Consider the following 144,179-nt stretch of genomic DNA (forward strand, 5'->3'; position numbering starts at 1 on the left):
GGACAGCACCAACTTCAACACCCAGGACAGCGACCCGCCCGGTCTGACCCCGCCCTTGGTTGTCCACATCTTGGAACTGCTTGGGTCTTACATCAACTTTCCGGGGGGTATCTGATGTTTTGATAAATACAGAATATAAAATATTTTAATATCTTAGCTGAAAAAAGAAAAAAATAAATGTGATTTTGTTCAAGATAATATGTAAATAGAGAGAAATCGAATACTTTTGTGTTTCAAATACATTTGAAATAGGAGTGTGAATGTTCAGAGTTCCTGAAATATTTATTTAGTAGTGCCTCAGTATACCTTGCTACTCTGCATAACAGAAAGATCCCATTCTGTTGTATTATCATTAAATGCTCCAGTGGAAACAGATTTCCATATTTCCACCTTTGCCTTCATGATACTAACATATAGATGGTTGGGAATAGAACATAAATTGAAATTAACCCATATACGACGTTCCTGGTTTTTCTTTATGTAAGATCTGCTAACTATTTTGGATAGTCTGTGAGGAGTCAGACTACCTTTGCTTTCTGGGGGGAAAAAAAACCACGATTATCTAAGTTATTATTTTCAGGATGTAACACGTCATTGCACTTGTAACATAAAAATAATTCCAAGGTGGTAATATAGATGCTCTGATTTTATGGTAATAGGCAGTGAGACTAGTCAGTTTTCCTTAAGACCTTTGGGAGCCAAAGTAAGAAAAGAGAATTTAAAAAGTGTTATATTCATGAAAAAAATTTAAGTGATAGCAAAATGTCTATTAACTCAACCCAAATGGGCTGAATATTTTCCTCTTAATTCTCGCCTATATTCATCTTTACCTTTAGCACACTGTTTCTTTTTATTATGATATTTTATAATCATAGTGCCCTTGTTAAAAGTTGAAAGACACTGTAAACAGGAAAACATCATTCCTCTGCACCAGCAAAAACTTGTTTTACCGATTCACCTTACAAAAGAACACAACTTAGGAATAAATATCTCTCAGCTGGTAAATCTTAGTTTTATATTCACTACCTGTCCTGGGAATGAGTCATTTTAGCTAGAACCGGGCTTGTTGGATGGTAAGTAGGATAGATATTTTTTTTTCCCCTGCTTGGTGTCTACGATGTGTTGCATTTGCTGGGACCAATGATGTTAGGGCAATTTTATTTTCTGTACTCCATGGAACACAAGCAGGGACTGATGTGAGATGTTTCCATCCTGTGCAGTTTCAGGGCCATGGCTGATCCTGGGATCCACCGCCCCTTGAGCCTAACCTGCTCCCTGCTCATTGTGGGAATGTGCTGTGCACCTCCTTTCTTCTGTCACAGCCAGACAGACCTACTGGCTCTTCACCAAGCTGATCCTCAGTGCTGGGAATCCTCCTCAGTGCTTCTCCTGGAAATGCGAAAGCCTCGCATTTCCAACACTGTTTCAGGCTTCTGGGATTTTATGATGTACCTGAAGTCATCTGAGAACTTGAAGCATGGGGCTCTGTTTTGGGATCTGGCCCAACTCTTCTGGGACATCTATGTGGACTGCGTGCTTTCAAGGAACCATGGCTTAGGAAGGAGGCAGTTGACTGGAGAGGAAGAGAAAATCCCAGCAGCACAGCCACAGCACACAGGGAGTAAACAAGGTGGTCAATTCCAGCTGCCCTGTCTTTTCAAAGGATCAATCAAGTATGAATGTGTTGGATTGTGAGAAGGAGGGAAACAGCATTGGGTAATCCAGCGTCACCTATAGGTCCCTAAAGGAGTGAACCAGGAACACACATGATAAGAAGATAAGAAACATTTCCTTTAGCATTTTATAGTAGCAGCTTATATAAGCCTGTCCTCACCCTCCTGCTTTTAGTGGACTGCATAAAGGAGAAATCGGAGAGACAAGTAAGGACAAGTATGTTCCTAAAACACAACACAAAGGTAGAAAGAGCTGCTCCGAGATCAGTATTAATTTTTAAGATTAACTTGAACACTGGTAGTCATAGCCTAATGCTTACTCACTTTGGGGCTGGGAGGCTCCCAGCACACAGATTATTTTTTTCCCCTCTTAAACCAGAAAAACGAACCCTATTGTTTTCATTGTTTAAATGGAGAGGCATTCTGAGATGCAGTTATCTGCTGACTAGCAAGAACAACCTGCTGTTTGCAGAGTCAAACCTTGTTGAGTTTTTGCGTGAATCAGGTATAATATCAGCAAGCTGAGTAATTAGTTTTTTTGTAAGTCTAAACTTCCTACAAATTTATACAATCTTCTCTGGAATTATGTAATACATATTCCTTATAGAATTGGAATGAGTGAGCCCCTGTAAGCAAGTGAGGAAATGCCTGGGCCCTACTCATACTGTCTTTGTTATTTTTGTGGTGTCATTTGAACAAATTAAATTCCAGATCTGAGAACAAGGGCTTATATACAGTAGTAATCCACTAGAATTATTTATGTACCAGTGAAAAATGAAGGCATAACTGCTTTTTATGTTTGATCATGAAAATTGTTATGAATTCCTATATTCCCTCTTATCAAAACAGGAATTGATAACAGCTATCATTGACTTTTTCTAAGTTACTGATGAACATTTGCGTATCTGGTTTGTTTCACTCTCAGAAAATAAAAGTGATTTTCTAACCCATTACAACAGAAAATTCATTATTATGTACAGATACATTTTTAAAAATTTTATATGTATTATTTTATTCTAAGCCAGTTTCAACTTTTGAAAATAAATTCTGGCAACTTTGCTGTTTCAAGTGGAAATTCAAAATGCGGGTGTAAAACTGCCTTGAGCAGTGGCTGCTTTGGCATCAGCATCATATAAAGCCTGCATTTGTATTTACTTCTTCTCTACAGCTAGGGTAATCTGTACGGTCTTTCCCCACTCCTCCCATTCATTTAACTGTTGTAGCTAAACAATTACCAACTTATCTTTTGGTATCTTTCACACACTGGAAAGTCCAAAGGAATGTCTTCAGAATATCTATGGTATAGTCAGTTAAAAATGAAAATAGTTAAAAGTTTGTTATTAATCATATGCATGTGTATGTATCTGTGTGTGTAATCTTTATCCAAGGAAACCTCAGACTTAGAAACCACTCCATTCACCTTGCTACAAAGTTGCTATGGACTCAACTGGTCCACAGACTTTAGAAAGAGTGTTGTGTAAGGCCAAGTAACAGAGGCAAACATTTCACTTTATCAATATTACTTTAATTTCCAACAAAAAACAATCATTTATAGGTCAGAATTCAATGTGTTTGTTATAATCACAGTCAAAGAAAATTTGGGGTCACGAAGATATCATATCCATAAGTCAGATAGCTGCAAGAACATGGAGATCTCAAGAGGCTTCATAAATTTCCAGTGGTTCAGCAGGACTCTGGATGTATCTGCAAGGATTCTCTGATAACGGTTTCTTTTGTTCCTGGGAGTAACATGTTACAAGGTTGGAAAGTGGTGAGAGTTGAGAGGGGGTTGTCCCTGCCGTTCTCAGGAAAATCATATTATTTGGGCCGAAGGGAAGAGTAACCGAAATAAGTAGCTGTACAGTATGTGATGAGTCCTTGTTATTTTGGACATCTTCAAAAGAATAGTTAAAATTGTGAGATCTCCCTATAAAAATGACTGAAAACAGAAAACATATGATTTTATATATATTAAGTATCCTATTTACTTATATTAGGTCAACAAATACTAGAGATATCAAACAACTATGCAATCTTTGTTAAGTTCATCAGTATAGTTAGCCCTCTCAATGGATTTTTATAATGTAAACAAAAAGAAAGGCATGTGAAGAGGTAGGTATCTCATAAAATCTCTTAATATACTAATATTCTCTGATTCTATTAGAAAGAATGAAAGACATTTATTTAAATATAGACAAAAAATGTTGATTAAGCTGGGTGATGCAATGGACACTGGGTCTATTTATAATAATGATAAGTAGGAAGGGAGGAGGACCAGAAATTAGATTTCCAGCAAATCCAAGCGCTGAAGACATCATTATAAGAAAGGATTATAAATATCTTAGATATTTAGTCCAGGAAGATATAAGCTAAAGCTGAATAAAACATATACATGGGTTAAATTCTGCTGAATTATGTATGAAGAGAGAAAGCCAAAGACTGACTCAGGAAAGAACATCCACAGGCAACTCCCAAAGACAAAACAAGTCGTTAACAAGGTTAACTTATGGGTTAGTCAAGGCCTCAGGAAAAATGAAAAGATTTAAAAGTATATCACTGTGTAAAAATTGATAATAACTTCCTAGGGAAAAAAAAAACCAACTCTCCTTTTAAGAAATACAGAAAATTCTTTCTTTCTGTTCCTTGCAGGTTGTATGTTCCAGAAAATATTGGAGTTTTTGTTTTCCTCCTTTATGAGAGAAAATAAAAATTAAGGTTTATGATCCGATGGTGTCTACCTAGCTGGCAAATATTTATGGTGCTTATTTGTAAACATTAAATATCAGAGAAAGTAATGCTTTAAAACAAATAATTAGACTCACATGTTTCATTTTCTCCTTTACTCAACTCCAATAAATTTCCTAAACAAACTGCTCAACAATTACTCATGTAACAATCATAAGAAACATTTAGTGACATAGTCCCATGGTGCATTACAAGGCTTTTAATTGCAATGTTATATACAGTGATAGGGAATGTGGACGTTTCCTAGATGTCCTGTAGTAGGGCAATTATGACCATCTATGGTATAAGGTGTGTGTGTGCAATATACTATGATCATTTATGGAATATTATGTATGCTTTACAAGTTTTTGCTATATTTATATGTTAAAATATAAGGAAAATTTATTTTTATTTATGTATATTTTAATTCAATTAGTTGATAATTAATATATTTAATATGATTGATCTAATTTTAATTATGACAAAATATTATAGGACATAAAATTGTACTGAAAATTTACAGTAATGCATTTATGTGAAATTTTGATGGTAGAATGGCAGAAACATCTAACTTTTAGGAAACAGTTTATTGTGATTTAAGTAATTTGAAAATAATTTGGTGGCTTTATGAATTTTTTCCTTTTTCTGTTTTCAGGTGCATTTTCTCAGCTGCCAAGAATGCTTTTCCTAAAGAAGAAAGAATTGATTCAAGATCTAATAAACATGCATGCGCACAGGAGTGGGTCTAGATTCATTGGGAAAACAAAGTTTGAGATAAAAAGAAAATAAACCTGTTACTGAACCTTTATTTATTTTAAATGGTGACAATTCTCAGAAAAGAATAGTAAGCCAGATTCTCTGATAGCACTCATTTGAAGCTTCAATCTTTAGGCTGCTATCACATAATTTCAAATTGTGACTAATCACCAGGCCATCTCATTGTCTAAAAGAGTTAAGTATCTTCAAAGGTGACTTTGGTGATACATTTTGGGATCTTGACACTGTCAGCAGTCTAGAGCGCCATACATTTAACTTGGATTGTAACACGACTTCCAAGCCATTGCTTATGCATTGCTCATGCATAGGCACACACACAATGGAAGATGTCTTTCACCACCAGTTACCCTGTGGTCTGTGACACCTGAATCTTGTCTAATAATAGATTGAAGAAAAAGACAAAAGAAACTTGCAAATAAAGCAGTCATCTAATGGAAAAAAAAATAAAAGCTCTGAACCCTAAACAATACTACTGGAATCTCTTCATTTCAATATCTAACGTTACCACTAGTCATGTCTCAATAGCAATAAGCAAATAGGCAGAAAATCTTTCCCAATTAGCATATTTCCTATTTGACTAAATATTAAACTTTTAGAAGTTGTTAAACTTAGCATTGAAAAATAAAATAAAAGCAAAGTAACAGGACTGTAAGATCAAATTTACAAATACTTTTTATTTGAAAAGTGATTAAATCAGAATGAGGTTCATAGATGAGAAGTCCAATTTCCAAAAATTCCTGGAGTTCCAGACACCGCGCTATTTTTTAAATCTCTATCCCCATCCCAATGGTTGACAGAAAGCTTGAATTTCAGATATGTCAGCAGTTTCCAGGTCGAAAATAAATCTCTGTGTTTTCATTGAAGGTCTAGGGTCCTTCTTACACAGGAAATCTTCTCTAAAGGGCTTTTGTCAGAGGACTCACTTTTTTTCTGTGAGGTTTAGCAATAAAGGCAGAAGTCTTATGCAGAGTTGGGCAAGAAGGGGGCCCAGCTCTCACTGGCAGCTGGCTGTGAGAGTGAGCACAGAAAAAATCATGAAGACTTTTCATTATCTTGCTTCCATAGGTTTGTAATTTTTGTGTTTATGCTCTTTTTATGTTTTTCATAACATTCTTCAACACTATCATATAAACACGTGAATTCTTATAAGTATATCATGCTCAGCTTGCAAAAGAGACTGCCCTTTCCTTCTCCCTCAATTGGTACACTGAAGCAAAGTGGTCAATGTTTTTCTGTAAAGAGATCAGACAATAAGAAATATATATATATATGTATATAGTCTTTGTGAGCCTTCCTGTCTCTGGGGAAACATATCATTTCTGCTTTGGTAGAACAAATACAACTGCCACAATACGTAAATGAAAGAGTATGTCTGTGTTGCAATAAGAATTTGTGTACCAAAATTTGAATTTATACAACTTTCAGGTTCTCTAAGCATTCTTTTGGCTTTATCAATCATTGTTTAAATGTAATGATTATTCTTTGTTCACAGTCTAAAACAGCAGCTGAGTACAATTTGTCCCATGAGTTATGGCTTGCTGGAACAATCAAACTTGCAAGGAACAATCTGGGATGAAGTAACAAAGAGAGTGAATATATTAAACAAAACCAAAATAAAAATTTATTATAGATTGATAATCAAATAAGAATATTAGGATAAGATTGAAGAGGAATAGCCTAGTCCTCATCCTATCTGAGTTGCTTACAAACAATACTACGGATTAAAGATAATAGAAATAAAAAAGCTACAGTCTCTCTGAATGTAACAGGAACTTCAGATAAAGAAAATAGGCATAACAATATGTATTGGGAAGCACTAGTGAAATGATTTTGGACAAGTTATTGGAACTCTATTTCAGTTTTCTCATAAAATGGGACATCCACTTCCTATGTTTACAGGGTTAAATTAGTTGGTACCTGCAAAATATCCAGAAATAGTCACAATCGTTAGTTATTACTTTGAACAGTATCAAGTTAAACATCTATGAATCTAATCTGCCACTCAAGTGGCACAAAGCTGGTTGAGATGACCAAATGTCGGGTTTCACAGAGACACACTCACAGCATTTGAAAAATGTGAAGAAATGTGTTCATTCGGATGAGGCTGTAAGAGGTAGCAGGGACATACCTGTCTACTCTGCATCTTGTTTTGCCCAATTGGAGCATCTTACATAATTAAAGTACAATATTATAATTTGGAAAGTGACTTTGGTGCAAATCAGGATTTGTTCAGATTTCATCAGTTTTACAGAGATCAAGCTCTGTGTGTATTTGTCTGTCTGTCTACTTAGTTCTTTGCCAAATACCCAGGAAGAAAATTGAATAATCAACTCAGTGGAATTGAAAAAAAAAAAACCCTAAAATACATGAATCAGCAGATTAAAATTAAGACTTCTCTTTCCATAGTTCACACCAAATAATTGGTAGGGAAGGAGGGAAGAATACTTAATTCTTTCAATACTATTTTGTTATCACAACCAGGAGCGTTTGAGACTGGACTCCTTTTCACTTCAACTTGGGTAAGGTGATTTGGTCCATAAGGGCAGAAAAGGCCCTGCAAACCCGTTCAGCTGCTCCATACAAGTCAGTGTTTTCCGAGGACTGTGGACCTGAAACCCACAAACAGGAGAGTCTTTCAGAGGAATGAACCTGTGGATTCTCAAGCAGGTCTACACAAAACTCACTTACAAAGAACTGCACAGCACTGCTCCTCAGATCCTAAGCCAGCTGGCACACACGAAGGTTCTCATTCACTGTGATCAGTACTACGAAGACAGCCAGGTTATGGATCTTTTCTCACGGCTCCTGGCGCTTCTGAGGAACAGGTGAGAAGGGTGGAGGGCAAGATAATGAATTTATATTTGGGAAACTGTGTACTTTGAGATTTTACTCCATGGATGAATACACAGCATTATGTTGTATGTATGTTGCCTCAGAAAGGCTTATTTTGTAAGTTACATAACTTTCAGCTACATCATTTATAGGGTGGCTCAATCAATCTTTTCTGCTGAACCTAACAGGAAAGACATCAGCATCAGGTAATTTTTAGTCCACATTTCCTCTAACGCTGCTCCCCAGCTATAAGGTCCTTGAATAAATCATATTTTTGTTGTTTGACTAAACACCTTGTCTATAGGCAAAATGTTCTCAGATACCTGTTTCTCAATCAAAAAGATAAAAGTTTAAAAATGCAGCAATAAAGAAACAGAGAAGCAATATTACATTCCATTTATGTGAATTTTTCAAATTTGGTTGTTTTATTTTTTAGCTCCAGTCCTTCATAATGTTAAAAAAATCATACAAACGTAAGCATGTAGTACCTATTATATTGCTAGGTATATACTTGGAGTTCGATATTTATAAGATCAGAATTAATGTGCAGATAAAAGCCTAATGAGGTAATAAATGTCATACCTGTGAAATGGCAAGTCCAGAGGAAATCACAATGACAAAATTATTCAGTTACATGCAGCAAAATATCTGTCCAATCTATGAATAATTTAGGATGAGATAAGACTACAGGAATGATGATGTAGAGTATGTACAAAGTATTAGGTTGTCTTGTGTATGATTATTCTTCTTTGAAACTGAAAACTGAGCCCTTTGTACTTTTCTTACAATTATGAATTAAGCGAACCAATGTTTATTGTGTATGTATTCTTTACTGAAATCTCTCAACTGAGCTCCAGATTATACATCATTTTTGTCTCTTTGATGTCTCCATATGGATGTCTCTTATGCAAATCACACTTTATATTTTCAGAACAGGGTTCCTGATTTGCCACTTCCTTTCCCCATTGCAATAAGAGGGGCATCACCTGCAGAGGCTAACACCCTGCCCCTTACCAAGATTGCAAGACTCTTGGCTTTCTTCACTTCTTGCTCTTTTCCAAGGCATGCTCACACAATACGAGGGCTTTAAAAATTCAGACCTACCCCATTTCAACATGAATACCCAGCATCAAGCACATTGCATGATAACTAGTAGATACTTGTCGATTATTTCATGAGTGAATACAAATGAATAGTGGAATGAATGAATTAATGACTTCTGCCTTCATGGAGCAGAAATTCCGCTTTTTCATACATATACATATATGCATGAAAACAAGCAAGTATATTTCAAATATGGCTGTGTGTAGCTTAATAAGAAGGATACATTCTGAGAAATATTTCATCATGATGCCAAAATCATAGAGCATACTTAACCAAATAGCCTAATGCACAACTAGGCTATATGATTTTTCTCCTTATTTATCTATTACCTATCTGTCGTCTATCTATCTCCTACATAAATTGTAGTCTACTCCCTCTAGTAATCAAAGTAACATCAGATGAAGCCAAGCACAAGTGAAGATAATACAATCAACAAACTCAGTGAACAGAAAGTCTGTGAAGCTTTTGACAGGGTGAACACACTAAATGATTTACACTTTAAAACAATTAACTTGTTTATTTGAGAGAGAGAGGGAGAGAGAGGGAAAGAGAGAGAGAGAGAACATAAGAAAGCTCTCATCCATTGGTTCACTCACTAAACACCCCAAGTGGCTGATTGGCAGTAATGAGTGAAGAAGGCAGGAACTAGAAAATCCATCTAGAATTCTCACTTGGGTGGCTGGAACCTGATCATTCAAGTCATCATTTCTTGCTTACTAGGGTCTGTATCAGCAAGCTGATCTAGAACACGAAACAAGTATGTTGAACTCAGGGACTTAGATACAGGGCACCTTAACTTCTTGACCAAACATTTGCCTCACTTGTTTTTACAAGTGGAAAGTGTACACTCTGAAATAATTACGAGAGTTTAGTAAAGGAGATACATAAGCCAGCAATGTGGATGTTTTTCATTATTATGAGTAGCTTGTATATTACATAACACTATGCACTAAATGCTCACAGGAGAAGAAGGTTTGTTTCCATCAGCAGCACCACAAATGTGAATAATGTGTTGTGCTTTAGCACTATAATGTCTGTAATATTGCTAGGTGACAGGAGCTTTCAACTCCATTATAATTTTATGTGTGTCATATGTGCAGTCCCCACTGACAAAAACATTATGCAGCACATGACTGTGTATATATATTTATGATAAAAATAGAATGACAGAGATATGCCATTATTATTTCAGCAAACAGTTCTAGGGTTCCTAGAGAACATCTGAGATTACTTCATAAATAAATGTAAAACTACAATGTTGAACTTTCTCCTGAACTTGCTCAGTTATTTTTCTCTATTTTCCTGGAATTTATTTCATTTGAAGTCCAATATTTCTGATTACTTAAAATAATAACTATACTGTTGGTTCTAGGTGGGGAAGAGAGAAATAGAAATAACCTTCCCGAATCCTCATCTTTAATCATGCCCTTAGATTAGGTCATCTGGAAACAGAGTTGATTTTATTTACTCCTTTCTGAATTGGATGCTTTCATTCTTTCTCTTGGCTAATTAGCTTTCTAGGACTTCTAGCACTGTGTTGAAATGACTTTATAACCTCATGTGTAAAAGATGTATTCATTACTTACTTAGTAGAGAGAGGGAAAGTTGGAAGGAGAGAGAGAAAGAGAGAGAGAAAGGTTGAGATTCTTTAATCCACTGATTCATTTTCCAAGTAGCTGTAACAGCGAGAGCTGATGTGGCCAAAGCCAGGAGCTAGAACTCCATCTTGGTCTCCCACATAGTGGTGGTGACAAGTCCTTGAGCTATCACTTATTGTTTCCCAGGTGTCTTAAGAGGGAGCTCAATTGGAAGCAGAGTAGCTGGGACTGATATCGTGGGGCTTAAATCACTTTGATTTGTGATGTGGGCATTCCCAGATGTCACTTATTGTACCACAATGTCCATTCCTAATACTCTCTTAAAACCTTGCCATCCTGGATCTCAACCCTCAGTACTCTGAGTGCCAAAAAATGACAATATTAGATTTACTACGTTTTACCGTTAAGCCTTTAAATAATATAAAGCTTATCCTAACTTCCAAAATATTCTGGCTCTTAGCAAAATTTTAGTTCTAAAGCATAGTGAAGTATAAGAATAATCACCATGCTTGGTGAATATATTATCACTCTGAGTGAGTCTTATTTTATAAACAGTCAATATTTATATTTTTTCCAACAATAGTAAAAGCAATTAAGGTGAGGCAATAAAGTGATCAAAAATTTTCTATGGTTTTCTGATGCACCTGAGACTTAGCCACAAGTGAATTAAAGATAACTTACGGCTTTTAATGTGGCATAATAGGGTAAGTTGCTGCCTATAACACTGGCATCCTGAAAAATGGTGGTGTAAATCCTGGCTGCTTGACTTCTGATCCCTCTACTTGCAAACGCACCTGGTAGAGCAGTGGAAGATTTCCTAAGTGCTTTGGCTTCTGTATCCACATGGGAGACCTGGAAGAAGCCCTAGGTTCCTGGATTCAGGCTGGCCTAGCCCTAGCCATTGTAGTCATTTGGGGAGTGAACCAGCACATCGAAGATTCTCCCTCTCTCTGTCTCTACTTCTCTCTCTGTAATTTTGACTTTCAAATAAAAACAAATCTTTAGAGAAAGATAACTTACTTGTTGGTTTAACATATTTTGCTTTCCATGTCATCATCAATGTGTTTATCACACTTCCAAGGAATTTCTATGAATTCCAATGAATTTCAATGATTTCTAACGAATTTTAATGTAATGTTTATGAGTATGCATAGATTTTGTAAGACTTATAGGGTATTTTTATAAACCATATTGTAAATGGATAAGTGGGGTTTAAAAATAGGATTCTATTTAATATCAGATTGAGGATATGAGATTGATAAAAATATTTAAGTGTGGAGAGTTATATGTACTGCAAAGCAGTAGCTATTAGGATTAACATAGACCCTTGTGTTTGAGGGTCGCTCAGAAATAAATGTTTATACAAAATAAATCTCATTATAAACCTTAACAATTTGAGTCATCATCAAGTAAAGAGTATTTTAATGATAAAAAAGATGAATACCTTTCTGTTAATATTATAATCACATTTGCATAACAATACAAATTTAATAAAGAAGCATGTCAATAGTTAAGAATGTAAGTAAAAGCAGAGGTGAATTTTTGAGGCAAATTTTCAAATACTTTCTATGAAATTAGATAATACTAATTGTGTACTTTAGTATTGTATCACCTAAATTGAGGAATATCCATGATTTTCCTTTTAATAATATAATACATTATCCATATCTTTCAATGATATAACGATATATATATATATATATTTACACACACATATCTAGGTAAAGTCAGTTAAAGTGGCATGAATCTTTATTTTAGCCTTATTTCTTATATTTAGTATATTTTAGTTTTAGTTGTTAAACTTCATAAAAGTTATTTTCTTCCAAATATGGGTAATAGACTTGTCTATTATCTTAAGTGTATGATGTAGCTATTTGTAAAGGCTGACCCAAAACCAACATTTTAGAGAACTGTAACTTAATAAGCTCATCTGGAAAACAACAGCAAACAAAACTAAAGTCAAAGTTAAAAAAAAAAAAAACTTGCCTAGAAAAAGAATATTATGCAAATTTTCCAGAAAGGTCAAGTGGATATTGACTTTAAGTCTGAATATCCAGTATGATCCCAAGTATGTTTGGACAGAAATACAGTGGATGCAAATGTGTGTTAATTTAAAAATCAGGCTCAAGGAGCTCCCATTTTCTTTGTCTAAGGAATTTGGAGTATACTTTTGACATCTTTGTGAACTTACAGAATGTACTTTTGACATCTTCGTGAACTTGTTTCATGAAGAAACAAGTGTGTTCTAAGAAAAAAAAAATAACTCCCATTTCATTTACTGTAAAGATTGTTAGAATAAAAAGATAATTCCTACATTGACATGGCTTTACCAAGTTCTCTATAAAATTCACATTATCATTTACTTATTTTAAAGCTCTTCAACTGTCCTGGACGTCTATATGCCCCCACTTGCTCAAATTTATGTATTAAAGTTCTAATCCCCATGCCTTTAGAAATGAAATCTGTAAACAGGTAAGTTAGAGGGCAGCATTGCTGTGCCATGGGTTAAGCCACCACTGCAGTAATAACATCCTAGGCAGGCACTGATTGGAATCCTGGCAGCTTCATCTCTAATCCAGCTCCCTGCCAACGTGCATGTAATGGCAGCAGATAATGGATCAAATGCTTGAGCCCCTGCTACCCACATACAGACCTTCGTAGAGTTCCTGGTGCCTGGCTTCAGCCTGGCCCACTCCCAGGCAACTGAGCCATTTGAAATGGACCCCATGGATGGAAGATTCTCTCTCCCTTTATGTGTGTGTGTGTGTTTTCCTTTCTGTAACTCTGCCTTTCATAAACCAAATGAACCTTTAAAGAGGTAACAATTTAAAATGGAATAATTAGAATGAACCTTAATCCAATATAACTGGCACCTTTAGAAGAAGAAGAAAGGGATAAACATTCACAGTGGGAACATGACAGGAAGACACAGAATGAATGTGGTCATCTACAAGACAAGAAGACAGACTCCAAAAGAAATTTGTGTGGCTTGATCTTGGACTTCTTTCCCTGTGAGTAGAAGAAAATCATTTTTAAATCAACCTAGACTATGGTGTTGTATTACAACAACTTTTATAAATTAATTTGCTAACACAGAAATGTTTTGGCGGAAGCCTCCTCTGATATAGAAACACATAAGGTTATCACTCATCCTAACACCATCATCCAATGATCATTATTTATTCCAGCTAGAAATAAGACAATGCCACTCCAAATCAAAAGAAATAACTATTGTGGGTGATTACTTTTTTATGTAAATAAGGCCTCAGGACTTCTCAATGAGTCGTAACTTACGAAGAAGATAATGATGGTGCCACTTATATTGTTGGAATCATAATTTTTTTCTAGAGAGAGAACATTATTATCACCATTTTAAAGTAATGACCTCAGGCTGCCATTTGTGAATGATTTAGGACTATTGATAATGATAATTATAATAAGAACATAAGTATTTAATGAATGTTTACTCTGTGTTAGGTGCTGTACTAAAATTCTCACATGTTTATCACTTTTCATGCTCTCAATAGCCTTTTGAAATAGGTAATACTAGTAATCAAGTTCACAGAAACCACTGATGCTCGAAAGATTCAGGGCTCGATTACACACTAGACAAATCACGCTGTTGGATTTCTATAAAATGAAGTGTTTTCCTGACTCTCTGGTCACTTCTGTGTCCATTGATCATGTAGATCTTACCTGACGGCCTTTCTAGACCGAAGGTGTCCAGAAGTTTTGTCAGCAGTTCTTGCAGTTCCTCTTCCTCTTGCTCATCCCTTCTCTCTTTGGTGCGAGTTGTTGCTCTCCTTCTCACAGATGCCAGGGCCAGACTGTCGATCCTTGTGGGAGCAGCTGGGGAGACGTCTTGTGGCAGTCGCTGCTGCCAACCTGGGAGAGAGCGAGGGATTTCCACCGGCGTCTTCTGTGCCGGATTTTGTGATCTTACGCTTTGCAAACGATTCACTGATGATTCTGAACTTGGAAGAGCATGCTTCGTATTTGCTTGACTTCTGAGGCTTCTATCAGTCATGGCGGACATAGGAAGAGGCTCCCCATCTGAGCCATTCTCTGTGGCAATGCTGCGTTGGGAAGGATCTCTTCCCTCCAGAAGTTGTTCAGCTGAAGAATGGCCAACCTTGGACTCCATATTTTGACAAGAAGAAGGTGAAGGATGATGTGGCTGCAACGTTGTCTAGAATAAGGAAAATGTATGAAAGAATTTACATTTATCCTACATTTTACATAATGTTTTTAATTTCAATAGGAAATTCTAATGCAAGACTTTTCTGTCTGCTCTCTAAATTCATTTTATTACTTTTTTTGTGCTGATACCCTGATGCCAACCTACTGCTTTCTACAAGAGCTGGAGCAGCTCAGGTTTTAAGATATCACAGGAAATATCAATAAGAAATTCAGGGACACTCTAGGTTTTGAAAAGCCAGTTTCCAGAACCATTATAAAGCTATTATGCTGAGAGAAATAAGTTGCTCTCAATGAGACAGATACTGCAAATTGCTGTTGTATACTCAGCATGTATAAACTCATAGAAACAGAATGACAAATGGCACGCCTCCTGAGGCTGTGGGGAGGACAAATTGAGAAAGCTTTCAGGAGAAAGAAGAATTAGAAAGTTGTTTATTGTGTATGAAAGCATGTTTTTCCAAATGGAAATGTTCGTGAGATTGATTGTACCACAGTGTGAATATACTTAACACACTAAATTAAACACTTAAAATTGTTAAAATGAAAAAAAAAACTTGTTGAAAGCAAAACCATCTCTTGAATCAATAGATAAAAGTTATTATGATAAAACATGTTCATACAAATTCATCTGGCAGGTGAGTTGTGGGGGTCGTGATAAATCACAGGCATAAGATTGAGAGATGTGCTACACACAAAACACAGCTCTAACCACAGTTTGTGTGATTCCCAGACCATAGGAAATTGCCAAAACACTTTGACGGGACCATGAACTCAACATTATTTTTGAAAGTATAGTTAGAATTTTTCTGGCTGTCATACATTAACATTTGTACTGATAGTACAAAAATGAATATGTATAGCCCTTATGTATTAGCATATCATCGAACAGTCGTGGTAGTTGCTGCATACCTATCAAACAACAGCAGTGAAAAATAAAGCCAGTCCCACTTGGGAATATATTTGACAGCGCCTGGTGTTGTGGTTGGGTTAAACTGCTGCTTGTGATGCTATTCCTGCATTGAAATGCCAGTTCAAGCTCCAGCTAGTCAGCTCCCAATGAGGCTTCCAGCAGAAGATGGTCCAAGTGTCTGGGTCCCTGACATCCATGTAGGAAATCCGAACTGAGTTCCTAACTCCTTGCTTCAACTTGGGCTAAACCTGACTGCTATGGCCATTTGGGGAGCAAACCAGTATGTGAAAAATAGCTCTCACTCTCTGTATCTCCTTTTGTCCCATCACTCTGACTTTTAAATAAAGAAATCCTTTTTTAAAAAGAATGTCTTACAATCTACATCAAAGAATTGTACTTATGATCTACATCAAATAACTGTAAAACCTAATATACTTTTAATTGCCTATGTTATTCCGTAATGGGGTGGGACAGCAGAGAAATGGTGTCCCAAGTTCTTCCATCACCCTAGAAGGTATGAGGAAGACGTGAAATCTTAGTTACTCCTTACTAGGGCATTGAGGATTTCTCTGCACAGCCCTCCTAAAACTGTTCCGCAACTAAACTGTTGACATATGTCTTGTTGGAGTTATAAGCCAGTCTAGACTACCCAAAAAAATAGCCAGGTTCAGCAAAATTATGCTTCAATGCTATAAAAGGCTAAATGTTATAATGAAAATAGACACAAGACAGCTGAACAGTAATCTATAGCTATTTTAAGATGTATAGAACCCGTTGCATATAAACTAAAATTGAAAAGTCAATGAAGTAGTCACAGGATGTGGTTAAGAACTTGCATTTATTTTTAACATATTGGTTACTCAATACTATGTCAATTAATCCCATAATGTTATAAATTGTTGCTGATGTCATGTTGGAGCTTTGAATTGATCAGGATGATACTCTGCTGGCTCTACCTTCAGATCAGAGATGGTCTGCCTAAGAAGCTGTTGAACTTATCTGGACAATAAGATGCTGGACTCTATATTTGGTATATGCTTGCAATGAAGGAATCTCAACTGAACTTGCACTGTGGTTATGCAACACAGTGGAGGAATCCACCATAGGGGGTAGGGTTAGGAGAGGAGTGGGGGGAATCCCAGTGCCTATAAAACTGTATCACATAATGCAATATGTAATTAATTAAATTTAAAAAGTTTAAAAAAAAAAAAGAATGTCTTTAGGGACCAGAGTGATGGTTTAATTGGTCAATCCTCCCCTTGCAAGCACTGGCATCCCATATGGCTACTGGATTGTGTCCTGGCTGCTCCATTTCTCATCCAGCTCCCTGCTTACAGCCTGGGAAAGCATCAGATGGTGTCCCAAGTTCTTGGGAACCTGCATCCTTGTGGAAGACATGGTGGAGGCTCCTGGCTTTGGATCAACTCAGCTCTAGTCCTGTTAGCCATTTAGGGAGTGAGCTAGTGAATGGAAGACCTTTCTTTCTCTGTCCCTCCTTTGCTCTGCAAATCTACCTTTCCAATAAAAATAAATGAATCTTAAAGAAACTTTGACAGAATAAAAATGGCTTAATTTTCTTGATAAAAATAAAATGGTTTTTAAATATCATTGATGAAGTGGGAAATATATATAACACAATCCCATGCACACCAAAATACAAAGATTGCTTCTTGTGACAAAGCTATGAACTAACTATTCAGACTTGAATATCAAATATGTTCCCAAAAATAAACTTCAGAATATCATTGCAAGAAAAAGAGTTAACAGTACTTGTCAGTTATAATAGTTAAGGTCTCAAATAAAACTAGAACTTTAGAACTTGCATTGGTTGCCAAAAGTTTGATAGCTTCTTACTCTAACATTTTTATAGTATGGTCATTGGTGATATTATTGAATATAAATTTTTAATCTTAAAAAACTTTATCTTGCACATAATGAAATGTGCAAGATAAGAAAGTTCAGCATGTCTCCAAATGACCAATTATTGTTCTAAATAGCAGATATGGTGGCAACAAAAATCATTCATGGATTAAAAAGTCCATTTTAAAAGCAATTCTTAGGCCCAGTGGCGGTGGCCTGGTGGCTAAAGTCCTTGCCTTGAATGCACTGAGATCCCATATGGGCACCAGTTCTAATCCCGGCAGCTCCACATCCCATCCAGCTCCCTGCTTGTGGCCTGGGAAAGCAGTAGAGGACGGCCCAAAACCTTGGGATCCTGCACCTGTGTCGGGGAGACCCAGAGAAGGTTCCTGGCTCCTGGCTTTGGATCAGCTCAGCTCCGGCTGTCACTTGGGGAGTGAATCATCGGATGGAAGATCTTCCTCTCTGTCTTTCCTCTTCTCTGTACATCTGACTTTGCAAATAAAAATAAATAAATCTTTTAAAAAGTCAGTGAATTTTTTTTTAAAAAAGCAATTCTTGCAATGGCATTTAATGAAACAGTGTGAAACAGATGTAGTTTCATATTTCCTATTACAACTATCCTTTAAGAAGCCATAAATTATCAGTTTTATGTCGTACCCATATTCTGACAACTATTACAATGCTCCTCACTTTTTCAATAGCAAATCTGTGTGAGATCATATCGTTTGTGTACTTCAACTAAAACATACTTGGAAGTGTATCCCTTATAACTTTTTCAAAAAGCATACTGTTAATTTTTAAAGGCTACATACAGGATAACATAATCTTTATGTTCTGATCAATATTATTTCCAATTCTTTTTAGTTTTAATTTTGACTCTAAATAGTGGCAGATATAATTCAATGAAACAAAAGCTCCTTGAAGTCTTCAAAAAAACTTTTAAGCCTGTTCAAGAAATCAGGAGAGATTGGCCTTGTGCTGCACTGCAGCAGCAATATCCCATATTGGAATATCTGCTGGAGTCCTGTCTGTTCCACTTGCAATCCACTTTCCTGCTGACGCAATGGGAAGACATTGGAAGATGGTCCAAGCAATTTGGACGCCCCCAAACACTCATGGTGGACCAGGATGGAGCTCCTGACTTTTGACTCTGACCTGGCCCAGCCCAAGTTGAAGTTGTGTGGCTTTCAGTTAGTAACTCAGCAAACAGAAGATTCTCTTTCTCTCTCTTGCTCTCTCTCCTCCTCTCTTTCCCTGTCAAACAAACAAACAACCCATCTTATGGAACGAGAGAGAGAGAGAGAGATCCTGAGATCCAGAGGTTTGAGATTCGATGTTGTAACTAGGTGTTTTCTCCCAGGTCTATGGTTTCTGAATGCTTCTATTGTATGTCTGTAGTGTTGCCCTTTCAAGAACAGATAGGATAAAATCTGGAGAGTGGAAGTGGGAGGAGGTTGGGCAGGGAAGAGAAGGGCAACAGACAAAGCTGGTGAAAGTGAGGTGGGAAGCTTTCCGTTGCAGACCTCTTATGGCTGGAAGACGTAAGGTTGGACTTCAGCTGGTCTGCGTGGCCAGCTTCTCTCACAGTTAATACCTGTAGATCCTGTCTGAGCTGCTGTAGCTTGGTCCATAGACCATTCTGGTTGGCAGTGAGCTGGTGAATTTTTGCTTCAAATCTGAGGTTTTTTTCTTCCTGGGAAGTGTATATTGCTTGCAGTTTGTCTTTGCAGTGGTTTAATTGTTTTTTAAAGAACCTGAAGAGAAGAGAGATTTGAGTGATTTGCAAGGGTAAAAGGCTGACACACCTCCTAGAACCCTAGCATGACATATTCTGAGTCCTCCTGGTGGAAGACGACATTGCAGAAAGCCGTGCCGTAGTTACTTGCTAACTTCAATTGATAGCTTTTTCTCCGTGTATTGCTGCCTTTGTGTCCACCATGTATACAATTCCACCAAGAATTTCATGGGCTTTAGAAATTTTCATGGTGAGGTAGTGACTGCTGTTGTGAGACAGTGGATTAAGCTGCCTCCTGCAAGGCTAGCATCTCATGTTGGAATGCTATGCACCTGGGAAAGCAGACAGCCCCAGTGCTTGGGTCCCTGTACCCTTGAGGGAGACATGAATGAACCTCCTAGTTCTCAGCTTTGATCTGGCCTACCCAGGTGAACAATTGAATGAAAGATTTCTCTCTCTCCTCCTCCTCTCTCTGTAATGCTATATTTCAAATAAAGCTATATTTCAAATACATAAATTAAATCTTTTTTTTTTTAACAGGGATCAGGTGATGAGGGTAATTCTTTAAAGATGTAGAGAAGATCATGCCACTCCTCTACTCAAAACCCGCTACTGGCTCCCCTCCTTCTTTATTAGAGCAAATTGAAGTCTCTCCAGAGATGGACAATGCACAAGATGGCTAAGACCCACATTACCCCCCATCACACTTTCCTTGTTGACTTCTCTGGCTTGCTGCAGGTTGCTTACTGCCTCTGAACTACCGAGAGCTTGACTACCCTTTGAATACATCAAGTGTGCTCTCTCCAGTCTTTGTTTCTCAACTTCCACTCCTTGCATGCCTTCTTTCTCCCTGGGTTCATGCTTGGTTCATTCCATTCCTTCTCTTCAAATGTTGGCTAAAAGGCCACGTGTTTAATAAGACCTTTCCTGACTGCCCTACCAGAAATGGTAAACTATAACCCAACAATCTCACCCCCCAGCACTACCCATTTTCTTCCATTCTTTATTCATTTTCTGTATATCTTTTCCATGTCTAATTCCTACACAGCTTGAGGGAATCTAAGCATGTGACTTAATATTCAGTGCTCAAATTCAGAACAGTGCCATTACGACATACTGTATGTCTTAGTTAATACTTTTCTAGTTATATTTTACTCTCTATATCAATTGCTTATTGTCTACTTATTCTAATATTTTTTGCTGTATTGCTTATTATTGTGCTCAGGCCCGTGGCCTAAAAAGATTCTGTCATATGTAATAGATATATAATTAAAATTGGCTGAATAAAGTACAAGTTTTTTTGAACAGCACTATGGATATATTTATGCAATTTGTGGAAATTAACTTTCCAGTGTGAAATGTATCATTTCCCCATGTTAGAATCTTTGGCATTTCTAATTGCTAAAATGCCTAGAGAGGTCTTTGAATTAAGTTTGAGTCTCCAAAATAAATCAACCATCTCTCAAACTTCCAGTCACACTCGGGTGCAACAGGATACTGGGTCTAAAATATGTGATAGTTTCAAAATTTCATCCACAGGAAAAATCACAGATTTTGTGGTCCAATCTTAGAAGGCCTTTATCAGGATTGGCCCTCCTCAGCTGATGAAGTTCATGCAGTAGATGGCGTGCTCAGAAGCATATCGGGGACATGACAGCCAGGTTATTTGGGCCTATAGAGAACGTGGAGTGCTGTGTCAGAATATGGGGAGCAGGACAGCTTGGACAGTTCTCCTGGCCAAGCTTTAGCAGCAAATATCTGGGTAAGTGGATGGATGCATTAGGGTGGACTTTGTCAACCAATGAACCTTGGAAGGGTTTTCTGAACCTTGGAGTAATGAAACCAACATCTCAGAACTATCAAAACTACTTAGATAATACCGTAGGAACATTCTTCACATCAGGATTTCTAAGATCAAGTGGATGCTGATGTAGTTCGGCAGCTAGGAGCATCCCTCCTCCACTCACCTCTCACCCCTGTACCGATACAGCAGAAAGAAAAGCTGCAAACATTTGTCTTATCTACTTTCCCCTACGCCTTAACCCTCTCTATTCTAATCAGTGGTCCTCATGGGCATACATCCTGGTTGACTATGAAAACAACCACAAAAATAAAATAAAATATTTATAAAAAGAAAAACCTTCCCTCTATAGTTTTATGCAAATCATTTATTAAAAATGACAGTGTTGATGGGAATAAGAATCAAACCTTATGTTAAATTCACACATTAATCACCCTTAGGCGGGTATAAACTGTGGTGAGTAGTTTATTTGGGTATTACTGATGCACATAGAGGAATGAGTCATATAAAATGGATAGTTTAAAATAGGTACTTCAAAATAATTATTTTGTAATTAATTTTAAAGAACTAAATTTCAGTATTTTCTTTGTATTTCTATATTGTTTCAATATGACCTCTTCTTCGCTATATTACTTTTAAAATTATAATTCCTATTTATTATTCTATGAAAAAGTTAAAATTGCTTTTAAGATGAATTATTTCCAAACTTTAAAAGCAGAAAAGCTCCTGTTTTTAGTTGTCATGGAATTTAAAAATTTTTCTGTCTCTCATGCAGGTTGATTATGAAGTCTGTTTTCTCATATCTAGACATTTATAACTTGAATAATTAATTTACTAAGCATCTACTGAATCAAAGGAAACTTATGATTAAGCAGCCAAAAATTCTGTCTTCCAAAAGAATGCCACAGGAAAAAGAAATTCAAGGAATGATTAGTTACTGAGGATACAATAAGAAAATGGTAGATGTTTCTCATTGGCCTGATAAGCCCAGTAGAAAGTTAGATGATATTCAGGAAAGTATTCTGATTTCTTAGAAGTAGGTCTCTCTCTCTCTCTTTCTTTCTCTCTCTCTCTCACACATACATCCAAAAACTCACATGAGAGTCAATAATTCACAAAAAATGCTTACCCAACTTTCAAGCAATGAAATCAGACTATTCATGGTCAAAACAGCATAAATAAGCCACTTCCATTACGCTTAGCTACTACATCAAAACTCCTGCAGGAGCCATTGTAATGGAATCAGAATTTATTTGCTTAAAATATTTCTTCCAAATAAAAAAAAGAGTCTAATAAAATACTTTTAAAAAATGTTTTCACAAAAGGAGATGCTGTTGATCCGTCTCAGCACTCCTGTACGCCTGTATGCTTCCTACCTTCTTTCCCTGTGTAGTGTGTTCACGGATTCCCGAGTCCTCCACAGTTCATTCCTGATGCTGATGACGGCCTAGGGAAGCAAGAAACAGAGAGGTTATGGGATCAATTTGACCTGAATATCTGAAAGTTCATAGTGAGAACACGAACTTAGAGAGAGAGAGAGAGAGAGAGAGAGAGAGAGAGAGAGAGAATCAAGATGGCAAAATAGTGTAAGGACATGTTTAAACAGAAGGAGAATCATTAGCCAGTGTGAAGCAGAGAGGGCACGTTCCAGGAAATAGGAGAGGATAGGACAGCAGAGGGACACCCAGAGACTGACAGACACAGGAAAGCAGTGAAAACAATGGTGTGGTGTGGCAGTGACTGATACCCCAGTGGCATTCAGTGAACCGGGATCTGAACTCCACCAACAGCCAGAACTACAAAAGCAACAAGATGGGAAGGGACATCCACCTGGAGCTCTGGAGGTGAACCCAGACAAAGAAGTGCTCATTCTGCTGCTCTGTTTGATTTGACCAAGAACAGAGACAGAGACAGAGAAGCAGGTCCCAGATGGGCGGTGCAGCTGAATTAGGTGCCATTTTGTTTGAGGATGCAAAGGCTATGGGGCAGGACTGCACATGCATGGAGCAGGGAGTGAACTCATTTCTGACTCAGTGAACTGCAACAACGTGGCATCCTATAAGTTCCACCCAAGACAGGTCCGGGTAGCCAGACTTCAGTCAGCCAGAGCTGACGGCCAGCAGATCAAGAACTCTAGTAGTGACACATCCGATGCCATTTCATACAGTGTGGCAAACAAATTTAAGATTACAGTGACAAATTTAAGATTACAGTGAGCTATGCATGTACTGAGCTTGGTGAGAACTCACCGAGCTCAGTGATTTGTGCTGGTCCCACGGGAAAATAATAATGAGTATGGCATTGTATGGGTGAAAATAGGTTCATGTGGCCCTCAGACCTAAAGTCCAACAGGTTCTGGCAAGATCAGCACCACCAACAACCTAGCTATATAGGACACCTTGTGTCTCCATAATCCTAGGACCTACTCCGACTGCAAGTGGGAGAAAGGTTGTACAGACAATGGTGCAGCCTCAGCTGCAACAGTGTTACAGCTGTAACAGTGTCACAGGAGGTGGAGACTGGTGAGCCAGGAGCTGGGGCTACTGAGACCATGGAGGAAATCTAACATAAGAGCCCAGACCTGAAACTCGCTGGAGAAAATGGCACAACTGACTGCAAACAAAGAGCTGTGTGCCAACTGCAATAAGTAAAATCTAACTGTAGACTTGTGGGTGACAGAGCTTAGAAACCTGCCCCAAGGAGAAGGATCTGCTAACCAGAAGTACAAATACCAAGAACAAAATATAAGACAGAGGCACAATAAATATTACTGCAAACTCCCCTGCAAAGGAGCAAAAACCCTTTGCCAACCTCAGAGTTCACTGAGGAAGACATCGAGAAAATGGGAGATACAGAATTCAAAACACTTGTTATAAAACCTCATATCAACAATGAGAAGCATGTACAGCAGGCATTCAAGGAATTCTAGGAATATGTCACACTGAAAATGAATCAAATGAAAGCTGATATATCAGAAATGAAGAATACAGTGGAGCAAATTAAAAGTACAGTGTAGAGTCTCGTCTCCAAAATAGAATGAAGGATGCAGAAAAAAAGAATCTCAAAATTAGAAGATATTTCCTGTCACCAGGGGAAAAAAACAAAAAGCTGGAAGCAGAGCTGGATCAGGCCAAAACGAGTATTCAAGAATTGGAAGACACTATTAAGAGGCCAAATATAAGAGTTATGGGAGTCCCAGAAGGTGCAGAAAGAGAAGCTGGGATTAAAGGTGTATTCAATGAAATAATAAGGGAAAATTTCCCTAATCTGGAAAAGCATTGGGAAACAAGATCCAGGAGGGTCAAATGAACTCCCAGCAGGGTTGACCAAAAACAATCTTCGCCAAGATACATGATAATCAAGCTCTCTTCAATAGAACCCTTAAGATTTTTTTTTTTTAAAAAGATGTCTTTATTTTTATTTGAAAGGCAGATTTACAGAAAGAGATTCCACCCTAGTTCGCTTCCCAGATGGCTGCAACAGCCAAAGCTCAGCTGATCTGAAGCTGGGAGCAAGGACCCAGGGACTGTGGGTGCAGGGACCCGAGGACTTCAGCCATTTTCAGCTGCTTTTCCAGCAGCAAGCAGGGAGCTGGATCAGTGCCAGGACATGAACTGGTACCAATGGATACCAGTGCTGAAGTCAGATTAGCCTACTATGCCAATGCGTTGGTCCCTTAAGATGTTTTTAAAAGTTCTAATGACTATGAGCATGCCTATAATATAATTTATGTTGAAAAAAACTATATAGTCAATGTGCTTTTCAGAAAATATAAGTTAATTTTAAAAAATCTCTTAAAGGAAGTAAATATATCAATATGTGATTATGGTTGTGGCTAAAGGGGCTGTGCGATGGATTGTTTGTGACTTTAATTGCATCCCGGCTTATTTAAATTTTCTACAATAAGTAGGGATGCAATTCATGATTAGAGATCAAAAGTTATTCCAAAACTACATTCCTAAACATTTCATTGTTCATCACATTAACATTTTGAAAATATCTGTCAAACTAGGGAATGACTCCAAATGGTCCAGATGAATTGTGAATTAGCAATGGCCCTTGGCCCTTATGGTCTCACCTGATGATGCGCTTTATTGCCGTGTATCTGTTGGGCTTGCGAAATCCTTCGAGATATGTACTCAGAGGGTCCCAAGGCTGCTGCTTCTGCTGGTCCAGCTAGCCTTACGTGGACTGGTGTATTGGAACCATCGTACTGAATGGAAAACCTATAATAAAGTAGATTTTGTAAAGTGCGACATTGAATGAAGACTCTTTACTAATAACTCCCAAATATCCATTAAAGAGCCTTGTTTGGCTCTTTGTAGTCTTTTAACAGAAAGATTATTTAGTTGACAATCAGCCAATACTAGTTAGCTAGTACCTACTCCTTGACCATCTACATAAGAGAATATGAAGAAGTTCAGGAATGAGTTCAGGAAATCTCCCTGGTCATCTTGCCCAGGTCAAATATCACAGGCTCTAAGTATGGCTGTTTGCTATGACGTCATATTTGAATGAGCACAGAATCAATTGGACAAGCTTAAGGTCAGGCACTTTCTGTTTTACATAGTTTCATTCCTTTGTTCAAAACCTATTTTTAAACTACTTTGCCATCTTGAGTCACTACAGATAAATGGAACAACTTGACTAGAGAATGCTCCTTGCTCACAGAGTTCACCTCTGGCACACAAATATACCATCTTGTTTGACATACTGTAATATTTCTGCAATGGTAAATGCAGGGAAAGAAGTGATTTTTATGTGGTGGCTTAATTATGTCATTAAAAGGTGGGTATTTTGAGTTAGAAAACCAAGGCAACTCATAATTTTTTCGTGACACATTTCCCGAGGGACGCACGCCACCCCTGCTCTTTCTAACTTAATTCTTACACCTTGGAGTTGTTCCAGTCTGCCTTAATCATTTCAGACCACTGTAACAACACAACACATGCTGGGCAGATGTCTTAAATAAAGGACTTTCGCTTTCTTGCAGTTCCAGAAGCTGAAAGTGTAAGATTAAGATGCACACCCTACTTTTTATACTCACACAAACATTGAAACACACACTGAGTTTGCTTTTGAAATACAAACAAAATCATCTCATATGTACTACTCACCTTCAGCTTGTTTATTTTTTTTTCTCATGAGGTATGAATGGTGAATATAGGTGGGCAAAGAGGTAGGAACTAAGAATCCTGTTACCTTAGGTAGATTCTCTATGACATATGTTCTAGTATTTTCCTTCCAGAGGTCTCTGATATTTCTAATTTACAGCCTTGGCCACTCATGCCACAGCAATATTCCTTTTTTCCCTTAAAGATGTATTTATTTTGATTGAAAGGGCATATTTACAGAGAGAAGGAAAGAAAGATCTTCTGTCCACTGGTTCACTCCCCAGATGGCCACAACATCAAGGGCTGAGCCAATCTGGAGCCAGGAGCCAAGAGGCAGGAGTTTCTTCTGGGTTTCCCATGTGGCTGCAGGGTCTCAAGGTCTTGGAGCATCCTTCAAAGGGTTAAGCAGGGAACTGAATGGGAAGTGAAGTTGTTGGAACACAAACTGGCACCCTTATGGGATACTGGTGCTTGCAGAAAGAGAATTGGCTAGTTGAGCCTTTGTACCAGCCCCACGCCCAATATTCTTCATTACTGTACAATGAAGCTTTCTTCTCTGTAAGACAGATGGCCAAATATGGATTGCAGCCAAAACTTAGGTGTACTTAAGTTTTGTTGTATAATTATCTAAGCCAATCCCTCCCCTCACGTTGGATTTTCTTCTCGGCTGTTCTAATAATTCTTTAGTCCTCCATCAATTATCATTTTTCTCTTTGTTAACTAATTTTTTAACATATAAATATGTTGTTATTTCCCCCATTTTAACAAGAAACTCTTTGAACCTAGTTGTCTTTCATCCTACACCACCATTCTATTCCTTGGTAGTGAAGGAAAAAAAAAAAACCCTTGGACTTTACCTGGTGATGTTTAATTCCTTAGTACTCCCATTCTATGTTTTCCACAAGTATCTAATTTTTTTTCATTTCATTTGAAAGACAGAAGCAAACTGAGAAACACAAACAGAGAAAGATCTTTTCTCACACTGGTTCACCCTTCCAAAAATGCCCACAACAGCTGAGGCTGGGTCAGGCCAAAGCATAAGTCCAGAACCCGACCTGATTTCCCCATCCAAGTGGCAGGAGCCCAGATATGTGGGTCATTAGTGTTGTCTTTCAGGGAGGCTGCAGAGGCTGGGCCTGAGACCATCTGAAACCAGGAGCCAGAAGCCAGGAGGCAGGAGCATCTTCCAGGCTACAAGCAGAGAACTGGACTGGAAGTGGAGCAGCTGGGAAAGAACACCAGTGCTGGCAGGCTGAGCATTGGTCTGTCAAGCCACTGTGCCAACCTCTTCATGCTATATTCTGTAAGAGCTCACTATCTATCTTATTTATCTGTTCACTGTGCAGTCCATTTTATTATTTAGTTAATCAGTCATTCAACACATATTTATTGGGCATTTATCAGATTCAGACATTGTTATGGATTCTGGCAATACAACTGGAATGGATTCACCTGCTCACAGAGTTTATATTATAGCAGTATGTAAATAAGCTAATTTAGCAAAAAATACCTAGAGCATTCAAAGTTGATAAAATGCATTGAAGTAAAGTAGAGGGGGATGATGACTCGTGCTAGAGCAAGGATGAGGCTGAAATAATGAATGTTTGTCAGCAAAAGCATGACATATTTCAGCACACTTGGTGAATCTTTGGACAGTACATAGACAAGTTGGGCTGGAAAGCGGCATAACAATACGGGTAGCCCAAGATTCCAGTATGCTTGGTATATCCAGGTGGTCACAAAGATAGCCTGTGGCTTAACTGGAAAAAGCGAGAGAAGGGCACACAAGACTAACATGGGGAAAGGGGCTGAGGTCCTTCAGGACAGGCTACAGGGCACTGGAAGACATCAGGGTTTCTTTGAAGTTGGAAGCTATCAGAAAGTTTGTGCAGGGGCCAGAAGGCACAGTTAGTAAAATTTCTCCCTGTTACGCCAGCATCCCACAGAGGCACTTGTTCAAGGCCTGGCTGCTATGTTTTTGATCCAGCTCCCCTGCTAATGCCCTTGGAAAGCAGTAGGGGACAGTCCAGTGCTTGGGATCCTGTGCCAATGTAAGCTCTATGTGAAGCTCCCAGCCAGTGATTTGCCCGGTGCCTGCCATTGCAGCCTTTTGGGGTGTGAAATCCAAAAGAGGGTTCACTTTCAGAGGATGGAAGATCTTGCTTTGTGCCCTGCTGTCTCTGTAACTCTCCCTTTCAAATAATAATAAAAATACGTTTTCAAAAAGTTTGTGTAGAAAAATGGCTTAATCCGATAAAGTGTGGGAAATATCACCTTACTTGAGATGCTAGGAGGAGCCCAGGGGACACCATGGAAGAGGCAAAGAACCCAGCTGGGATGCCAACACAGCAATGCAGAAGAGGGTAAGCGAGGGGAAGCAAACGATTGAACAGTTGCAAGCTAAGGCACATCCTTTAAAGAAAAGATGCCAGTCTGAAGCGGAGAGATTGCTTGTGGTCTTACTGGGGCTTGGTGGAGCAGTCAGAATCGGTGCTGGAGCACAGCCATCGGGAGGTCTGCAGCTCAGACTGAAGAGGAGCTCTGGCTGTGTCATGTTGAACTTGGGAAGATAGGGAGCGATGTAAGAAAGACAAGTGAGCTTGTGAAGGTGAGGGATGCCACCGCATTTGTGTTAAATATGTATAAACAGTCCGTTCAGTTTCAGTGGCCAAAAGAAATGCAAACGTGAATCATATTGGTGTTTATGCTCTAAGAAAATGTGGGAATTTACATAAGAATTCAAAGATTCAATCACTTGACTTGTTTGATTAACATGTTTCATTGTCACCCTCTTATGGAAAGCTGGAAAGAACTGACTTGAAAAATAAAGATGAAATGGCACCTAATAGCTTTACTTTTACCTTTAAGCTTGAATTCTTTGTAATATATTAAATCTATACAACAAAATGCTATCCAAATTTCCTACCTTATTTATGGATCAAAACTTCTAAGTTTTTGTGATATAGGAATAATAAATGGCATCTGATGATGAAGTCATTCTATTTTCTTTAAAGATCTATAAAATCACAAGAGTAATGCAACAAAATGATCACACAATTGTAAGACTCGGAGATTGAAGTGAAAATTTGCTGGTGGCTTCTGAGAAAAGATTAGAGAATTCTAAATTAATAAATGAACATAAAGATTCCTAGGCTGGGTCTTCTGTTATTTTTGGCATGTCAGCATCAGAAAAGCTACTGTTCGGTCCTCTGTTGGCCACGCTGCCCCACGCTCAGGTTCCCTCGGCTGCCACTAGGGGGCGCGCACTCACAGGCACTCACCAAGCCCTGTGTTCCGTGTTCCCCTGGTCCAGCAGTCTCTGTCTGGCCATGGCATCCCTCCTTCTGTAGCGCCCTCGCAGCAGATTGTTTTTGAGGGTCCCGAAGAGGAACTTTGTGTTCTCCTTTGCTGACACCTGCATAAATAGTCAACATGACGAAGGGCACCAGATCACTCAGGCATGACTTACTCCGGTGGACCAGCCCCCCTCTTGCTTACTCTGGTGGACCAGCCACCCTTGCAACCCAGACATTTAGAATTGGAAAGCAGAACAGGCTATGGAAAAGAACTGTCTGGGATCACTAATATTTGGTCCTGTGGATCCCTTTGTGCATTGGATACTAACTTCTTGATTGTCAGCAAAAGTTTCCTAAATTTAATTCTGACTATAGCTTCAGTTAACTCTACCCATCCATCTTACAAGAGAATTCTACACACACACACACACACACACACACACACACACACACACACACACACACACACACACACGGAGGGAATCTGCTTCCTTCCATTTCAGCACTTAAAATGTAAAATGTAAAGCATCATAACAAAGTGACCACATGGTGTCACTCTAACACCGACAGGAGCTAGCTGTTAGCAATAATGGGAAGATGGATCTCAGCCCAGTGAACCTGAAGATCTGGGTTAATACAGCTCAGTGAGGCATAGCCCGCTGAAGCTCCTTGGCAAGAATGCCCAGGCCATTCACGCTAAAGAGTGAGCGACAGGGAAAGATGCTGGACAACCTCTCTCTTTACCGCGGTATTTGCTGAGGATGCCAGCGGCCTGGAGAAACTGAATCCTAGGAACTTTGTGACGAAAATAAAGTGCTCTTTCTGGGGAAAGATTAGGGTGCTTTTTGTTCAAATTACATTATCTTATTTCTTCTTCTTTTTAGAAAATATTAACGTTATTTTGTATTAGTGGTTTTCTTAAAAACAAAACAACTTCAAAAGCCAGCCTCAGTCTTAATTACACACTCCACTAATCAAAAATGAAAGGATAGCACTTTTTTCTAAACGAAGGAGTACTTGAAATTTATGGCTTTGAAAGACATGTGTTAAAAGGGAAAACTTCATCAAAGTTAGACTTAGCAGCTAGATGCCCTGTCACATCATTTTTACCAAATCAGAGTTCTTTTCTCTTTTATCTAGGTCATTTCCAAGCTTATTCTATCAAACGTTTCACAGACATGTTCTATCACATGGTAGAGGATCAGTGGTGTCAGGCTAGATTTAGGCCTTTTCTTGTCCCTAAAATTTTTTTTTTTTACTAAAATGTTCAGTGTAAGGAAAGTATATTTGTATCAGTACATATTTAAGTTTGCATTGACCACTTCCTTAACCTGAAATTTTAGTGAGAGCAATAGAGTTTGTGATTTTCCTGGAACAAGCATCCAGGTTAGCCACCACGGGTTACAGAGAATGAATGAGTAGTTTGGTAGACTGCATTTAGCTGTTACCTGAATACCGTGCTCAACCACAGGGTGAGACTGCTGGTGGGACGTGTTGTGAAGACCGGAGAAGAAACACATCTGGCAGAGGTTGTAGTCGAGACACTTCAGACAGCGGTATCTGCCAATTATAATGGAAGCACAGCTGATATCACTACTATGAGGTGAACAAAGAAAATAATATTTGAGGGGAGTATGAACACCATAAAATAAAGTTTCCCCAAAGCTTTACAGGCATATCAATTGGCTCTGGTTTTTTTTTAAAGCTATTTATTTATTTATTTGAAAGCCAGAATTACAAAGAAAGGGGGAAAAACAGAGAGAGAAGAAGGACGAGGAAAAGAAGATGGAGCGGGGAGAGAGAGAGACAGAGAAAGCTCTTCCATCTGCTAGCTCACTCCCCAATGAATGCAAAAGCCATGGTAGGTTAGCTGATGTCAGGAGCCACAAACTTCCTCTGGGTCTCTCACAGGAATGCAGGTGCCCAGACACTTGGGCCATCTTCTGCTAGTTTCTGAGGCAGTTTATCAGGGAGCCGATCATAAGTGAGGCAGCTCAGATCTCAACCAACACCCACACAAGAGGCTGACACTGCAAATAGTGACCTAACCCACTGCTCCACAATGCTATCCCCTATTTTTTCATTTCATTTTTATCTATTTATGTTGCTTACCTGAAAGGCAGCAAGATAGAGAAAGGGTGTGTGTGTGTGTGTGTGGCAGGGGGTCTTTCTCATTTGCTGGTTTATGCATCAAATGCCAGGGAAGCTGGAATTGAACCAGACAGGAGTCAGGGTCCAGTAATCAACCCAATCACCCATACAAGTGGCAAAGACACAAAGTACTTGGCGCATCACCTGCTACCTCTCAAGGAAGTTGTAATTGAGAGCTGAGCCAGGGCTTGAGCCCAGGCATGCTCACATGAAATGCGGGCCTTCTGAGTGGTTTCCTAAGCACTCCACAAAGTGCTCATTGCTACTGCTTTTATTTAACAAAGGAAATATTCATTTGATACGATTCTCAATGTGGAGTTACATTCATATGGTTTTATTGAAGAGATTATTGGTGAAAAAACACATCCGTCCCCATAGATGTCTTCTGTAGTATTGTGTACTGCCACTTTTCCGCATGGGTGCTGGAGGGGAAATTAAGCCATAAATATCATTTTTAGGAGTTTGTACATAGGAACCACAGTGCAGGAGGGGGAGTTTTCCATCAGTCAGAAGTTGAGTGACCACCACACTCACATGCTGACATTGCAGTTTCTCTTATAAATGATTATAGCCTTAAAACTCGGGGTGATCCAAAGGAGGGAAGAGATGCTGAGACGATCTTGAAAGGTGAGATGTCTTGACACAGGGGAGCTCTTGTGAAATCAAGCAGTCATGAATTAGTAAATTTTAAGTATGTGTGAACAGAATTTTATAGATAACCATATCAGAGATCGGCATCACAGTTCCTGATAATCTGACTTTTTGGTAGCTACAGGTGTTCTGTGTTCCTCCAGGACAATGACTGGTAAGAATTAAGCAACTCTAGTTCCTTTAGGCTGGATATAACGTTCTTCAGCTCAGAGCAGTTCCTAACCATCTTACTTTTCGCCCATGTGCTACTTGCCTTGCTCCTGTAGTCATTTGAGTTTTCAACTCTTAAAAAATTCAAAAACAGAAATGGGACAAGATTCCGATTCTTTTTAGGTTTCTGGTCTTACTTCCAAAACATTGACAAGGAAGCTTGAGACAGCAGCCAGCAACAGGAGATGCTGAATGCCAAGTGGAAGTCGTCGGAGATCGTGATGCTCTGGGCTGATGTGGTCAGAAGAATTTTGTGGAAGAAGTGAGATTAAAACTGTGGATGGAAGGCTGTGCTGGAGGTAAAGGCAGAGGAAACTCAAGGTAGAGAAGAGATGGAATAAGGTGAGGGAGCCTGAGGAGATGAGAATTTAGAGGACATCAGATCTCTCAGACCTATTGATTATCCTGAAGAACAGAGGATAGCAGAAGGTCTTGCAAGTCTGACAAGCCATTGGATAGGTGAGCCAGAGTATGTAAATTTCATGAGACCAAAGCTCAGCTGTGTTTGTTCACTGGTACCCCCTCAATAGCGTCCCGTAGCAGGAATTAAGAAGTATTGACTAACGATGGCACCAGCTACATTTCCGAGTACTTTTTATGCAGACAGTAAGCAGGTATTAATGCAGTTAATCCCCATGAAGTCCTTTATAATATGGTTGCTATTACTGTCTTTTTACAGATGAGAAAAATTAAATCAAGAGGGTTAAAGTAAGTTCCACAAAGTTGTACAACTCCTCAGTTCAACAAAAGGTTCTGAACCCTGGCATATGGCTGGGATGGTTTTAGATGCTAGAACAGACCATTGAGGTGGAAGGGTTCAGTTTGAATTCTTATACCACCACTAATAACGGTAGCAGTAATAAGAGTTGGGTTGGAAACTGAAGCTCACTGTTCTGGAAACTACCTTGTATGTGGGAGGTTTCCAATGACTATCATTAGAATGAAGTTGAATGAATGAATGATTAGGTTTTTCAACAGGAAAATGGAGCTAATAAATCCTATCCTACTAGCCTTGCAAAGTGTTTACCAAGCTTTGAAAAGTATTCAACATGCATAAGTGGGAAGCCATTTACTTTTTAAATACAGTGTACCACGTAATTTTTTGATACGGTTTACTGGATGAGTCATCCATGACAGCTGCTTTGTCTAGTCCTACTGTGTAGCTGGCTATTCGTGCCTGCTATATACCTATGAGTTTTCTTCTGTCTTCCTTAAGGCACATAGTAACTCCAAGTTTTACTTCCCTGGTGTTTTATTTTGTGGGCCACCTATAGCTCATCTATAGCTCTCCCAGATGCAATTTTGAGAGTTATCCTCAAAGGCTTTTTTCAAAAGTCGTACTCTTTCTGCCCCAAACCTAGTTTTCAGATCTGCCCTTTCCTCTAGGTGGAGGAAAGATGGGTCTTCCATTGGTTTGCCTGATGCTGATCTTTCTTTTGGGCTTGAAATCTTGTTCTCAGATGTCTACACAAGGAGGCAGCATAACACCAGCTCACCAGCCCCTGCCAGTTAATCCTGTGACTTAAGTCATTTCACATTTCTGTAAATTGTGCATAACAATATCACTCTGTTTTAGGGGTTTACAGTTTGTTTTAATGAAAATGAATTATGACCCACTCAGCCTAGCACTGCTTAATACTTAACAAATATAAACTGTTATTATTAATTGTTGGTGTCTCCAAAATATTTTTCCCCTGCAACCAAAACTAAATTCTTAAAGCAATCAAAATGTCTTTTGGATTAAGGTTGGCATTGTGAGGCCATGGATTAAGTCATGGCCTGCAATGCCAGCATCCCATATAAGCATCAGAATAAGTACCAGCTGCTCTGCTTCAGCTCTTTCTCACTGCCAAAGTGTCTGAGAAAGTTAGTGGAAGACAGCTGAAGTGCTGGGGTCCCTGTCACCTAAACGGGAGACCAAGATGGAGTTCCAGGCTCCCGGCTATGAACCAGCAGATGGAAGATCTTTAGCTCTCTTACTTTATCTCTAACTCTGCCCTTCACATTAAAAAAAAAAAGTCTTTAAAAAAATCAAGGAAGAAATGAATATCTGTCAATTGATTTATTGTCAACCAAGATGCCTCATACAGGGAATTATTTAGCCAATAAAATCAATTGAGTTCCTGAAGTTTGAGAAGGACCCCAGAGATAACGTAGCTCCAACTTCACACTTGGAGAATGACAATGTGTGGAAATTAGTGGTGACTATACCTCAGCCCCATGATCGGGAAGGCCCTGCAGATGCTGCACCGCACGGGGTGAGGAAGCATCTCGGAGGCTGATAGCCGATGGCAGGTGGGAAGCCACAGCAGGATCAGAGGCTCAGATTGCACCCAACATAAGAATTTCTCCTCTTTGATTGTAGGGCTCAGCACCTGTGAAGACAACAGCTTCAAGAAGCACTCCTAGGCACGGTTTTGAATTTTTCATGGTCTCTTGTGGTTGCATTTCTGCCAACTCTGCTGAAAATGTTTAGCACATGAAAAGGTAGGGGCAAGTCAACCTCCTAAATGAGGTTGTCTAGGATGCCGTGTGAGGTCAGCCAATATGCCAAATCAGTTGGCAAACTCTTCAAGAATGTCTGTCCCGACGCTCAGCGACATGTGTATGGCACTCACCCCTTGGAAACAGCCTCTCGTGGCACTTTCCACAGAGCACAGGGCACGGCTCTCCCCCACGACAGCTGGAATCTGAAACGGGCAATCATGTTAGTTAGAAAAAAGAGAAATACATGATCACCTAAGTCAGCACACCCGAGTGAGGGGCTCTCAGCCAGGGAGTCTAAGGCAGTGGTCACTATGCTTGTTAGAATCAAGAACTGAGGGCCTAACGGCCAAAACTCCTCGCCTTGCACATGCTGGGATCCCATATGGATGCCACTTCGTATCCCGGTGGCCCCGCTTCCTACCCAGCTCCCTGCTTGTGGCCTGGGAAAGCAGTCCGGGATGGCCCAAAGCCTTGGGACCCTGTACCCACATGGGAGACCCAGAAGAGGTTCCTGGGTCCTGGCTTCTGATTAACTCAGTTCTGGCCATTGTAGCCGCTTGGGGAGTGAATCATCAGACAGAAGATCTTCCTCTCTGTCTCTCCTCCTCTTTGTATATATGACTTTGCAATAAAAATAAATAAATCTTAAAAAAAAACAAAGAGTGAGAGAGGAATAGAATGAGTATGTTGAAGAGACACTTGCATTTTTATGTTCATTACAGCTTTATTCACAAGTTGAGATGTAGACTAAACCTACATACTGAACAATGGATACACAAAAATGATAACACACATATATACATTGGAATATTATTCAGTCCTAAAAAGGAAGGAAACCTTTTTTTTTTTCCTACAATGCAGATGAATCTGGATTTAAAAAAAAAAAACCCTAAGTAAAATAAATCAGAGGGAAACAAATAGTGCATGATCTCACTTGCATAGGGTATTCACAAGTGTTGAACTCAATGTAAGATGGCGGTGTTCTGTGGAGCTAATTCACAGCATGGTGACTAGTTAATAATATTATATCTTAATTGTGTTCAACCCCCTTACCCCCAAAAGGTAACTGTGAGTGACTGATATGCTAATTCTTTTTTATTAGACTTTAATTGATTAATTTGCATTTTTTCAATGAAAATACAGAGGGACAGAAATAGAGATCATTTATTTGCTGTTTCACTCTCCAAATGATTGCAGTAACCAGAGGTAGCCTCCCTCCTGGGTGGCAGGGACCCAAGAACCAGAGCCATTCCTTGCTGCTCCCCAGGGAGCACATTGGCAGAGTGGAGCTGCCAATCCAGACACCGTGGTATGGGTTAAGGCATCTCAGGGGCATCTTAACTTCCAGGCCAAATGCCCCGAATGTTCGTGTATCTGATTATGGTAATCATCACACATGCACTATTACTTCAAATTATCATATTGTACATTTCGAATACGCTCATACAAGTTTTGTTTGTCAATCAAATAATTTTAAACAAACAAAGAGGGTTGGCTGAGAGTCAACATTTTGTGGAAGGTCACCAAAAGCAGGTTAACTGCAAAGACAGGACCTAACTACAGAATGCTTTATATTCTTTTCTGAGGGTTTTTCACAAAGTTTTGTGACACTCTAAATTTATGCATATCCTCTTAGCTCAATGTATACCATCTTATTCAGCGGTTTTTATGTTCCAATAACAGTCACTTTAAGGAAGCTAACTAAGATGCTGGGAAGTCCTTGCGACTGCTAAGGTGGGTAGGGACTTGGCTAGAACATCATCTAGATGAATGGATACATGCACTGTCATTTCCATTTGCTCCGTTGGGTAACAGGTCCTAATTTCATGTCTGATGTCTTCTGCAGCACATGCTCTCAGCAGGCATTGCTTGCAAGCTCAGAGGTAATCTCCAAGACCCCCTGCTGGCTCCATCAACTTGAATAAACATTCTTCTAATCAGGAAAGTGGCACTTAGAATTTCTTTGCTGACAATTAGCCAGGCAGAAGTCAACAAACATTTGTGTAATGGTGACAAGATGGCTTGTATTTTAAATGGATAATAACCCTGCTGTGACTTTAAGTAACTACTCCTTGTATTATTTAGCTTTTGTCTGGGGGGAAAAAAAAACTTGATTTCCCAATTTCCCATCTTTTGGCCTGTGTGTGCTGAAGAGCTAACTGGAGCACTTATTTAGATTGTGTTGCTGATTCAACATTTACCCTCTGCTCCCATCTTTGAGCCCCAAGGAAGGAGTTTCACTTCATTTGTAAAATAAAAGAGGTGGATACTTCAGCATTGAATTTGCCAGCTCTGATTCTGACACCAGCGCAAATGAAGCTCGTGCTGCCATTGTTTTTGCCTACATTTTGGCCTTTCAGTGTACTCACAAAGACTTTGTGGATTAATCGCCTATTTGACTAATTTCTTGCAGGTGTTCTATGGAAGAATTAAATGTGGCTAGATGGCATGTTGGCACAGGCAGAACAGCACTTGAAATGATAATTAGGATACTTAGGGGAGGATTTGAATCGCATAGCAGTGCATGGAATTTTCTGTGGGAATACGTTTGAGTCTGTGATGGAAGTTGATGGGATGATAATTTGTTATGCAGATCAGTGCCTTCCTAAGTTTTCTCAGGAGTATACTAATGTGTGGGGGTGGTGGTGCTGCAGGAGCTGCCATTTCAGCAGCTGATTGACCTCAGTGGAGACTGCAATAAGGGCAACATTTTGGGACCTGAGTCAGGAAGGGTGTGTAAAGAATTTTAATGAAGAAAGCAAAGGAGTCTTTGGCCCAGGTTTTTTCTTTACAACCGCTTGCTAGACATGCTGGTCGTGCTAGTTTGATTGGCGTTATCGAGGAACAGCCTGTGCTGTGGTGGCATGCTGAGACATTCCCGAGAGTCCTCGGAAAACGGGTATAAACACCAGAACAGTTTGAAAGTATCCATGTCTAATATTTTAAGCTTATGACATGTTTAGAAATCATCACTCTACTAAAAACATAAAACATAAAAAACCATATCAGAGAAGGAAGGAGGAGGAAGGGCGAGACAGTAGAACAGAACTCTAAAATCATCTGTACAGAATCATCAATGTGAGCAAGTATCCGTGCAGGAGCTCAGGGGAACGGCGGGAGGTCAGAGTATTTGAATATAGCAGTGTAAAAAGATGCATTGAACAAGACAGAAAAGACATTTTTTTTTTTATTACTTGCATCATTCCTCCCCCAACCTAAGGCATCACTGCTTGGAGCAATGCCAACCACTTGGATGGAAAGAGAGAAAACTGGAATAGAACTTTACATTGGGTTCTAATGCTGGGTTCCCCTTAGTGAAACCCAGTACCAGTGAGATCCCCATTGCCTCCAACTCCAGGCTGGTACCTGTGAACAGAGTATTTAGATATGCTCTGGCATGAGGAGGTAGATGGGCTGACGTGTAGTGAAGTGAGGTACCCATAGGAATGAGAAAGGGGAAAGTCCACTTAAGACTGGACAAAGTATTAACTTTAGTGCCCAACTCAGTTTTACCTTGAGAACAGCAAGGAAGGGGTGATCCCAACCTTCTGAGTAGGATCATGAAACAACAGACACAAAGTTGCCTACCCTTCTGCTGACTTTTTTTGTTTCACCAGGAGCAAGCTAGATAGGATGATTCCTGCTCCATTCTTCAACTGAATGTTATATATTGTTCTGCTCACTTGAATTGTGCTGAGAAGACTCCAAGATCCTATTTTGATAAGTTTCTTTGGTCTTCCTCACTTGCAGCCTCCCTACTGATGCTGTGGCAAGAGGTTTCCAAATAAAAAATTTTTTTTATTTGTTCACTGTCCTTTTCACATGAAAATTCTCCTACATAAGACAAGAATCGAGGTCACCCTCATTATTGCCATTTCCTAATAACACTGGCACTGGATGGGAGTCCCAGGCTTTGTCCACCTGCATCATAATTGTTGACCATATAGCTTTAAGTTCTAAGTCACTCACTGGCAGGCCACAGTGGCTAGGAGCGTGAGTTTTAATACGTTAAATGGTAAACATCTCAGCAGAAACCTTACAGATCCAGAGACAGTGAGCTGCTACATAGAAGAAAAACTGCAAACCAGGGATAATGTACTCAGCAAAGCTGATATAGAAAGGAGAGGGAAGAAGTTTCCAGACAAATAAAAACTGAAAATATTCATTACTAACACACCTACTTCTTAAGAAACACTAAAAAGCATTTTCCCAGGTGAAAATGCATGCTAATGAGTGACATGAAAATGTAGGAAAGTATAGAATTCACTGGCGAAAAGAAGAACACAGTCAAAGGCAGAACACCTAATAACCAGATGGTGGTAAATAAATCACAACTTTATTAGCAAGAAAGTTAAAAGGCAAAACTATTGAAAATCTTAACTGTACCAGCTTATCAGTAAATACGCAATGCAAAAAGGAACAAATTATAAAATTTAAAATGGTGGGGGAGTAATTAAAATAGAAAGAGGGCTTTTTTGTTGTTGTCAAAGTTAAGTTCATAGAAATTTAAACTAGCAGGTTATAACTGTATGAGTTTTTTGAAAGTCTCAGAGCAATCACAATGTAAAAACTTATTACGGGCATGTTAAAAGCCAAAATCAAGGAATCACAACTAGGAAAATCAAGGAATGTCAAAACTAAAGAAAAACACTCATAAAGGGAGGAAATAAAAAGGTGAAGAAAAGAATGATCTAAAAACAGAAAGAGAACGATTTTGTAATTGGGAATAGTGAGAACTGGTATCATGGCATAGAAGGCTAAGCCACAGAGTTTCATGAAAGCATTCTATATGTGGCCAATTTAAGTTCCAGGTGTTCCACTTCTGATAGAACTTCCAGCTAATATACATAGGAAGCTAGCAGGAGATGGCCTAAGGAATTTTTGGAGACCTGGATGAAGCTCCTGGCTCCTTGCTATGACCAGACCCATCTCTGGTTACTGCAGCCATGTTGAGAGAATCAGAAGATGTATCCTCTCCTCTTTCTGTAACTGTGCCTTTCAGATAAGTAAATTGAGAATCAAGAAGGCAGAAAAGGGTAAGGATGCATTTAAAAGAAGGAGAATCATTAGTCAGTGTGAAGCAGAGAGGGCACGTTCCAGGAAATAGGAGAGGATAGGACAGCAGAGGGACACCCAGAGACTGACAGACACAGGAAAGCAGTGAGAACAATGGTGTGGTGTGGCAGTGACTGATACCCCAGCGGCATTCAGTGAACAGGGATCTGAACTCCACCAACAGCCAGAACTACAAAAGCAACAAGATGGGAAGGGACATCCACCAGGAGCTCTGGAGGTGAACCCAGACAAAGAAGTGCTCATTCTGCTGCTCTGTTTGATTTGACCAGGAACAGAGACAGAGACAGAGTAGCAGGTCCCAGATGGGCAGTGCAGCAACAGGGTGGATTGGATTTCCCAGCCCAGTCCACCTCTTGGAGCTGAATTAGGTGCCATTTTGTTTAAGGATGCAAAGGCTATGGGGCAGGACTGCACATGCATGGAGCAGGGAGTGAACTCATTTCTGACTCAGTGAACTGCAACAACGTGGCATCCTACAGGTTCCACCCAAGACAGGTCCGGGTAGCCAGACATCAGTCAGCCAGAGCTGATGGCCAGCAGATCAAGAACTCTAGTAGTGACACATCCGATGCCATTTCATATAGTGTGGCAAACAAATTTAAGATTACAGTGACAACAGTGAGCTGTGCATGTACTGAGCTTGGTGAGAACTCACTGAGCTCAGTGATTTGTGCTGGTCCCACGGGAAAATAATAATGAGTATGGCATTGTATGGGTGAAAATAGGTTCATGTGGCCCTCAGACCTAAAGTCCAACAGGTTCTGGCAAGATCAGCACCACCAACAACCTAACTATATGGCAACAAACTGAAAAGGAGCCAGGAGCTCAACTTGAGTCTCTTACATGGATGGCAGCAGGACACTGGATCAGAAATTGAGGAGCCAGGTCTTGAACTCAGGTACTATGAGACGGAATGGGATGTGAGCAGTCCAAGCAGCATCTTAGCTGCTGTGCCAAATATCTTCCCCTCCTAAACAAATACTTTAAAACTTCTATTTATTTATTTGAGACAGAAAGAGAGAGAGGGAACAAAGAAGGAAGGAAGTAATAGAGTTACAGCAAGTATGTCCATTTGCTAGTTCACTTCTCAAATATCTGCAACCACTGGGGCTTGGCCTGATTGCTAGGAGTGGGGGACTCATTCCTGGTCTCCCTGAACACATATGTGGTAGGGACTGAATCACTCGACCCACCACTATTGATTTTCTTGGGCTCACATCAATAGCAGGTTGGAATAGGAGCCAGATGTGTGTTGAACCCAGGTACTCCAATATTTGTATTAGCATCATGATTTTATCTCTCCCCCACCTCTTTTTTTAAAGAGAAGTATTTTGGAAATCCAAATTTCTTTGCCTGTTATGCTGAAGAGTTTGGGCTTTATCCTACAGATAAAGAATGTTCAACATAGAATTTTAAGAGTGACATTGCATTTTGGAAAGACCTCTGTCTCAGTGTGGAAGCAAAACTGTGGGCTGTGGGGACAGGTGAACTGGAGAAATGCATTAGACTGAAATTGAAATAGATCCGGTTAAAGTTAATAGAGCCCATACTAAGATAATAGCGGTTACTATAAAAGGAAAAGGCTGCACGGAAAGCTGTATAAAGATAGAACTGACATTGTACAAACCAGATACTTTAATAATAAATGAGACTAATATAACTGAAGCAAAATTAGAATTCTAAAGAACTTACCTGCTGCAGATCTGTGAGCAGGTTCCTCAACACCCTTCGAGTCATGCGTGCCTCGTGATCATAACCTCCCTTGTTTTCTGCATAGAGTTGGAAAAGAGCTAGATATATAGGGGAGGAGAAGAAATCCTTAAGTTGGATATTTGCAGTCTTTTGGAGGAGTGTGTGCTTTAAATAAACATGGGCATGCGGGAGAAGGGAAGAGGAAGGTATATTCCTGGTAATTTACTTATTTTGAATGCCTTTTACACTAAATAATTGAATGAATGAAAAGCCATTCACATTTCATCACCCCGACAACTGAGTGTGTCTAGGATGAAGATCATGAGCTGGGTAAATGACAATATAAGGGCCGTACACATCTTTGGAGGAATAATAATGACTGGTGTCCGGATAATTCCTAACAAATAACTGTCAAGTTCAACTCAGTGATGTATAGTCAGAAAAGATTTACTTTTAAAAAATCCATAGTAGTAAGCATTTTTCTTTAATAAGTAAGTAAGTCACGCTGAGGAATGAAAGTCACCATGGGGGGTTATAGACGTGGGTGAAGAAGCAAATGCATGAGGGACTCAGTCACAGCACTGCAGAACACTCACGCCTCCCATGCATTTTACCTCTGTATTTTGTAAGAGGGCTGTCCCCCGAGAGAGCAATCAGGGCAGCAGCCACAGGTGTGAGCTGGAGAGAACCCGTTCCTCTGCTGCATGGCAACAAAACAGACACAAATGGAAGGGGTAGTGTTATTCATGGTGAAGTGTTTTAGAGAAACCGTAGCTATTATTGGATGCTCTAACATGGGGTTAGGGATGCTAGATTTTCATGGCCTCTTTTTCTGTATGTGGAATTTTGCCAGAGAGAGCATTGGCTTGAAATGGTTCATCATTCATTCAATTAGAAAATATTTGCTAGGTTGCTCTCTGTGCTGAATGCTGCACCAGACACCGATGCCAGTACCCGTGTTGTCTTCTTGGGGGGTGGGCAGCCTCATTGCTTAGTTCTCAGCCGTCTGGAAACCAAGCAGCAAAAACAAGGACAAAAGGATGGGTGAGAGGAGCACGCGTACATGCCTCAGAAATGCTCAGTTCATAGACTCTCGCTCAGAGTTTAATCATTCTTTGCCCACTCACTACGTAGTTTGTAAACCTACAAAACAATTTTCAAAGGCAGGAAGATGATTAGAGACCAGACTGACTGTAGAAATGACATTCAAAGAAATGACATTCAATGAAACAAAAAAACGAATATTTTGAGACTGTGTCTATATTCATATGTTGTCAGTGCAATTAAAAAACAAATAACAAACAAGAACACACATGTAAGAAAGTTGCTTAGTGGTAAACACTGTACCTATTTCGGGCACACACATTTCAAAACATTTTCAAAACCCATGCATTGTTCCTTCATATTTATTTTCATGAGGTTTTAGAAGGCCCCACATATTTCTCTTTATTCTTTTTCTCTACACTTCAAATATAAAGGTTCATTCTAAAGAATGGGGTTTACTGAGCCAGGACCGAAACAAATCAAGGCAAGCTGAGAAGGAGGAAAATATTGTAAACCCTATAGCTCAACTCACTACACACGCTGACCATGTGCATTAAATATACACTCACTGCACATGCTCACATCAGAACCATTGACTCCACATCATCCACAGTTACCTGTTGGATATGCTTTAAGCTGGGGATTAGCTTAGTCAAGCCACACACACAGCATAACCAGCATAATTCTAACTAAAAAATCAAAACAAAACAAAACCAGATAATTGTTATAAAGAAATGTTGAGAGACTCAAGAGCTTCCTAATGACTTACCTACAGAGGTGTAATCGCCACAGCAAGTGTAAATGCTTCTCAGTAGGACTGAGTTAATATTTAAAACATTTAAAACAAATTTATTCTTGTTCACCACACCTTAAGCAAACGTTGGACAGCACGGAACGGTCAATTACCAGTGGCCAGTGAATATTGCGTTTGAGGTTGTAACATCCCCACCCACGTCCTCACCTGTCGTAAATGGTCCTGAGCAGGCTCAGAGTGAGTTCCGACGCTCTGGGATGCGGCTCTCCTGTTGTTTCCACTTTGGCTCTCTGAAACAACTCTTGGAGCACCTGACCAAGTTGCTGTACAGAAAGGGAGCTCTCCCTGGCTTCCCAAAACCTCTGACGTAGTAGCACATGTTGGATCAGGGAGCTGTCAATCAAGTCCACTGGAGGAAGCAGATGAAATGAGCCTTATTTTCTGACGAAAGTGAAAGTTGTCCGATAAAGCGAATGCCAATTGCCAAGTTCTTTAAAGGGAACTGAGGAAGACCAACACGGGACACACATCTCTCGCACATAATCGGGTATTACCATTCTGACAGTTTCATTTTTGGACAAATCTATCTATTGATGATGCAGAGTTGTGGTGTTATCACCAGTATGACTTTTCGGGCATTATTTTATAGAATGAAGTTAAAAGCGGAACAAGTGAGAACCTGGGAGAGTAAGCCTCCCAAGGAACTTAAGGCGCAGCGGCAGAAAACCGGAAAAATAATTTTGTGCTGTCTGTTGAGCAGATTGAACAGATTTACCCATCAGGTTAAAATGAATTTTTTCCTCCGCAGTCTAACTTCAGAAAAACATGGTATGTTTAAATGCAATTCCCATAGTGAAAAAACAAATCCAGTGATCTGTAGCAGAACTGCTGCTAAATTATCACATCTGTTGGGTCTCATTTTTTTGCCTCAGTGAATTCACTTAGAGAAAAAGCTTGTTTTCAACAGCATTATGATCTAGAATAGACTTTTACTAAGACTAGAGTTACTTATAAAAGTTGCTTTACTTCTCATATATATTTTCTTTACCATCTTCTCACAAAAAATTTATGTGGCAATGAATAATAAGAAGAATGAAACAGAGTTCACCCCACGGATAATTTGAGGATAATTTTCTTTTATGGGAGAAGTTCTTCAGGAAAATAGTAAAAGTGGAGGAAATTTTTAGCACACATGTTTTGCCTTGCATTTGCTTATGGGGAAATAAATACTAGTTATAAATGAGTTTATTTGGGCCCGGCGCGGTGGTGCAAGTGGTTAAGGTCCTCGTCTTGCACGCCCAGAATCCCATATGGGTGCCGGTTCTATCCTGGCGGCCCTGCTTCCCTTCCAGCTCCCTGCCTGTGGCCTGGGAAAGCAGTCAAGCACGGCCCAAAGCTTTGGGAACCTGCACCCACGTGGGAGACCCGGAAGAGGCTCCTGGCTTCGGACCGGCATAGTATCGGCCGTTGTGGCTCACTTGGGGAGTGAATCATCGGAAGGAAGATCTTCCTCTCTGTCTCTCCTCTCTGTATATCCGCCTTTCCAATAAAAAAATAAAAATAATAAAAAAAATGAGTTTATTTGTCTAGAGCAATGCTCTATGATTTTTCCCTGAGCACCATAGATTAAAAAAGAACCTGACACAGAAACTGAGAATGGTAATATAAAAATTGAGTCAGATGTAGTTGGGTCTGACCAAGGTCATGGTTCTTCTGCACTGTCTAAACTTCTTTCTACCTTTCTATTTCTTTAACACCCTGCTTCATACCATGTGCACTCCATGAAGCACATTCAACATCCCCTGGCCTGTATAAATTATTACGCAGAAGAAAAAGCACTTAAAAATTCAACCTGCAGTATAAATATCATGCATATGGGAAAAATCAGGAATGTTAAAAAATGATTTCTTAAAGATTTATTTATTTGCTTTTAAAGATTTATTTATTTTTACTGCAAAATCAGATATACAGAGAGGAGAGACAGCGAGGAAGATCTTCTGACAGATGATTCATTCCCCAAGTGACCAAGGCTGGAGCTGAGTTGATCTGAAGTCAAGAGCCAGGAACCTCCTCCAGGTCTCCCACGTGGGTGCAGGGTCCCAAGGCTTTGGGCCGTCTTCAACTGGTCCCCCAGGTCACAAGCAGGGAGCTGGATGGGAAGCAGGGCTGCCAGGATTAGAACCGGCCCCCATATGGCATCCCAGCATGTAAATTTTAGTCCATGGGCAAGATATCAATAACTTTAAATGTGCTGAACACCTGTTGCTTTTCACAGCTAAGGTCCAATTTATTTTATCTTGGAGAAATTTTACAGGAAAGGCATTTTGCTCTATATTACTCCTCTTATGCAAACAGTGTAAAAAAACAAACCATAGTGTTCAGTAGATATAAATGAGAAAGATCAGTCTCATGGGATTATTTTCATGTTTAGACACAGATAGAAGAAGTCAACTTGAAAATTCAGTCTTTTGAAATAGTAACAGTATTGCATTTTCATCTTTAAATCTACACAGATGTTAAGTAACTTTTTTTTTGGTAGCTTTCTTTTGTGTTAATATTGGCATCCTGAAAATGAAATCAAAACTTTTTGCTTGAAACCTGTAAAAAAATACAGAACAAACCCTTCTCATACACAATCATTTTCTTCAGTCAGCGGAGCCAATGTGTTCCATACAGAACATGTGAGTGGACACCCTGCTTCCTACACTGCTGGCATCTTGGCTGCAAATGGGCTGAATCAGAGGCCTAGCCTTCCAGAACCAGCAGTCACCTGCACGGCAGAATTTATTTTCTCTGTCAATTTTATCGCACACATCAGGACAGAATTTCTGAAGTGCTTTAAAAGAGCCTGTACTTACACTGGCACAGGGTTTGAACTGATCGTAACTTGAAGGCTGTTCTATAAATGGAGTTCTCAATATTATTCAGAGCATCTGTAAAGAGAAGGAGAAGCAGCATGGATAAAGGACCATCTCTTCACATAAAACCCACCTTCTGGAATCCTACTTTGCTTTCCGGATGAGCCAATAAAGGTCTATAGCTCTGCTTTCCACCTGGAAATAATGAATAGACAGCTCATAGCATCCCAGGGCTGCAGGTGACCTGAGAGATAACTTTGCAAACCCACTACATGGAGGAGTTCATTAAAGGGCAGGGAACACTTCTCCAACAACCCATTGTTTCTTAAATTAAAAAAAAATTTAGAAGACAACAGCCTTTTGAGAAAATAAGACAAAAAGCAACATAGCGAACAAAAGCCTGTTTTTCTCAACATGTCTAGTTACACTGTGCAAATAAGTATTTATATATATGATATAAAAATATAAAAATATATAGGCACTTATATATATTTATATGAAAGCGCACCCAAAGCTACCCAACCACTTACACATTTAGCAAATATGTATCAAGCTCTTGTATACAATCCTGGTGAGAGCTCAGGTCCCTGAGTTGTAGCACTTAACTAAACAGCTAAAATTCCCATCTTGTGAAGGATAACTTTCAGTGGCTTCCAGCAACTTAGAAATAGTGGACATTTCTGAGGGACATTACTTGGAGCGAATTTGTTTCTATTTTGGTCTTCAGTATATTCATTATATAAATAGGAATTATAATGCATTCTGTGTAGAGAATTTCCTTAATTCAAAAGAGAAAATATAGGTTACACACTTCTTAAACTGTATTTCTCACTTACCTTTAGGAGCCAAAATTTAATTTTTTTTTCACTAGCCTTTCCAATCTGGTTTTCACTTAGTTTAAGAAACATAACACAGCAGAGCTTTTCATTGTCCTACAACAGAACATGTTCCCTGAAGACTGAAACTCTGAGCAGTCTTCAGAGCTAGCCAAAAAACCCAAAAACAACAACAACAACAACACACACACACACACACACACACACACCCAGCTACAGAGTGGCTCTTCCCATTTATTTGTACTATCTGTAGTGTCATTCGATAAAATTTTAGAAGAGCTTGCACATTAATTGTTCAATCTCAGGCAGTATAAATTGTCTTTTTCTCAGTGATTATTGCCTTAAAGTAATGATCCTCAAAGTGGAATTTCTGAATGAGCAGCTTCAACATAACCTGGGAACTTATGAGAAGAGCAATTTCTGTTTTAAAAGATTTACTTATTTTTATTGGAAAGGCACAGTTACAGAGAGAGAAAGATCTACTCACTGACTCACTCCCCATGTGGCCAGTCTAAAGCTGAGCCGGGAGCTGCTTCTGAGTCTTCAGTGTGGGTGCAGGAACCCAAAAACTTGAGTCATGATCACCTGCCTTCCATGGCCGTAGGTAGGATGCTGGATCAGAAGTGAAACCGCCAGGACTCCAAGTGGAGACTATATGTGATGCTGGCACCATAGGCAGAGGATTAGCCTATTATGCCATGGTGCTGGATCCCTAGAATAATTGTTTCTAACAAAATCAAAGCAAGTCTTTAACTCCAGAGATAAAACACAGAATCCTATGTTATGGCAGAATCTTAAGGTAAATTTGATGAAAATGAAATGTAAACACTGATAGTGTTGAGAGTTTATTAATTGTAGGGGATTGGCATTGTGGTGTAGCAAATAAACCACCATCTACAATGCTAGCATCATCTATGGGAGCCAGCAGTCTCAGCTGCTCCACTCCCAGTCCAGCTCCCTGCTAACAGCTTTGAAAAAGTAGTGGGAGATGGTCTAAGTGTTTGGGACTCCGATACCCAAATGGAAAGCCCAGATGGAGCTCCTGGCTCTCTGGATTCAGCCTGGCTCAGCCCTGGCTATTGTGGCTGTCGGGAGGGAGAAACAGCGGATAGAGGAACTCTCTCTCTGTTAGTCTCTCTGTCTCGCTCTGCTTCTACCTTTATCTCTCTATTTCTTTCTGTAACTCTGCCTTTCAAATTAGGAGATAAATGTGTTTTTTTTTTAGGAGCTTATTAATTCTAGAGCGACTGTCCTGAATCCAGTTGCCTATGGGTTATCTAGAATGACAACCAGATCTTCTGCAAATTCTGACATAATCATTTCTCTCTTCCCAGTATTTATACTGTGTATGTGTAGAGTCAAAAAACAGCAATAGGAAATAAGTCCCAATCTCACATGGGCTGACTCCAGGCACCTGGCGCAGATTTCAAGGTAATCCTGACATGCTCTGTCAAGGAGATCCTGCTCTGTTTGCTAGAGTGTGGAAGTGACAGAGTGACCCCAGTGTCCCATGTTTTATTTCAATAGTGAATTCTCATTATTTTGTCTAATATTAATACAGATGTGAAAATATTATTTATTAAGTGGTCAATATAAAATTATGAGGTATCTTATTGATAAAGATTAATAATTTAAAAATTCAATTATTTGAAATTTGGTTTCTCTTTTGCACTTTCACTAGATCTAAATTCAGAAGAGCCATTTTTTTAAGTACTCAATCACCGCAGGTGGCTGATGGCTAACTTACTGACAATAACATTTTAGAGAATATTAAGGGGGAGCTGTTCAGGGTATTGATTGGGGTCCCGAGTTTTCATTATGCATCTCGAGGCTAGAGTTGCTATCTAATCTGAGATAGACATTTAAGAGTCATTGGAATTGGATAATATAATATCAATCAATTAGGTCATCAAAGTACATACTTGATGAGAATAAAACTAGGCTAGCAGAAGCCCGAGGATCACAATTAAAGCTAACAGAAACTCTAAGGAAAATAATTACCTAAGTATCAGAAGAGGAAGAGAAACCCAAGAGAAAGAATGAGAAGAGCGATTCAAATTAGACCAAGATAAAGTGATGGTGTAAAGGTGAATTTTAGAAAGGCGAGAGGTTTTAATGATTTAATATCTGGAAGCCAAAAGAAGATTAACTATGGGCTAAAAATAACCACTGGTTGTTACGATTAACTTGATTATTGAATGTCTTTGAAAGAGCGGTTTCAGCGATCATGGGGAAAGGATGGAGCAGTGAATGTAAGGTGAAACTAAAATACAAACAAGACAGCTGTTCAAAGCTGTTTAATCAAAGGGAAAAGGAGAGAGGCATAGCTAGAACCACACATAAAAATCAAACCTGTTTTCACAGGCAGAAAGATCCCATAACTCATACATGAGTCAGGAAGAAGTGACCAGCAGAGGGGAAGGAGTTGAGGGTTCAGAGAATGAGGGATCTCGTAGTATTTGATTCAGCAAAGTCCCACCCAAATTCATTGACCCTTCTGGTGATATATAACCCTTATCAGGCAAATAGCACACCAAGGAAATGTGATTCAAGGATCCTTTGTTCAAGTAATCAGGTAAATGGACTCACTTATTTCCTGGCAGACTTGAACTTGGAATTGTGGATTACAGCTGCAGTCACTCTCTTGTGAGGGTGTATAGTTGGAATGAAGCTGTTACACAAGGAAGTGCACTGTCAGCCTGAGACAGATCTCACTTTTTGGTAACAATGTTTCTAAGCCCTGAGCAAGTTGGTCCTTCCATGGGCTATTTTATTTTAATTGACAAACAGTTGCAGATATTTATTGAAAAAATCATGCTGCTTTGAAATATGTTTATGTGATAGAATAGCTAAATTGAACTCACTAATCTGTATCTGAACTCACACATTTACTATTTTTGTGATAAGAACACTTAACATCTTTCCCGTAATTTTCAGGGTCATAATATATTGTCACTTGGCTATACAGTAGATCTCTTGACTGAGTACTGAATTATAGAAAGTTATAAGATCTCTTTGAACTGAGTTTTCTGTCAAAAACAACAGAAATTTTCTAACTGGTACAATCCCTGAGATAAAAATGGAGGATGAAAGATGATGCATGAATGAGCTTTAATAGGAAGCTTTTGCTTTATTATTTGAGAATAGGAACAAAGGGGTGGGAATGGTGATGGTGGAGCAGGGAAGAGTTCATGTCTGAGGGCTCCTGGTATTTTTTTCCTTGACAATGGGGACAAGTTCACCCACTTGGAGTTAGGAGAGGGTGGTGTGATAGAAAGGTAAAGAATTAGTGAAATTTTAGACTAGTCACAGTGGAGAGTAAGAGAGGAAGCAGATCACAATCTTTGGGAACAGTTTCCAAGCAACTTTGCCTGCCCAATATTTCCTGCTAGAGTTTCAACACATAAGGCTCCCTCCGAAGCAAGGTCTTCATGTAGAAGCAGATGCTGGGGTAGACTTGTATTCATTATGCTAAGAGGAAGAAGCCTTGAGGAAAATGGAAGTACCTTCGAGAGGAATACTGGCTGATTACCATACACTGTTGGCAGTTGCTGAGTTGCTTCTCCAGGTCTTGCTAAGAAGACCTGAAGCAACAGGTGGTCAAGGCACTCTTTATGAGTTTACTGGTTTAAACACACATGACAGAATCACTTACAATGACATTAATTTATTCTTGCCCTTCAGCAATGGGGAAATTTAAAGAATAAAATCAGTGTTTCCATGTCCATTCCTGTATGTGATACAAGATCTAAGCTCTTTTCATGTCTTGGGTAGATGTAACAGCTTGTATGTATTTTGGGGGCTCCTTTTGAAGTCAACAGTAGAGGGACAGTTGGCTCCTTCAAGAATTAATCTGTAGTTGGGCAGTAGAGATGGCTGTGGGGCATGACTGGGGAAGTCAGACACCAAGTGTAGAATATATTTCTGTTCCCAGTCTTGACACAGATTCCCAGGTCTTCAAAATTCTTCAATGCCAAAAGCAATCATCATAGCAAGTTGCAGCTACAGTGGAACCTCAGCACAGGACCTGTGACCAGATGCTCAGGATAAATCTCTTAGAAGTTTCTATATCCAAGCATGGCTCTTTACCAAACATAGTCAAAATTTATTGCTACAGTGACCTGAATTTGGCTTGAAAAACATGTTTCTTGTCCTTGAGTGCTATAAAGTGCTAGTGGTTACACACATGGTTATTTGAGTGCAAGGTGCTACGTTGAACTCCTAAGGAGCTTATGGTGCTGAACCAGGCCAGATCCATCCTGAGGAACTGGACCACATCACACAGCCCACCCAGAGGCCAACCCTCTGTAGCTGCAGGCTCTGTTATCCACAAGTAAAACTGCTGTCTGGGTACTGGGCATGTGTACACTTTTTTCTCTTGTCATTTTCCAAACATTTTTCTATAAATTTTACTTACATAATATTTCCTTTTTGTAAACATTACAAATCATATAAAAGTGATTTAAAGTAAACAGTAAGATGCGTAGGCTATATGTGAATACTGCATCATTTAGTATAAAGGATTTGGGAGTCTATGAACTTAGTTGGAACTGCAGATGGTCCTAGAGCTAATCCACTGCAAACATAAAGGAACAATTGAATGCTGAATCAATGATCAATACACAATCGGTAGAAGAAACCTCCTGCAGATGAATGGAGGCAGTACTTAAAAAACTGTTATCAAGAGACCTTTTTTTGCAGAATCTTCACATTTTTGTTCTTTCTTTTCCAACATAAAATTATGCTATAAATATTTTGTTATTCACTATGCTCTTAGTTCTTAAAAGTGTTTAGGTTTCAGATAAGACTCCAATGGTAGAGAATGGGAGGAGTCAGGAAAACCTCTACCCCATGTCTGTAGAAAGAAGACAAACTGGAAATACATAAAATAGTGTGAAATAGGCATACTAGCATAGCATGGCAGGCTGTGATACAATGTCACAAGCAGAATGAGTGGGTGTCCTGGGGAGATCTGCCACTGGATGTATTTCTTCAAAGACTGATCCTGAAATTTTTCTGATGGTGGAAGAAAAGTCAGGAAGAGAGGAAATCACTGGATGGATCAAGCTCCAGTATGAGAGAAAAGTAGTTTTTTGTTCTTAGAGGAATAATAACATGACACATGTTCTTGACTTGGAAGCATTTGCATTCAGGGATGGTGGCTTTTCCTTAGGCACACCAACATCTTCATTTTCCACAGATACTAAGATGAATGTAATAGAGTCTCTTCCAGGTGGTTGCCGTCTAATTTGAGGATTCGGAAATAAGTACTTTATGCCATAGGTGTCCTCAAAGCAGTCCCAGGAAAACAGGATCAGCATCCCAGGACCTTGTTAGATATTCACATGTCTGGCCGCTGCCCCAGGTCTCCTAAATTGCAAACTTTGCAGGTGGAACTCAAACTTTTATAAATCTCTCTTGTGATTTTGATGCACACACTAACTTCGAGAAACACAGCTTCAGGGAGAGAAATTGGACTTTGAGTGGGTTACCTGCTGCTGAGTATTAAGCTAATTGACATGAAGCCTCAAATTTGGAAAAAAAAAAAAGACAAATTGAATCATCCATAATGTTTTTTGATGAATAGTGTCAGAACTTACAGAATTTTATATAAAATGAATAACATTATCAATCTAGATTTTTAGCTAGAGAAATTAGGCTGCAAATAGATCCATCAATAACAATGTCACAGACTAGTCCTAGGCTTAACACGGTCTTCTGAAGGATAAGAATAAAGGAGAATTATAATAATTTATCTAATGCTATTATACTAAAAGTTATGGTATATTTCTACAAACTCTAGGCTTACATAGTGTTGCAAACTTATTCTGACATTAAAGTATCTATAATTATCTCATCATATGAGTGAAATGAAGACAAATGAAAATAAGATATTTTTTGTCTATATAAACAGCTGCCTAAAACATCATTTTATCAATACGTGGTCCTTTGTTAAAATATTTTTGCTGCTATGGAAACAATAGACTAAGTTTATTTTTAAAAGAGAGAAAGAGGCAGACAAGCATGTGGCACAGAAGGATGAGCCACTGCTTGGAATATGTGCAACCTGTATGGGAGTGACTATTGGAGTCTTGGCTGATGCACTTGTGATACAGCTTCCTGCTACTGCATCCTGGAAGGCAGTGGGTGATGGGTGAAATTCTTGGTCCAGTGCTATTCACATGGCAGACTCAGAGGACTGTTGCTACCATTTGGAGAATAAACAAGTGGATACTCTTTCCTCTCTTTCTGCCTTTGAAATAGATTTTAAAAAAAAAAACATTTAAAAAAAGTGAAAGAGAAAGCTATTTTAACCACCTAACAATTGTGTTTTCACCCACAAATTGAAATATCCACTCTTGGGCAACTCAGCTCTAAAAATACATCTGTATCTATTTTGCTTTATTTTGCTTTCAAATTGTTTTCAGAAACTTGTCCATCATACCCACCTTGTTTATTAGGGTCCATTTCATGAAATTCCTGAAATGACAGGAAGAGGGTCCTTGTAAGGAGAAGTAAACTGGTACACTTAGCAGAAGGTTTCTCAGTGATGATGGGAGTGGGAAAGAGACAGGCAAGCAGATCAATCATTTTACAAGTGGAGTATTGACTATGAAATGCCCAGGAAAATCTCTTGGGAGGATAAAAAGGAAGAACATAAGGATCAAGACTCTTTAGGCTGGTCATACTTCTTAGAAAATTAAGAATTCTAGAAATTGATACTTTGTTCAGAACTTTTGAGCTTTTTATTGGACTATTATCTTGCTTTAAAGAATACATAAATTTATTAGAATTTTAAGGAAAAAATTTACAACTTTCAATGCTTGATATTTTGATGCTTTTATGCTAAATAATTCCACATTTAACATTTCTAATCAATAAAATCAATAACCTACATGTGTACATACACATATGTGTATCTACACATAATTTAGTCAGTGGTCAATACATTATTTTAAAATAGTCAATTAGATGCTATATTGATTATTTCACATTATATATACTATTCAAATTTTGTGCACACAGGTATTGCCTTTCAACAAAAAACTGAGTTGTACTCTAAGAAAATTTTACACTTTCTAAAAAACAAAGCACCATCATTTGTTAATGTAGACACTTGAAAGATATTTTTAAAAGTTACATGATACTTAAATTAATAACATCATCCCTTCCATTGAATGAGTTAAAGCATAAAGTTTTGTGGGCAGATAATAAACATTTTACCAAAAAAGAAAGAAAGAAAGAGAGAGAGAAAGAAAGAAAGAAAAGAAAAGAAAGAAAATGGATTATATTAGCTCTTTAAAAATATGACAGTATAACCTAGAAAGTCCCCAAATAGGCACAATCTGTTTTGAAAAGTCATAGCAAGGGCAATCAGTTTAGAGCTTTCCTTGAAATGGAAATGCTTCCCTAATTTCTGCATGAAGCTCCCAGGTGGGTGTAGAAGCGTCTGGCCTTCTGTCCTTTTGACGGTACAACTGAATTCAATCTGTCTCCTTCCAGTCCAAGTCCTTACCTTGCCTAGTTTCCCTGAAGAAGCATTTCAGTCCAGCATTCAGTGTTCCAGAAGTGTGGCATTCCCATGTAGAGTTGATTTCTTGTTCTGACTGCCCAGCAATGGGTTTCAAAGCTACGATGCTCAAGGCTGCATCATTGTAAGCGCTCTCAGAGGTACATTCATTAGTAATGCAGATCATGAATAACTTAAAGCTGCTCCAACATCTCTATTTCAAAGGGTCATTTCTGTATTGGTTTCAAGTGTAGAGGCAAGGAAAACATCATCTAGATGCCACTGAGAGCAAGGGTTACCACACGATTAGAAACACTGAGAAGGGCTACCAATCACCTTACCAAATAACCAAGAGAGACCTAAGAATGAAATCTACTTACATGTGTTTACTCTTTTTATAGCTACAGAAGTATGGATTTTTTTCAGTATGTATTAATTAAAACGCAAGCTTTCATAAGGATCTTAAGACAATCATATATTACTTAAGGGTGGGACTATATTGAGAGTATTTATTAAGTTTCTTCCTCTTTGTGCCTCATCAGAGTGCACTTACATAAACCTAGAGGTGTAATTTACTGTACACCTGGGCTGGATGGTATAGCTTGTTTCTCCTAGATTACAAATATGTACATCATGCTATTCTGAGTACTGTAGGCAGCTGCATGACAATGACTGGAATTTTTGAATCTAGACATAGAGAAGGTGCAATTAGGCATAGGCAGAAGGAATTTTTCATCTGCCTTATATTCTTGTGCCATTCATTATTGACTGAGTCATCTTTGTGCCGGCATGTCTGTTATTAGTACAGATGTACATTTCCTTTATATTTTAAGGCATATTCTGAAAGTCCTATATTTCTAAAGATGTTTAGGCTGAAAAAATCTTATCTAATCCTAGCAGAGTTTTGAAAGACCTGTCACATGAACTACCTTGTTGGAACACTGCCATTCACCTCTTCAGTCTCATGAGAGGGAAAGTGCTGATTTTGTGAGAACTCAAAGCCAGCGTGTTACTCTGTGAGCAACACCCGGAGAGCCCAAATGCCCAAGAGTCCACAGTCTCAAGTGACATGTGTAAAATTCATTTGATAAGTAGGCACAAATCTGCTCCAGACTGCTCCATCAGAAAAATCTATTTTGAAAAGATGGTATGATGTCCAAGAACAGCCAATTTATTCCTTTTTTAAAAATTAACATCAAAGTTCTAGATTAAAAAGAACTGTAGCATGGTAAATTCACTATGAAAACTACTTCATAACGGGGCAAAACTGGGGGAGGGTGGGTAAAAATCTGTCACTTCTTTTTGTCTATATGAATCATATTGATTTTTTGGAAACAGATCAGATAAATCTACAAAGGGAGCAAATCTGTACTCCATGACATCTCTGTTTGAGGATTTCAAACTTAAGGATGAAATGATGTTTAGAAGTTTCATATTATCTTTACTCACATGTAGATCTGACACAGTATCTGAGATGTTGACAATGGGACAAGGTTTGATTGTTTTTGTGAATGCTGCGTTCAGATGTAATTAGGTTGACTGAATTTGTGAAATTAAGAATCTAGGAATCAAAAAAAAAAGGTAACCTTCCAATCAAATAATCAAATGTCTAAGCACATAATAATAATCTAGGATAAGTTGGAAAGTGCTTTAGGCAAATGAGCAATTGATCCTCCAGGTTCTTAGTGTTACTCGATTTTGAGAAGGCTTATGGAAAAGCTCTGAAGGTTGTTTTGGGTTTCACTTACTTCTGTTTAACTGAAACTTCATAAGTAACTACTGCAGACAGACCCAGTTACACTGACTTTCCTTCTCTTTTTAAAATATGTTTTGAATTTCAGATACAATTTAGTTACGCAGTTTTATAACATTAAATGATTGAGGACTTCTTTTTTTCATAGTATGTTGGTAGTGTACTAGTAATTGAGGCTGTCCTTAAATTCTGAAACAGCTTAAGCCTGAGAAAGGAAGCAGCTGGAATGCTTGCTCTTCCTACAAAAATGTAGGTTTTGTACCAGCCAGAAGCTGGACGATGGCTGATGATGGTGTGTTGGTTGTGGTGTTCTCTGCAGTTTATATTTTGTTCACTCTCTCTTTATCTGATTCATCTACACTCATAAACATTTGAAGATTGCAACTCCTAAGAAAGAAAGAGGAACTTTGATATACTAATGCTGCAAGATGCATGGATAGTCCCTTAAGGTAATTACAGGGTGGTCTACTGTCTTTATTTACATGATGAACAATTTCAGGGAAAAGTTACTTGATAAAATTGACTCAAGACCAAATAGAAAATCTATATCAAGCAAGATAAGCCAATCCTTATTCTTTCCCATATTTATTTGATCGTTAATTGGCATTCTGTTTGAAAGTCAGGAAAATAAGGCCCGGCGTGATAGCATAGTTCTTAAAATCCTCACCTTTCATGCCCAGGATCCCATATGGATGCCAGTTCTAGTCCCGGCATCCCTGCTTCCCATTCAGCTCCCTGCTTGTGGCCTGGGAAGGCAGTTGAGGGCAGCCCAAAGCCTTAGGACCCTGCACCCGTGTGGGAGACCCAGAAGAGCTACTGGTTCCTGGCTTCGGATTGGCTCAGCTCCAGTCATTGAGGCCGCTTGGGGAGTGAACCATCAGATGGAAGATCTTCCTCTCTGTCTCTCCTCCTCTCTGTATATCTGCCTTTCAATTTTTTTTTTTTTAAAAAAGAAAGTCAGGAAAACAGAGACAGAAAGAGATCTCCCAATTACCAGTTGGCTTCTCAAACGCCTACACATGCATGGCTAAATATGAGACTTCATCTAGATCTCCTACCTTAATGGAAATGTCCTAGACATTTGAGCCATCATCTGCTGCCTCCAGGCTGCATTAGCAGAACCAAGAACAGGAAGTGGAGCTGAGACAGTCCAGACAGTCTGATATAGGATGCCGGGTGTCCACATACATCTTAACCACTGCACCGACTGCCTGCCACACTATTAACATTATTCTAAATAAATATTTTCTTTTAAATAGGTGATGTCATTTTGTTGATTTTCTCAATGATCATTTATATTTCTCCTGCTGTTATACATATTTTGCTTCTTATTTTATGACCTTGGTTATAGCCTTCAGATCTAGTTAGATGTATCAAGGCATCTAAATTCCAGTTAGAAAATATAATAGGAAGATTTAATTCACAATTGGACAAGCCTTAAAATATTTATGTTGGAATAGGGAAGTTGCTTTGCCCTTCTCCATGCATCACTTTATGGGGCACATGATGTCAGTTTATGTAATTACTGAGTGATTTTAGCATTATGTATTTGCTTAAGGTGCTTTGCTACAGGGTGGAATTTGTGTGCCTTGTACACATCCTATCCTATTTTCTTATAGTCTAGATCAGCACACTGTTACAGATTTATCATACATTTTCTCTTTCATAAACCTAGAATCGATTATTCCTGGTTTCTTTGAGTGGAGAATAGTTTTAGAATCCCAGCTCTGGGTGCAAACAGCTGTGGAGATGCAGCAGTTTTTGAACCTTTTAATAAGGTCATTATGGTATCTCTAATTTCAATCCAGCAATCCAAAACACTAAGTTTTTTTCTTTCCTCCCCTCTCCCATTCCATATTTGTTTTACCCTTCTTCAACATGGATTACCATGACTTCAAAAAACATTGGTCTATTTGCCTATTTGTTTAGTCTTCAGCATATTGTTTAAAGCACTCTCTTTTTGTCTGGATACATTTTCCTCAGACCTGAAGTCTATTTCTTCTGTGTCTCCTTCATTGGCTCCTCCTGGCAGACCTGGTCTTTAAATATGGGGATGTATGTGCTCAGTTTAGCAGCACATATACTAAATATTGGGGTGTATGTATTCCAGAAACATCTTTATCTTTGTTTTCCTTCTCTTCCTCCACAAGCTATAGGTCTCTCAACACTTTTAAACAAGTGATTCACAAGTTGGCTAATTCTAGCCTTGATCTCTTCTCTGAAGCATATACTCCTTGGTAACTTGAGACCACTGTGTAGTTGTAAACTTGACTGAATGTTTAGAAAATATCTAATATCTTGACTGAATGCTTAGAAGATGTTTACAACAAATGAATATCCTTGCCATTGTGGAACTTTCACTCTAGTGTAGGAGACAGACAATATTCAATGAGTATAATATATAAACAATAGTAATGTATTACTTTCTGCTATGGAATAAAATAGAGGAACAAGGGGACTTGAGATTGTTGAGATGGAGTCAATTAGCATGTTGCATGTAGGCTTTATCAAGGAAGTGAGCAAAGACTTGAAGGAAGTGATGGTGTTGGGCAAGTGTCACTTAGAGAACGAGTATTACGGGTAAATAGAGGTCTAACCAAAGTCCGTGAAGTGAATGTATTGCCAAAGGATCTGTGTGGTTGCAGAGAGTGGGAAATGCATGGAAGATAATAGTAAGAGTGTAACAGAGATGAAAAGTTGGGTTGGGGACAACATGCACAGAGCCTTTTAGGTCACTGTAAGGAGTTGGACTAGTAAGTGGAGAGCCTGTGCAGGCTTTTGTACAGAGCTGACATACAAATGGATTCATGTTTTAAGTGTCTTGTTGGTTACTGCATTAAGAATGAACTTTAAAAATTGGAAGGAGAGAGATGACTTAGGTAACTCATCAATAAACTGAACTGGAAATATTAGAGGCTTGAACCAAGGTGATTATGGTAGAAATTAGCTTCTTGTAAATTCAGAAGAATATTTTGAAGGTAGAGCCAGGATTTCCTGTGATTGAGTAGAATATAAGATACTTAGAAGTCATAGATAACTTCATGTGCCTTATTTCCTTTTTATTGCGGCTTTGTGCAAGGAGCAAGTTTGAAGTAGAAGTTGTTGCAATTTTGAATTAAGATGGCAGCAGTTCAGACCTGTTGAACTATCAAAACTGCTTGAGCAGGACCCTCGGAGTGCGCCTCACATTGGGGACCTGGGATGGGTGTGAGGCTGGGTGGGGCTTTTCCCTTTGTTTCTCCCCTGACCCCAGACACAGGGGAAAAAATTATATTAGTGTGGAAACAATGGTATTACCCACTTTTCTGTAGTCCTTGACCCTTTGTACCCTAATTAACTAAGTAAGATTATTTAAAAGAATAAATTAAAAAAGAAGAAGAAAAAAGATGTTATAATTTGTTTTAGTTAAGTGCACATCTCAAGTAGGATACAGGAGACTGAGGTTGGAAGGCATGTTAGCCTGGTGATGGAAGTTTGGAAGTTATCTGGCTATGGATGGTCTCTAAAGCAATGGGGCTGGATGATCTCACTAAAAAATGAGTGCCGAAAAAGAAGATAACCAAGGGGCAGTTTAGTATTACAAAGACACAAGAGGAACATTAGAGAAGACTAGAGAGTGGAACCATGCATGTGTCACATCCTGAAATGCAAGTGAAGGAAAGGATTGAAAGAAGGAGTTGCTCAACTACGTTGCTATGATGTGAAGGTTTGTGTCCCTATGAAATTCATATATTATAACCTAATCATCAGTGTGATGGTTCTAAGTTGTGAGGCCTCTGGGAAGTGATAAGGTCATGAGGGAAGTACTTCCATGAATGGGATACATGTCCTTACAAAAGAGGTCCCAGAGAGCTTCTTGTCCCTTCCACATGTGAAGATACTGTGATACAGCATCTCAAAGATCTAACGAGTAAATCCTCAGCTCACGATGACTCTTTTGGTACCTTGATGTTGCATTTTCTAGACTCCATAATTATGAGAAGTAAGTTTCTGTGATTTTAAAGCCACCCAGTTTGTTGTGTTTTGCTAGAGCATCGTGAAAGAAATAAGATACATATCAGGTGTTACTGATAGGTCAAGAAAACATAGAATTGTTGTTACAGAGTTTTTGATATAGAGTGCTAGAAAGTTCTGAGGTCTGACCATGGAGTGCATGTGTCAAAGTTGAGCCTCCTCAATGGCTCAGATGGAGTGGTGGACAGCATATCCAGGTGCACAAGGAGGATATGGTAGTACATTGGAGCTTGCATGGGACACCTGGTACCAGAACAGAGGACAGAACAAATTGATCCACTACTCCAGCCAAGTATTGGCAGTGAAACTCTGGGTAAGTGGAGTTACTAAGGTGAACTGTGTCAGCCAGTGGATTCTGAAAAGATTAATTGTGCTTGGAATGGCAAGACTGGCAGCAATTCAGAACAGTTGAACTACCTAAACCACTTGAGCAGTGCCCTCAGCACATGCCCTGGGATGGTTGGGAGAGTGGGTGTGGTTTCTCCCTTTGTCTCTCCCATTCCCCCGATACAGGAAGGCAAAATATAATGTGAAAACAATGGTCTTACCCACTTTCCTATAGTCAAGGGCCTTTGAGCCCTAATCAACTGTATAAAGATCATCAAAATAAAAAGAAAAAAGAAAGTTCTGAGGTTTTCAACTTTCATTCAGGACACATAAAGGGTAATGATTAATACAAGGAATCTTGCCTGCTGTAATTGCACTTCTCTTTTTCTTAAGGAAACATTGAGAGGTGAGTGAAACAAAATGATTATTCTGGGAGGAAAAAAAATCATAAGAACAGAGTTCATCACTGCATTTTGCATACATTTTGCATACATGAAGATCATTTTTGGGAGTGGATGAAACCTTGATTCGATAGTATTGCACAAGCATGACTCCTGTGTGTGGTTCTGGAGCAAGATACATCAGAGTTTGTGAACATTTACCCAGAGGTAGCACACCGAAAAGAAGAGAGGAGATTGTGTATTCTGTAAAACTCTTGTTTACGGATTCTTTGTATAGAAAACATGTTTTGTACCAATGATGTGAAAAAAAAGGCCTTTGATTAGCAGTCTCTGCATGTTCATAGTTTCTGCCCAGAAGAAATTAAGATGAGGCACAGAGCAGCTGCTCACTGTTGGAAGAGTTACCAGTTGGTTTCCAGCTCAGACACGAGCTTGGGTAACCTTTCTGTGTCCTCTGCAGTATGAGCAAACATCCAGCTCTGGGCCAGGACTGTAGCAGAGCTAAAGATGCTCACTTTAAGTCTAGCAGAGGAGAAAATGGAAGCCATACATGGTGTGATACCTATGTATGAAACGAATAATGGGAAGATAAAGCTCTTTATCTTATTTCTGTCTCTTTGAGTCCCATAATTGTCATCTAGATGAAATAAAAAGAAACAAGTAATGAATTACCTGAGAAAGGAAAAGCAATTCCACCAAGTTAGACTGAAGAGGCTTGAGTAAGATAAGGTTCAGTGGAATTCCAGGCAGGGCACATGGTATACACAAAGTGAGGTTCATAGGATTGTGGTTCAACAGTTTGGATGGCATTAAGACATCCTGAACTATTTACTGGAGAGTAAGGAACAGTGCCTGCTATAGTTACAAGAGCATACACACACTTGATCCATATTTCAGTAAAATTACTATTTTGTTCATAAAATACTCTCTGAATCATATTTTAATTTTTCTACAGAATATCTTATTTATGAATTTACAATGACTATTTTTAAAATTATTTATTTGTTTTGGAAAGGCAGATTAGATTTACACATAGAAGGAGAGACAGAGAGAAAGGTTCCATTCGGTTCACTCTCTAAATGGTCACAGTGGATGGAGCTGAGCTGATCTAAAGCCAGAGCCAAGATCCTTTCAGGTCTTCTGTCTGGGTGCAGGGTCCCAAGACATTGAGTCATCCTCTATTACTCTCTCAAGCCACAAGCAGAAAGCTGGGTGGGAAGCAGAGTATCTGGGACAGTAACTGGTACCCATATGGGATCCAGAAGTTGTTAGGTGAGCATTTAGCCATTGAGCCATTACATGGGTCCTATAATGACCATTTTGAGAGTACATTGAATTATTCTTAGTAAGCTCCCATTTAAGTTACTTATTGTGGGAAAACCAGAGGTGAGATTTTTCAAGTTTTCCCATTATATATAACAGATTTATATTTTGGCATATCATTTTAAAAAACAATCTCCTTGAACAATATTTTAGAAGTGGCACCACTGTCTTTAATAAGCAATAAATGCTAAGACTTTTTCCCAACATAGTTGCATATTTTATATGCAAATATATAGTAAGAAAAATCAATTTCTTGTGCTATCTATTCTAGAAAATTTTGGTCACCTTGTACATAGCTGAAAGATGTAGCAGTTCATATTCATTCTGGAAAACACAGAATGTTGGGGATGGAGCTGATTGGGCAATCCTTCCTAGACATACAACAATTGAAAAAGTAACTGATTGATTGCTTCATTGGTCATAGCATGTAACCCAATAGGTTGATCACTAAACAGCAGGGCCTCGGTGCTGAAACGTGATGTGTGGTCCTGGATATACTCTCTGCTCCATCTTTTGCACCTGGTTCTGGGTGCTAAGTGGTTCACATAACTGATTCAGGGTCTATATGAAGTGGGAAGGTTTGCTTGGGCTTCTTGGTCCAGATTGCATTCTCCAATGTGAGTCAATTTTGTCATGACAAAGCCCTGAGTGTTGAAAGGGCCACAACCATCTGTCTGGCTCTATGCAGAGAGCCCCTCAGCCCCAACCCGTTATTCTTTGTGGTCACAGTTCTTTGTGGTCCTTCAGTTAAGGAGGCTGCAAGGAGTGTGGTTGGATTAGGACCCAGAATGAGTGTCAGGCAAACAAACTTCAACCTTTCTTCACAATAATATCTCATGAAGCTTTTATTCTGGCAACAAGCAAGTCACTCATGGTTTTGAAACTGTCCCTGTCATGATTGTGTAAAGCACTGTGGAAGCATCGGAAACTTTCCCAAATCTTCATAAAGTATCTTGTACTTTAAGAGCTACTTAAACATACAGAAAAAGCGCAGAGATCAGCAGTTTTTTCTTTTCCTTTTTTTTTTTTTAATCAAAGTGAGCCCTGGGCTTTCCAAAAGTATCTAATTGACATTTTTATAGGGTCCTATTAGTTTTAAAATATATGAGTATATTGGTTTGACTACTTCTGCTTTAATAAAAGAGTATAATTTGTACTTAAATCATGCAATTTTATGATTACAAAATGCTGTTCTTTCAAAATCCAGCTTTTCAGGTCATCTTTGGTGTCATGGAAGAGAGCTGTAATCAATCTACATTAAGGAAACAGTGAGATTTGTTGTAGACATTGGTCCCCAGCGAGTCTAAGGGAACACAGTGCACAGTAAGGGCCTATGGAAGTGATGGAGCGATCCAGCCTGGCCGACTTCACAGGCCTACCAGGGGTCTTCTCCAGTTGGTTTTTTTTTTTTTTTACCTGATTAAAACACCAATCTGCTCATTTGTTTCAGTTCAGATTTTTAGAGAGCAAGCAAGAAAAAAGTGATTCTCCCCAAATAAAGTGTCTCTATTTTGACATCATCAATTAAGGCTAAAGAGTTAGAACATTTGAGCAAAGATAGCTAGTCTGGCCCATTTTGTGGGTATAGCTGGTGGGAGATTCAGAAGAAAGTACAGGCAAATATACAATGTCTGACAACTTTAGTTTACTGTATTTTAAAAACAGTAATTGACACGAAGTCATTTCTGAGAAAATACCATCTAATGACACACAATGAACTCTAAACTCTGAATTATTCAGCTGTTACTGTTATTTAGTTGCCTAATATGCTATCTAGGACTGAAGTAAACCTTTCAAATCATTCTTCTCTAAATACAGACACAATCATCCATGGGTCTTTCAACACATCTTGTATTACCAAATGACCCTGTCTTTCGTCCAAGTTGTTCTGTCTGGGTTTCACAGTTTAGCCTTCAGAGTCTGTAAAAGGAAGGAAAATGAAAGAATCTTTACTATTTAAAAATTAAATTGTTAGCTTGTGATGTTGCTAGTTTGTCCTTTACTCCTATCTTCCTTTGTTTCCTGGATTCTGTATTCAATCTGACTCAGAATCTGAAGGAGTGTGTGTGAGAGAGGGATTCTCTGGGGAATTAACACTACAAGAACATCATTCTAATGATGTTTTCACCCAGCAGAACTGTCGCTGGCCTCTTTCCTGATCCCATGCTGGTGCTGTGTGCAGTTTTCCTTGGATTCGCATTCTGAATTGTCTATGAAACCATGATCTCAGCTCCGTTTCCTCTCTTGCTCCTGATTCTCTTCTGTGCACCAATTCCAAAACCATGTGTTTAATCCCATTCCCAAACTCATCCTGCTGCAGCTTCTTGGAAAGATGCACTGGGCTATGTTGTGCTTTATTGAACATTTGGACAGAAGAGTGGAAGTTTGGGTGGGTATCCAAGAAATCTATAACAGCCTTGGTTTCATAAAATACTGAGATGCTTTAGATTGCATACTTTGGAAATGTGGACTTCTGAAAAGAAAAGTGTCCTGTGTCTGAGTTACTCGTTTTGAGGGAATTATTGCGTTCTCATTGCCATGGCCTTGATTATAAAAGGAGAAAGCCTACTTCCCTAACACTTTGTGATCAAGGCTGACTCCTTGGGGAGCTGGGAGTGGGAGAGGGATTCAAAAAAGATTGCCTGGCAAGGACATTAGATCTTTTATTATCCAAGTGTATTGTAGAATAAGAAAAATACTTATTTATACTTATCCCTTACTTACCGTTGCTGGAATCTTGATGCAGCTTCTCAGAGGTGGTTTGAGGAATCATGTCCAAAAACTCCACTACAGTATGTAGAGAATGAAAAGAATCCTTTAGGACTTAAAGCACGTTGTTCATTGCATTTATTCTCACTTCCTCTTAGATTGTTCATTTAACTCCTAGGTTCCTCTGACTAACTTGCTCTCTTAGGAAGATGCTGTGGAGTCCCAAGCCCACAGCATGTCTGTGTCATGGCCCTGTGGGCAATTAGAGCGAGTGGATTTCCAGCCAACTAGCTTAATCAAATTGCCTTTTTAAAAATACTAATTTCCCTAGGAAACCGTGGGCTCTCACAATAGAAATCACCACTGCTTGCCATTTTCCTTCTATACAGCTTCTTACTGCATGCAAGTGGAGACGTGGAAAAAGACTAGATTGTTGTTTCTGATAAAAGGTATGTGAGATGTGGGAAATAAACATCTATGTAAATCTCTGCAACAATGTATATGTGAATTATATATGAATACCCAATATATCAGGGGTCTTCAGAAACACTATAGTACGTATTTTGAGGAAACTGTATAGTTTTCAATTTTTTGCTCCAAATAAACTTCTCTTTTCACCCAATTTCTCCATGAACATTTGAAGTATGTTTACATAGTCTCAGATTTTCCTGTTAAAAGAGAATTCTGACTTAGCACTCTCAGTGTTTTGTTCTCAACAGCTTTCTGAGGAGGATTTTGTCTCACCATATTGGCCATTTTGGACCTTATAAAGATCAAGTGGAAAAGCAAAAGATGAGAAAGATAAGGCACAAGGGACTAGAGCTGAGATAAGCCTAATCTGGGAGAGACTGAAGTGAGTGTGACATGGAAGCGGTTCCAACACAAAGAAACACTTCTGGCACTGTTGTCCTCCTTTTAAATTGCTTAGGAAGTGTAAGAAAAGGAAAGTAACTTGCAAATGACTTTAAGTGCTGGGCTATGATCCTGTGATCATAATTTCATTTTTAAGGACTGACAACATGAAGCACGGTTCTCACCGAGCCAGAGACAGTCTCTCAGTCCACTGACTCACCATTTGACAGATGCAGCTCCTTTTCTTCATCTGTGGTTAGCTCAGAATACATACTCCCTTTATGTTCTGAAACCAGAAGAAAACAAACATGGTTTCAGTATATAACCAACAATCTGTGAAATATTCCAAGTCAGTTTTTAAAAATTTTTGTTAAAGAGGACTTAGAGTGAAAAGTAATTTTATATTATTGCATAGTGTGTACACTTGTGTATTTTCAAACCAATCAAAAAGTACCTTTAACAATATGCTTTCTAGTCTTTCCTTTTAAATATCTTCTCTCTCTCTTTTTTCTTTCTATTCTACTCTAGATCATTGAAAGGAAAATACCTTGATCTTTTCAAGCCTTTCTTTCTTAACAACTTGCTTCTATGTCAATGCGAAGAAAAGCAAATTTCCAACCAGTCAGAAGGCAATAAGTAGAGTAACTGAGTACAGAAGATGATGCAAAAAGGATGAGTAAAGCTAGAAATATTGATGGGATCCTCTTGTTTTTTTTTTTTTTTTCTGAGAGGAAGATATCAATCTGACTGATGGCTGGTGGGAAAAAGAATGAAATAGCTGAGCTCAGACTTAGAGAACCAATAAACCCATGAAAGACTATCAAGCAGTCCAAATCAACACCCAGAGCAGTGTGGAAAAGTCAGTCCCATGAAGACTCGGTCTTCGCAGAGGCTCCAGGTATTTGAATGCTAGCACTATTCTGGCAGTTGGATCAACCAGTGTTAAAGCAATACTTAAACAAAGGGCTGAGGGAACCAAATCCCTTCGGAGAGGACAGAGAGAAAGAGTCTGATGTGCGCTGAAGAAGCTGACTCTTCTCCAGGATGAAGAAGAAGCCAAATTGCAGGTGATGTGTTCTCAATTCTTCATTAAAAAGATTTCAGTTACTATAAAATCTTTAGATTCTCAGACATCCTATTAAGTCATACTGTTTGACGAAGTAAAGCACTTTAATGATGATAAAGTATAGAAAGTATCCTGGGTTTGACACTGTTTGGGGGACCACCGTGGGGTGTGCATTAGAATCAAATGGTTCAATGGCTGGTTCAATGGCTCAGCTAGTTAATCCTCTGCCTCCAAGCATGTCATCCCATATGGAAGCTTGTTCATGTCCAGTCTGCTCCACTTCCCATCCAGCTCCCTGGCTGTGGCCTGTGAAAGCAATGGAAGATGGGCCAAAGCCTTGGGAACCTGAATCCTTGTGGGTAGATTAGGAAGAAGCTCTTGGATCCTGGCTCCTGACTTCAAATTAGCTCAGCTCTGGCTGTTCTAGCCATTAGGGTATGAACCAGCAGATGGAAGATCTTTATCACGTTTTTTCTCTGTAAATCTGCTTTTCCAATGGAAATAAATAAATCTTTAAAACCAATTTTTAGAAAAACCAAATATAACATTATAATGCTTTCCACATTGTGGGGAAAATTTTTCATTACCTCAGTTGTATTCTAAGTTTGTTGGTTAATGAAACGAACTTAATAAGAATCATTTTCACTCACTCAAGTGGGTACTGCAGCCTAATCCAGCCTGGCCTACCCCCAGACTAGCCCACTGCAGTCCCAGCTCTCAGACTCGTCAGCGAAAGCAGTGGCTCAGCAAGGAAGTCCTTGAAATTTCCCTACCAAACCTGTTCCCAGCCCTGGGTCTTGCTGTGCCAACAGATGTTGCAGCCTGCTTTTGCCTGACTCGGCCCCAGTTCCAGCTCTCACTGACAAGTGCAACAGCCTAGCCCAGCCTGGTCCAACCCCAGCCCTCATGTGAACAGGTGGGTGTTGCGGTTCAACCCAGCCTGGCCTGTAGCCTGTCCTGGCTCTCATTTGTGCTAGCGTGCGATGTGGACTGATCCTGCCTAGTCTACACCAGCCCTGGTTCACACATATACTAATGGGTGCTATGACTATGCCTGGTCTAGGTTGCTCCCAGCCCAGCTCTCACGCTCATCAGTGTGAACAATGGCCTAGCAGGGAGTTTTCCAAGTTCTGCTATCAGGCTTGTTCCCAGCAATGGATCTCGGATGTGCTGGCAGTTGCGGCTACCCAGAATGACATGGCCAGTCCCCAGTCCTAAAACTTACCAGTAGGTAATGCAACCTAACCTGATTGGTCCACACCAATTCCAGCTCTCACCAGTGAGTGCTATAGCCCAACCCAGACTGATCCACCCCCAGGCCTGACTCTCATGTGAACTGGTAGGTGTCAGGGCCCAGCATGGCCTGTACCACACCCATCTTGTCTCTTACAATTGTCATCAGGTGCTGCAGCCTTGCCTAGCTTGGTCTGTCACCAGCACAGGCTCTTGCATTCACCAGTGGAGCTGCAGCCCAGCAGGAAGTCCCCAGAGTTCCACTACCTGCCCTATTCCCAGCCCCAGAGCTTACACATGCCAGCAGGTGCAGTGTCTCTGCATAAACCAGTGGGTGGTGCAGTCTTACATAGGTAAGCCCAAAATTCCCCTAGAGAAAATGCCGCCAGATCTGGTTATCTTATGTTCTAGTGGGTGCAGCCTGCTATGGCCCAAGCCCCTGCCCCAACACTTACAGCTGGGTACTGCAGCCTAGCCCAGTCAGACATGCCCCAGTACCAGCTTTTACAAGTGCCAGTGGGCAGTGGGTGATACTATTTAATCCAGCCCAAGTCTCCCACATGGGCAGGTGCCTTGGCCTGATGCAGACATCCCCTCCAGTTTCCCTGCTCTATGTCACTTTGTCTTAGCTCCCTTTTCTACTTGTGAGTGCAGTGGCCCATTCTGTGAGAGACCCCAGGAGTTATCCCTTCTCTGTCACACTCTTAGCTGCTCCCATTCCAATCATCTCCAGACCCCTTACCAAGTAATGTGCAGCTCCTCCCCATTTCCCTCCATGGCCTGGGTACTAGGATGGCATGTGCCAGCCCAGAGTTTCCTGCCTTCCCCACTTAACTATTTTTAAAAAGAAAAAAGAAAAAAAGGCAGAAAGAATAAACAACAATGTTGGCACAGTAATGTGATTAATACAAATTTGGTATTAAACAGGTCAGAATGGCAGCCAGCTACTGGCTTTTCTTCCAGCAGTGTAACACTTGTCTAAGTACAAGGCAACCTAGGCAGCTGCTTACAGCTGGAGCAAACAAAATATAATCTTATTTTTGAGTATAGGATGCTAGTACTGAGTGACTTAATTTACATGCCTTGCCACTAAACTAATATAAAATCTCAGATAAAAAGGACATTTTTTTTTCTTTTCATTTTTGTGTACCTACCTTCTGAAAACTTTTGTTCATTCAGGTTTTCAAATACTTTGGGTACAGTGAAATTTTCATATACTTTGGGTAAATCAGTTTCTAAAAAGTCAAGAAATCAAGCATTAAATTATTTGAGGTGACAAGGAAGCTTCATGCATGAATCTTTTTATTGACACATCAACGAGAGGAGGTGTCCAAACTGGGAAAGGATATATGGCACTGATTATTTTCACTGTTGTGACATTGGGGCCCTTGGAACAGCATTTTACTTATTATATTTTACTTATACTTTTCCAAAAATGACAGACTCATGACCAGTCAAATGTATGGGGATAAGCTTGTATACCTTCACTTTTGTTAATAAAAACACAGGAGAAAAAAATGAGTTTCTTTCACAAACTTCTTCATCATGCAAGTATAGACTGGAAATAAGGTTAGAAACCAATGGGGTCTGATTTAGAGTGAGCTGCCTCACAGCCCAGTCTCATGAAAAGGACTTCCAGTCCTAGTTAGCCAGCTGCAGAAGCCAGACAGTGTGGCTGTGAATTCTGGGAATAAAAGAGTTTAAGTTGAAAACAATTGCCAGGTGGATTCCTCCATACACTTCCGTTCGCATCTTCTCCTTTGTGGGCGCCCCTGGGTTTTGTTTGGTTTGACTTCTTCTTGATATCTTGACTATTGATCAGAGTCACACCTAAACTCCCAAACTGTGTCCTTTGCTCACAACTTCTTTTCCTCTAGGTCTTTCAGTCCTTCTTGTACCTTGACACCAGTATACTGTGTCTGGTCTGGAACAATCGCCCTTCTTGTTCTTCTGTTCATTTCTTGTTACCAAATAGTCCATTCTGACAGGCAGCAAATGTACTGATTTGTTGGAATCTGTGTCATTAGACTTTCAAATACTTTCAATTACCCTTCTGCCTGGATCCTTTCATTTTGTATCGATTTACATTTTATCTTTATCCAGTCTAGACTCTTGCAGTTTGCCCCTTCATCTGCATTCATGCATTTATTCTCAACTTTGGCCTTGCCTTTTTTTTCTTAAATTTTAAGTAAGAAAGCATTATACTTATACTATAACTCATTTTCCATTTCCATATTCAATGCTGATAACCAAAATCACCATCGCACCTATTTAAGGCACCATGAAAACAAAGACAAAATATGAAAAAAAAAATCAAAAAAGCTTTTTGGAAGCAATTTGGTATGCCAAAGGAAGTCATGGAATAACCCAGAAAGCTGGTGGGATTCAATGTAGTATGACTTTCATTCACTGCACTTACTCTTACACTTGTGCGGGCACTCTAATGATCTAGATCATCTACTTGGGTTTCAACTCCTGCATCCAGGAGAACTATACAACTATACACTTGCATCACTACAAATTCAGTCTGATTTCCAATGAGCCTTCAACTTTGAAACATCCTGTGCTATTCTTGTGTTGTTTCTAATTCTTGTGTTGTGAAGTTTTACTTTTCTTCCCTGTGCTCATGACCTTGACCTATACTGCCCTAACCTACACACTTCAGATAGATCTGTCATCTTCCCTACCATCCCAACATCAACATCAGGGATGTTTCCATGCTGTCTGGGGCTCATGTCTTCTATATGTTTTTATTTTTAAATAATATTTACTTATTTATTCATTTTTTAAAAGTAAGGGTTGTGTCTCTGCTGGTGATGCCAGTATCCCAGTATTCTGACTCTACTTCTCATCCAGCTCCTTGCTAATGTGCCTGGGAAAGCAGCAGAGACTGCCTCAAATACTGGATAGTCTGCCATCCATGTGGAAGACTTGGATGGAGTTCCACACTCCTGGTTTTAGCCTGGCTCAGAGGGGAAGATTACAGATACTTGGGGAGAGAACCAGTGGATGGAAGATATCTGTTTGTCTGTCTCTCTCCCTCTCTAATTCCACCTTTCAAACAAGTAAATTCTTAACAGAAGTAAATATGGGAGTAGGTATTTGACACACTGGTAAGATACCATTTGAAATGTACATGTCTCATGTGAGTGCCTTGGTTTGAGTCCTGTCCCACTCTGCAATCCAGCTTTCTACTATTGCACAACCTGAAAAGCAGCCAGTGATGACTTTAGTATCTACCACCCACATAGAAGACACAAACTAAGTTCTGTGCCTTGATCTGTGTGGGGGCATTTGAGGAATAGAGCAGTAGATGGAAGATTTCAGTCAGTTTGGTGTCTCTCTCTCTCTCTGTACTTCAAATAAGACAAAAATAAACAAATTTTAAGTAAATACAGTGCTATAGGCTGAATTGTGTTCTTCCCAAAATATTTTCAAGTCTTAATCTTTGCTATCTGTGAATATGATCTTTTCTCAGAATGATCCTGGCAGATGTAGTCATTTTGACATGGAGTCTTACTGGGTTAGAGTGAATATGTGATGAAGTCAGTATAAACAAAGACTTGGAGCACAGACACTGTGAGGGTCAACAGACATGTGAAGAGAGAGGCAAGGATTGAAGTGATGTAGATACAAGCTGAGGACATGAACTTGCCATCAGAGGGTAGAGGAAGCAAGGAAAGGGTTACTGAGCCTCCAGAGACAGTCTGCCCTCCTGTCACCTCCATTCAGGTCTTGTAGACTCCTGGACTCTGAACAATTGCAATTCTGTTTTCTAATTAATCCCATATGAGATAATCTGTTATGGCACTTTAGGAAACAAAGATGAAATACACATGGTATAAAGTCATCATGCTTTTAAGATGTAAAATCCTATCCATTGTTAAGAGTAGGGGATATTTTATTTCAAAAGATACAACTGAATTTGGTAGTCTATTTTAAAAACAACTTAGTTCAACAATGATAACACGTGGTTTAGAGTTGTTTGTATTCACAATGACTTGTTTATAACAAGTATTCTTAACCTTCTTTCAATAAAAAGTCCAGTGAAGTATCTTATCACAGAGCTTACCTGATTTGTACCGCTGATAAACTTCCAGCTCCCCGAGTGCAACAAGTTTCTCCTATTGTGAAATTAAATGATTGCATTTACCAACTTATACCAACTTACATTAGCTTAAATAGAAAACTATTTGAATCTTGATTTTAAATAATTAATAACTATTTTAAGACACCAACAATTATATAACCAACAATAATATGACAACAATTATATAACTAAATGTGTAGTGCTGAATCATTCAAACTTTTATTGCTTCATTATTTTTTTTTAAATTTTTGAGTTCTATGAACTATTTTCCATGGACTTAAAAATAATTATTGGGCCCGGTGGCATGGCCTAGCAGCTCAAGTTCTCGTCTTGAACACGCCGGGATCCCATATGGGTGCCGGTTCTAATCTGGGCGGCCTCGCTTCCCATTCAGCTCCCTGCTTGTGGCCTGGGAAAGCAGTCGAGGATGGCTCAAAGCTTTGGGACCATGCACCCGTGTGGGAGACTTGGAGGAGGTTCCTGGTTCCCAGTTTCGGATCGGCGCAGCACCAGCTGTTGCGGCTCACTTGGGGAGTGAATCATCGGACGGAAGATCTTCCTCTCTGTCTCTCCTCCTCTCTGTATATCTGACTTTGTAATAAAAATAAATAAATAAAAATAACTACTTATTTGAAAGGCAGATTTATAGAGAGAAAGGAAGGGAGAGAGAGATATCTTCTATTCTCTGGTTCACTCACTCCCCAGATGGCCACATAAGCTAGAGCTGAGCTGATCTGATCTGAAGGCAAGATCCAGGACCTTCTGGATCTCTTAACATGGGTGCAGGGTCACAAGGACTTGGGCTATCCTCTGCTGTTTTCCCAGGCAATTAGCAGGGTGCTCGACGGGAAGTGAAACAGCCAGGACATGAATCAGTGCCCATATGGGATACTAATAATGCAGGCAGAGAATTAGCCACCTACAACTCAGTGCCAGGCTCTTATTGACTCCCTAGTTTTAGCAATAAGATACAAATTGAATCCACAGAAAAATCAATTTGTGATTTGGTATAGGAGAATCAGTTTATGGTTATTATCGAAGTCCTTTCTCTTGTATTTATTCTAGCATTACCTGAATCAGATCACTTGTCATTCTGGCCATTATTTGTTGGCTTAACTCAATATCTTGGAGATCTGTAAGAACCACCCAAGTTCCTTTTTCAAACTTCACAGGCATAGAAAAGACAATCCCTTGAGGAATACCAAATTGACCTGCAATATAGAAACAAAAAGCAAAGCAGAACAACTGAAATCAGAAGAACGAACAATTTTGTTAAGTATTATGGAAAGGACAGCCACAATACATGATTTCCAGTGATAACAATAGAACTGGATTTCTGGAATTTCTTTTCAGGAGCAATGAGGCACTCACTCTAGAAGCTCTTATTCAGTTCCCATCCAAGTTTGGACAATTCTTGCATCTGCATTTTTCCCACAGTGCTATGCTAATGCAGTCTTTTTTTTTTTTTTGAATCCTTGTATGAGTTCTTTTTGTCTGCTTCTCAAATTTCTCTTGCCCCCACCCACCTCCCCAAAACACATAGTGCATAAGTCTACATCATTTGCTCAATCTGTCCTTCCACTCTCCTTATCTATTATGTCAGTCACACAGCTAGACTACGATGGACTGGACAGGGACAGAAGGAGGGAGGGCGGGAAGAAAGGTTGACAATTTCCCTGCAGCTCTGAATTCTCTATTTGGATGTTATCTAAGTAAAAGGATACATGATACTGATTATTGACTGGGCACTATTCAGATAAAATTGTCTCCATCATGCTTATCTTAGTAACATAAAAAAAAAATCTCTGCCATCATAGATGCCAAAAGTATTGTCACTGGAGTAGGAAATTGAGGATAGACAGGAAGTTGGAATTGAGCCTACTCTTCCTGAGAAAGTTTCTCAGGTCCCCTGTCCATGCTGTCTCTGTTCTATCTGTACGGAGCTAGCTTTCAGGTTATACATGCAGGGTGTGGTTTCAAGGGGCAGAAAATGATCCCTGCCCTCCCCGCCCAGGTATCACATTGGCCTTCTTTCAGTGATTCAGTGGAGCAATATTTATAACTAAATACCAAATAATAGGACATCACTACAAATTTTATTCTCTTTCTCTCTCTCTCTGCATTAACTTCTACAGGTAAGAGAACATATTTGATATCAATTTTTTGTGTGTATGACTACTTTCACTTAGACTAATGATCTCCAGTCCATCCATTTCGTTTCAAATGTCAAGACTGCATTCTTTTTATGACCAGATAATATTCCACCATTTATCACATTTATATATATCATATACATACATATGTGATTATCTATCCAGATAGATAGATAGATAGTTCACATTTTCTTTGTTCAGTAATCATCTGATAGATATCTAGATCAGTTCCATATCTTTACTATTGTGAATTGAGTTGTCATAAACATGGGAGCATATGGAATATTGTTTCCTTTTAAAAGGAATTCCTATAGAGATGAATCAAACTTTCCTCAGAGAAACAGTTTAAAATGCTTATTGCCTTAAAAAGATAGAATACTGATTTGATTTTGAATTATGGCAGTGCTCTTGTACTTAACTTCCATTGAACAATGCCCACCGAGCATCTATTACATAAAATGCAGCTCCCAGTAAGGTGCTGAAAGATGAGCATCTGCTCTTGGGATTTATACACACCAAAAAGTGGAATACAATTAGTTAACCACAAGGTCAGAAACAGGCAAACCCCAATATACACTATGTCCACTACAAAATGACTTGCATATGTCGGATTAATACTGATGTGGGGATTTGAGGGATTGTTCCTTGAGTTGCATGTCCTCACTTGAACAGTGGGAAAGATGGAGATTCTGCTAGGGACATTTGGAATATAGCAGGTGGAGCATAGCTGGAAAGAGGACAATTCAGTAGAGTAGTGGCAGCATGGTGTCCAAGCACCACCACATCTCATGCTGGAGCTCTGCAGAGGACTCCACATCTGCAGCTTGGGGAGAGTGGCCTTGTGATCTTTGTAAAGCACAAAGGGAAGAGATGCACTATATACAATATACAGGGCACAGAATGTCAGCTATCCTACTTGCTGTGAAAATGGCAGATATCTTGTGGAATATTTTTCGTAGATCAAAGCATGAAGCTTGTAAATACTTACATGCAGTGTTAGTAAAGTGTACTCTTTTTATATGTCCAGTAATGCCTACCAGTCTGAGGTCTGTGTCCCAGTGGGTATCACATTGAATCCTTGCCTCTGTGCCTGCACTTTTGGGACCTCCTGTGCCCAGTGTTCACCACACACTGACCCCCAGATCAAAACGACTTGGACTTTGAGGCTTCTTGTAATGTCGTATCCTGTATGAAGGTTGACTTTATCCCTCCTGCTTCAAGCCTAGAAGTGACTGTTTTAGCTTCCTCCGCTGGGTACAGTGAGACAAACTTGGTGTATGAACCTGATTCTCTTTCACCTTGCAGTAGGTTTGCTGAAGGAAGAAAGCATAACTAATTCCCAGATGAAAGCATCCCAGTGCTTTCATTCAAAACTGTTGATTTCTGAAGGCAATGGATGAGTGACTATGGAACTGTGGAGGTAGCAGATTACAAATTGGGCAGGTGGGTAAAAAGAATTGGGAGCACAAGGCATACATGGAAGTTCTAAAAGATTTATAAGACATGGAAAACCAAAATTTACCTTCACTCAATATTCCTAAAGATACAATCTCGCCAGGTGGTGAGCCATAATACCAGTATTTTAGTGTAGTGGCTATACTATGTGCAGCTAAAATGCCTCCAAAGTGTTTTCCGGTGACACTCAAATTTTTCAAAGTGTCCACAAATTCTTTTTTTACCCATTCACTGTAAGGAGAGAAAGAGACAATTCTATAGTGAATGTAAATGCAAAAGGATGCTCCCTGGGTCAAAGGAATTAACTACAAGGGATGATACTCTCAGTGAAATCAGAATGATAACTTCATATGACTCTTCTTCAAGTTCCATTAGAAGTACAGTGAAAATTACTGAAATGGAGCAGAAAGGAAGCCTCAATTTTCTAACAGCAGACATAATAATATAAATATGAAATAATGGTCAAAGATTGCAAGAGCAATTACATTTATTACAAATAATTTTCCCATGTGGATGTCGTCTTTAAACTAGTTGCATTCTTTGAAATAAAATGAATTCATGGAACATTTAATTATTCCTATTGATAATTAGGGGAGTGATTATGGTTCTATGAAACTATGAAATATAAACTCATGAGATGGGCCTGCAGCACTGTAGCAGGTATGTAGCATCCACTGAACCAACCCAGCATGCCACACTGGCTCTCCTCAGGCAGAGGATAAAGAGGGACCTGCTCCTGAGGAGGGATGGAAAGTGGAGCCATGTTAAGGAATGTTACAATAAGAAGGTGCCACCAAGTTTAGAAAAAAGGCTTCAAAGGTCCTCTTGCCCGTGTCTCCTCCTCTGATCTTCAGAATGCCCATATTGATCTGGTAGGTCCAGCTCTGAGTGTTTGATCTAGATTAATCCCTTGAATCCTCCCAATGGCCTTATACATATGCTACCATTTCCAGTTTGCAGATGGACTGAGGCAAGGAGAGGCTAAGTAATGTTTCTAAAGTCACTCTAAGTAGCTAAGTGAGAATTTCCAACCCAGGTGACGTGGGCCTAAGGACTGTCCTACTTAACCACCTCTCAATTCTGTCTCTTCTGGAACAGAATAGCCAGCATAGCCCAGACTACTCAGTATTTTCTTTCTCTTTCTTCAAACGTTTTAACTAATTTCAACGTAAATGTGTACCTCTAGCTTTATGTTAAATAATATTCTCTTTTATATACACTCGCTTTAAGCATAATCCTAATGGGGCAAATAAGATACTTTAGGTTGTAGTGTACTCTTCTGTGGGGCTATATTCTAAGATGTCTGGCAGCTGTCAGGAATCAGGCAGGAGCCAATGTTGTGGCACATCAGATTAAACTTCTGCTTACAATGCTGTGTCCGGCAACAGAATGCTGCTTCAGTTCCTGGCTGCTTCACTTTCCTGCCAGTCCCTCATCTTGTTTCTGGGAAGGCAGTGCAAAACAGTCCGAGGATTTGGAACCTGTCACTCATTCTAAGATTCCAGGTTCATGGCTACAGCTTAATCCAGTCCTGGCTGTTGCTGTCATTAGGGAGTGAACAAACAGATAGAAGATTTCTCTTTCCCTCTATTACTTTGCTTTTCGAACATAAATGTTAAAAAAAGCAGTTTATATGAATGACATCTTTTTCTCTCTTAATCTCTTTACAATTTCTGAACTGCCATGGACCATGAATAACTGTACTTATAGAAAGTGAAACCATGGATTAGGGGAGAGTATCATAATCTGAAATGTAAAAGTTCATGATTTACAAATAAAAAATTAAGGTTAGAGATTGAATAATTCATATTCTGTGGGCTTTTCTATATAAAATATCAAGTGTGAAAAACACATTTTTAATGAAGATTTTAAGGATTATAATATCTTGCCCATTTAACATTGCTAGCAGCATCACTTAAAAGCATATTGTACCTGTCAAAAATCAAGCTTAAAACGGGCTGTGAGTAACCAGGAGGTCCACAAACGGCACCTTTATAGTTGTATACCTTCGCTTTCCTCAGATCAATGTAGTGATTTCCACTGATATTGCCCCAGATGATTACATCTTTTATGTCTGTGGGGAATGGAAATAAAAATCAATCACAGCAAAGTTTATTAATATAAAATAGTATCTGAAGCCCACTTCTCATTTCTATGTTAATATAGTATTTTTTTAACCTAAAATGAATCTGAGAAAGTTTCCAAATATCATGCAAAAGGTGAGGTTACCCTCCGTAATCACCAGCGTATGGCTCTCCCACAGACTGGCCCTTGAAGCATATGGGCATATGACTAAGTTCAAGAAAATGTTTTCCCCCAAAAAGGAATTGCTTCCCCAAATACCATTGGTCCTAACTTCATTACTTTGCTTGACAGATATGGGGGTTGGGTGGATTTTTTATCTACTTTGATTCTAAGCATCCTCATTTCTGGACTGAACAGAAGTTTGGGCAAATCATTTATCTCTCTGAATGGGTTTTATCCCTCGTGATATGAAAGTGCTGCAACAAGAGGACAGTAGGGAACATCTTTATCGATGGCTTATGAGCTTAATTTTCTTACAAAGCCCCACCATTTCCTATTGTTGAGATTATATTATTTACCATTTTCTGCTGAGTGACATAAGATTGTTTTTGCCTTTAAAGGATAACAAGATGGCTGATTGCAAGGAGTTTGCTTTTGCAAGATAGCAAGTCACATAGGCATCAGTGGGAGCTAGTGCAGCAGCTCCCAGACTTGAGTACATAAGTCTTTCCCTCCTGGCCTTAAGATGGCTGTAGCAGCTCCAGGTGGGCAGCTCTCACACACATATGGTCAATGACAGTAGGCAGCAGGAAAAGAATGTGGTTTCCTCATTCCCTTTGTCTCCCTCTCAGAGGATTGTAAGCAGGTTGCATCATTCAGCCACTCCTACTTGAAAGAAAAGCTAAGAAAGTGGGTGTCGTTTTGAGTCTCTGTAGCAGAAGACAGACTAGGCAGAAGGGAGTGGGAAATGGGGCTTGGAAAAGTCATCCTCAGTATTCAAGGATTGTCTCTCTCAGCAAAATGACTCTTGAAGTAAGAGCAGTTTAAGACCACTTACAAATAGTTGCAGACACAGTCGTCCCCATTTTCCATGGCTTTAGCTGCCCACAGCCAAGCAAGTCTTAACATGCCAAATAGAAAATTACAGAAATAAAGACGGCAGACATTTTATGTAGTGTATAGTTGTACTTGCTCTATTACTAATACTTGTCTTTAATCCCTGACTGTCCCTAATTTACAGATTTATTGTAAGTAAGTATGTATGTGTGTGTGTGTATGTATGTATAAAAAAAGATACAATAAGCATTCAGTACCATGGGATTCCTTCTATTCGAGTCTAGAATGTTTCTGAACATTCTTCCTAGCTGCTTTGTAACTGGGTTGTTTCAAAAACAAAACCAAGACCACATGCGGCCATCCACTCACATGAGGGCGTTGTTTTCAATTTTCTGGCCAGCATAGCTTTAGCTTCACCTTCCACTCCCAGAGCCACTGCAATGATATTGCGCGCGATATTTGGGGCAAATTCCATAAGCAAAAATGCTTTAAGATTCACGAAGGTTTTGCCTGCTATGATAACTCTGACCGAGGTATCAGCATTTTTTTCCATCAGGGTCCCGTAGCGCTGGCAGAGAGATACTCTGCTCCGGAGGCACTCTTCCAAGGAGAATATCTCACGGTCTGTGGGGTCATCCAGAATGATGATAACGTGGGCCCCGCAGAAGGCCTCCTCTTCCTTCGTGCAAATGGAGACCTTGTGGAGGAGGGGTGACGCTAGATCCTCGGCTTCAGTCACCAGGGCTTGGAGAGAATCTTCCATGTGCTTGCTGCTGAATAGTACCAAGCTAATTTCTGTCTGCATCCCAAACACTTCGCCACTTGTCAGTATGGGAATGAGGTGGTAGCAAGCAGGAGCAGTGGCACTAACACAAATGCAAATGTGAATTACGAATGGTTAGGTCCTTTGCCCTTTGGTTACCTTCATTCCTAATAAGTTCTTTTGCATGCGCATTAATAGAGTGAGTTTCTATTTTTTTAAATAAACATACACACATGTTGCATAGCTATTTTACTTAAGGCTAGGAATCAAAAGTAAAAGCAAAACTCTCACGGTAACCCTTTGCTCTGGTCAACTGCAATCAACCAAAAAATACATAATGCGGCTGTCTTATTAGGACCTTTCAAATAAAATAGAAGCTCTGCTACTCAGAAGGCAAAATTTCAAGGAATTGTATCCTGTTATTCTAATGAGAATTCCACATTTCCCTTTTTTCCCCTTAAAGTTGATAAATGCATTACAGGAAACTGAAAAATACAAAAAGCAAAAAACAGCTCATTTCCCTTTGAAAAGATGAAGATGTAAGTTTGTTAGCTACAGCCTTGTTTTCGATAAATTATGACTGTTTTGGGAAAGGACTGTTTCAGATTCATGCATAGCTGAATCCTTATGAAGTTGGCTAGGACAAGCACTGGCTGTGCATGATGTGTCTGTAGCTACAGTTCAGCAAGCATCTGAGCACTGTACAGCTGTGGCAATCACCTGCCAGCTGTAATAACTCCCCATGGGGAATCTGGAAGCTCACTTGGGTATTTCTCATAGTCACAGTGGCTCCGTGGAGGGCTACACTATCTGCGACATTTCAGGCCTTTGTAAGATACTTGAGCAACACGTGACATTTATTAAATCAGGATGGTAGGGTGATGGATGCTTATTGCATCATGCTCAATTCCTTTTTTGTATTTGAAAATTTTCATAACAATAACTTTTAAATATATTTTGAAATATATTAGGATGCACATATGTCAGGAGAAGGACAGTGTGAGAGACAGACTGAGAAGTGAAGAGACCAAAGGAGGGAAAGAAAGCAAGAGTGACAAAGAGAAAATGACAACAAGGACGTCAGATGTCCCCAACTGGGAGCAAGATGAACAAGGGCAGGAAGGGGCAGAGTGAGAAAGATGGGGCTCAGCGTGTGAGTGAATGCATAACGATGAGCCAAGGAAAGTGCTAGAAGTGGGAAAGGGTGACAGAGGGGGAGAGTCAGGGACAATGTTGCACAAAACAGCATGTGTGTGTATTGTATACATTATGCAAAGCCTTGAACTCACACATGAAGTTGTATGGGAGGGTAGGTGTGATTATGCCCAAACACACATATGGCTCCTTACATATATATAAACACAAACACCCACACTCACATACCTTCAGTGTACATATAAGTATTTCAAACTTGACATTTGAGTTGCCTTTAACCTCCTTTCATTTTCCTTTCTAATTATCACCAAGCCAATCTCACAGACCTAAGTGCATGACTGTCCCACCTGGTGATCCAGACCTGTAAGGGACTGACAAGATCTTGTTGGGATTCTCCTTCCACCTCTTTTTCGATATGAGCCTTCAGGTTTTCCTTGGCAATCACCATCATAAGCTGAGTTGACATGCTAGAGGTGACACCGTAGTAAAGCTACACATTTGGAAAGAAAAAGCCGACTGGCTGTTAATGGCAATAATAGAAAGCTTTTGTTTAATGACAAAAAAAGAGGCAGAAATTAGGTAAGGGAATGATAAGTTATTTAGTAGGTAACCAATCTTTCTACCTGGGCATGCTCCAGGAATTCATTGTATCCTCCCAGCAGTAGGCCCTTTCCACCACGGTCCAACAGCTCTCTCCAGATGATGGGTGATGACCTGTGACTCCACTTATTCTTTTCACACACATCTTTCAACCACTCCTGCAGAACAAATTCAAGTGAAGTAGATAACAGGTCTGTCCAAGAATCCAACATTTTAAGAGTCAAACATGAACACACGAGCACACTTGGCACTCCATCACTTATGTATAGCACCATTTAGATATCTTTGCATGACAGAATGTAAATATGGAAAATGTTGACCACTTAAGGAGTAAATTAATCCAAGAAGCAAGAATACTGAATTTTCTTTATTCTTTTTGTAAATGATATATTCCCAGTCTCAGGGCAATGGATATGCTAATATTGCTTTTCAAATCTTTGAATATGGTTCAAATAGTTCAGGATGATTTATCAGGTAAAAGTTATCTATGGATTTAATATTTAATTTTTTTGTAGATTAATGTATCTGTTTTTGATTTATATTATACATGAGATGTCATTAGAAGAATCTGGGTGTGGTTTTCAGATTATGATAAAAATACTAAGATGTTAAAAATAGAAGAAACTTAGTATAGGATATGTGGAAACTCTTCATATTATGTCAAAGCTTTTTTTGTGAATTTCAAAGTATTCTAAAATAAAAGTCCAAAAAGAAAATATTTCACAAACAGAGACACACACACAGAAAGAGAGAGAGAAAAAGAGAGCGAGAGAGAGAGGAGAGAGAGAGAAAGAAAACTTCTGTTTTCCTGTTTACTCTCCAAACGCCTACAGTGGTTGATGTTTGGCTGAGACCAAAACTTGGAACTAGAAAATTAATCCAGATTCACTACATGGGATGAGTGGCAGGACACAATAACGGGGACCACCACCTGCTGCTTCCCATGACCTGTAAGCAGGAAGCTGGAGTCAGGAGCTGGGACTGCAAACTGAAAATAGCAATTTAGTGTAGGGTATGGCTATCGTAACTAGCACCTTAACTTAACATTTAAACTCATCAGAAGGTTGGGTTGTGTGGACCACGCATTCCAATGACAAGATCTGAGTAGAGGAAGGGAGTAATATTCTTTATCAGTGAAGTACAGGACAGCAGTCTTAAAGTCATAGAAGCGGAGGCATGTGTAATGGAGGTTACCTTAAAAAACAAAATTTTAATGGTTAATTTCTTTTGCTTGCGTTGAAAATCAGGCTGCTTTTATCCCATCAAAATCCAAGTGGTGCTACCATAAGGATTCAACTCTCTAGTTACATCATAGCCTGAACAATAGTGCTAACCTTATTGCAGAAGGGGGCGATGTCCCCAAGGATCTTCAGTAGCAAGTACAGCATACTGATACCCTGCCAGGGCTAGGGGCTGGGAGGGCTGGATCACGAATGGAATGCACAATTAATCATGAGCTTGAATCATTGCTCTGCAATTCCTGAGCACCTACCTGGAAGGAACCTGAGAAGATAGTGGAAGCATGTTGCTGGACCAATTCACAAAGGCTTGTTGAAAGAGACAGCTCACATTAATACAGAATTCCCAGCTACCAGTCAACTGAACTTTCTTCAAAGACCGGAACCCCATTTATCAAAATGATAAAAAATACATTGTTGAGCAGTTCCTAATATCACCAGGAAGACTGGCATGGAAGTTCATTCTAGGCTAAACCTAGCAGAGGACACATTCTTATAGAACTAGACTTGTGGAAATGGAAGGATAAAATCCAGAGAGTTCAGGAGATGGTGCCCACCAGAAAACACTGAATGCAAGACAAGCTGAGATAATTTAGATGGTGCTGGCATAATGCAGTCATAAAAGATACAGAGGTTATGCAACAGCCCTGGGCAATGGGCAAATAGATACTAAAGCTTATTTCATTATTGGTATCATGAGATCGTCAATGTGTCAGGAGGAGAGACTAATGCTGGTCCTCTGATAATGGCACTGTGCCTCCCAGACATCATCTGGTCTCATGGTGGCTTTATGATTACACTGAACTCCTACCTGTAAGGCACAGTGATTTGATTTAAATCAGCCTATATTCTGGGTAATGCAACACCTTTACCAGGTGGGTATTTGGCATAGCCTTTTGGGATTCACACACCCTTTACTGGAGTATTTGGGTTTGGTTTCAGCTCTGCTCCTGATTTTAGTTTCCTGCTGGTGCACACTCGTGCAGACAGGAGGTGAAAGATCAAGTGGGAGACTCAGACTGAGCTCTCAGCTCTTGGCTTTGGCTCCAACCCAGCCTGGCTTCAGCTATTGCAGGTGTTTGAGGAGTAAACCAGTGGATGAGAAATCTCTCCCCACCCAGCACTTTCCCCTGTGTGTTTCCCTCTCTATCTCTTTGCTTTCAAATAGAATTAATTAATTAAAAAATAAAAATAATACCTTTCTTATTCTTAAGGCTTTGTCCAGGACTCCTGGCCAAAAGTTTAAAGGATGCTGGACCTACTAACACAAGATCCTGCATAAGAATAATTTCAAATCAGGTGTCACACTTCAGAGCAGAAAGGAATGTGACATTAGTTATCTAACCGTGGGACTCACTGGTTCTTTCATATAATACATATAACACATTACCCATCCCAATGGAAAGATGAGACCAAAAGTGCGTGTTCCAGCTTGAAGTCCAATACTTTTGCAAGATTGGACACTTTCCTCAGGGTGCAAGATACACCATAATTAATGCAGCATTTTACCCCAACAGAATGCATTAATGCCAGAACAAAAGAGTAGCATTGAGTGACTGCTTCCCATCAGTCTCAGTGACTTACTTGGGGAATTTGTGCTTTTTAAACTCCATTGAGATAGATCATATGGTCCTGTAGGTCCAAAATCCCATAGGGCAGTGCTTCTACCAAGGGTTACAGAAGGGGTACTTTAAGCTTTGAGATATGGCTGCCTGTCTGATCACTTTGAGCTATTGTGCCAAAAAAAAAAATCAATAATAAACAAAGGCTTATTATCCCTGACAGGAGTGCTCTGCCTTGATGACCAGGGGTGTGCAGGGTATTGTTTATTCAATGTAGGCAGGAAAGCATATTCAGCATGTAGGTTATCTTTGGGAATCTTTGGCACTACACTGATCAATTTTGACAGCGATCAATTTTGACAGCAAATGGGCAAGTGTGGCAACCATAGCCCCACAAAACAAATAGAATAGCTGGCAAATAGAGTAGTGGTGCAGTCAATTAAGTTTCCGCTTGCAATGCTGGCATCCAATATCAGAGGACCATTTCAAATTCTTGCTGCTCCACTTCTGATGAAGTGCCTTACCAAAATGCCTTGGAAAACAGCAGATAGTGACACAAGTACTTCACTCCCTGCTGCCAATGTGGGAGATCCTAGGTTTTGGCTTCAGCTTGGCTGACTCCTGTTGGCTACTGAAACTATTTAGTGAGTGAGCAGTGAATGGAAGACCTCTCTCTCTCTCTCTCTCTCTCTCTCTCTCCCTGCCATACTGCCTTTCAAATAAATACATACATATACATTTATATATATATATATATATTTATTTATTTACAAGAAACTAAGTCTCAGACTGCTTGAGGAAACAGGAGTGGGTTGTCACACCTAACAAGTGACCTAGATCAGTTGGGGATGAAGAGGAAGTGGATAGCAGAGAAGAAAGGTATTGAGTGTCAGTTTGGCCCTAAAACTATCTACAGTAGAGACTAATCTCTTGTAAAGTTTCCCTAGTGTCAGGTGCCAACCAGTATGCTGGAGGAGCTTTCAGCAGACAGTGTGAATGCAGTATGGTATGTGGACTTAAAGGGCACAATGTCAGGAATGTGGCAGAGGCAGTTAGATGTAGAGGAGACCAAGGCATTCATGCCCTCAGATGCCAGGGATACTGGCTGCTGATGGCTCCAGGCTGAGTCTCTCTCAATGCATAGTTTTCCAATAATTTTCTTTTCATGAACTTTTAGAGGATCTCATACATGCATAAGTTGCAGGGTTTTTAAATAAAACTTATTTTTAAATTCAATTTTCCATGAACTTTTGGAAGTATCCTCATATAAGCCACTTGGATTGTTATAGGGAGGAACAAATTACTATAGTCATTGGTTAGACTATTAAGAATGAAACAGCACTTTGAGACTGATGAGTAGGTTTCACTTTTCTAAGAGTCAGACATTCACTACTGGAAGCTAATCTGATACAGTAGCTACCACTCAATTAAATTAAACATGAATTTGCCCAAATGTGAGTTTAATAAGCTATAAAGGCTTCTTACCTCCCAAATATCAGGATGCTGTGTAATTTTATAAATATGAAAATCAGGAAGATTCTTTTGTAAATAGTCTGCTAGAAGTTCTGCTTTGGCATAATATGGACAATCAGCTTTACCTGAAAGAATTCAAATCAGTCATGCTTTCTTTTATCCCATGGACATTATCACTCACTCGTAATGCCATATAATCATCAAAAGTTGATATAATTATATAACAATGTTACTATAAACACTCAAAAATAAACTCATTTTTAATATACTGTCTTAAAGAAAATAAATTCAACAGGAGGTCAGAATATTATTAACAAAAATGCAGAATGGGAAACAAAAACTACTGAACACTTGCTGTCTTCAAATACTATGCTGCACATCACTTCGTTTGACAGGTTGCCAAATGGGGTTGGTGCAGTGGTATAGCAAATTAATCTTACACCTGGTAAGCATCGTATTCCATATGGATTCCGGTTCATGTCCTAGATGCTCCACTTCTGACCCAGTTCTCTACTTATGGCCTGGGAAAGTGGCAGAGGATGGCTCAAGGCCTAGCTCCTGCACCCAGACGGGAGGCTGAACTCCAAACTTCAGATCAGCCTAGCTCCAGCAGTTGTTACCATTTGGGGGAGTAAACTAGAGGATGGAAGATCTCTCTGTTTTGCTTCGCTCTTTGTAAAAATATGCTTTGCAAACAAAATTAAACAAAGGGGATACTAGTTAAACATGAGTTCTTTTTTTTTCTTTTTACAAACCCAAGCAAGCTTTTAATGCCAATATGTAAAATATCTCATCTATGTTTACTGAATTTCATTTTCAGTAATTGAACTTTTTAATACATATTTTGAAAACTGAATAATTATATAAAGAATTCCAATTGAATGCTTCCTATATTTTTTATGTCCCAATAAGTATAATAAGTATTAATTTTTTAAACAAATGGTATGAATTTATAACATGGTAGAGCACTCATTAAACATGATTTCTTAATAGATGAACTACTCTTGAGTAAACACTAGAAGAAAAGATATGAAGAATGGCAGTAAAATTGAGTTTGAATTTGATATCTGTGGCAAGGAGTTATGGACACAGAGGAAGTGGAAAGAGACAGAAGAATCTGGAGAACTTCTATTTTCTAGATTGGAGAGATGATCTTTACCTTAGCAGAGCGAGATCATGGATGAAAAGTGTGATTCCAGACAAGAACATTGGAGATATCTGTAGTGAATGTGAATGGAAAGGACCAGCAAATAGCTGGATATTTAAGTGTGAGTTGCAACTGTCATATAAGGGCTTCAGACACACGTTTTGCAGTCATTAACTTACAGACAGCTAACACCACCACAGGAAATGAGATTTGATGGCTGATAGAGCAGAAGGGATCATATGCAAGTGAAGCTTCTGTGCGGGATTTTTCTCAGCTACTCACAACTGCCCATTTCTCAGCATTAAGAGAACTTGTAACTCATGAACCCTTTGCCATCACTCCTGTCTCTGAGCGTCTGCGTTTAATCCAAACCAAGGTTCACCACTTCACTTATGTCTTAAATTATGCCTTCCTACTGCCCTATGAATCCAATCACCTGCACATTGTGTATCTGGGTCCCACCTGCTACTAGAGATATGTGGTAGAACCATGCAGAGGGGCACTGTAATACTTGAAGGTCACCAGCCCCAGCTGACCCTCTGTTCTACATGGAGATTTTGCTCTCTCCTTTAGCAGTCCTGTACTCTCTTCTCCCCTGTGATCATTCTCAACTTTGCCTCTTTCTCCAGGTCGCTTCCTCTTTTCCAACACTTCTCTGCACTATCATAAAACAGTACACAATCTTGATTTTTTTTTTTTATTTTACAAAACCAAACCAAACCAAACCCAATGGCATTGCTTGGAAATCCTCAATCTTCTATCACAACACTGACAAGCCCATCAGCACTTTGACTCATTCTTTCTCCCTTTCTTCCTTTACAGTTTAAAAGAAGCCCACCTCCTTTTGGGTCTAATACCAACACTCTCTGATATTACTCTATGGTCTTCTGACTTACTTCTTAGAAACTTCGCTCCATTTATTAAAGTCTCTTTTTAGATCTCACTCTCTTTTTATCGATCTGTTTCCATTACATTTAAATGTACTAAAGTCACATTTAATTTTCTACAATTGTAAAAGACATAAAATGCATGTCCTATGCTAGCTATTGCTTTCTCTATGTTCCTTTTCTATTAAAACACCTTGGAAGAAGTCGCTATACTTGCCATCTTTTCTGGTTCACTTAAATTTATTTTTCTATTCTGTTGTCATCTGGCTTCTCTCACAAGTAGATCCAATGAATACTTCTCAATTCCTTTCTTGCTCTGCTGGCAACATTTGCCACTGTTGTCTCCCATGCTTTTGAAATGCTCACTGTGTCGGGCCATTTGGCAGATAATATTCCTAGTTCTCTATGTACCCACCCCGTGCTTTGTGGGTTCCTATCCCTTAATCAATCTGCTGAAAAGGAATGATTACATAAAGACTCTTATCTTTATAGCATACATATTCTTCTTGGTCAATCTCCTGTACGCTAGTAGTTTAAAGCAGCGATCTTTATTTTGAGTTTACACCTGTCTCCTTACCCAGGTATGTACATCTTCCTGTATTCTCCCATCTCTTTCTAAATGTTTTATAGGCACTCAGCATGTCTGTGATGAATTTTGTCATCACTCCCACGCCAAATCTGCTTTCTTCTACATACTTTAGGTCTATCTGCTTAATTACCAAAGAGTATCTGCAGTATTAAGCCCTCCTCTTTCATTTTTTTTTAATGGCTCAATCTACTCAGATGTACAAATGACTGCATGATAATAGTTTTCAACTCCATCTCCTCTCTTGCCCTTCTCCACTCACTCAGATATCTAGCTCTGTGGATTCTGCCTCAGAAATATCTCTACAATATACTCAGTTCTTTCCATTTCCCTAACACCACTAACTCCTTCCTGGAGTGTAGTCTCAATCTTTCCCTTTCACACAACAGGCATAATATATGTTTTTTTTAATGTTTTATTTATAACAAATAAAATGAAACTTGATGACTTTCTTCCTTTCTAAAAAGTTGCCATGTGTTACACACTAAGTACTGAACACGGCTCCCATGGGTTTATATTGCTCATCCCTGACCTCAGCTTACAAGGCTCACTGCCTTATATTCTTTGCCCAAGTTCTAATGAATTCATATAACTTTCATATAGTGTAGTCTCAATTACTACCTAGTCCATTCTCTGCCACCCAGGCCTAAATTGTCCTCCATCTCCCTAGCTCTTCTCTACTAGATAATTCTTTCAAATTTCAGGTATTTGCCTAACATCTGTCTCTCTGCATTGCCCTTACATGAATCAATAAGTTCAGTTGCCTCCGTGTCTTCAGAACACTGCACAATGGTCCTGCCACTGACTTACTCACAGCATTACCGAAGTAAGCTTATTTTCCACTGTCTCCCTAACATACAGTTAATCAGTGTTCAAAAAATATTCTGAGTAAATAAAATAGCAAAGAAAGTATATAATTTAGGCAGATGATGGATGTGAATTGTGTTCAATCCATCCATAGGTCAGTAAGACAAGGATTGAACAGCATATGCAAAAGCAAGGTGTAAATTTGGAGAAGACTGATTCTGTAAGGAGGTAGAAAATGAAGTTGGACTGAATGGAAGAAGAGCTGGAGACAGAGTGTGGTCTAGCCTACTGCAATTCTTACTTAGAGGGGGGCGTGGGTAATAGCAGGATGGTACAAACCAGGAAAGAAAAAGCCTCCTCAGTGCTTGCTTCCCTTGCACCTGACCCGTGCTTCCATTCTTCCCTGCACTGATGTTAAGATGGGCTTCCTAAAATGCAAACTCGTTAAGGCTGCTCAATGATCCCTCCTGGCTTTCAAGACGTGGTGCGAACACCCCTGCTTGCTAAACGTGACAGGAAGGATTTGATTCCCGCTCCTTTTCCAGCTACAGGATCTGTCATTAACTCTCATTCACTATCCAGGTTCTCCACTAGAAAAATTTCACCTGAAATCTTCAAAACTCAGCTCCCCTAACAGTTCCTCCAACAAGTTTCAGTCTCTCGCCACCTACCACATTCCCTCCAACCCGCCCCCCGACCCCACCCTCCAAACCGGATTAGGGGGTCTGCCCTCCCAGAGGGCTGTGCAGGGCCATCTCACTGCGATCCGCACACGGTGTAAACAATGCTTCTTTACACACTCCTGCAGCCCGTTAGGTTGAGACCTCTGGGGGCACAGGTGCATTTTCTCTCCCTTGTATCCCTAGCGTTCTGCAGTGCTTGCTATGTGGACGCGAAGAGCACGGTGTGACTCCATGGGAAGACACACGATTAGAACCCTTTAAGATCGATGTCAAGCGGTTCTGAAACTTGAGCGCTGTCGGTGTTTGAGCCGTAAGCGGGCGAACGCGCCACTCACCCGCGATCACGAATTTGGCCATGGTAAAGCAAGTCCAGAGGCCGAGAGGACGGCGTCGCCGTTTCCAGGCAACCGAAAGGCCAGGCTGGGCGCAGGCGCAGACTGCAGCAGGCGCTCCTGAGTCTGGAACCCAGCAGGCGGGATGGGTATTCAAAGTAATGACCTCAACGGGTTACTTCGAACTCCGCAGTAGTACATTACTTTGATAACCGCTACGATCTTCTTTTCCTGTAGCCAAGAAAGTTGTCCACTGCGCCTGCCAGGCTCTCAGCGACGGCCCCGACAAGCACGGCGAACGGAAGCTTTTTGTCCTTTGTGGGGATCCGTCAGATCTCGCGATGTGCGTGCCTCTTGGTCGGCTGTCATGGCTGCGCCTGTGTGCAGCCACGGGGACCTGCTCTAAGGTGAGTGGGAGACGAGCGAGGGCAAAGCGGTCGGTGCTATTAGACTGTAGGTTTTTTTTCTTCTCACAAGTCGCCGCAGGGTTAAGTTTAGGAAGGTAGGGTGGTGCTGGGCGGTCGGGTTTGGGTTCTGGGGAGGTTGGCGGGTGGTGGAGTCCCTTCGTTCCCTGCTCTGACCGGGTCGGACCTCGCTCTCGTCCTGCGCCGACCTCTCCTGAGCGTCCTGGTCGTCCTGGTCGTCCTGCTAAAATGATCACATTTGCTGGGATTTCATTTGTACTTTCTATCCTCTTTGCCAAGAATTCATCTTGTAAAATCATGCCGGGAGAGAGCTTCACTCTGTGTAATGTCCTATCAACCCATCAGTAAATCCGTTAGCGACATCTGTAAAACATGTTTATAACGGCCGAGTTCGACTCGCTACATCCTCCCGTGAATGAGTGAAGCCCTCAGGGTTGTCGAAATCCCTCACGCGCAGCAAGGGCAGTTTCCCACTAGAAATAGTCTCTCTCTACAACATCTGTTATTCTGAAGGACCCTTGCTGCTTGCAACAGTGCCCTTGTGCTGAAGTGGGGGAAGCCCACACTTCGCGATGGTTTTTCCAACTGGTCAGTCTCTGCGGTTTCCAGTTTCCTCCATTAGCCCTTGTTAAACACATTTCATTGAGTAAAAGTTTCGCTTTAACTTTTATTCCTCTCACTACCCAGGTCCCTGCAGGAAGAGGATGACCTGTGTTATCCCCCACTGGTAGAAGGGCTGCTTTGGCTTTGCTTTTGTTGTTTTGTTTCCGTTGCCAACTTCAAAGCCACTAGGAAGTGCTTCTGTCAGCAGCAACATGAACAAGAAAGCAGGTTGCTTCTTGTGGAACTTTAAACAATTCCGAACGTTAATGTCACCAGGCAGAGATGTGAGGCTTTATTCACTGGGACTTTGCAGGCCAAAAGCTGTTCAATTATCCTGGAAACCGACAAACCTCTTCAATGAGACAGGGAGCAGAATGCAATCATCTACTAGAAGTCTCTTCCAGGATTCATTTATTTTGAAATCCAGGAACAATGGTTTTCAAATGAAAGGCGTAAGCACTGTAAGAATCCTCAGAGGTCCCAGTTTGCTTTGTCCTAGAAGAATATTGCTGGACTCAGAACGTTTTCTTGCCTGTGCTGGGACATCTGATAATGGATTGGCCAAATTAGGCTTTCATCATGAGGTCTCCAGTGAAGAGGTTCTTGCCAAGGAAACCAAAGCATCCCCTGTGAGCTATAGAAAACTGTCGGAGGAGTGTAATTCCCTGAGTGATGTGCTAGATACGTTCTCAAAAGCCCCCACATTCCCTAGCAGTAACTATTTCTCAGCCATGTGGACCATCGCCAAAAGGATGTCCGATGACCAGCAGCGCTTTGAAAAACAGTTGATGTTTAGTCACCCTGCGTTCAACCAGTTGTGTGAGCAGCTGATGCGAGAAGCCAGGATCCTGTACTATGACCACCTGCTGTTCAGCCTTCATGCTTTGGTGAAGCTGGGAGTCCCCCAGAACACTCTCCTGGTTCAGACATTGCTGAGGACCATCCAGGTAAAATCTAAAGGAAGCTTTCGGTGTTTCTACTTGGTTTATCCTATCTTAAAATAAAGACCAATGGACATGTTGCCTCCTTAAAAGACAGTATCCGTAGAACAAACTGCTCTTGCATGCATTGATTTCTGTATCTGATCTAGAGGCCTTATGTTAGCTATGCTATTTCTTCCTTTTGCTGTATTTAAGCCTGACCCCTTTCTCTTCTCCAACGTTGAGTAGTGAAGAGCCTGAAATGAGGAGAGCTGCAAAATATACGTAAATTGGATACTTGGGGGCAGACAGTGGAAAAGGAAACAGAGCCAATATGTGTTGAGTATTTAGGACTATCCCAGCCCTGGCCATTGCAACCATTTGAGGAGTGAACCAGCAGATGGAAAATTCTCTGTAACTTCAACGTTCAAGGAAAATGAATAAATCTTTAAGGGAAGAAAAAAGGATCCCTCAAAATTTTTTTAGGCTAATTTATTTTTATTTGAAGGCAGATTTACAGAGAGAAGATAGGACAGAGAGAGAGAATCTTCAGCTACTGGTTTATTCCCTAAATGGCTGCAGTGGCCAGAGCTGAGCAATCAGAAGCCATGAGCCAGGAGTTTTTTCTGGTTCTTTCACATGGGTTGCTGAGTCCCAGGGACATGGGCTGTCCTCTGCCACTTTCCCAGATCATAAGCAGACAGCTGGATTGGAAGTGGAGCGTTGGGAACATGAACTGGCGCCCATATGGGATGCTGGTGCTGAAGGTGGAAGATTAGCCTATTGAGTCACTGGTCTGGCCATAGATCCCTCAGGTTTCTAAACTCAGTGATAATTGTTTTGCCCTGGTGAAATGGTCTACCATGGACTAATCTGTAGTGTTTTTGTGATTATATTTTAATAGGAACGTATCAATGAGTGTGATGAGAATTGTCTTTCCATTTTGTCAACTCTTCTGGATACCCTGGAGCCATGCAAAAATGTGCAGGCTTTACGGTCAGGACTACGGTGAGAAACCTCTCGTGCTTTTTTCGTGTGGTTTTTGCTACTTGTTTTTATGTTTGGATTGGAAATTTAAGATGAAACACTGAGCTGCTGGTTTTGGCAGGAGGGGAAACATGTTGCTCATTATAGTCCCTAATACCTTATTAAATGTGAAATCCTAACTGTTGGTCAGGTAAAGCTGAACAGAGTACCAGGGTGCTTCAGGATATTATGAAAAATGAAACTCAAGGATAATTTTACCCTTGCATAGTTTTTTTGGCATCTTTGCAAAAAAAAAAAAAAATTCATGATATCAAAAGTCTTCAAAACATGCATTGAAAATGTGTATTACCAGAAAATGCCTGTCAGATAAATAAAATATTTTTAATAAAATATGGATCCCCAAATACTTTAATTTTTCCACTAAAATGGGTGTGGGTAGCATTGAAATCTAAATATCATAAAACCAGTATTGATGTGAGGTGGAAAAGAATTGGCATTGTATTCAAATCAAAATAGTTATTTGGGCCCTGGGTGGGGGGCTGTTAAACAACAGTGACTCAGTTTGTGAAGGAATTTTTAAACCGATGCAGCTGATATAATACTGTGAATTAGTGGAAATAACACATAATTCCCTTTTTTGTTGACTGTGGATAAGATATGTTATTGTAATCTCCGAATATGATTTGTTCACTAATAAAGACAGCATAGTGCAAATTTACCTTTTGGGTTCCTGGGGAGGAGATGCAACTGAAAAGAAATGGGGGCACAGTGTTCTCTTGAGCAGCTGACAAGTTTATTTCCAGGGTTCCAGGTAATAGACGTTCAGTAAAGCAGCATTTCAAACGTAGTCCAGCTCAGACATGGGGTACAGTGATCAGGTTTGAGGTACAACTCGTGTCACACGTGTGTAAGCAGGGAGTTCCAGGAGAGCCAACAAGGCAGCAGGATCAAAGCACCACTGGTGTGAGATATTGATAAGGAGTGCTAACTAAGCATAGGTGTTCGCCGTATACCAGGATAGCATGAAAGCACATCCAAGGACTCGCTGGGGACAAGAGTGCGCTCAGGCTGAGAGGCCCTCTGCCTGCTTGTTCCTGGAGCCTCTTCCCCACAGGACCCCACAGGCCTCTGCAGGCTCGCTCCCCTCCCTCTTGGATGTGTTCTGACAACACTGTAGTATGATTTGGGCTCTTTTAGTATGCAGTAGCTGCCTATACATTTCCTCTTTTCAACAAGTACTTCTTGTCACTGTTTTTTTTTTTTTTTTTTCCTCTTACATATCAGGAATAGGAGCTTGGCTAAAGGAGCTTTTATGTGTTTTTCTTTGGTTTGAAGATTCTATGAATAAAATGTGTATTTTGTTTGACGACAGGATACTAGTCGATCAGCAAGTTTGGAAGATAGAACGTATCTTTACGTTGCAAACAGTAATGAAATACATTGGACAGGATACACCAGTTGCTCTGAAAAGGAAACTGGAGGTACATTCCTGAATTTTCTCTAGTGGCTGAAACTTGGAAAGAAAAAATTTGGGGTGTCTACCACCACGTGTGGGAAATCAACTTTTAGGATGACATTGCTGTGGTTTGGGGTTTAGGTTTGATAAGTTGGATTAAAAGAAGTTGAGTTAAAATATTGACCTGTATATACTTATGCAAGTATATATACATGTAGGTATATAGATATGCATGTTTATACTTGCTTTTTTTGGAATCATTCTTCTGCTTCATCCTTTTTAAAGATCAGTGTTTAGTTCTTGTGTCATACATGTTAGTTACACTGAAGTTTGTTTTTCTTGAGATGAAAGCCTTGAGGGAATTGGACAGATTTTCCATATTGAACAGCCAGCGCATGTTTGAGGTGCTCGCTGCCATGAACCACCGATCTGTTGTTCTGCTGAACGAATGCAGCAAGAAGTTCTTAGGTAAGACGAATTTTATTTTTTCAGTATCTGTAGCACCTGTTTTGCTATTTTGGATTATATTTGTTTTGTTTTAAAGGCTTTGAGCTTTTGTGGGTAAAATTGTGTCTAAGTCTCGGCACTTTCTTTTTTAACAAAGTACAGTGCTATGTTTTTCTAAAGCAACAAAATTACTGAGCGTTTTGAAGCTTCCCTTCGAAACCATCTGGTGAATTTTGTTTGTTTGACTCATTCTTAAAGAAAATATCCATGGCTGTCCTTTTAAAATACTGAGCAACATACTGAGATCCTGCAGAGAGCTTCGCTACTATAATTTAGAACTCTTCGAGGGAATAGCGAAGTATGTGGCTACAACCTTTGATATCTGGACATTGAAACAAGTGAGTATGTTTACAGTTTAGAATATGTCTCAGAAATTTCAACAAATCCTACTTGCTAATTCAGCATTTTAAGTATTTCACTTTCTGCTTATAGCAGTTAAAAATTTTATGTATTTACTGATTTATTTATTTGGAAAATTAGATATACAGAGAGGAGGAGAGACAGAGAGGAAGATCTTTTGTCCAATGATTCACTCCCCAAGCGACTGCAATGGCCAGAGCTGAGCCAATCCAAAGCCAAGAACCAGGAGCTTCTTCTGGGTCTCCCATGTGGGTGCAGGGTCCTAAGGCTTTGGGTCATCTTCCACTGCTTTCCCGGGCCACAAGCAGGGAGCTAGATGGGAAGCAGGGCCACCGGGATACGAAGCGACGTCCATATGGGATCCCAGCACAGGCTGGCACAGGCAAGGTGAGGACTTTTAGCTGCTAGGCTATTGCACCAGACCTGCTGATTACAGTTAATATAGAGTAGTCCAGTGCTAAATTGACTTTTGAGTAATTTCTTATTATCTGTAACCAGGAGTTACCTGGACTTTTTTTTTTAACAAAGCTAGGAATTTTTTTTTTAAACCTGACAATTTTTTTAAAATAATCTTTTTTTTTTTTTTAAAAGAAAATATGTTTGTTTTTATTTGAAAGGCAGATATTCTAGAGAAAGAGGTAGAAACAGAGAGAGAGCTTACATCCACTAGTTCACTCTCCCAGGGGCTGCAGCAGCTGGAGCTGAGCCGATACAAAACCAGAATCCAGACACCGCTCAGTCAGCGACCGAAGGACTTGTGCTTTCCTCTGATTCTTTCCCAGGTCGTAAGCAGGGAGTTGGATTGGAAGTGGAGCAGCCGGGACATGAACTGGTGCCTGTATGGGTTGCTGCTGCTGCAGGTGGAGGATTAGACTGCTACCCCACTGTGCTGAGCCCCTGCTAATAAATCTTTTAACCAGCTTTCTATCTGAAACAAAAATATATTACCCAAAGTTGGCTTCTCTGTTTTGTTTGAAAGATTGTGTTATACTTTGGTTAGATATTATTTTTTTCTGCATTTGTTCCTTTTCTTTGTTAGATTTTAAATGATAAAGATGAGCAGTGTGACAAGCTTAAGGATTTTGGGGAACAAAATATTATGACTTACTGATTGTATCTGTTGTTTCCTGCGGGGTAAATCTTTCCCATTCGGAGGATGGGGTTAATGGTGTAAATAAATGGATTATTAAAACTGACCATAACCTTGCTTTTGTAAAATAAAATAGTATGTGGCAGCTGTATTAGATCACTGGTTTACTTTGGAGAAAAAGATGATTATTGAGTTTATGACAGAAATTGATTTTGAGAAAAAGTAATAAATGCAAGAAAAAAATCGAGGGATAATAGAGATGAATTAGAAAATTTATTTTAATTGTATTTCAGCTCTGCTTTCACTTAGATAAATTAATACCAATATGGATTTTTGAGCTATTTTTTCATTTAATATTCACCATTTTATATACACATATTTGTGTTTATGCATATATTTATTTTAGTTCTTATGTAGTAGAATCTCAGAAGCATCTTGGCTTGGGAATGGAAGTTATACAAGATTGAGTTTATAATTTTGAAAGACTTCAGCAAAGATCATTTTCAAATCTATTGAATAGCAAGCATATAAGAAAATATTTATTTTTAGATGAAAAGGAAGTATGAAAGCCATTATATCCCTGTGCTGCAGGTTGTGAACAGATTGCTCATTAACTTGGTAACCAATTCAAGAATGAAGGGAACAGGTTGTTGGGAGGGAAAATCAATTGCTGCTTTTTAGGAAATATCCTGTGGTTAGCACAACCATATCATATTGAAGTTTAAATTATCTGAAATCTAAAAAAAAAATCCCTATTAGTGTACTGTAGCTATTAATTTTTTTGCAATTTCCTTTTTTGTTTTCAAGGTTATTTTTCTCCTCCTTTTATTTGAAAATCTTGGCTTTCGGCATGTTGATTTAATGAACTTATTTATGAAGAAAGTGATAGAGGAACCTCAAGCCTTAAGCATGAAAAACATCGTGTCTGTTCTTCATGTGTATTCTTCTCTCAATCATGGGGCCCAGTGCGAGGACAAAGAGTACGTTCCCCCTCCTTTTTAATTCTTTTTAGGACCTCATAACATTATTAAGAGATTACACATCTCTTAATACATTTCATACATTTATTCATATATTACTCATATTTTCTTAATGATATAGATATACAATAAAATACAATTATCAAAACCATATGATTAATATATCAATATTTTCATGAATTAATTTATTGTCCTAACATAAATCTTACATACATTTAGCGCATCGTTGCAAGTGCGCGCACCCATGGCTGTTGTCCACGTCAAGCCCTCCAGCATTATGCATTACTCCGACTTGTTTCTTCCTGCCCGACATTTGTTCCTTCAGTGGATGAGTTTTCATTTCACACTTGCCCAGCTTGTCCCCATAGCTCCTACGTTCCTACTTCAGTTTCTTTTTATCTTTATTGGAGAGTTGAGAAATAGATCTTTTAAAATTGTTGTAAGTTGTCATTTCTTTTTATTGTGGTGAGAACAAGTATACCCACTCTGCCCACGTCGATTTTTCATGTGCAGTGCAGTGTTGGTAGCTACGGGTACAGTGATGTACAGTGAATCTCTGGAACTTAATCATCTCTGAAGCTGTGTGTTCCTCCCAGTCCCGCTTGCCAGCTCCATTCTATTCTGTTGCTATTAGTTTGATTCTAAGATACTCAACGAGAATGAGATCATGCAGTATTTGTCCTTTGGAAACTTGAGGGCATTATAGTAGGATTTCTATCTTTGCTGTGGTTGGAAAATATTCCATTATCTTTATAGAGCACAGTTTTTTGTTGTTGTTGTTAATTACATTGCATTATGTGACACAGTTTTATAGGTACTGGGATTCCCCCGACCCCCCGCCCAAACCCTCTCCCCATGGTGGATTCCTCCACCTTGTTGCATTACCACAGTTCAACTTCACATGAGATGCTTTCATTGCAAGCATATACCAAGCATAGAGTCTAGCATCTTATTGTCCAGATAAGTTCAACGGCTTCTTGGGGAGACCATCTCTGGTCTGAAGGTAGAGCCAGCAGAGTATCATCCCGATCAATTAAAAGCTCCAGCATTACATCAGCAAGAATTTGTAATCTTATGGAATTAATTGACATAGTATTGAGTAACCAATATGTTAAAAAAAAATTCAAGTTCTTTACCACATACTGTGACTTCTTTGACATTTAATTTTAGTTTATATACAACCGGGTTCTATATACCTTAAAATGGCTATAGATTACTATTCAGCTGTCTTGTGTCTATTTTCATTATAGTATTTAGCATTTTATAGTGTTGAAGCATAATTTTGCTGAACCTGGCTTGTTTTTGGGTAGTCTAGACTGACTTAGAACCCACTGTTCTTGATGTGTCCTTTCCCTTCATTCAGCTCCTCTGCCGCTCTTCTTCATCTTCCCCTTTTCCTTTTTCTACCTACACGAATTCTCTTTCTTCCTGAAGCAACTTTATCTACTTTGTGGTTTTTCTCTACTGTCGCAGTGTTCTACATATACAAGAGTATTTCAAAGAGTTAGTAAGAAATTGGATTAAAAGATAAACATTTTTTGTTACAAAATTTTTTTGAGCTCTGCATACACTTGATTTTCAAAAAGCTTATAGGAAATACTATATATACATATATATGTATATACAGTATGATATATATAATATATATACATATATATATAGTATGGTGCATGAATGGAAGGGAAAAAAAAGCCCTGGATTTTTATCTTCAATTAACTTTGCAAAAAAAATTATGTGTTTAGAAGACAGAAAGACACTGGTTCATTCCTCAAATGTGAGGAGCCAGGAGCATGATCCATCTCTTCCCTGTGGGTTCCAGGGATCCTGGTACTTGAGCCATTGCCTGTGCCTGTCAGGTTAAACATTAGTGGGAATGAGGAAGGGAGCTGGGGCGCACACTGAGGCATTCTGATATGGGGACAGGCATCCCCCTGGAAGATTTTCTTTGAAATACCCACTTTTTTGTTTAAATTTATCAGTTATATTTATATTTAGATACATATATGCCTTAAGAATCAAACTGATCCGGATTCAAAAGGTATCTGCAATTTATTAGCAGTGCCAGTCTGGGCAAATGGCCTCACCTAATTTTGGTCTTTTCTCTATCTATACCTAACTACTTAGTCATAGTGTTTAACATTGGCTTTGAGTGGTTGGATTAGGTTTGTAGTGCCTTTAATTGAAAATATGGATAACTCGAGAATTTTAGTTGATTGTAAAACTAGTGGGAGGTCTATATATATATATATATATAGAAAGTCTAACATGAATAGGCTTGGGAGCCGAGCAGCTCAAGTCTCAGTACTGTTTCTCCTTCTTGGCTATGTGTTCTTGGTCAAGTCTTTCAACTTCTTGAGTTGCTCATCTTTTGCTGTTTTCTCATCTTTATTGTGAAAAACAATTATATCCAATAGAATTTTAATGAAAATTCAATATAAGCCTATAAAATCTTGTCCTGTGTAGGACATCCAGCATTAGCCGGTATTCACTGGGTGTATACACTTGTGAATAAATAACCACATGTCCTGAGCAATGTGTGAATACTTATTTGCAAGCCTGATTTTTTTCCTTTCCTGAGCTTTTCTTATGTTTATTTCTGTAAACTGACTAAAGTTTTCTCCCTGGAAGGTTCCTAGATGTTATGGCTGCTGCTCTAACTAGTTGTCTTCCCCACATCTCCTCTGAAAACCTGTTGAATGCTGTGTGTTCATTTTGCATGATGAACTATTTCCCTCTGGCTCCTCTTAATCAGCTTCTCAAAGAGGATATCATCAAAGAACTGCTCACGTCAGGTAAGAATTGGTACACAGCGTCAGCTGACATGCATCACTGACACTGGCCAGCCTATGGTTGGAGGAGTGCTGGTTGGGGTGTGCGGCGTAGGCGTTGCTGCGCAAAGGACAGTGTCAGCTGGAGTGTGCAGCGTAGGCATTGCTGCACGAAAGACTGACATGGTGAAGGCAAAGGTGCTTCAGATCTGCAAATGTGAATGGCCACACCTGTGTGAAGGGAGCATCATCATTCTTTCTCTTTAAAGAAGTTTGAGAAACAAGGTGGAAGAGAAAGAGTGAGCAAGCTGGTTCTGCTGAGGTCAGGCTGTGCTGGAGCTGGGATTCAGGAACTGATCCAGGTCTCCCACATGGCTGGCAGGAATGTATCTGAGCTGACACTTACTGCCTCCCAGATGTGCACCAGCCAGGAGCTGGGATTGGGAGTGGAGCAGAGATGTAAGCCCAGGTACTCTAACATGGGAAACAGGTATTCCCGTGGCATCTTACCTGTGCCACAAGCTTGTCCCTGTTATTTATTTATTTTTAAAGATTTAATTAACCAAAAGTGTTACTTACACACAGAGGGGGGGAGGGAGAGTGAGAGGAGTTCCATCCACTGATTCCCTCCCCGGATGGCTGTAACAGCAGCAACTCTCCCAGGCTGGAACCAGGAACCAGGAGCTTCTTCCAGATCTCCCACATGGGTGCAGGGGCCCCATCACTTGCACCATCTTTTGCTGCTTTCCTAAGCTGCTAGCAAGGAGCTGGATCAGAAATGGAGCAGCCAGGAATCCAGTCAGTGTGTTGGGGATCCTTGCGTCACAGGTGGTGGCCCTGCTCAGTACTCCCTGACCACACAATCACCCTCAAAAAGTCAAAATGTGCAAATTAAATTATTCCTGTGGTTTGCTCAGATTAGGCTGTATTTGATATGAGTAGGGGCACATTCTGTTTCCTAACGCTTACACTGGGCGTAAGCTATCTTACATAAACTTTTCAACTGTGAATAGTTGTGAACACTTGGTCACATGTAGCCTGACATGGAAACTCAGCCTGTTAGATCAAGTGATGAAATAGTTAACTAAAGTAGTAAATTTATTAACTATTGGACTGAAATTAATTGTTGACTTTTAAACAAGGGAAAGCAATATTTAGATAGATGTACAGAATTGATGATATGTCTGAGAAGAGAGTAGTTAAAATTTCTTGTAAAACAATGTCATAAAATTCAAGATTGAGTTATGAAGTGCCAATAGTCTGTGCTAATTTTTTGAGCAGTGCAAGTGGGGAGATGCAGCCTTGTGCCCAGGAGATATGGATTCTAGTCCAATTTTGCTTTTAATTGATCGTAAGGCTTTTTAACACTCCTGGGCATATCATCATCTATAAGAAGTTCCGATTAAATCGCATCTGAAGGTATATTGAGCCTTAACACATTATCAGATGCACGGCACTCACCCAGCACTTAGGAAGACACAGGTAGATTCCTCATGGCAAGAGAGATTATAAGAAACATAAGCATATTAATACAACTTTTAAACTATGACAGTGGTTTTTCCTTTTTAACAATTTCTTCCTTTTGTTTTTTTAGCTGACAAGGAAAAGAATGTTCAGAGGCTTCACATTCTAGATACTTGTCTGAAACTTGATGATACTCCCTATCGTAAGGCCGGCGACTTAGCCCTGCCGCAACCGCCGTCAGCGCCGTCCCTTCCGCAGGCAAAGGTGGCAGAGGCACTAAGTAACCTCCTGGGAGGCGAAGGATACTTCTCAAAAAATGTGCAGTTGTCGCATAACTATCATATTGGTATGGAACTTGATGTAGCTTTGCCTTTGTTTTACTTAGTAAACTTGGTGCAGTGTGACATTCCCAGTCCATTGGGGCTGGACTGCCTGGGTTTGCATTGTTGCCATAAAGCATAATACTTAGGTGTAGATTTTCTCTAGCTCCAATTTCCTTCCCTGTAAAATGACCATAATAATAGTGCCAGCCCCACAGATCTCTTGGGATTAGTAGATGAAATTATACGTGTAAAATTGTGAGTGTCTGGCACATGACAAACTCTTAGTGTATTTTAACTACTGCCAGTAGCTGCTGCGGTAAGAGTGTTGGACATTTTGAAACAGAATGTCACTTTGAACAGTGTGTGAAAATGTCAATTCATTTCTTTCAGATTTTGAAATCAGAATGGACAAGAACAGGAGTCAGGCGTTTCCGTTTTCTGATGTGGATATAACTTGTGCTACAAATATTCAAAGGTTGCTCACTTGTACTCACTTTCTGGGCTTTCTGAATTTAAATCTTAATTCTAAAAGACTTTGTATTAAATAGGAATACTACTAAGACTGTTTATTTGTATAGAGCTTACAACACCCTGTCAGACTTGTCATCTAGGAATCTGCCCCACAGTTGGAAATGAGGGCGTTATTGTTGGAAACAGTGGACTGGAGTTGGACCCTTTACCAGATAGACATTTTATTCAAAGTTAAGCTGTGAGCTAAACAGTTCAGTAAAACAGCATAACCCAGTTGAAACTATTAGTGTGGTGTAAACTTTTGGCATGAAATAAAATAATAGTGATCTTAAAGATTTGAAACTTCTTCAGAAATCAAATATGCAATGAATACTTTGCAGAACCTTTATGCCAGGACATTCCCAAAGATAGAGAAACTGCAGATTCTTTTCAATTTTTGTAAAAATTTGTTTTAGTTTTATTTGAAAAGCAGAGTTACACAGAGAAAAGAGACGCAGACAATGATTTCCAGCCATTGATGACCAGTTAGGAGCCAGGAGCTTCTTCCTGGTCTCCCGTGTGGGTGCAGGATCTCAACAAGTTGGACTATCCTCTGCTGCTTTCCCGGGCCGTGTGCAGGGAGCAGGTTTCAAAGTGCAGCAGCCAAGGCACAAACTGGCACCTAAATGGAATGCTGACACTGCAGGTGGAGGCTTAGGCTACTGTGCTATGATGCCAACCCCGAGCTACAGCTGCTGCTTTTTAAAAATTTTTGTTTTTCATGATACAGTTCATAGGCTGAGGGATTTCCACTTCTACCCTCCTATAGCTTTTCAATTATATTGTTTTGTGCGTGGTTCAGAGCACATTGGAGCTAGTTGTAGGTCATTTTCTTGACTCGGGCATTACAAATATAGGGTGTCTTGTGAAATTATGATGTGTTTATTCGAGAATATCTGCCTCTTCACCAGATACATGGGACCAGGTCATCATTTCACACACTCTTTGGCACACGAAGAGTCCGACATGGGTCCTAACCCCAGTGGACTTACATGCCTTGTTGCTCCACTGGACGTGCACATTCATTGAGGCAACAGGGAATTTTGAGAGACTGTCGGGATTCGAACTGTTTCCTACTCTCCTCCATTCACAGTCAAGTGTGTGACTTTGATTCCTTTCTTTCTGAATTCGTCTAGGCTCCCGAAATTCAAGGTCTATCCTTGATTGTCTTTTCCTGCCGTCTTGCATACCCATGTTGTCTATCTCTTCTCAAGAAATGCTTTGTCTGTAACCACATTCCAGGTCTGAAGTACTGCACTGTTATCCCAGGAACAGTACTGAGAAGTGAGGGTTCTCAGGATTGTTTTTAAAATACGGAAGTTCTCTTAAGGCAAGACAGCCAGAGCATGGGAGAAAAGAGTAAGGATCTTTTTTTCCCCCTCCCAATGAATTTAACTTTTTTCCAAAATGTTGGGAACAAAGGAAAAAGAAGTTACATTTCCCATGTTTCTATTACATTTTCATATTGCCTCTGTTTTTTTGAGTTTTCTTCTCTGGATCTGGTCTGCTAGTTCTGGTTTTTAAAATGCAGATTATGTACAAAAAAAAGCATTTCCTATTTGGTGTTTTCTATATAGAAGAAACAACCAATTTAAATTTGAATCATTAGTGATCAGTGCTGCACAAAATCCCTTCCTGCTTTTGTAGCTAAAACTTTTCCTCATCAAAAATGGAGCTGTGTTAAAGTTAGCTGAGGGGTAACTGGACACAAAAAGCATTAACCTCAACTTCCGGTTCATGAAGTTTCCTTACTAAAGTATCTACAGAAGTGAAATAACAGAAAGAAGTGAATGCCTGAGCAGTAGGGAATGGAAAGGACTATGATTAGTGGAAAACTCATCTTTGAAATTTTCAACAAGATTGTAAATGCCCATTCCATTAACTTCTGTGTGCTTCATTTTCAGAGTAGCTGTACTGTGTGTTCCTAGATCTGCATATTGCTTGTATTCAAGCCACCCTAGAGGATCCCTTGCTATGAAAATTCGGCATTTAAATCTAATGGGTTTTCATGTGATCTTGGTAAGAAAAAATGCAAGTGAAATGTTCTTCAGTTACTGATGCATATCCTCACAGCTTGACGGAATGCTGTGGTTAAAGTTGGTTAGAAGGTCTTCTGAGGAATCCTCAGCCTCACTTTTTTCTTTGAAAAAGAACATTTCTAGTATATGATTTGTTCCTACGTAGATTACTATCATTTGCTACTGGTTTTATAAATGCTATTTTAGTCAGCTGTAACTCTTTTTTGTTAAGAGGAAGTATATAAATATTATTTAATTTAAGGCATATGAAACCAGACTCAGTTTTCAGGTTATCTTGACCAGGGAGGAAGAGGTGGCAAGCATCAGTTTGTTATGACTGTTAAGTTGTTGAGGTTGCTTCAGGGTGATTAGCACCAGAAAGGTAACTGACTATTTTTAGAGAATGGCTCTCCCTTCTCTTCCTCTGTGTTCGGATTCTTAGTGCCAAAGCTTGGCATGATCAGCCTCTTCAGATGTCTGTGTAGGGAGCAAGAGCCTCTCAGATAGCTGTACCCTCCGTGAGTGCTGGTAGCTGTGTGAACACTGTTCATTGAGTCCTTCGCATGGTGTGAACTGTAAGCTCTTTCATCTCCCAGTGTGATACCTCAGGATACAGAAATGGTTATGCGTTGATTGCCGAGGGTAAAATGACCTCTTTCTCTTAAGAGGCTAACACTTAACACTTTTTTCATGCTGGCCATTATATGCAGTCTAAGGGAAATTTTTCTGTAAGTAGTTTTTATTTCAGTTAGAGTTAATTTCACTATCAGAGCTTTCTTGAATTTGAACATGTAGTGTATCAGGCCTTTAAAATATTGAGGTATGTGTTAGAAGGTAACAATTGCTTTTAAAAAACAATTACTTGATGCCACTTTAATATGCTTGTATCTCTAAATCCTCTTCTATGTTACAATCTTCTGACAAACTTTCTTCTTTCTTTGGTAAGGTCAATAACTGGGAGATGGAAAAGCTGGAGATGGAGAATGCAATGGCATTTTTGAAGACTAACATCTATTCAGTTGAAGCCCTTCCTACCGCAGATGTAAATTCCCAAAGCACATAATAAAGTGAAAGTCAACCTTTTACATTAAGAAGTATGCATTTGTAAAAGTAATAAAGACCACAATTCACTTGTCTGTGGATTTAACCTGTCTGTTTACTCTAATGAAAGTTACTTCACTTTTCTCTTAAAGTCGGTTTTAAGAATGGAAAAAGTCTTGTTGCTGGCATTTTAGAATGTTGAGCAAAGCTCAGACTGATCATTCTAACCACATACATTCCATAGTGCTGAGATATTTGACAAGTTCATGAGCTGTAGGATTCACTTTTTCTCCTTAACCTTGAGGTATTAAAACCCAATTTCTTAGTTGTAAATGAGTGTGGGCAGACCTTGTGTTGCAAATATTTGTATTTATACACTTGCTACAAGTTATTGTAAAAGTTGGCCTTATTTCTCCAAATTATTTTCAAACATTGGCCAGAGAGCAGTTGTGGCAGATTCTAAAAGTATGCAATGTATCAGGATTAGTACGGTATTGTGTTAAAAATGGTCGCAGGTGACACTTGTATTTGTAACAAACATTTCGGGTGAAGGTATTTTATGAACCATAATAAGAGAAGCAACACATAGATGGTGAGGAGTCTGACTTTGTTAAAACTGATAGTCTGGGAGTTGCCAACACCACAACTCCGACTCCTGCTATTGAAGTTACTTCTTCCCCCTTCTAGAATTTCATGAAACTTTTTAATTGAATATGTAACTCAACTATTGTGATTCAGACCTGGGGACTGTTCTCCAGTTCTTTCTTCAAATATTTGTCTAAATTCAGCAGTTGTTTTGAATAAGCCCATCTCTCCCTGGACATAGTGAAGAATAAGCATAGTCACCTGAGGACACCCGGACAGGAGTTCCATGCAGTGTGGTGTGACTCCCTTGGAGCCCCTCGGAGATAGTGTACAATTATTGCACATTTTCCAGGGCCAGGCCCTGGGAAATGTTCCTACACATTATCCTCATTGTCATACAGCCCTCTGTTCTGTAGCTTGAGTCTGGGCATTTGTTTCCTCCCCCATAACATGAGCTCACATTATTTGCCCAAGGTTACAAGAGATCTAAGGCAGGGCTAGGCTTTGAAAGTGAGCAGACAGCGGCTTATAGGAAAAGTACAGTATCCCCAAGCTCATAGTAAAAACACCGCTGCAATATTACAGCACTTGTCAGGTTTTATCAACTTACCCCACCTGCACTCGGAAAAGGTTAGAGCTGACAATAAATTTAGTGATCATTCAATGCTCCCTCCTCGCTTTATGGATGAGAAAGCAAAGGTTCAAAGAATTTTATTCCTCTGAGGTCTCAGCCATGCCATTGATTTCCACATCGTTTCACCCTCTGCCGCTCTGCAGCTTTTGTCCCAGGAGGGCTCAATTCTGCATCCGTGTGGACTTTGCCTAGTTTTGTGTGGTGAAATAATTGAACCTGTACCAGCTTCAGACTGAGATGAAAAGACCGTTTTTAAAGAAAGAAAGATTCATTCTTTAAATGTTAAGTATGTATCAGTTTCTTCTAATGACTAATTACGACTTGCAGTCAAAGGATTGGACAAATTTATGAATATTTATAACCACCGTTAGAGTAGCAATTTTCTTGAGTTTGTACTGATTGACATGGAAGATAAAAAATCCAGTCCTCTTTTACTGGCGTGCTAGTGATCGCATCCTTCGTTGCTTTGTGGCAAGGAAAGAAAATTGGGCAGAAAACTAGATGATCAACACGAGAACATTTCAATCTATGACTGAAAACATGAATATTCAAGTAACTAAGGTATTTTTGCCCTTTCAAATTGGCAGTCTTTTTTTTGCTTCAAGAATTACAGTGCTGACAAAGGTGTAATGAGGCAGGCAACTGAACACACGGCTAGTGGGATGTAAATGAATGCAACCTTCCAGGCATAAATGGACTTTTGTCCCCTACGTTTGTGAAAATTAGCTGTATCAAAGGACAATTGACATATGACAAGTCGCATGTACTTAAGGTACACAGTTTGGTAAGTGTTGATCCTTGAGTATGTACATTCACAGCCATGAAATCATCCACGCAATCAGAATAATGAACATGCCTATCAGCTCTAAAATGTTCCTTTCCCTTTGCTTCTGTTCCCCATCTGTGGTGCACAAAGAAAAGTGTTTCCATAGCACTAACTGTAGATCATTTGAGGTGTCTGTGGAACTCAATAGAAAAAAGTATACAGAATAAGGACTAAAATTGGTGAATCCCAATGTATTAGGGAAGATAGTAAATATTTGTGTGAAGTAGCTAATTTTTTTTTCAGAATTCTTAATGAGAAGTTTAATCTTGCTTTCCAGACACAATGATTAAGTATCAAGTACTGTGCTTATACTGAGCTTCATGTGCAGTTCCTGAAGATGGCAAGTTCTTCATATCTGTGGTAGGTAGTTAACTATTGTAAGAAACTTGGCTTATACAGGTAGCTGCTTATTTAAAGCTTTATTTAAAAGTATATACACATACACACATAGCCCTGTATATTACATACATAATATATTTTTTTGGAAGAGTTGTGCAGAGAGAGGAAGAAACAGAGAAGTCTCCCATGTGTTGACTCTCCCCAGGTGGCTCCAGTTGCTAGGGTTGGGCCAACTGGAGCCAGGAATCAGATGTTTCACCTATGTTTCATTTTCAGTGTATTTGGCAGGGGTCCAAGCAGTTGGGCCATCTTTTGCTGCTTTCTCAGGCCATTAGCTGGGATCTGTATCGGAAGTGGAGTAACTGTGACAAAAACCAGCACTCATATGAGATGCTGGCATCACAGGCAGTGGCTTTGCTCACTATGCTACAGTATTGTCACTAACAATTTCAAATTTGTAAAAACTAAAAGTTGGTGAAAACTGGAAATCTAGAGTCTTAACAGCCATTTTTCTGTCATTTACAAAACTTGACATTGATTTTTGGTGATAATACAAAGGGATTGCAAATGTAATTGGACTTTCTTTTGACATTTTTTTGAATGGTGTTGAAGGTCTAATTTGTAGAATTAGTTATATGCTTTTAGAATATTTATTCTGCAGCTGGCCTGGACATCTTTAAGTACAGAATCCACAAAAACAGATTTGGATGTCTCCTTGGAGCTGTACCTGTGCGAAGCAAGATTCCTCAAACCCCAACTGACTTCGCTTACTTGTGGAATTACTCAGCAGCTAGAAAGTTCTTGAGCATCATGATGGTTCGCTTGGCAGCAGGCTGCTAATGTAGCCGTGCAAGTGACTGGATGCATTTTTTGGCTTCATTTAATACTCCACAGCAGCACATTGAGTGCCAGATGCCTAAGTACAGGTACATTTTTGGTGGATGTGTCAATTGTAATGTGTTTGCTATGGTCTAGGGAGTGAGGTTATAAACCAATTTTGGGGGCTACCGAGAGAGCTGAAGAGGCACTTATTTCTTGACATGCTTGTGACCTGTTTGTGGGTGAGCCATGGTGGACCCAGACTCCCAACTTAAATTGCACAATGTGTTGTGTGCTATGTGGCATTCATTTTGCTAGTGAGGACTGTAGCTAAGATAATGTGGCTCTGGAATAAATAACATGCATGATTACTCAGGTGCCTGGCTGCAAGCAGAGGCAGCAGCCTGGCAAGTGATGGTGCTCTCACATCCATTCCCGGAAGACTACTTAAAAGCTGGGATAAGGGGTAGGTTGGATAGAGGGGCCGAGAGGGGCTCCCAAGGCCAGAGTGCTACACCCACAGACACAACAGACAGATTTGGGGGTGATCTGATGGAGTTTCTGTACAGTCTCCCCAACCAGGCTACAACACCCACTGATGAGTGCGAGAACTGGAGCTGGGGGCAGGCCAGGCCAGGCAAGCTGCCCCCAATGACACGTAAAGAGCTAGCCTGAGAGTGAAGGGACTTAGAGCATCTTCCTGGGCCAGGCATTGGGCTTTGCTGGTGCCCACAGGCCTAGGCTGGGGGCAGGCTGAGCCAGGCCACTGTACCAGCCATTTCACACAAGAGCTGGGTCTGGGGACCAGCCTAGAAGGAGTTCAAAGGGTTTCTGTGACTAGGTTGCCACACCCGTTGGTATGTGTGAGAACCACGGCTGGGCTAGGCCAGACTGGTAACCATCGGCTCATGTGACAGACAAGTCTGAGGACTGGTCTAGTAGGGGTTCAAAGGGTTTCAGTGACCAGGTCATTGCAACCTCCAAGAGTGAGTGGAGGCAGAAAATGGGCTAGGCCAGGCTGCTGTATACTCCAGCTCATGTGAGAGCTGAGTCTGGGGACCGGTCTTGTAGGAGTTCTTACAGGTCACCCAGACCAGGCTGCTGCACACACTCTCACACCTGAGGTTGGGTCTTGGTCTGGGAGGTAGACGAACAGGTCTTAGAACTTGTACTGAGAGAACAGTGAAGAGCCTGTGTGAGGACAGATGGAATTTGTCACATCTTATACAGTGAAGCCAACAACTTTTCAGGAACACAGCCATAGCCATTGAAGGGAAAACCCCTGGCCAGCGATAAGGAACCACTAGGTGATTCTTAAATCAGGTCAGCTAGGCAGCCAGCTTAGCATCACAAGCCAGAAATCACATGTCCCCTACTCAGTGTCAATCTCCCCTTCCCTAGCACTCAAGTAACACCTCCAGGATGTTCTTCTCCCAACCGGGATCCCTGAGACAGCACCAAGAGACCACCTCTGTCACCCAGCACTGATGGAGTCTGACAGCAACAACCAGTGCATCCTCTGCCCCAACCCAGCAAAGGAAGGCAGGCAGAGACACTTCTCCTGCCATCATCTGTCTCCCCGACTCTGTGCCCTTACCCGGCACCCACACGGGTCTGCAGTTCTCTCACCTTCTTCACAAACATTTAAAAATTAAAAGAATAACAAATACATTGATACAATAAAATGTTTAAGCAAAACAAAAAAAATTAAGCCACCTACTTTTTTGGGTAAATATTTTTACTGGAAAGGCATAGTTACACAGAGAGAATGAGATCTTCCGTTCACTGATTCACTCCCCAAATGGTTGCAACAGTTGGAGTTCAGTCATTCCAGTGCCAGAAGGCAGCAGCTTCTTCCAAGTGTCCAACGTAAGTACAGCAACCTAAGGTTTGGGGCCATTCTTTGCTGCTTTCCCAGGCCATTAGCAGGGAACTGGATTGGATGTAGAGCAGCTGGGATAGGCACTGCTGCCCATGGCTACCACAGGCTGAGGCTTAACTTGCTACACCACTGTACCAGATCTTAGCTTTTTCATAATATATATTCTTGTACATTTCTTTATTTTTTATGAAGAACATTGTAATGATTAAATGTGATTTAGATACAATCCTAAGAACATATGATATTGTCTGCCATTTCTTTTACATTTTTTTTCACTTTTGTATTTTGAGTTAACATATTTTAGATTTAATCACAGTAAAAGCCTTAATATTTCACTAAAGAATAAGAATTTTTAAAAAAAAGATTTTTTTTTGGAAAGTCAGATATACAGAGAGGAGGAAAGACAGAGAGAAAGATCTTCCATCTGCTGATTTACTCCCCAAGTGGCTGCAGCAGCTGGAACTACACCAATCTGAGGCCAAGAGCCAGGAACCTCTTCCAGGTCTCCCATGTAGGTGCAGGGTCCCAAGGCTTTGGCCGTCCTCGACTGCTATCCCAGGCCACAAGCAGGGAGCTGGATGGGAAGTGGAGCTGCCAGGATTAGAACCGGAACCCATATGGGATCCTGATGCATCCAAGGCGAGGACTTTAGCTGCTAGGCTACCACACCAGGTCCAAGAATAAGAATTTTAACAAGTAAAAAGCAAGACCTTAGTGGTAATAGTAAAAAATGGTTATAAACAACAATTGAATGGAAAAATGACTTTCACTGTGTATAGTAAAATTTAAAAGTAATCGCAGATCATTAAATCCATGAATTTTGAAGAAGCCTATCTGTATGTATGTGTGTTTAGAACTAAAAAAAACAAAAAAAAGATACTGTATTATTACTCTTTTCTTTTTTGTTTTAAAGGCAAGGTGACCAGGGGTTGGGAAGGAGAGAAAGAAGGATCATTCTTCCATAGCCTCAGCAGCCAGGGCTGGGGCAAGCTGAAACCAGCCAGAACTTCATCCAAGACTCCCACTTGGACGGTAGGGACCCAAGTATTTGAACCTTCATCTACTCGCTCCCAGGTGTGAGAGCAGAAAGCTGGGTAAGAGGCAGAACAGTGGGATGACAACTGGCACTGTGGGATGCTGGTATCCCATCAGCTGCTGACTCCCAGAGCCACGATGCTTGCTCCAGGGTAACTTTGGTTAAATTTTTTCCAAGTTTTGTTTTAAAGAATTTCACTCAGAGGTACACATAAAGTTACTAAGACACACCAGGAGCACCCGGGGAGCTTGCTGGCTGGGTTTACATGGGACTTCACACTCAGTAGGTTTTCCAGACAGCAATACAACTTTCCTAGCAGGTGAAGGCAGAAACCAACTCACAGCCTGTTTTCTTCTTGCTCTCCCCTGCACCCGATTTCACCCTGCTGCCCCATGCTTGGAGCACATCTCTGCTCATTCCATCACTTGTAACCTCTTCATACCAGGACCTGCACCTGCTGCATGATGGAAGGGAAAACAGCAAAAAACTTTTGCCCTGCCCCAAGAAATCCATTCCTTGGGCTTGGTGCAATGGCTCAAAGGCTAAATTCTCACCTTGAAAGCACTAGGATTCCATATGGGTGCTGGTTTGTGTCCTGGTGGCCCTGCTTCCTATCCGGTTTCCTGCCGATGGCCTGCAAAAGCCGTCAGGGATGGCTCAAAGCCTTGGGACCCTGCACCTGTGTGGGAGACCTGGAAGAAGCTCCTGGCTCCTGGCTTTGAATTGCCTCAGCTCTATTGTGGCCATTTGGGGAGTGAACCAGCAGATGAAAGGTTTTTGTCTCTCCTTCTCTCCATAAATCTCATCTTCCTTTCTAATAAAAACAAATAAATCTTTTTAAAAAATCCATTCCTTACTTTCCTAAAAACTGAAGAACAGGAGAAAGATACAGAATTTATTGACTATATAAGTAAGACTTTCATCTTGTTATTACTTTTAATTTAGACTATGATGCAATGCCCTCATATTTGGGAAGCTTTGAAGTATTTGGATGTTGCTTAAGCTCAGTCAGAAAAGCCTCCATCTAACTTATTATTCTTGAAGACTATCTAGTCTTGAAGAGAATCAATTAAAGATAATTGAAATCTCTTCAGCAGCATGAGGCGCAGATAAAGTGTCACCTGCTCCTGCCGCCGTTGCTTGCTGTTACACCCACAAGCCGTAGCTCTGTGCTCCCCTGAGCTCCCAGCCTGAGCACTGCACACTGTGTTTTACTGGTAGAATATTTTCCTAGCAGGGCTCCATGCACCAGGCCGTTTTTCTCAAAACCTCCCCTAGGGCTGGGAAATTAAAGCAGAGAAAGTTTTCCAGTCTCAGTTGTGTCAGCTGAGAAAAATGGCAAGAGGTTCAAATCGAAGCAAAATCACGTTTTATTTGGAAAGAGAATTGCAGCGGGAGTACATGTGTCATGGTAAACTCCATACACATTTTTAAAAGTTGAGGCTAGGGAAACATGATTTATTTATTTGAAAAGCAAAGAGACACACAGAGAGACAGGACTCCCGGGAGCTGACAGGAACTGGTCTGCAACTAAATCTGTGAGCTGGAACACAGACTGGGTCAGGAACTCAGTGACCTAGCCATCACCGCTGCCCCCAGCCTCCACCAGAGGAGTGGGTTTTGTTTTGTCTTTAATTTACATAGGTCAGAATGAGAATTATATGGATTATTTGGAAACAATCTCTGGTCATAAGTACTAATAAGTGGATGTTAGCTTAAATTGAGTGAACAGCAACTGGGCAGATGGCTTTGCAGAAATGGTTTTTATATGAGGCTGTGGTCTTTGTGAGGTGGTTCTGGTACTGTTGTGATAGGTTATGTAAAGTGATTGGGTATAAGAAGCATTCTTTTACAAATTCTTGGTTTCCTTCCTTCCTTCCTTCCTTCCTTCCTTCCTTCCTTCCTTCCTTCCTTCCCTCCTTCCTTCCTTCCTTCCTTCCTTCCTTCCTTCCTTCCTTCCTTCCCTCCTTCCCTCCCTCCCTCCATCCCTGCATCTTTCCTTCTTCATTCTCTCTTTTTGATTGAACTGACAAAGAAAAGCAACTCCATTTTCACAGCTTCTGTTTTTCTTACTGACACTTCTTGGGTGAGCTCAGGTAAATATATCACTTGAAAGAGAAAACAAACAGCCTGGTTACATTTTTTCTTTCTTCTTTTCTTTTCTTTTCTTTTCTTTTCTTTTCTTTTCTTTTCTTTTCTTTTCTTTTCTTTTCTTTCTCTTCTTTTTTTCTTTCTTTCTTCTTCCCCCTTTTTCTTTTCTTTTTCTTTATTGAGAAACTTCATGTAAGATTACTTGTAATTTTACTTCTTTTCTTAGCATTGTATTCCAGGATAGTTTTAAATTTACAGACCAAAATTGAGAGATTAGTGATACAAAGAGTTTCTCATATATTTTAGCAACATTTTATAATAGTATCTTCAATACAATTAATGAACCACAAATAGCTTTCACTCTTCTGAGCCTATACTTTCCAATGTTTTGTGTTTAGAATGAGTTTTTATTGTTTTGTTAATTTTTGTTCCCACAGATAAGGTAGGACATGCAATATTTGTGTCTTATTTATTCACTCTAATGATGTCCTTCATTCCCATCTATTTTACTTCAAATAATTGGATTTCATTCTTTTCTATGCCTGAATAATATTCCACTCTGTATGTATGCCATATATTTTTTTTAAAGATTTATTTTTATTATTTTTTTAATTGGAAAGGCGGATATACAGAGAGGAGAGACAGAGAGGAAGATCTTCCGTCTGATGATTCACTCCCCAAGTGAGCGCAACGGCCGATACTATGACAATCCAAAGCCAGGAGACTCTTCCGGGTCTGCCACGCGGGTGCAGGTTCCCAAAGCTTTGGGCCGTCCTTGACTGCTTTCCCAGGCCACAGGCGGGGAGCTGGAAGGGAAGCAGGGCTGCTGGGATAGAACCGGCGCCCATGTGGGATCCTGGGCATGCAAGGCGAGGACCTTAACCACTGCGCCACCGTGCCTGGCCCTGTATGCCATATTTCTTAAAAGCGTGTATTGTGTTCCCCTCCTTCTAAGCCATAATACTTTGTATCATGGCCTTTATCCTAGCATACAAACCCAAATATTTGTCAGACTCGCATTTCATTATGATTTTGGTAACAATGTGTTTTTAATTGAAAAAATTATGATAAAAAACATCTAACATGAGGTCTACCATTTTAAGTATGTTTAATCATACAGTTCAATGGAACTAGGTATGAAGGCACCTCAAAAGTTTCACAGAAAATTGAAATTCAAGGACAATAATGCAAACATTCAGTGAACTTGCTGAGGTCCTGTGATACATTCCCATTCCTGTCAGCAATCTCCACTCTTCATTTCTGGAATCTTTTGAACTTGCACAGCTGAAATCTCCTGCAACCCTTTGCGTGCCTCTAGTTCTCAGCATCTGACAACCATCATTGCTTTTTATCTATGGCTTTGGCTATCCTAGATAGCTCCTGTAAGCAGGATACACTTTTCTTTGTAGCTTATTTCATTTTAGCATAGCATGAATCCAGTTACTCTATGTTGTAAGGTGTGTCAAAACTTCCTTCCTTTTATGGGTTGAGTGCTATCTTCTTGTATGTGCTTGCATATATGTCACATTCTGTTTGCCCATTTGTTGATCATCATTGGATTGCATTCACATGTCACATTAATGTGTGTGTGTTTCTAGAAAGTTTTTACTTTCTGTCACAGTGTTGAAATGTTTGATTTTTCATTCATAAAACATTTTCTCAGCATAAAAATTATCACATATCCATTAATCTACCTACTTAATGTATATATTATCTTCTAAGGATCCTTCATTATTTATTTAAAAATAATAAATACACATGTGTACATATATTGCTATAGGTATTTTATGTATCCTGATGTCCTTTCATTTATTTTATGTATCTTCACATCTTTTTATCTGGGATTTAATTTTTAGATATAGTAAAAAGTCACATATAGAAGTGTGGGTGAGGTGAGTGACTCAAGAACAACATATATTTGATTCTCTTACTTTAGAGTAGCCTCGCTGCTATGTCGGCTCAATGCAAGTGAGACAAAGAGAGCAGCACTCTACATTGAAAAGAGGAAGCCCTGCTCGGGGCCCTAGGTGTGCATCTCTCAGAGCCTTGTTTTCTTCATCTGAAAAATGGGGGTGCTAATGTTCAAACTGAAGGATTATGGTGTATATTAGAGAAATATATATGTGTGTGTATTATATATATACACACACACACACATATATATATATTACAAATAACCTGGTTAGATTGTAGATGCTTACTTTTTAATTTTTATGATCATAAAACAACTTATTATATAAATATTATTAATAGGTAATACATACATGAATATACTTTAAAATAATTATTTTTATAATAATAAAGTAAATTTCCAATGATCTTGGGCAGTGATCATTATATGATAACAAAGTCGAGCAAAGTTTCCAGCTGCAATTAGGTTGCACTGAATCATGAAAAATACATATGTGAAGAAAAGCTTCTGTACTTTTCTCATGTTAGGGAGTAAGAAAGGGGGATGATTTCAATATTTTATAGGAGGTCTGCTGGTGGAAATATCACGAAATGAATGTTGGTGTCCCCTAGGTGGTGCTGAGTCATTGTGAAAGTGAAGTGAGACATTTGATATGTTCAGAGGCGACTTCTTTCTGCTTTGAATATCAAATAAGAGCAGGGCAGCTCCGTGGTATGTCTGGGGCAACAGCCAGGCAGAAAGCATCTTCTTAGTAGAACTGGGTGTACAGTACTCTTGCCTGTGAGATTCCATTAGGTCTTGGGTTTACATTAGTTGAAAAGAGGAAACATGACCTAGCCAATTTTTATTCATTGGAGCAGAGTTGCTGGAGCAATGAATGTTGTGACAGATTAAAAACCAGTTATACTACTGTTGCAAAGATAGTTTAGCCAAGGAAGTTAGTCCCATTCTTCTCCCCTACCTCCTTCTTGCAAGACTAAATGTAGGATATGAAGGAAGCAAGGACCCGTGAGCTATGTAAGATGTATGCTGATGTATTTCAACAAGAATTGCCCATTGTTGTTTTGTGGGTTACACTGTGCATTGCTCAGCTACACCCGTCCTTTCCAACCTCCATTGCTGGGCAACCTATTTTTCTTTCAGCTTCAGAAGCGATAGCATCTGGGAAGTGAATCTGATGAATTCTGTCTGGCAAGCAGCATCTTTCTGACTGCCAGATCCTGGGGGAGGAAACTGAGATGCTCTGGAGTTGGTTCAGGGCCAGAGATACCTGTCCTTGAGGTCCTGGTGATGGGGGAAGGAGGCTAGCCAAATGCAAAACTTCTGAAACTCCACTTCCTGAGTTCATTTCCATTTTGGCACAATGTGACTTTGGTTTCCAGGGGAAAGAATTCACATGGATTAAAATGTCTGAGGCTGAAGTTGCTTTGTGTCCTCTACTAAAGCCTTCTGCCATCAATCCCCATCTCCCAACACATTTTCAAACGTGGAGTCTTTGGAAGGTAACCATAGCAACTAAGCTTATTCAGAAATGACTGAACCTAGGCAGGAAAGGGGAAGGTAACCCCTATGGTATTTTTGCCTGGGAACTCACAGGGCATTATTGATTCTAACAATTGTATAGGTTGGGCACTGATGTTTATGTACGAGACATTATGCCACTTTAAAGCATTCAGTTCTCACAACTCCATGAAGTAATCATCGTTATCCTTCCTTTAGCTGAGGAAACTGCAGCGCAAAGATTCTGCTGGCTGATCCCTGGTTGTATAGCTGATTGTATCTACTGTACCCTGAAGTCAAAGTGCTTCCCACAATGTGGACCGCCTTCTAGGAAAATTGGAGAGCAAGCTTCCAATGTCCAGTTTAGATAGTAAAGTGCAAAAGAAGTGTGGAAATTGTTCAAGGCAATTGCAGAGCTGCCAATCCTCTGACCTCATCTGGCCATCCTCTTCCTGTTGCAAGCAACATCAGAACTCCCCATATTATCTCATCCATTTGTCACAGCAGATCTATGTTTTTATTATATCAACCGTAGATGAAGGAATTGAGGCACTAAAAGAGCTTACATGACATTTCCCAAGGTCATCAAATATGTGTTGAAGAGTAAGAAATAAAATGCAACTCTAAATCCTTGCTACCTTCTTAGAAGTATGCTTTAAAATATTTTACTATGCATCCATCTATTTTGGAAGATATAAATGTATAAGCTAACATGCATTGTGTGTGATTGTTAAGATTTTCAAGGATTAACTAATTTATCAGAGATGAATTTTGCTATATATAGAGTGAGATCATCTTTGGCTTGAGTTTTGTGGAAATACTGTTTATAATGTGTTATATGTGAGAATTATATATTCTAATGAGTTTTGAAAATCCATGCTTCATGTGCTATAGATATGAACTCATAAGTTTATCTCTAAATTGCCTAAGAATGTGATAGAGAAGGGTGTTATGCTTAGCATTTTTAGATAACTCAAAAGTGTTACAAGTAAAGTGACTGTAATCCTTGGAAAAGCCACCTCCATGCAGGTGTCCCAGTGTAGAGGGAGAAAGTGGTGGTGGCAGCAGGGAGCTGAATCTACTCTGGAAGTCAGATCTGGTAGTTTGGACTTCTTCAATTAATGAGGTAGGATCACATTTATCAAATGACACTTAGAAGCCTGAACTCAACAATGGCATGGCTCCTTTGACCATGAATAGGGACCAGGGGGTGGGCAGGGAACTGGAGCTAGGAGCCTGACTCTTGCAAGGACACCACTCCCTTTGCTTGTCCTTCCCCCAAGATAATAGCAATGACAGGCTGCCTGAGCTTGCTTCTGATGGTAGAGTGAAAATAGGCTGAGAATAAGCTGTAACTTCCAAGGTTTGTTAAGAAAGATGACCTAGATAAGTGGTATTTGCTGTGGAATAAATGGATGTGGAAGAAACCAGCAGGTTTCTAAAGGACAACCAAACACAGCCAAAAATGATTGTTTCAGATTTTCGTAGTCAATTTGATGTCACCTCTTGGGGACAGGAGGCAGATTTGAGAGCACAGTGGTATAAGGACCATGGTTAGAGAGGGGATAGGAGGTAGGACGATTTTTTTAAGAGCTTAACAAAGTCCTCTCTGCATAGAGGAACCAGTATTTGGGTATCTCACACACAAAGGGCACCCTCATAGAAGACAAAGTCACCAATTAATAGACCCTTCCTCTGTACCCTTTGTTCCTACTCTGTCCTGGGGCTGATGGAGCCAGAGGCAGCCCAGTGAGTGGGGTAGTAGAGCATAGTTTCGTGACGCAAAGAAGAAAGGAACTCCATGGCTGCCTCCCCATGGCTGCTCATTACTGAGCTAGGAAGGGAAGAAACTTTCAACTGGGTTAGAGATGAATCCTTTGAAACAGATCAATGGATGTGCTTTTTTCATGCCCCCAATAGGCGTTTCTAACTCCTAAATGGGTGACCAAAAATGCGCTGGCATTTTGTTAGAGGTATACTTGCTCCAGTAAGGAAAGAAAGCTGGCAGAGCTAGAGTGATGGGCACGGGACAGATGAAAATGGACTGTTTACAGCTCAACTACTGATTTGGCTTAGTCAATAAACTGGATTTCCCTAGAAAGAACATTGCCAAATTCTTGATCTGTTTTCAGGCAAACTCCTGGATTTCCACTCCATCACATCTAGTGGGCAGGCTGCCTCTGGAGCTCATATCATTGTTTTTTCATGTTGGGTAGAAAAAGCATATCCCAGCCCATTCTATTTAGTTTCACATTTGCGTTGTAGGGTATTACCTTAAAGAAATGCTACTTTTTGCATAAACTTGAAGAGAAAACTGTAGACTCACACTAGGTGTCTGCTGGGCCTTCAGAGTGAGGTTGGAATGAAAAGGGAATAAACAGTCCAATTAGGGAAAATTGTCTCTTGCTATAAAATACGTTCTTTAATACTGTCTGAAATAACATGTTGCATTACATGGTGTGGTAGCCCAACAAGCTGTATTTATTTATAATTATTTATGCTCACCAGGGAAAGGTTTTTGTTCCTTTGTTTATTGTTTTAATCATGATTAACCAGGAGTATAGTGATAGGGTTATGAAAATAACAACATGAAAAATAGAATGTAGATACCAGTTGTAGGCAAGATGCTAACCCTAGACTCTGAACATTTCTTGCAAACAAGGACTATTTCTTCAACAGTTGTGTGTCAGTGTATACACATATTGTGAGGAAAGATGAGGTGGTAGCAGGCAGCTGTATCCTGAATGAGGACCGGGTAGGAATGATCCAGGTGCTCCTATTATTTCCACAGGCTACCGTCCATTCAAGGTCAGGAGTCCTGAAAACGCCCAAAGACTTTTTCCTGTGATTCCTTCCACAGAATGCGAATTAATCATTACCAGAGCCATGCCGGTCTGAATCCCTAAGGAGCTCTCTTCTGCAACACAGTATTTCTCACAATTTTTAGGGAATTTTAGCTTCCTAGGGGCTGATGATGGGTCAACTACACCAACCCAACCCCTCCCTGTCCCATTTCCTTCCTACAGTTTTTAAACTGCAGGGAGGCAAGGAAGAGAAAACACAGGTCATCGGGATAGGGACACCTGGGTTCCAGTTGCTACCTCTGGTGCTTGGTTTCCTCTGCTGTACAGCAATGAAGTTACGCTAGACCATTCCCAAGATGTGAAGCCCTTCCTTCTTTACAAACACTTCACTAAAATTCGTATTTCTAGCTTCATGTTTCAGTCAAAGGTCTTCTCCATTGTCATGAATGATGATTTAAGCTCATAGAAGAATAGGCTGTCATCCTTGGACTAAAATATGCAGTGCTCCGTAAATCAAATCCAGCATTAAATTGCACTGCAAACAAAAAATTTTACACAGCGAAAATGTTTCTGTATGGGATTTAATGAGTTCCATATGTCTGACCTCTGCAAAGAAATGATTTGGGAAACTGTAGCTGTGGAGGAGACCAAGGGCATCAGCATCTGGCGTGAGTTACTCAGAGTGAAGAGAATCAACTGCATTTTTGTATTATTGCCAAGCTTGGAAAGGTAGAAATAAGAAATACTCTACAATCTGTGTACTCACCTTCTGAGATAATGCTGACAGTTTTCCAAAATCGTCCTCACTCATCAGGAAGTTGTAAATCCAGTGACTTCTGACTTCCTTCCTGCAGCTCTTCCAGGTTTCTCCAGCCCTGGAGGTAGTTAGGTTTGAGCTCTGCCATGGTGAGATCAGAGCCTCCTGCTGGACAGGTCAGTTGTACTGGATTTGCTACACCTAAAGATTTCTACTTAAAATTCAAACCTGAAAAGTCTTTCTTCCCCTCTTTTATTTTGTTTTCTATTTTATTTTTACTTGAAAAGTAAAGTTACAGAGAGAAGGAGACACAGAGGAAGAGTTATTCTATCTGCTGGTTCACTCCCCAAATGGCCATACCAGCTGGAGTTGAGCCAACTCAAAGCTAGAAGACAAGAGCTTCTTCTGGGTCTTCCACAAGGGTGCAAGAGCCCAAGGACTTGGGTTATTCTCTGCTGCATTCTCAGACAGGGAGCCTGATTGGAAGTGGAGCAGCTGGGATATGACCTGGTGTTCATATGGGATACTGCGCTACAGGTGGAGGATTAGCCCATTATGCCATAACTTTGGCCTCATGGCACTTATAAGGATTTTGAACAAGGCCTTACAAAATGATATTTTGGAAACTGGTGACGTTGTAGGTACATGCTAACACCTCTCCTTTACTTGGAAGTTTGAGAGTCCTCATTGCCTGTGCAAGTTTTGCGTAACTCAAGCTGTGTCTCAACCTACATTTGAGCATCCCTGATAATTATTCTCCATCTGTGACCTCTGCTGCAGAGCCCATCACCTGCACCCAGGACTCATCTTTTACAGCCACCTGCAAAATTCCTACCACTTTTTCTCCACCCAGAAAGCTTCTATATCAACCTAGTTCAGCAACATTTTCTTGAGAGTATTTCTGCATTAGTTTCAACCCCGAACTTGATTAATATTTGTCATTTCTGGGTTCCCGCAATTCATATATGTGGTTAGAGCTAGAAAGGAGGGCTGCCTAACCTCCAGCTAATGAATCAGGAAGCTCTCCATGAAGTAAAAGTGGGCCTGAGTTGTCCCTTTAGTTATCAGAGAAGTGAACACTGAGTGAATGAACAGGAAGCTCTCAAAAACAAGAGTCTCAATCTTTTGCAAATTCTTGTATTTCTCTGATTGCTCAGTGTATCACAATTTCCATCCTTATCTTGAAAGTCACCATTCAGGGGCAGGAAGACTACTAATATTTTTCAGAAGTTGCCAGGAAGTAGAATCAAAAAGAACAAAATGGCAGACTTTCTTGTCTTCATAAAATATGGTTGCTGCCTGAGTTTATCAGACTTAGGGATGGTTGGTTGTCTTAGAGAAGTGCTTTATGGCCACTTGCTCTGGTGCAAATGAATAGTTCTCTCAAATTAGAACCCAAACCAAGACAATATTTTGATACCTTCATAGAATAAGAATTGGCAGTAATATTTTAAGTGGACATTATACTTCTCTAACATTGTCTTATATCATTTCTGCAACAGGCTTGAGAAATGAACTGAGAAAAAAATTTAAATATCTGTTTTATAAATGTTGTAATTTGACTAGAATATGGCTATAAAACTCATGCAAACGTTTAAACTCTAAGCTCATGAGACAGTGGAAAGTTGAACCATTTTTAGTATTCAGGAGCTGAGGCCTGATGGGAGGCCCTCAGGCTCTTAGGGGTTTGGTCATGGAAGGTGGTACTCATAAGAAGGTAGGAAACCTTAGGTCAGTTCCAGCTGCTTTCTGTTTTCTGGCTCAGTATGTGGTCCTTCTCCCACACGTCCTCTTCACATGCCAACCCAATGGGACAACTTGATCTTAAACTTGATCCTCCCAAACTGTGAGCCAAATGAACTTTTATCCCATGAAGATAGTTTTTTTGGGGCATGTATTTGCAGTAATGAGAAGCTGACTAACATAATAGAAGAGAAAATTGTGCAAAAGTGATTTCTTCAAAGTCATATAACTAGGAGAAGGCATACTAAGATCAGAACCAATTCTGATTCTATGAGTAACCTGCACTTCTCAAGTTCAATTTATAATGAAGATGCGCATATACTACAGTACAATATTTTGACCACCTTTGACAGTCGTTAAACTCCCAAGGTAGACAACTCCTACTGGGAACTGTGTCATCCAGTAGAAGCTAAAGGAGCTTCTCTGTGTCATACATTTTAGTGTTTAAGACCAGCTCAACATTCAGAAAGGAATACAATAAAAATTGACCATTCATTTGGTTACTGCTTCTGAAATATTCACAGGGAGACACAGAATATGAGATAATTTATTTATAAATGTAATATATAATTATATGTGTAAATATAATGAAAAATGTAATTGTAAAAATTATATAATAATATATAGATGTAAAAAACCTTGGGTTGTCCTCATTTTCTAATGCCAGAGAGAATTAAGAGAAAACCATTGTAGAGAATATAGGGATTCCATTTGTTTGCTTACCTGGATCCTCTGCAGAAAAAGTGAGGGTGATCAAATGAACTGAGAACTCAGCAAAAACAATGGACAATTCCAACTCCAGCATAGCAGGTGCTTCCTTGTTAGCCTGCTCTTGTTAGAGCAATGGAATTTGAAGGTTTAGAATACAGCTTGTTTCAAAGTGATGCATGAGTTCCCAAAAACCATGTTTAACATATTGCTGGAATAATGCATATGAGATGGTTAAAAATGGAAGTAGGGAAAAAAAATCCCCAACACCCTTAGAGGAATTTGCAATTCATAAAGTTACTGCCAATTTTGCATTCTAGTTGCCATGGTAACCATGCTAGGCTTCTGCTCAAATGTTTCTCAGAAGGGGAAGGAATAGTATATAATAAGCTCTTCAAGTGCAATTTTTTTTATTGTAGTTGAATTAGTGTGTAATTCTTATGTGAGCATTTTAGGAATCCATGAATGTGCACTCCAGTTATGATTCTGATTTCTTATCACCCTACATTTAAGTAATGTATGCAAAATTGCTGGCTATTGGTGGCATATGATAATTAATTATAAAAATAATAACAAAAGCAACAGCAACCATAATTAATTATAAAAGTAAACAAAAAAAATCGTCTCAAACTCAAGTGCCATAAATTCCCAAAACATCGGCTTGCTTATCGATTCAAAACGCTTTCAGCAGAGCTTTTAGCTGGCAGTCACAAGTCACCCTTGGCCCCTCTCTGTTTTTGCTCTGAAGAGCCCTATAAATTGAGTAAATGAAGTCTCAAACAGAGCCAGTTGCACCAATTAGGATAAAATAATCCTCTCATTTGGCCATCTTGATAGGGACCTGCTTTAAACTAGACATTGACTTTGTGCAGCTCATTCAGACCATTAGCCAGCTGAGGAAGAGCAGCACATACGTGCAAAGGGTATGCAGGGTTTAATACCCCAAGGATTTGTTGTGAGTAGGGAAGGGAGGTAGACTTTGCAGTTGAACATGTCAGAATTTCTACTTAAGCTCCCCATTTTAGTAAGTGAAACCTTGGCCAAGTCACTTCCCATCTAGCGCCTGAGTGCCATCACATGTGTAATCCAGATGATCACAGCCTTCCTAGAGTGTCTGTAAGAACTAGAGATGAGTGGACAAGAATCATAGCCCGATGTTGAGCCTAGTGTATTAGTTTCCTATTGTCATTATGACAAGTGATCACAACCTTAGCCACTTGCAACCGCGTTTCTGTTGTCCTGTAGAGTTACAAACCAGAAGTCCACACTGAATCCTGAACGGAGGCGTCAACAGAGCTGTCTTTCTGGGATCACCTAGATCATTTATTTTGCCTTTTCTAACTTGTTGAAATCAACTGCCTTCCTTGGCTTTGGCCCCTTTCTTCATGTGCAGGATCATCAGCGGATATGAAGCTGCTCTCACTGACTCATTGTTGTCTCTGTCTTCCACTTGTAAGGATCCTTGTGATGATATTGTGCCCATTCAGAACATTCAGAATACTCTCCCTATTTCAAGTTGAGCAGAATTGCAACATAAATTGCAAACTTAATGCAACTTTGCTATGAAATGTAGCATATTCATTTTCTGAGGAGTAACATAGGTGAGAGAGGGAGCCATTGCTCTGCCTACCGTGCACAGTAGGCACAATTAAAAGGCAGTTCTGTATTGTTCTCTCACTGCTATAAGTCATGCTATTGGTAATGGTAGTACTTAGCCCACCTGAAAGGGAGCTCAAATAAGAGTCATAGGACAAACAAAGGTGTCAAAATTCCTAGCGGCATTAATTCCTAGGCTGCCTGCACTTCTTGGTCACCTCTGTTCGCTGCCAGGTATTGTCTAACAAGTTGAGATGGGTTGAAACTCACTAGTGAAACAGAGTTTCGTTTTCCAAGTACTTTCTCACTAGTATTGAGAAAGTATTTTAAACTATCCGCCCTGCCCATTCCCAATCCATGCAGCCTGTAAGTCTGAAAATGACTGAGAGACAGGACAAGGTATCTGCAGAGTGTAAGAGAATGCAAGTCAGTGAGGGGTTTGTGTGGGCTGTATCTCTACTGTGAACAGAATGAAGGCATAATGAACTAATCAAGGGCATTGATTAGTAAGAAGGAAAACGTTTTGGCCGATGTTCTACCCTGTGATGCTCCAACTGCAGGAGCTCATGGGGGCTGCTCTCTGGTTGTGCCATCTGCGTGGGATGGTAAGCCTGAAGGTGTGGCTTCGTGTGATGTCAGGATAATGTCGCTTTTCTCTTTCTCCCCATAAAATCAGTGAATGTCCTTTCTTGTTTTCTCTTTGAGCTTTCCTCGGACCCACTGGAACTGTCTCGGAGGGGGATGTGATCGTTTCTCCCACCTTTCTTTTCACGGCAATTGAGCAACTGAAAACATGTGCTTTTCACTTTACCAAACAACTTTATGCCCTGAGTTGGAGGTTCTCTTGCTTCCCTCAATATAGTGCAGTTCATTGAAGCAACATCAGCATCACATTGTGTAATTATTATAAGGCTTTATTTCTAGTTATCCTTTTCTTTCCCATCTGCATATGTTTATTCCGGTTACCTTTCTTCTCTGAATCATTTTTGATCTCTGTTCGTCTAATTTGGACTGTCTTCTACTCTGATTTCTCTGAACTATTTATTTCCCTTTGCTTTAATTCAGTCAACATATTCTATCAAAAGAATTTAATGGTTATTCTTTTATAAGCGCAAACAGCCAGTCTTAATTTCCCCCTTCTTGATTTGTACAAGGCAAATGTGCTTTAATTCCTCGTCGAATGCGTTAGCAATGACTCAGTGAATGGGATCCAAGGAACCTGAGTGTTTGTCCTCTCTCAAGGAACCTACTCAAAATGAGTAAATAGAGGACATCCACTTATTTGCATTTCCCTTATGATTTTACTCCTTAGATCCCTAATATGTCTATAATGCATGCATTTCCATGACAGCAGGATGTGGAACTTGTGAATGATGGAACTGATGATTTTGTTGATTTCCAATTTACATACATTGACCTTCTTTGGATACATCAACCATCCTTTCTTTTACATAAAAGGAGATAAGTATTGCCATTTGCTGGTGGCAAGACAAATAAGGAAGAGGAAGGATATTCCAGTTTGTAAATTTGTCCCTTTATTTATGAGCAAGACTAGAACCTTTGGACTCTTCTGTGAGCATACTCAGTGAATGCAGTATTAGTTGAATATTTTTTTAAGTTCTATTCAAAGAATTCATCTTAGGAATTTTGCTTCAAAAAGTAGCTATTCTCCTCCCTTCAAATTCTTTGTGCAGCCCAGTTTTTTTCTTCTTCTTCTTTCTAATCAGCATTATTGACATACAAATTAAATTTACTGAGATTATACTGTCTAGTCTTTTTTTTTAAAGGTTTTAAAATTGTATTTATTTGGGTCTGGCACAATAGCCTAATGGCTCAAGTCTTCACCTTGCATCCGCTTGGCTCTTATATGGGTGCCTGTTTGTGTCCTGGATGCTCCATTTCCCTTCCAGCTCCCTACTTGTGGTCTGGGAAGCGGTAGAGGATGACCCAACACCTTGAGTCCCTGCACCCACATGAGAGACTCAGAGGGCACTTCAGACTCCTAGTTTTGGATTGGCTCAGCTCAGCCAATTACAGCCACTTGGGGAGTTAACCAGCAGACAGATCTTTCTCTCTGTCTCTCCTTCTCTCTGTATATCTGACTTTCCAATGAAAGTAAATAAATTTTATAAAAAATAATAAATCAAAAAATTTTAAAATTGTATTTATTTAAGTTCAATTATGTGGAAGGTAGAAAGAGACAGACAAAGACAGAGACAAAAAACAGAGAGACCTTTTGCCTGCTGGGCTGTGTGAGGTGGCTCTGCAACAATCAGAGCTGAGCCAGGAACTCAGTGCCTGGAACGCAGTGTGTGTCTTACATATGATGGCAGGAACTCAGTGCCTGGAACGCAGTGTGTGTCTTACATATGATGGCAGGAACTCAGTGCCTGGAACGCAGTGTGTGTCTTACATATGATGGCAGGAACTCAGTACCTGGAACTCAGTGTGTGTCTTACATATGGATGGCAGGAACCTGAGTGCCTGAACCATTATCTGATTCCAGGATGCATATTAGCAGAGAGCTGGATTAGAAGTGGAGCAGGATTTGAGCCCAACCACTCTAGTGTGACATATAGGCATCCCTATATGACCTCATTTTAGTGATGACCTCATTTTAACCCACATCTTTATGGTCTCAGTCCCAGACTTAAGCTCTCAAGCTGTCAGATACCAAAGGAACGAACTGTGTCAGCCATCATGGTTTAAGACAATGAGGATTTTAGTGAGGTGAAGTTAGTGTCTCTGCTGTCAGACTAACCCATCTTCTAATCCTGGCTCTGCCTAGTCCTATAGCTGTGTAGGGCAGTTTCTTAATGAGGATGACCTTAATAACTACCCAAACCAAGACATTTTTGAGTTAAAGGTGATGTTGTTGATAGGGCTAATAGGTATAAATCAAAATGATATTGGAAATGAAACAACTTGCATGGTCCCTCCCACTCTCAGCAGGGTAAGCTGTTTCCTTTATAATACACGTAGGAACATAGGATCAATGTAAAAATGTGAATTTTTTCCTTCTCTTTTAAGTCATTGTGAGAGTGAATTAAGAAAATGGATAAAGAGTGCTTGACACAAAGGCTGGCATGGACTACTAATTAGTAAATGTTAGTGACTGTGAATGAACACACACTCGATTTCAGTTCCCCTTAGGAAAATACAAAATGTTGAATAGTATCAAGAATTGATTTCTAGCACTTGCTTATCATACATAACTCAATAAAAGACCCTGCGTTTATGTATTCGAACAAGGATGCTAGTTTGCTCTGCTTCCTCTTGATACATGCAAAAGTCTTGCCATCCCAACCCTTTCACCTGAATGAAATTGTTTTATTAGATGCATTCAACTGAAATGTTACTTGCTGTTCTTGAGTTTAGAAAAAGGCAGTGTCAAGGAAACTGTAGTGGTTCTGTGTTTAAATTTATACTTTTTGTTAGTCTAACCAACAGTGATGAATTTTCTCTTCCATTAAAGATTCCTGATGGGCCCAGCACTGTAGCCAAGTCGCTAAAGTCTTCCCCTTGCATGTGCCAGGATCCTATGTGGGCACTAGTTCTAATCGTGGGGGCTCCCACTTCCCTGCCAGCTCTCTGTTTGTTTCCTGGGAAATCAGTCGAGGACAACCCAAAGCCTTGGGACCCTGTAACTGCGTGGGAGACCCAGAAGCTCCTGGTTCCTGGCTTCAGATCGGCTCAGCTCTGGTCATTGTGGCCACTTTAGGAGCAAATCAGCGGATGGATAATCTTTGTCTCTCCTCTCTGTATATCTATATAATATATAATATAAATATATGTTTATAACACATAAATATATAATACACAAATTAAAATAGAAAATAAATATAAATAAACAAATCTTTTAAAATATTCCTGATCAGATATGCAAAAAAATCTCTAGAGATTTTTGCATGTGCATGGCCTTGCCAGAAGTTAGCTATAGTTCACAAGGTTTCTGATGCTGCTGCTCATGAAATGAAAAGCTGTGTGTTTGAGATCAGAGATACTTCTCGGACTCAAACTCTGTCTAGAAAACAAGGATTGGAGATGTTAAAATACCGTTAATACAGCTGTTCTGATGGCCCGATTTGGTGGTACAGGATGCTTGGAAAGCACTTCATGCTTTTAAGCAGAAGGAATCTGAAATACCCAGAGTTGATAGAGCTAGCACGTTTGTGCTTGTTTCTGTTTTTCTAAGATATTATATTAGACTGTATGAAAACCTGCAGATAAATGTTTTCTTGTTTCCTCCATGCAGATAGTAGTTGCATTATTGATTACTCATCTCTGTTAAGGCCGCCATGAACTAGCTTCATTAATTCAGCTAATCATCCACCCATCCATTGATCTGTGCATTCTTTGAGCAAATATTTATTGAGTCTGCTAATATGTGCTAGTGGCAGTAATGTAAGCAAATGCTATTCCGTCTTCACCCTTGCGGTAGATTTGACTGCAAAGCTCTTCTTTGCCTATGCACCTTACTCAACCTTACGGTGCTCTTCCTTTTTGGCTCTGGTCTCAGCTGTGGGACTTTTGCTGAAGAATTGTAGGAAGCATGACATAAGCAGGAGTTTTAAAGTACTTGTAAAATAGGGCTCATTCCTACTCTTCTGTCTCAATATCATAAGATTATCTATGATGGCCTGCTGGATGAGTAGAGACTCTTGGAAGGGATCATTCTCCAATGATAATGACGACTAAGAATATCCTGTATTGGCTGGAATTTAGAGGACCCTCCCACAATAATGTGCATAAGACTGTCCAACTAAGAGGCAAAGAAGCACTCAGCCAACCTAGCCACATTAGCAGAGCTGCCTAATCAACCATCCGAGTCATGAATGAGAATTGCTGGTTGTCGATTGCTGTTGAGGTGCTGTGGTTGACGAATAGTCAACATTATTGATGGAACAGTTAGTGATACAGCTTCATATCTTTTCTCCTTGACAACTATATTCCTATTTTCCTAAGATATATTGTGTATCTGCCAAATTGATGTTCTTACACATCCCACAGTTATTTCTTTGAAAGAATGCAGGGGCTGCTTTTTCTCAGTTTTTTATTTTTATTTTTGATAATGCTTACATAGTTGATCAGGGTGAGAATGATTGAGGGTTAGGGAAAAGTGGGTAAGACCATTGTTCTAAGATTTTCTTTTTCTTCCTCCTGTATCTTGGAGAAGGGAGGAGACATGTGGGGAAGGCACACCCAGCCTCCCAACTGCCCCAGTACCCAGGAATGGTAATGGTCCCCAGTGTGGAACATGCTTAAGTGGTTTCAATAGTTCTGAAATGCTATTGATCTCACTGGACCAAGGATGAGGAGATCCTTCCAAGGTCCATTGGCTGACATGGTCCACCCTAAAGTCTCCATTCACCCAGATATTTGCTGTTATCAGTTTGTTGGGTTAGTTGCCTAATTTGTTCTACCTTGCTTCCTCTGCTATGGTAGCAGATGTCCTCTACAGATCCCAATGGGCTGCCATATCCTCCATGTGCATCTGTGTAGGCAGTCCACTATTCCATATTTCCACTGAGGAGGTCCAGTTCTGACACAGCACTCTATAATCAGCCCAATGATGCTGCAATTCTCCCCATGGGGGATTCCCAAAAGACCTCATCTGAGGTGATCCTAGACCTGACTTGTGTGTGCTTGTCAGTATAGGGTCTCACTCAGTTCATCACCTGCATTAGCCTATGCACACGTTGCTGATTGCAATTGCTGGGTCAGTTCTGTCTCCAGCCCCCCCCTTCTCTTATGCAAACCAATGAATGCCGTAACGAAGACCTACCTGGTCTACTACATACTCAGCCTTCACAGACATTGGCAGGAACTACAGCTTAGTCAGAGTGATCCTCATTAATCCCCATCAAAACAACAAAAAATAATAACAGCCTGGAGGGGCTAGGTTATTTGATTGGCTGGACACTCATTGGCATGACTCTTACAGATTCACTTGGTCAGTTTTGACCTTCTTGTTTCAAAAATAAGTACAGTGTCTTGACATTATCTAATGAAGTTACTCATACTACATTTGAGCAAAATAAAGTAATCAATACATTGGTTAAGATTAGGACAACATAGGCTCAAGTGATAGTGTCACGGGAGAAATTCTACTGTAAGAGCAACAGGTTCATTATTCTCTGATGGGATAAAATAGGTGTGATAGAGAGGTTTATATATATATATATATATATATATAGAGAGAGAGAGAGAGAGAGAGAGAGAGACAGAAGAGTTTAAAGCAGACCTGGGCTTAAGTGCTGATGCTATTACTATTAATGCATCTCTTCATAAATTATTCAGCTTCTCTCTGCCTTGGTGTTCTGATCTATAAAATGGGGCTAATAATCCTGGTTCATAAAGCAAGGAGAAAATATTGAGGCACATCAAATGTTTTCCACAAATATGTACTGTGCATATGTGCGGGCCTGTGTGGTTTGAACCCTTTTATACCTTTTTCATATTTGAAATGTACTGCCGTAGATGTCCCTGCTGTGACTCTTGGTAAACAGTTATTTTTTTGGAGTACGTAAAATTTGAATTTATAAATAGGGTAATTATCTTCTTAAAGAGTAGATTCTAAAACCAGGCTGAGGGTGAAATACTGCCAATTTCTTATTTAGTATTCCTTTTTCCCTTCTTTCATAGGTTGTTATTTAATCCAACAGGGTGTGTAACTGAAATACTACATACCACAATGTTTCTTGTCTTTAGGCTGGCCAATATGTTATAAACTGAATGCAATAGTGAGGCATCAGGAAGAATTTACATTTTTTCCTTACATTTTCCCCCTTCCCATCTAGAATGACAGTCAGTTGTCTAGAGATACATGGGCATTTTGCAGTTTTGACACCAGAAATTGCACATCAACCTGGCAGAGCAGAGTCCCTGAGAACTGTGCTGCTCTAGTGTCAGCTCTAAACTGCCTGTCTTAAGACTTCTCTTCAGGTTAGAGAGCAGTAAATGTCCATCTTGTTTAGGACTCTGTTAGTTCCAGTCTCAGATATGAGCAGCATTCTTTAGTTCACTGATAGTGCTGGTGATATCATCAAGTTCAATAAGCTGGGGGTGTATGTATCAGAATTGGAAATCAGAGTAAGAAGCATGCCTGAGCACACTTTCAAGCTAATCATTTGTGCGTGATGCCATCAGACTGCCTAGCTAATACTGGCATTGTGGATTGTGATAATTTAGATGCTTGAAAGGAGGGCACCTGGTCTAATCTTGAGGGATCAAGATTGGGTCTTGTGTTAGGAAGGTAATGTGTGTGCTAAAAACGAAAGGAAAGCAGCACTCAACCGGGTTCCAGTAAAGGTGGAGTGGATAGGGAAGAGTCAGGGAATGTTACTCAGGTAAAAAGAACAATATTTGCAAAGGCACAGAAGTAAGAAGACCAGGCCTAACTGGGGATCCACAAATACTTAATACATAAATGGAACACATCAGAGGAAGGGGTTGGGAATAGATGCTGTAATGATCGAGGCCTTAAAGCTAGGCAGGGGAACAGATGATGGAGCCTTTGAAAACCACACTTAGGTATTTCACTCCTTCCTGAAAGAAATGAATTTTCAGTTTTGCAAGATGGTTGGGGCGGTATAGAGGATTAGATGGGTGTGAGTTGGTCGTTTGAGTGGACCAGGTTCAAGATGATGGTGATGACATGATAATCATGGTTTTGGAAATATAAAGAAATTCAGCAGGCAATATGGGTTGGAACTGACAGCATTTGATCACTGAATGACTTAGTGCTAAGGAAGATGTGCAGGCTACAAAATTAAAGAGGAAGTGGGCATTAATGTCTGCATATGTGTTAGAACAAATTTGAAATTCTCATAGCTGGCATACTTTCCACTTCTTATGAGAACCCTAAATGTCTGTTTCCTATTTTTAAAATTAGCTTGATAGCAATTGGCTTAGTGAAAATTACATTTTATTGATAGGAAGGGTAAGCCATCTGGGACTCCTCAGACTGGTTGGTATCTATTTCCCCGAGTATAATAAAGATGTAACCTCTGCCACAGGAAGCTATTACCTGATATTATTTATTTGCTGATAAAAAGAAGCAAATCATGGCTGGACATCTGTAGAAAATGAGTTTCAAATATAGCCAAGGCAGTAAATGTCTAAATGGAGCCTCTCTTATAATGATAAACATCTACGCTGTTGAGATGGTTTCTGGAAAACTTGGAAGGTAAGACATAATGCCACTGTTAATGAGACAATAAAGGGATAGTTATTTGCGGTTCTAATCAACAATTTCAAATTGTTATAAAAAGTGAAAATGCCTTGATAGCCCAGTCAAGCAATATAGAAGCTTCTAGGTGTGTGTGTGTGTGTGTGTGTGTGTGTGTGTGTGTGTGTGTGAAAGAGAGAGAGAGAGAGAGAGACACATTTAGGATAATGTTCAGTGGGTAATATTAAAAAATGTGGGAGGAAAAGATCCTCAAGTTACTGTAAGTGGGAGAATGGTGTTACTAGCTCTTAGAACAAATAATAGTGTGCTGCTGACCATTTACATACATAAAGGATTTTTTTGAAGCATTGTCTTGTGTAATTTTCATTTATAAATTTTTTCACTGCTTGGTTCTGTCTGTACTACAGATGAACTGCAGGAATGTAGTACCAAGAGGCAAAGGATAGCTTTACCTTAAGTACTTGTGTGTGTGTGTGTTTTTCCTTTCACACCTTAATGAAAATAATTAACTGCTCCTGTGACATGCAGTGTAACAGAAACTCACATGACTAGTGTACTGTGAACGACTATGTCACATTTTATTGTCAGCATCAGATTCTCTTCTCAGCCAAACAAGGATAAGAGAATGGAAGAAGAGGCAGCCAGCTTCCTTTCAAACAATAGAACTGAGTGGTGGGTTTTTGGCATAGCAATTAGTTTGCAGTTTGGGGCACCAGAATCCCACAGCAGTGCCTAATCTGAGTCCCAGCTCCTCTGTTTACAGCCAAGCTTTTTGCTAATGTCAACTATATGAGGCAACATATGCTGGCTTGAGTGCTTTGGTCCCTGCCACCTGTAAGGGAGTCCCAAATGGAGTTAAAGGATCCTTGTTGAAGCCTGGACTAGCCTGGCTATTGTAAGCATATGGAAAATTAGAAGGAAAGTCTATTATTCAATCTCCCTCTCTCTCTCTCTCTCTTTCTCTCTCTCTCTCTCTTGTGCGCACATTTTATTGATCATGTGACCATGCCTATCTGTAAGAGAGCTTGGAAAATGGAGTCTCTAGTTGGACAATGGGAGTCTCAGTTAAAGCTCAGAGTTTTCTAGCACTAAAAGAAAGGTAGGGAACATGATGATAGTGGGAGGCTTGCAGAAATGTTTGTTGCATGGTTGTTTTGGTCTATCTGAAAGACTGTTCTTTCTTTGGAGGCAAGTTCCCTTTTGTGGGTGTTTGAGAAAGCATCTTTGCTGATAATGCCTAGATGGTGACTGTCCATTACTGAAGGAGAAGACATTGAAAATGACACATTTCAAATGTCATTTTCAAGCTGATGAAATTTGAATATTTCATCCATTTCATTTATTCATACATAAATACACTCCAATCTTAATGTAGGAAACTCAATGTGGTGGTAATTGCACTGTCCATCTTACTTACCAACCTACTCAAGACTTGATTGAAGGGAGGGTTAAGGGTAAGTCGAGGATTTTCTTATATTGTTTCAGAGCCATGTACCTGAAGTGTGGCAAATACAAGTTCCTACAATGAAATAAATGACAACAGAACAGAGTGTGGGTCGAGCCAGGTTCGGTTGCAACACATACCAGTACACAACAAGTAATGCCAAGGTGAGATGAGCCTTACCAGATGTGGTTGCAGCACCCAAACAGCACATGTGAAAACCTGGGGGAGGAGGCAAAGCCGACAGGGGAACGTGGGCTCTCCTGCTGGATAACTACTTCCATTGGAAAGCATCAAATGGGGTGGGGGCAGTTCAGACTAGGCAGGGCTATAACACCTGTGGGCCTCACAGTGAGCTGACTGTTCCGACTGGCGCAAGCAAAAATTAGAGTGGGTTGAGGGGTGTTTGGGCTTAGCCACAGCTTTTGCTGGCAGAGGCTGGCAATAGGAGCTAATTCTGTCAAGTCAAATGCCAGAACCACCTGGAGACTGCATAATCTGGGAGTGGGTGTGGCCTAGAAGGGAAGTGGTGGGCACCTCCCTCAGGGTTATCACCCTCACTGGACAGCACGAAACCAGGACAGGGGCAGGGGTGGCTAGACAGAAAGGCACCTGCCAGTAGGTGTATGAGTTGGAAAGTGGGGCTGGTTGGGTTGAACTAGGCTTCAATGTCCATTGACACGTGCGAGAGCTAAATGGGATGTGGGACAGACTGGACAAGCATGGGAACCAGGGTAGGGGGCAGAACTGGTGGGGGCTTGGGGTAGTCGCCCCAACTAGGCTGCAGCTCCAACTGGTTTGCATGAAGACCGAGTATGAAGTGGGCAGGATCGAGCTGGACTACAACACCCTTTGGTTCACGAGGAAGATGGGGCTGGAAACTGAATGGACCCAGCAATCGCAATGACCAGCCTGTGCATAAGCTGATTGGTGAGATGGACGATGTTGCAGTCTGTACTAGCAAATTCACACAAGAATCAGATCTGGGATCATCTCAGATGAAGTTTCTTTGGAGATCCCTCCAACTGAACTGCTGATCTTAGAACCCCAACCATCAAGAGACTGTCAGCCAGTGGACTCTGAATAGGTTTAATTGCGGTTGGGACGGTGAGATTGGCAGCAATCCAGAACTGATGAACTATCAAAACTGTTTGAGCAGGACCCTTGAAGCATGCCTCATGTTGGGGATCTGGGATGGGTGGGAGGTTGGGTGGGGCTTTGCCCTTTGTCACTCCCCTAACCCCAGATACAGGGAAAAATGATTATATTAGTGTGGAAACAATGATATTACCCACTTTCACCCTGTAGCCCTTGACCCTTTGTACCCTAATCAACTAAAATTATTAAAATTAAAAAATATATAAAATAATAAAAATTTTTAAAAAAGAAAAAAAAATACATTGTATATCTTAAAAAAAGAAATAAATGACAATATTTGGATTCAAGTGGGATGCCTTGTTTATTTAACATTAAGAAGAAAACATATATTAATAACATACGTGTTTCAAAATACAAGGTTTTTGTTTATGTTAAGTCAAATGTACCCCCCAAAAATTTGGGTTTTGCTGTCTTTTGCAAAGGTAATGCCAATTCTCCTTAGGCTTATCGTGATGTTACTTGTTGCGAACATGAATTGGGGTTAGTGAATATGAGTGACCTGTATGTTCAGGAGTCATTCTGGATTCCCAGTTAAGAATCTGAAATAACCATTTGGGTTCAACTAAGAATTCTCTGCACACCTTTACCATGATAGCACTAATAATACCCTATTTCAATAATATGATAACACTAATAATGTCCTAATTGAACTATTCATTTTATACTGTGGTTACCTATCATTCTATTTTAAAATCCTAAATCCCTAAACAGGCACAGCTTTGTCTTCCAGTCTGTGTCTTCAGCACCTGATTGTGTATGTAGCATAAAGAGTGGGTTGTTTGAAATGTTAAGTTGGAAACGAGCAGTAACTCTAAGAAGCTGTAAAACTGACTTCAGCAAATCAAAATAAATGGAAGAAAAAGGTGGAAATGGAAACAGAGACCAAGGAGTTGCTCTCTGATTGTTTCTGTTTATTCCAAGAGGTCTGAGGAACAACCTTCAGTTGATAGTGAAGTGGGAGGGCGGGGAGGTCTAGAGTTTAAGATGAAAGCATGCTGAGATGAACACTTGACTTGGTAGTTGATTTTATTTGGGTGCTCACATCTCAGATTGAAGTATCTCATTTTAGGTCCCAGTTACATCTCTGATTTCATATCTCTGCTCACATGCACCTGGAAGCCAACTTTGTGTGTTCAGCCTGGAAATATTCTTTCTTGGTTTCAAAGATCATTCCTGTGTCTCCAGTCATTCTAAGCAACTCTGTGTAGCTCCTTATTCTTCCTGTCTTTGGTGTTCCTCAGAATTCTGTTCTGGAACTTCAACTCTGCTCACTTGTATTATTTTGCTGCAGAATCTCTCTTTCTTCTATTTCTTCAGTTACTTCTTCAGGCTAATAACTACCAAATCCACGGCTCCAGTTTACACATTTCTTCTTAGCTTCAAATTTCTATCTGTACATGCTTCTTGGTTTTCTGCATCTGTATGTCCTAAACACATCATCTCCAGAACTCAATTCACCATCAGGAATTCAACTCTTTCTTTTGTTGCCCGCTCCATTTGTTGGTTGACTCCCCAAGTAACCACAACATCCAGAGCTGAGCTGATTCCAAGCCAGGAGCCAGGAGTTTCTTCTGGTCTTCCACATGTGTGCAGGACCCAAGGCTTTGGGCCATCCTCCACTGCCTTCCCAGGCCACAATCCTGGAGTCGGATGAGAAGCAGAGCAGCTGGGATACAAACCGGTGCCCATATGGGATTCCAGCACATGTAAGTCAAGTTTTAGTCACTGAGCCATTGTGCAGGGCTCAGGGGATGACTTCTATGTGTCCTCCCAATTAGGTTTCAAAGTCCTTTGTTTCAGCTTTGTAAGATCAGTAAGCCCTAAAAGTCTATTGTATAGTATTTTTCCTACAGTTAACATTGCATTGTAAAATGTATGTTCTTAAATTTTTAGGAGAGTAAATTTTATAATTGCTCTTATCTAATACACACACTCTTACTGAAGAGAGAATCAGAATGAACTAACTATGGTCAATATGTGAACCTCTAGGATCCATACTATGGCTATTTTGTAACTATAATTAAAATTTTCCAAATAGGAGAAGACTAAAGTTTGATTTGTGGTAGCAGTTTGATGGAGTAATGTTGGGCAAAGACACATAAAATTTATGAACTGAAGTGGTTTTCAAGGTGGAAGAGGGAAAAAGAAAGAAGAATGATGGATGATGCCTAGACTTGGGGCTCTTGTAACCAAGAGAAGGTGGTATCATTTGCTGATATTGGGAAACTAAGGGATGAGGGAGACTCAGGTCAGCAGGACTTGAGGGTAGAGAGGAACTGATGAGTCAATTTTGGTCATGGCATGTTTGAGATGTTTTAGATATGAGCCTGACTCTCCATTAATAGATCTGAAGGCATGGACACAGGTGTCTTAACATAGAGATGTTATTGAAAGTCATGGTCCAAGAAGAGATGATATATAGTTAGATGAAAAGTAGAGAAAAGAATCTAAAACTGAGCCCCGGGGAGCAATGGCACTTAGTATTGGTATCAAGAAAGATCATACAGAGAAATCATTTGGGAACAGAGACCAGCAAGGTAAACTGGGGGGTGGTGGTGGTGGGAGGAGAAAGCTACATGGTTTTCAACCATTGTCAAAGAAACCAGATCCCTTTGCCATCAAGTGATCTTATTCTTTGTGGATATCTGATCAATCTTGAAACACAGAATCTTATCCATTCCATAGTTAGATTCACCTCTGTCCACACTACATATTTAAATATTCTCCATTTAATCTGTCTATATTACAATTTTTACAGAGACATAGCCCAACCTGTCATTAGAGTTTAAACAACATAGCTTCCCTTGGACTCCATATTTTTTTTTCTTGGCTAGTCCATAAATCATCTAATTAACCCTTCTCTTTGTTTACAAATGAATTACATACATTTTTACCTATTTCCTTTTCTTTTACATTTGTTCTTAGCTAAAAGACCTAGAAGCGGTTCCTTTTCTTGTTAAAGATTTATTTATTTTTATTGGAAAGTCAGATTCACAGCAAGAGCAGAGACAGAGAAATGTCTTTTGTTCACTGGTTCAAGTAGCTGCATTGGCTGGAGGTAAACCAATCCGAAGCCAGGATCTAGGAGCTTTTCCCAGTCTCCCATGTAGGCACAGGGTCCCAAGGTACTGGGCCATCTTTGACTGCTTTCCCAGGCTACAAGCAGGGAGCTGGATGGGAAATGGAGCAGCTGGAACATAAACAAGTGTCTTTATGTAATCCTGGCACTTCAAGGTGAGGATTTAGCCATTGCACAATCTTGCCAGGTCCTTTATCTGTTTTTCATACACTTTGCGCACTTGACTGCTTGGGTTGGTACCCCAAATTGGCCTTTTAAATGGGACAATACAGTATTGATAGTAGGTGGATGTAAAACAAAACAAAAAACAAAAAAACCCTATTCTTCAATACCAACCCCTTGTTTTTCAACTTTTTTTGAGAAAAAATTGACAAATTTAAACTAAATTTGTACACATATTTAATAAGCTGCGAAATGATCACCACAATCAAACTAACATAGGAATCATTAGAAAATCAATATTAAGGAGACATCTGTATTTCCATGTTCATTGCAGCATTACTCACAATAACCAAGACATGTAAACAGCCAAAACCTAATGTTTGAGACAAGAAGACTAAAGTCTAGAAGCGGTCATCCTGAGCAAAAAAGGTGTGATGATGATAGTCTCGCAACTCTACCAGCCTGACTCATGAAACTGATTAATTATTTCCTGTATTCTCCATAGAAATTAAACCTATGTTAGTCCAAGAGACATAAATATTTAGGGGGTGCAGCAAGGAGTATAGTTATGTAGAGAAACTAATGCCAGTTTTACCTCTTTTACAGGTTTGTTAGTAGATTCTTTGCACAGCTTTGTGTGGTGTTCATGATCAACAATGAAGTACTGGACAAATGTAAGCACATATTTCTGTTTCAAGTCAAAATAGACACATTACTTATTGCTGTTAAAGTCATTTACACTCAAGGGAGCAGCTTATCTGTGCTCTAAGAGCTTTCTGGGGTTCAGGTTTCCCGGATGCCAGGAACATTATGGAGATGTGGCACAAGACTTGGATAACCTGCATACAATTTCCAGGGTTTGGAGCTTCCTCTCTGTATCTCTTCCTCTCTGTATATCTGACTTTCCAACAGATAAATAAATCTTAAAAAAAACTTTAAAATCTTGTTTTGAGCTTCTTAAATAAAGGAAGAAATGAGGTTGGTTGCCAATGGCCCAAACAAAATATACCAGTTGCTCCAGAGGACTTTATACATGAGTTCTGCACATTTTTTTTTTTAACCTGGTTTAGTACTTGGACCATTTTACTGCTTCTCCCATAATTACGTCAAGCAGGAAAATGGAGCAGGATGTTGATTGTAGACAGATTTCACATGAGTTAGTGATGTTTTAGTTAATTTGCTTATGAAGCTGTGTACAGTAGTCATCTGGGGGAGTTTTAAAAGCATATGAAGGGACATCAAAAAGGATGCTCTGTTCCGTTAAGCCTCTCCATCACTTGATAAAGGTCAACCCTCCCTAAAGCTGTCACTGCTGCTCATTGTGGGGATGGCACTGCCTTGCTCCTGACGATGGTGCGCCCCTCAGCTCCCCTTATTGCTTTGATCTCCAGTGACCCATGGTGTACTAGGGAACTCAGTTCTGTAATTACACCCCCTTCGATCAACTGTCATCTACAGAGGTTGATTAACAGTGATCTTCCCAATGATGCTTTGGCCTATTTGTACATACTTTTAAAATTTTGTCAAATATGTTTTCGAGGCCTCTTAAGAATTAGAGTTACCTGGAAGTGTAGAGTTCAGCGTCATGTGCTGTCTTCATGATTGCCTGTATTTCTGCTGCTGTTGAGCCCTTTTATCCACATCATGCCACCATATTTCTACATCGCTTAGTGTGGACCATTGCCTCCTTTGAGTTCCTAATCCATCTAAATAACATAGTACAACTTTATGTCTGGGTCCAAGCAAGTGTTAAAGTCTATGAATTCCATCTCTGAGTAACTGTCTCTTACTCACCTTTATGGGCTAAAGGACATGTTATCCTCAGAATTCGATCTCACGCATTGTTTTCTGGTCCTGCTAGTACATGCTTTCTAGCTCCAACAGATCCTGTAGCCTCTTATCCCTTTCTAACATTAGTATGTTCAACATGACCTAGGCCAGTTTTATTTTGTGACTTGAACCTAGTTGTTTTGGCGGCCAGATGAGGAAATTACACAGGATCCTGAGTGGAGGGACTGCTTCATGGTCCACTAGGGGGATGCTAGCCTGTGGCTGGGAAGAATGGACACATCTGTGAAGGATTCAGTAGAACATGAGGATTTGAGTTGTTGACTGCATAAACTGAGACGTCCATGTTTCATTTCTCAAACTACTGTTCTTCCCTGCTCAGGGCCCTTGCCTCGGTATAGCAAGGATGTTGAATTATTAAGCAGTTATGCTACTTCTGTTTTTGTCTTGAGCTTGATTCTCAACTAGTTCTGTCCTGCAGAGTTACTTTATATGCTACAAAGCAGTTTTGGCTTTCATACTGACTTTATTAGTGATTAATGAGTTTTATTATTGCTACTTCTTTTGTATTTCTCACATGCCGCATACATCATACCACCTCAACATTCCGCTTTGCTAACATCCTGACCCAGTTTTCCATCAGTGAAAGAGTTCCCTAGTTCCTAGAGTTGTTACCATCAATGACAGGGGATGCTACTGTTCACTGAAATCGTGCATGATCCAGTTCCAAAATCTCATTTTTGAATAATTTTTTGACTGCTCCTAATACATCAAATATCATAGACCAGATTCCCTTGGAGACATTTATTTCTGGATCAATTGTTGTCTGAACCAGAAGGAATCAAGAGTGAACAGGGGGAAGAAATAGGGATGTGAGACATGAATACCAAGTCTTCAGCCAATCCTACTGATCATTCTAGAACTGTGGTCATTTTCTAATATCATTTCTAACTTGGGAAAGGGGCCCAGCCTTTGCATCTCTGGTCAGCCATTGGATGTGGACTGTTCCCAGGGAAGGGAGGGGAGCTTCAGTTGGCTGGTTTTATTTAGTAGAGGACAATTTCTGGTTGCAGGACTCCATTGCTCAGGAATTCGAGAAATGGATGTCTCAGTACTGCATAGAAGACAGCATTCAATGACCCACACGGCACCCACTACAAAAGGAAAGCAAGTTGTGAGTTGGAGCTTTACGTCACTTGGCAAAACTAAGAAAGTACGATTAGTTTCCTAGTCTGTGCACATATATAGTCATGTGGAATTCTCTGGGATTCTGACCTGGAATACTCACATGAATTGGAGAAAAAAAAAAGGAGAAGGAATCTATGGATGGCAAATGTGTTGTATAAGGCCCTAAACTCTTCAAACTATCTTACTCGAATTCTTCTCTTGTCTTAGTCTGAGGGAGCCTGAGGTAGTTATTTCATTTGCCCTCTGCCCCCACCACCCGACACACACAGGTGTCTATTCTGAAGCACTCTGGGATATCTGCTAAGGGAGTACAAGCATCAGAAGACACGCTGTGTGCCTCCAGGTAGGTGAAGGGTAAAGCTATTCCCAGCTTGACCACTGGTAGAATGAGAAGTGATTAAGAGATACAGGAGATAACAAAGGGGAGAAAACAGCACTGCATTAAATATAGTCATCCCTTGCTAACCTTTGGAGGATTGGTTCCAGGACCCTCCTACAGACACCAAAATTTGGAGATACTGAAATCGCTTATAGAATATGTAGTATTTCTATATAACATGCATATATGCTCCAGTTATTTGAAATAGGTTCTAGATTAGTTATAATACCAAATATAATGCAAATGCTGTATAAATAGTTGCTAGGTTGTATTACTTTAGGACTAATAACAAGGAAAAAAGTTTGCATGTGTTCATTACAGGTGTGATTGTTTTTTTCCAAATATTTTTGCTCTGCAGTTAGTGACATCTAGAAGTGCACACCCATGTAGCTATGGCACACTGATCATGTGTGTACATGTGGAAGTTACTGGATATGTTTCAATCTCAGAAGCGTTAAAATGTGCATAATATGTGTTGCCAGAAGGGAACAATACATTATGGAGAGTACTGAATATTATCATAAAAGCACATACATTATGAGAAAAAGGAAAGGAGACATTTTAGAAATTCAGGAAACATCTCATGGGAAAGCCATTTGAATAAGGCTTTGCAGGAAAAAAAATGGCCATTGACCTTTAAAATATGTATATTTATCTGTTCAGGCTAGTCTCGTTTAGTAGGTGAAATAACATCTTACTGCTATGTTCTTTATTTTATCATGTTAAATTGCCTTGATGTTGTTATCTCACTATTTGAAATGCTACTTGCATATATAGTATGTTACGATGTCAGAGACCTTCCAGCAAGGCAAGCATGTTGAAATATCAGTAAAGCAAATGCTGCTGTATTTGCTTTGCTACTTGTTTACACTTTCCAGTTGAATATTGTAGCCTCCTAGTAGCAACACAACAGGGAAAAAACAATAAATCTGTAGCTAGTACAACGGTTACTCAGATCTGTAGCAATGCAATATAGATCAAGGAATTTCTAGTGAATATCACATTTCACATCTTGGGGTAGTAGAACTAGATAAGGAAGAAACAAATTCACATGATGAAATCATAAAATTTTAGCAGACTCTAAAGCATTTTTGGATTAAAGTACTTTTGTCTTCAGGTTATTGAATGTATATGAGTGCATTACAAAATATCTAGAAAATATGGATGTTAAAATTGAAGTGAATTATTCACCCATAATTCCTATCTTTTTTGATCTTTTAAAATAAACTAACATCACGGGAATATCAATAAACACATAGTGAAAACAAATCCACTTTTGTGGGGATTTCCCAACAATGGGCAACAAGAGCTACATTGCTAAGACATGTGACACAGTTTTGAACATTTCCAGGAATTCAAGAACATTTCAAGACTTACATCATGCACTATGCTGAAAATGACCGCTCTTCTCAAGAAGAAACACCAGATGTTGGCCATGATGCTGAAATTATTTTAGAGTGGTACTCTTAGGTGTCACTGTGTGGTGCTGTGTCATGTGAAATAAGATTTATGGATTTAGGAAA

The 144,179-nt window shown here is 39.8% G+C and overlaps 4 protein-coding genes across 5 annotated transcripts; 2 read left to right on the forward strand and 2 right to left on the reverse strand.

Moving 5' to 3' along the window:
* The first annotated feature begins 1,218 nt into the window (after positions 1-1,218).
* FAM237A (family with sequence similarity 237 member A) lies at positions 1,219-5,187 on the forward strand. The gene is made up of 2 exons (XM_040984406.1): positions 1,219-1,630; positions 5,053-5,187. Exons 1-2 carry the CDS (start codon positions 1,231-1,233, stop codon positions 5,184-5,186), a joined length of 534 nt encoding a protein of 177 aa, XP_040840340.1. The 5' UTR covers positions 1,219-1,230; the 3' UTR covers position 5,187.
* A 2,492-nt stretch (positions 5,188-7,679) lies between these two features.
* Positions 7,680-53,854, reverse strand: DYTN (dystrotelin). The gene is made up of 14 exons (XM_040984389.1): positions 53,836-53,854; positions 46,551-46,625; positions 43,900-44,101; positions 42,509-42,594; positions 41,895-41,992; positions 35,258-35,329; positions 34,851-35,014; positions 31,076-31,187; positions 29,613-29,746; positions 25,296-25,443; positions 22,594-22,664; positions 19,276-19,435; positions 14,405-14,897; positions 7,680-7,783 (listed from the first exon to the last, which is right to left on the reverse strand). The coding sequence occupies exons 1-14, from the start codon at positions 53,852-53,854 to the stop codon at positions 7,680-7,682; spliced, it is 1,938 nt and encodes a 645-aa protein (XP_040840323.1).
* Positions 53,855-55,527: 1,673 nt separating this feature from the next.
* MDH1B (malate dehydrogenase 1B) lies at positions 55,528-90,611 on the reverse strand. The gene is made up of 13 exons (XM_040984391.1): positions 90,590-90,611; positions 86,157-86,269; positions 81,895-82,029; positions 81,619-81,761; positions 79,723-80,219; positions 78,205-78,346; positions 76,340-76,503; positions 73,736-73,875; positions 72,647-72,698; positions 69,729-69,809; positions 66,496-66,561; positions 65,439-65,501; positions 55,528-55,583 (listed from the first exon to the last, which is right to left on the reverse strand). The coding sequence occupies exons 1-13, from the start codon at positions 90,609-90,611 to the stop codon at positions 55,528-55,530; spliced, it is 1,674 nt and encodes a 557-aa protein (XP_040840325.1).
* A 302-nt stretch (positions 90,612-90,913) lies between these two features.
* On the forward strand, positions 90,914-106,124 carry FASTKD2 (FAST kinase domains 2). Of its 2 annotated transcripts, none has more exons than XR_005884361.1 (12): positions 90,914-90,993; positions 91,699-92,561; positions 93,439-93,542; positions 94,894-95,002; positions 95,322-95,445; positions 95,683-95,822; positions 97,742-97,914; positions 100,543-100,706; positions 102,277-102,492; positions 102,860-102,944; positions 104,889-104,998; positions 105,944-106,124. XR_005884361.1 is itself a non-coding variant. In XM_040984548.1 (12 exons), exons 2-12 carry the CDS (start codon positions 91,827-91,829, stop codon positions 106,058-106,060), a joined length of 2,082 nt encoding a protein of 693 aa, XP_040840482.1. In that variant the 5' UTR covers positions 90,914-90,993; positions 91,699-91,826; the 3' UTR covers positions 106,061-106,124. The 2 variants fall into 2 exon arrangements, 1 of the variants encoding a protein (XP_040840482.1); XM_040984548.1 differs by having other exon boundaries at positions 104,884-104,998.
* Positions 106,125-144,179: the final 38,055 nt, after the last annotated feature.

The sequence above is a fragment of the Ochotona curzoniae genome, unplaced genomic scaffold, assembly GCF_017591425.1.
Source record: "Ochotona curzoniae isolate NIBS_2020 unplaced genomic scaffold, NIBS_Ocur_1.0 contig_4148, whole genome shotgun sequence".
NCBI classification, from domain to species: Eukaryota; Metazoa; Chordata; class Mammalia; order Lagomorpha; family Ochotonidae; genus Ochotona; species Ochotona curzoniae.

Excerpts from the sequence above, each read along its gene's own strand:
- FASTKD2 (XM_040984548.1), top strand. The coding sequence starts at position 91,827 with ATGAACAAGAAAGCAGGTTGCTTCTTGTGGAACTTTAAACAATTCCGA. Across the intron at positions 97,915-100,542 it reads GCCCAGTGCGAGGACAAAGA|GTTCCTAGATGTTATGGCTG; the intron begins GTACGTTCCCCC and ends TCTCCCTGGAAG. Across the intron at positions 102,945-104,883 it reads TGTGCTACAAATATTCAAAG|AGTAGCTGTACTGTGTGTTC; the intron begins GTTGCTCACTTG and ends CTTCATTTTCAG.
- FAM237A (XM_040984406.1), top strand. The coding sequence starts at position 1,231 with ATGGCTGATCCTGGGATCCACCGCCCCTTGAGCCTAACCTGCTCCCTG. Across the intron at positions 1,631-5,052 it reads GCACACAGGGAGTAAACAAG|GTGCATTTTCTCAGCTGCCA; the intron begins GTGGTCAATTCC and ends TTCTGTTTTCAG.
- DYTN (XM_040984389.1), bottom strand. Across the intron at positions 44,102-46,550 it reads AGTTCAAACCCTGTGCCAGT|TGGACTTGATTGACAGCTCC; the intron begins GTAAGTACAGGC and ends TGCTTCCTCCAG. Across the intron at positions 35,330-41,894 it reads TGCTCACAGATCTGCAGCAG|ATTCCAGCTGTCGTGGGGGA; the intron begins GTAAGTTCTTTA and ends TGCCCGTTTCAG.
- MDH1B (XM_040984391.1), bottom strand. The coding sequence starts at position 90,611 with ATGGCCAAATTCGTGATCGCGG. Across the intron at positions 76,504-78,204 it reads TTAAGCTTGATTTTTGACAG|TGAATGGGTAAAAAAAGAAT; the intron begins GTACAATATGCT and ends CTCTCCTTACAG. Across the intron at positions 55,584-65,438 it reads GCATCAAGATTCCAGCAACG|ATTCAAAAATTCCAGTCATT; the intron begins GTAAGTAAGGGA and ends CTCTATGTCTAG.